The sequence below is a fragment of the Nomascus leucogenys genome, chromosome 3 (assembly GCF_006542625.1).
Source record: "Nomascus leucogenys isolate Asia chromosome 3, Asia_NLE_v1, whole genome shotgun sequence".
In the NCBI taxonomy this organism is placed as follows: Eukaryota; Metazoa; Chordata; class Mammalia; order Primates; family Hylobatidae; genus Nomascus; species Nomascus leucogenys.
In genome coordinates this window covers 14475876-14577486 of record NC_044383.1, presented here as the reverse complement: position 1 = coordinate 14577486, position 101611 = coordinate 14475876, and the positions used below count along the sequence as shown (strand labels likewise).

Sequence of the window (101611 nt, the reverse complement as noted above, 5' to 3'; positions counted from 1 at the left end):
TCACGCCTGTAATCCCTGCACTTTGGGAGGCCAAGGAGGGTGGATCACTTGAGGTCAGGAGTTCAAGACCAGCCTGGCCAACAAAGTGAAACCCCACCTCTACAAAAAAAACACAAAAATTAGCCAGCCATGGTGGCATGCACCTGTAGTTCCAGTTACTCAGGAGGCTGAGGCACAAGAATCACTTGAACCCAGGAGGTGGAGGTTGCTGCACTCTAGCCTGGGTAACAGAGCGAGACTGTCCCAAAAAAAAAAAAAAAAAAAAAAAGACAATGAGGGAGGCTTCCAGGAAGATGTCAGTGTAGGGAGCACAAGGAAGTTGCCTGCACCTAGACAATAACTGCACTGGCAGAATCTGTACTGCATAACTATTTTGGAACTCGAAAGGAGCCTACTGGAGGACACTATTTTAAATAGGAGGTGACCAGTAGCTTGCAACTTCCAGGGGAAAGCTTGGTCTGTACATTGTGGTTAATTACAGTCAACCTCAGCTTTTAGCACAGCAGCAGCTACCATCCCACAACCCCAGCTCCGTGGCAGACAGCTGTACATTTGTTCTGGGAGCAACCTGCAGACAGCATGTGGGAACCAAGGTAAGCAAACATTGACCCTGGCCTCCACATCTCAGGATCTGTGTTCTGATTGCTGATTGCCACTTCTGATGACAGAGGTGCAAAGGGGCAGGCAGCCATTGTTGCACCTCTCCCCATTGTTGTAAGCCCCTCTCCTTCGGGCTGAATTGACTTCCAGGGGACTTAAAGGGCCAGTGTCCTTCACCCCTTCCCTTCAATTTTCTTCTGTTTTCCTTTTGGCAGCCATACATTAAAGACTATGACATTCAAAAGCAATTGGATATACAGGGAAAATTAGAAATTGACCATGTATGTCCAAGGAAAGAAACAGGCTCAGAAAAAAAAAAAAAAAACCCTGACTCACGCCTGTAATCCCAGCACTCTGCGAGGCCAAGGGGGGCAGATCACTAGGTCAGATCGAGACCATCCTGGCTAACATGGTGAAACCCCATGTCTACTAAAAATACAAAAAATTAGCCAGGCATGGTGGTGGGCACCTGTAGTCCCAGCTACTCAGGAGGCTGAGGCAGGAGAATGGCATGAACCTGGCAGGCAGAGCTTGCAGCGAACCAAGATTACGCCACTGCACTCCAGCCTGGGTGACAGAGTGAGACTTCATCTCAAGAAAAAAAAAAAAAAACCTGAGAAGATCTTAAGTTTACACCTCAGGCTGATCCTTGGCACAGAGACAGCCTACAGTAATTCTGAAAATAAATAAAGAAATACATAGCAACAATGACAAAATAAACAGCAAACCCTAGGGGAGGGAGAGAATCTGATTTCCAGAGTTACTATATTATTAGATTCAAATCTCCAGTTTTCAACAACAAAAAGAAAATCACAAAGCATACAACGAAATAGGAAATTGTGACCCATTCGAAGGAAAAAATGTTACTCAACAGAAACTGCCCCTGGAAAAGACCTGGTAGCAGATCTACTAGACAAAGACTTTAAAACGACTGTCTTACACATGCTCGAAAACTAGAGGAGACGTAGAAAAGTTATAAGAAATGGTCTATAAACAAAATGGAAAAATCAATAAAGAAATAGAAAATAAGAAATCAAAAAAAAATTTCAAAGCTGAAAAGTACTATAACTGGGCTGGGTGCAGTGGCTCACACCTGTAATCCCAGCATTTTGGGAGGCCAAGGCGGGTGGATCACGAGGTCAGGAGATCGAGTCCATCCTGGCTAACATGGTGAAACCCTGTCTCTACTAAAAATACAAAAATTAGCCGGGCGTAGTGGCAGGCACCTATAATCCCAGCTACTCGGGAGGCTGAAGCAGGAGAATGGCATGAACCCAGGAGGCGGAGCTTGCAGTGAGCCGAGATCGCGCCACCGCACTCCAGCCTGGGTGACAGAGCGAGACTCTGTCTCTTAAAAAAAAAAAAAAAAAAAGTACCATAACTGAAATGTACAATTTACTAGAAATACTCAAAGACTTATTTGGGCAGATAGAAAAAAGAATCAATGAACATGAAGACAGGACAAAGGAAATTATTGAGTCTAAGGAACAGAAAGAAAAAAAATTAAAGAAAAGCAAACAGAGCCCAAGGGACTTTTGGGACACAATGGACCAACATATACATTGTAGGAGTCTCAGAAGAAGAGACAGAGATAGAGGAAGAAAGAATATTTGAAAAAAAAAAAAAAAAAAAAAAAAAAAAAAAAAAAAAACAGAGTCTCAATAGGAAGAACAATGAGAATCATGGAAGAAAGGAATACTGGATGTGGGTGAACAGCATTAGAATACACTATGCTAAATGACATTAATGAAAATCAACAAAAAATAAAAAACTCACAAAAAAAAAAAAAAAAAAAAAAAAAAAAAAAAAAAAAAAAACTCCAAATTTTATGAAGACATTAATATAAACATCCAAGAAGCTCAATAAACTCCAAGTAAGATGAACTCAAAGAGACCCACACTAAGACACATTACAAACTTTCAGCTGGGCATGGTGGAACATGCCTGTAATCCCAGCACTTTGGGAGGCCAAGGTAGGCAAATCGCTTGAGCTCAGGAGTTCAAAACCAGGCTGAGCAAAACAGCAATGCCCCATCACTACAAAAAATACAAAAATTAGCTGGCTGTGGTGGTGTGCACCTGTAGTCCCAGCTGCTTGGAAGGCTGAGGTGGGAGGATTGCTTGAGCTCAGGAGGTCAAGGCTGCAGTGAGCTGAGATCATGCCACTGCACTCCAGCCTGGGCAACCAAGTAAGACCCTGTCTCAAAAAAAAAAAAAAGAAGAAGAAGAAGAAAGGATTTCAGAAGAGATAAGTGGCTGGTCACATAGGGGAGCTTCTCAATAAGATTATCAGCATATTTCTCATCTGAAACTTTGGAGGCCAGAAGGCAGTGGGCCAATAAATTCAAGGTGCTAAAAGGAAAGGAACTGTCAACCAAGAATTCTATATTCAGCAAAATTGTCCTTCAAAAGTTAAGGAGAAAGGGTGAATAGAGTAAAATTGTGGGTATTAGAGGCTAGGAAGGGGAGGAGGAGGGAAGTATATGGAGACTTTAGTCAATGGATACAAAATTACAGCTAGATAGAAGGAATGAGTTCTGATGTTCTGCAGCACTGTAGGGTGAAAATGGTTAACTATAATTCGTTATATACAAGAGAGGATTTTGAATGTTCACAACACAAAGAAATCATAAATGTCTGAGGTAATGGATGTGTTAATTACCCTTATTTGATCATTCCACATCATACACATATATCAAAATATCACTCTCTATTCCATAAATATGTACAATTGTGTGTTAACTCAAAATAAAAGAAATAAGTGTAATTTAAAGTGAAAAAATTTTAAGTGAAGATAAATTAAGACATTCTCAGATAAACAAAAATTAAGAGAGCATCCTCTGGTGGTGGTGTTATCACTAGGCCTACCCTGAAAGAAATGCTCAAGGGAATCCTGCAGGGTGAAATGAAAAGACACTAGACAGTAACTTGAAGCCATGTGAAGAAATAAAGGTCTCAATAAGGGTAAATATATGTGCAATTATAAAAGATATATTGTTGTAACAATTATATGTAACTTCTTCTGTTTTTTACATGATTTCAGAGACTACTGCATTTTTAAAAATTAGTCTAAAAGCTAGTATTATTATAACTTGGGTTGGTAGCCCTACATTTTATTATCTACATAATTTAAGAAACTAATAGATTTAAAACAGTCATTGGCTTATATTTTTAGACACACAATATGTAAAGATGTAGTTTTATGACATCAGCAACTGAAAGGAGTGGGGCTAGAACTGTAAAGGAACAGAGTTTTTGTGTGTTATTGAAGTTAATAAGGTATAAATTCAAATTAGAGTGTTATAATTTTAGGATGTTAAATGTAACCAAATCCCATGGTAACTGCTAAGAAAATAGCTATAGAGTATGCACAAGGCCAGGTTTGGTGGCTCACACCTGTAATCCCAGCACTTTGGGAGGCTGAGGCAGGAGGATTGCTGGAGCCCAGGAGTTTGAGATCAGCCTGGGCAACATACCTAAACCCCGTCTCTATTTAAAAAAAAAAGTACAAAAATTAGCTGGGCATGGTGGCACACACCTGTGATCCCAGCCACTTGGGAGGCTGAGGTGGGAGGATTGCTTGAGCCCAGGAGGTCAAGGCTGCAGTGAGCCTTTATGCCACTGCCCTCCAGCCTGGGCAACAGAGTGAGTCCCTGTCTCAAAAAAAAAATGCACAAAAGGAAATGAGAAAGGAATTTAAACATTTCACTAGGAAAAAACCACAAAATAAAACTATCACATGGAAATGAGAGATTAAAAAAGCTATAAGGCATATCAAAAACTAATACAAAAATGACAGAAGTCCATCCTTAAGTAACAAAAATCAATAAAACCAAAATTTGGCTCTTTGGAAAGATCAACAAAATTGACAAGTCTTTAGATAGATGGACTAAGAAAAAACAGAAGACTCAAATTACTAAAATCAGAAATGAAAGTGAAAACATTACTACAAATTTTACAGAAATGAAAAGGTTATAAGCAGGTACTATGAACAATTGTATACCCCAAAATTAGATAATTTAGAGAAAATGGACAAATTCCTAGAAACACAAAAACCACTACTAAATTTCTATTTTCAGAAATAGAAAATCTAGGCTGAGCACAGTAGTTCATGCCTGTAATCCAACACTTTGGGAGGCCCAGGCAGGTGGATTACATGAGGCCAGGAGTTCAGGACCAGCCCAGCCCACATAGCAAAACCCCGTCAGTACCAAAAAATACAAAAATTCACCAGGCGTAGTGTTGCATGCCTGTTGCCCCAGCTACTTGGGAGGCTGAAGTGGGAGAATTGCTTTGAACCCAGGAAGCAGAGGAGGTTGCAATGAGCTGAAATTGTACCACTGCACTCCAGCCTAGGCTATGCAGTGAGACTATGGAAGGAAGGAAGGAAGGAAGGAAGGAAGGGAGAGAGGGAGGGAGGGGAGAAGGAGGGAGAGGGAGATTGAAGCAGTAATCAAAAAATCTTCTGACAAAGAAAAGCCCTGGTAGACCTGATGGCTTCACTGGTAAATTCAATCAAACATTTAAAGAAGGGCAACAATCCTTCTCAAACTTTTCCAAGAAATGGAAGAGGAAGGAAAACTTCTTTACTCATTCTGTGAGGCCAGCATTACCCTGATACCAAAGCTAGATAAAGACACTACAAGAAAAGAAAACTACAGACCAATGTCCTTTATGAATATGGATGCAAACATTGTCAAAAAATACTAGCAAACCAAATTCAGCAGCTTATTAAAAGCCTTATACACCATAATCAAGTGGGATTTAGTCCTCAAACAAGGATGGTTCAACATACAAAAATTGACCAATGTGATATACAACATTAACAGAATGAAGGAGGAAAAATCCACATGATCATCTCAATTGATGCAGAAAAAAAGCATGTGACAAAATTCAACAGCCTTTCATGACAAAAAAAGCCTCAACAAAGTAGGAATGCAAAAAAAAAAAAAAAAGTACCTCAATTGGCCAGGTGCAGTGGCTCATGCCTATAATGCCAGCACTTTGGGAGGCCGAGGTGGGCGGATCACCTCAGGTCAGGGGTTCGAGACCAGCCTGGCCAACATGGTGAAACCCCATATCTACTAAAAATACAAAATTAGCCAGGCATGGTGGCACATGCCTGTAATCCCTGCTACTTAGGAGGCTGAGGCCAAAGGATCGTTTGAGCCTAAGAGGCAGAGGCTGCAGTGAGTCAAGAGTACACTGCACTCCAGCCTGGGCAACAGAGTGAGACTCCATCTAAAAAAAAAAAAAAACCTCAATATAATAAAACCCATTTATGAAAAACCCACAACAAATGTCATACTCAATGGTAAAAGACTAAAAGCTTTTTATCTAAGATCAGGAAGAAGGCAAGGATGCCCAGTTTTGCCACTTCAACATAGCAGTGGAAGTTCTAGCGAGAGAAATTCATCAAGAAAAAGAAATAAAAACATCCAATTGGAAAAAGAAAAGAAGTAAAATTATCTTTGTTCAGAGATGATATGATTTTCATATGTAGAAAACCCTAAGTATTTCACCCAAAAAAAAAGTTGGAACTAATAAATGAATTCAGCAAAGTAGTAAGATACAAAATCAACACACAAAAACTAGTTGCATTTCTATACACTAACAATGTGCAATCTGAAACGGAAATTACAAAAACAATTCCACGTACAACAGTAACAAAATGGATAGAATACTTAGGAATTAACCAAGGGGATGAAAGATTTGTAGAATGAAAACTACAAAACATTGCTGAAATAAAGAAGACATAGGCTGGGCACGGTGGCTCACGTCTATAATCCCAACACTTTGGGAGGCTGAGGTGAAAGGATCGCTTGAGCCCAGAAGTTCAAGACTACCCAAAGCAATCTACAGATTCAATGCAATCCCTAACAAAATCCCAATGATGTTTTTCAAAGAAATAGAAAACCCCATCCTAAAATTCACATGGAATCTCAAGGGACCATGAATAGCCAAAACAATCTTGAAAAAGAACAGCAAAGCTGGAAAATTCATACTTCCTGATTTCAAAACTTACTACAAAGCTATGGTCATCAAACCAGTGTGGAACTGGCATAAAGATAACATAGACCAATGGAATAGAGAGCCCAGAAATAATAAACCCTTACATGGGGTTTATTATTATTATTATTATTTGAAACAGAGATTCACTCTTGTCACCTAGGTTGGAGTGCAGTGGCAGGATCTCAGCTCACTGCAACCTCCATCTCCTGGGTTCAAGCAATTCTTGTGCCTCAGCCTCCTGAGTAGCTGGGGTTACAGGAGCCCACCACCATGCCTGGCTGATTTTTGTATTTTTAGTAGAAACAGGGTTTTACCATGTTAGCCAGGCTGGTCTCAAACTCCTGACCTCAGGTGATCCACCCACCTCAGCCTCCCAAAGTTGCGGGATTACAGGCGTGAGCCACCCTGCCCAGCTGGGTTTATTGATTTTTGACAAAGGTGCCAAAACCATTCCATGGCAAAGGACAGTTTATTCAACAAATGGTGCTGGGAAATCTGAATATCCACAAGCAAAAGAATGAAATTGGACCCTTACCTAACACCATATACAAAAATTAACTAAAAAATGGATCAAAGACCTAAATGTAAGACCTAAAACTATAGATGCTTAGAAGAAAACATAGGGCTTAGAGAGTTCAGGAGAAAGGAGAATAGGGAGTTAGTGTTTAATGGGTATAGAGTTTCAGTTTTACAGCATGAAGAGTTCTGGAGGTAGATGGTAATGATATTTGCACATCATTATGAAGGTCTGTAATAGTAGATGCAAAAGTAATTGCTGTTTTGCCATTACCTTTAATGGGAAAAACTGCAATTACTTTTATGCCAAATTAATACATTGATAAAACTGTACCCTTAAAAATGGTTAAAATGTTAAAATTTGTTACATGTATTCCACTACAATTTTTTAAATGGAAAAAAAGAAGGAGAAGGAGATGAAGGATTAAGACAGACACACAGGGAGGGAAGATGGCAATCTACAAGCTAAGAGAGGCCTCAAAAGAAACCAATCCTGCCCACACCTTGATTTTGGAATTCTAGCCTCCAGAATTGTGGGAAAAGTAATTTCTGTTGCTTAAGTCACCCAGTCTGTAGCACCTTGCTAGGAGATCCCTACAAAACTAATACACTCATCTATGAGCCTTGCTGGGAGACAGAGCCCAACCCCCACTGCAGAAGCAAAAAAATGCCAGGTTCTCATCTGGGATTGGTCAAACAAATACATCTTGAACTTTAAGTGGGAGGCTGGTGACATCGAGAAGCAGAGAATCCAGTTTGGTGGATGTCACAGGAACACCAGATTTCCAGGAGCTGCACAACATATAGTTGCTGTGGTCCCCTGTCTGCAGCAAACACAGGTGTGTCGATACACCTGGCCATCCTTTGGTGGTCCCACCAGAGTGCTGATGGCATAGTGCCTCATTGTGGTCAAGTGAGCTGGCATCCCCACTGTAAAGAAAAGGTTCACACAGCAGGCCTGAGACTTCTGTCCTTAGAAAGGGCTGCTTGAAAGACTGTCCCTGGGCTGGCATCTGGGAACTTGGATTTGGGGAGTATTTTCCCTATTTGCTAACTGTTAAGACGGGCTAATCAGTTTGTCAATTAGGGAATGTTTAAATGTACAATGTGGTTTATGCTAGACACCTGCTTTCCTTCTGAGGGTCTGGTAATTTGATACATGCTAGGCAAAGAGTGCCTATGAAATGGACCCTTAATAAAAACCGTGGACTCCTAGGCACAGACAAGCTTCCCCAGTTTACAACATTCACACCTGCTCTCTCAGTCTGATGCTGGAGAAATTAAGCATATCCTATGGACTACGCTGGGAGAGGACGCTTAGAAGCTTGCACCTCGTTTCCTCCAGGTTTTGTCCAAAGCATTTTTTCCATTTACTACTTCTCTTTGTATCAGTTTGCTGTGATAAATCCTAGCCATGAGTATGACTGTATGTTGAGCCCTATGAGTCCTTCTAGCAATTCAGCAAACGTGAAAGTAATCTCGGAAACGCCTGTAAGGACACACTGTGAATCCAAAATATCTGAGACAGATCTCGATCAATATAGAAAAGCTTATTTTGCCAAGGTTAAGGACGTGCCTACAACACAGCCTCAGGAGGTTCTGATGACCACATGCCCAAGGTGGTCAGGATACAGCTGGCTTTTATACATTGTAGGGCGACATGAGACATTAATCAATATGTGTAAGATGTACATTGGTTTGGTCCAGAAAGGCAGGACAACTCGAAGGGGGAGGGCTTCCAGGTGATAGGTAGATAAGAGACAAAAGGTTGCCTTCTTTCGAGTCCTTGATCAGCCTTTCATTGGATACAGTTTAGTCTGGCTCAGTGAATCTGCATTTTACATAAGCAGAGGAAGCAATCAGATACGCATTTGTCTCAGGTGAGCAGAGATGACTTTCTGTCCCACACCTGTGAAGATAAGCGATCAGTTAACATTGCCAGGATGAAATTCAACAGAACTGGTTTAGGGTAAAGATCTTGAAGGCCACAAGGAATTTCCTTGTGGGCAAATTATGTGGGAGGTACGTCGCTTTTTTATCTGTATAGCCATCTTATTCAAGAATAAATGGGAGGCAGGTTTGCCTAACATTGTTCTCAGCTTGACTTTTCCCTTGGCTTAGTGATTTGGGGTCTTGAGATTTATTTTCCTTTCACAATACCTACTTACCCATCCCTATCGAAGATGGCTCCTTTATCCTCCACTCGTTTGGAACGTGTTCTTGAATGATGGACCCAGATCTTTGTCCCAGCACCAGTTCTGGTGAGGGGCATTAGAACCACCCAGGGAGATTGTTAGCCATACAGGATCCTGGGGCTCACCCATTTCCTGATTCAGCAGGTCTGGAGCTAGCCCAGGAAATCAGGTGGCTGGCTAGTCCCCCAGGGGGTTCTGATGCTCAGTCAGACTAGGGAACCCCTGGCTTAAAGGAAGACCTCCCCAGCCCAGAATCTGGACACCTGAGGTTGACCACCACTTTGGACAATGACCTGAGGGGCTCTCTTGGGCATATCTTCTCCTCGGGGTCCATTTATCTCCACCCCCAACTGAGGGGCTTGGCCCCAGCTCTGGGTTCTTAGTGTTTTGGTGGTCACAAATCCCTTTGTGAATCTGATGAAAGCAATGAACACTCTTTCTAGGGAACATGAACACACACACACACACACACACACACACACACACACAGAAGCACAGTTTTACCTATAATTTAGCAGTCTATAGACCCCATGTGAAGATCCCTGACCTAAATCCCACCTAAGGCTCCCAACTCTCACTTTCTATGATTCTATCAAGAATCAACCAAACAATGAAGCATCTTCTGTCACCTCAGACCCTCAAACTCATGAACCAATGTTTTGGTACCAGCCCCCTAATGTCTGTAAAATTGCAAATATCAAGACTAATTTTCTCTCTGGAGTGGTGCAGATAAAGAGTTATATCAAGTGTGGTTATTAAATTTCCATATTTAGATGTGCAAAGCCAGCCTCCTCCAGGAGTCCTTAGAAGCCATTCAGTTCCCAATAATCAGATTCACAGCTGCTGCAACCGATTCTCGACATTTTTCCTCAGGTGGAGTGGAGGCTGAGGTCCTGCTCCCAGGCTCAGCCCTGAGTCACCCACAGGACTTGGCCACCCATGAGTGCAGGCAGAAAGTAAAGAGAGAGATGCAAGCCAGAAGACATGTCACCTCCTCTGAGGAGCCGTCCCTGACCCCCAGTAGCAGTTAATCATTCCTTCTTTTGCATTTCAACAGTATGTTATGTGAGCTGCTATTACAGGCTTTGAAATGATTTGCCTGGTATTATAGTTCATTGTGTACTCATGTGCCTCCTCCGAAGTGTAAGCAATTTAGGATCCAAATTTATTCTGCATTCAGGTCAGATGCCCAGGAACCACCTGCCCTGCCCCAGGCTGCTGCCTGCTGCTTCTCTAATATCCTGTACTTCCTGGGAAACTGCTTTCCTCCGCTTCTGGGATGAGCTCATGACCATGCCCTGGACAGTCAGAGGGTTCCAATCCTCTGCCACAGTGATTCGTTCAGGGATAGGTACATGACCTGACAGGCCAACGAAATTCAACCCTGGGATGTTTGCTGAAACTGTCAGAGAAGAGGCATTATCTTTCCACTGGGGTTCCAAAGCTAATTGGATGGAAGCCTGGATCTGCACTGGGGCCTCAAAGCTGATTGGATGGAAGCCTGGATCTGCACCGGGGCCTCAAACCTGACTGGATGGAAGCCTGGATCGGCACTGGGGCTCCAAAGTTGATTGGATGGAAGCCTGAATCTGCACTCGGGCTCCAAAGCTGATTGGATGGAAGCCTGGATCTACAGATGCCATCCCTGCTGAGAGTGGAGAGTATGAGCCTCAGCGGAAGCTAGTGCAGAGGACGGCAGTGCTGGCAGATGGAGAGAGGGACAAAGTCCTAATAATGGGCTTGTTTGAGGCTCTGGATCCTGCCAAACTGAAGCCAGTGCCACTCTTGAGCTTCCCAGTTTTATCAGCCAATCAATTCCCTTTTTGTGTGAGCCAGTCTGAGATGGGTTTCTGTCCCTGGTGACCCAGAGTCCCGGATAAGGCCCTCAGAGTCCTAACTTGCCTCTGAGGTACTGAGTAGCTTGGTAAAGGGTGTGCACTGAGGCATGGGGCAGTGGTGACTTGTTTGAGGCCATGGAGCATCTTAGGGAGGGGCTGAGACCAGAACTCAGGTTGCTTGAATCTCAGACCGTTCTCTGTATGACACACTGCCTCTCTTCCTCTGCCTGGGGGTCCAGCATTGGACCAGACCAAATGGCCAAACACAAAGCTGCCCTAAAGCCACCACAGAGTGAGATGCTCCCTCAGCACCCACCCCAAAAAGGCCCGATGGGGTCCAGGCCACAGACAAGCAAAGGTCAAAACAGGCCGTCCCCATAGCACTCAGGGTGGAGGCTGCTTCTAGCCTGAAGACGGTTGTCCATCCAGAAGGGAGTCTGGAGTATGCAGGGAGTTAAGGGAAAAGCCAAAGAGAAGAGACCAGAAGTGACATCTCCACTTTGTCCAGCAGTCCAGGTGCTGCTGCTACTGCAACCAGCCTCAAGGACACCAGCTGGGTCACGCTTACAACACACTTTACATCCTTGGATCTTCTCACCTGCCCAGGAAGGGGTGGTTTGCCCCAGGAATAACAGAGAGTATCTGCCCACAGTGGTGACTGTCAGTCTGGGACCCACGCCCTTGCCCATGATGTGAGTGTGGTTGAGAAATACTGAGCAGAATCATCCTTCTTTTTGGCTCTTTGCTATTGATTGATTTGTAGTTTTACTGGACTGTGGTTTAAGACTGTGGTCTGTATATAGTAGTTCTTTGGTATTTATTGAGACCTGCTTTGAGCTAGTAAATAATCGATTTTTTAAATTTCCACATATACTTGAAAATATATGTATATTTAAATGATAAATACAGGGCTAGGGTTCTCTATGTATGTATCTGACTGAGATTGATAAAGATAGTTTTTAAAACTTCTGTATCTGTGCTAACTTGTTTCCCTACTACAGCTCTCATTTTCCAGAAGACTCTGTTAAAATCTCCCACTAAGACTGCAAATCTTTCCATTTCTTCTTCTAATTGTCTATTTCCTATAAATATTTGAAACAAATGCGGGGAGAGATCCAAGTCCAGGTGTGTCTTCCTGGTGAATTGTTCCTTTTACATGATGTAAGGCCTCTTTCTCATGCAATGTGTCTGATGATAGTATTGCTACACTGGCTTTCCTTTCTTTTTCTTTTTTTTTTTTTTTTTTTTTGAGATAGAGTCTCGCTCTGTCTCCCAGACGAGTGCAGTGGTGCGATCTCGGCTCACTGCAACCTCCGCCTCCTGGGTTCAAGCAATTCTCTGCCTCAGCCTCCCGAGTAGCTGGGATTACAGGCACCTGTCACCACACCCGGCTAATTTTTTTGTATTTTTAGGAGAGACAAGGTTTCACCATCTTGGCCAGGCTGGTCTTGAACTCCTGGCCTTGTGATCCACCTGCCTTGGCCTCCCAAAGTGCTGGGATTACAAGTGTGAGCCACCACGCCCGGCCAACACTAGCTTTCTTTCGGTCAGAAGTTGTTGGGTATACGCTTTCTGTTTCTTTCAAACTTTCGGTACCCTTGTCTTCCAGATGCGCCACTGTTAACAGCACAAAGCCGGATTCGAGTTGGGGGTGGGGTGGTGTTGTTAGTGTTGGTAGGGCTGGTGTTTGGGGCTGTTTGTTAGTTTTGTTTTTTGAGACAGGGTCTCACTGTCGCCAAGGCTGAAGTGGAGTAGCATGATCACATCTCACTGCAGCCTTGATTTCCTGAGCTCAAGGGATTCTCCTGCCTCAGCCTCCCAAGTAACTGGGACCACAGGTGTGCACCGATAGTGTTTTTAATCCAGTCTGAGAATTTCTGTTTTTTAAATGGTAAGCACTATCCACTTACATGTATTGTGATAACTGAAGAATTCAGATTTCCTTCCAGCATTCTATTTTGTGTTTTGTTTTTATTTTGCTTTTTCTTTGCTTCTTTTTTCTCCTTTTCTGATTTCTATTTGGTTAATCAGAGTTTGTTGTTGGTTTTTGTTTTTGTTTTTTTTTTAACAATAGCTGTTTGTCCTAAATTCAGGGTTTTTTTAGAAGATTCTTTTTCTGCTGACTTCAAATACTTAAATGATTTTAGCTAGTTTCTATCATATTTTAATAAATATGTAACAAGATTCCAAGTTACACAGTGTCATTACACATTGTGTCACGTCAATGACACTAAGACCTTAGGATCTTTCCTCTAATCTCACCACCATTTTCCAAGTTGTTGTGGTCTAGCACTTTCGAATCCCCAAAACTGGTTGCTATTTAACCACTGTTTTTTATACACTCCATGCTTATTTAGATTTAATTACCAAATTATTGTCTCACAGTTACTTCTTACGTCCTATTTTTTCCTTCTAGGCTTAAATTATATCTTAATGGAATGCATCCTTCAGTGATGCTTTCAGCAAGAATCTGTGAGTGCTAGAGTCTCTTGGACTTTGTCTGAACACGTCTTTTTTTCACCCTCACTCGTAGCTGGCTACGGAATTTTTGATTAACAATTATTTGCAGTGGCATCTTTATTATATCGTTCCATTGTCTTCTGGCCTCTATTGTTACTAAGTCTGCTGTGAGCCAGATCATTGTTATTTTGTAGGTAATTCATTTATATCTGGTTGCTTTTAAGATTCTTCGTTGTTTTTTGTTTTCTGCAATTTTACTCCTTGTATATAAGTGTAGATTTATTTGTTTTTAGTTTCAGAGGTAAAACACTCCCTTTTCTCCACTTTCAATATGAAGATTCGTATCTTTCATCAATTCTAGAAAACTCTCAGCCGTGATCTCTTTAAATATTACTTCTCTGCCTGGCACAGTGGCTCACGCCTGTAATCCTAGAACTTTGAGAGACTGAGGTGGGCAGCTCACTTGATGTCAGGAGTTCGAGACCAGCCTGGCCAACATGGTGAAACCCCGTCTCTACTAAAAATACAAAATTTAGCCCAGTGTGGTGGTGCATGCCTGTTAATCCCAGCTACTTGGGAGGCTGAGGCAGGAGAAGCGTTTGAACCCAGGAGTCAGAGGTTGCAGTGAGCTGAGATCACACCACTGCACTCCAGCCTAGGCAACAGAGCAAGACTCTGTCTCAAAAAAATAAATAAAATATTACTTCTCCCTGAGTTGCTCCATGCTGTGCTTCCTGGAATACCTATTAGATGCATGTTGGACTTTCTCATCCTATCTTCCATATCTCTTAACCTCTCTTTTATAGTCTCCTTTTTAGCATTATGTATTGCATTTGGGAGAATCTCATCACTGATTTTCTCCTTGTGTCTAACCTGCTATTTAACCTATCTACTGAGTGTCTTCATTTCCTTGTTTTAAGCTATCTCTTACAGAAGGATGAATGGCTTCATTTCAATGACTGTTTTTTCTAGAAATTAAATTTGGTTCTTTTACGAATCTGTTTTTTCTTTTATTATGGTACCCTGTTTTTTCCTTACTGTTTCTTTTCCATTTCTTTTTCTCTCTCTTTAGTAAATTCAAATGGCCCCAGGTTCTTAGAATCCTTGTCCTACGTCTGATCTGTTCCTCCTGGTGATTCTTCATTTCTCTTGTGATTCTGGACTCTGAGCTCATCTTCAGCAGTCCCATGGGCCCTGAATTGTGAAAGAATTACTGTTGACAGTCTTATATTCGCTTCTGCAAAGGGCCCCAGAGGGCCTATATTTTACATTAATATCTCAGCGTAGGAAGTTCTCTATCACAGACCTTAACTCAGACTCTATACTGAAAGGTGTCATAGACAGAAGGCTTCCAGTTCTTACTGGCTTGGTTCTTGGATCTTAAATCTTAGGCCCAAATGTGTCTATAGCAAATGAGGTTAAGGTGATAAAACTTCCTTGTTGTACCCTAGAGGACTATATCCAAAGGCTCAGGGTATTGGAATACTGGAGTGAGTTTACTGTGTGAGACTTCTCACCTGCCCTCCAACTATGTCCCCTGGAAGCATCCAGAGGCCACTCCCTTCACCCAGGTTTTGAGAAATACTTTGGTGGGTTTACACCACACCCTTGAAGATCTCCACGCGCTTATTTTCACTAGACCAGAAATGATAATGGTGTCAAACTGGGTTCCCTGAATTCAATAGGAAAAATGAAATCCCAGGGAAGCGGAAGCCCAGGGATGGCACGGAGCCACCAGAGGCCAGGCTGGCATGGTTTCCGTAATGAGCAACAAAACCGAAGTGTTAATGGTTGGACAAGACTACATCTATGTCATAGGCTGAAAGATCATGGTCTCCCTAGAACTGAAAGAAATGGGCAACCTGCTACTCACTAGGTTTACATAAACAGAAAAGCTCTAGATCAGAAGTTTGACTTGAATTAGCATAGTAGTCAAAGTCAAAGAGTCTTGATGAAGGAGTCTCAATATCACATCATAACTAGAGCAGGTGAAATGGATTCCATTTAATGCAGACATGTTTGGATAATACAATCTACCCTACCCCTTGAGAGGGAACTCAGCTACACTACCAATATACCTTTCCCAACATGACCTGCAGCCATCGGCCAGGTTACTGTGCATTGGAGAAGAGGAAATAACTAGACTTTTTAGAAATTATTAAACACTGGCTCTGAACCGACATCAACCATTCCCAGACTTGAGCTAGTCCACAGGCCCAAAGCCTCTATAAATAATGTAGTGTAACAAACTGCATCAGAATTTAGTGGCTTAAAACAACATCATTTTTTCTGCTTATAAATCCGCGTTTGGGGCAGGGCTTCATGGGAACAAGTCATCTCTGTGCTACTTGGCCTCAGCTGGAACAACTCAGGCTGAGGGCCGGAATCATCTGAAGGCTCATCCGGATGTCTGGTGGTTGAAGCTTAAAGGACTCAAAGAGCTGGGGATTAGAAAAGCTGGGACCCCTCCACTACCTCTCTCTGTCTTTATGTGACCTTCACTTGTGGTCTGTCCAGGATGGCAGCTTCAGCATAGCCAGACTTCTTATATGTTGGCTCAGGATTCCCAAGGCACAAAGGGGAGAGGGGGAGAGGTAGAGAGGGAGAGAGAGAAAGAGGGAGAGAGGGAAAGAGACAGAGAGAGAACCAGATGAAAACTAAATCTAAATCAACTTTTAGTGCCTAGTTTCAGATTCCAAGCAGCATCACTTCTTCTAAGTTCTGTTTTTTAGAACTGACAGCTCATATTTCAATAAAGAGACGTAGACCCCATATCTCAATGGAGGAGTCTCAACATCACACATAACTAGAGCATGTGAGGTTGGCTACATTTAATGCAGCCATGTTTGGATAATACAATCTACCCTGTCCCCTTGAGAAAGAGCTCAGCTATATTCAATATAGCCTTCCCAATGCGACCTGCAACTATCGGCCAGGTTACTATGCATTGGAGAAGAGGAAATAACTAGACTTTTGAGGGATTACTAAACACTGGCTCTGAACCAACACCAAGCAAAGTGTCCATGGCATCATGGACAGAGGCTCTACATGGGCTCATGTAGAACATGTTCTTCCATTCCTTAGGGCCACCTGGCTATAGATAATGTCACCATTCCCCAGGGGAACCAGCCAGTGATCCAGTGGCAAGTTGATGATATTGTATCATTTCAATCATGGGAAGGGCAAAACTTTTCTAATTGGAATAGAATCTTTAAATATGGATTTGCTTTCCCTACTGGCCATACTTCTGCTAAACACCAGCATATGTGGGCTTACTGAATACCTAATTCACAATCATGGTATTTATTTGGAGGCCAATATAAGGAAGAGAGGGTGACTTCCACAAATCCAAATAAAATATAAGCAAATTGTAGAATTAACATTTTATCTTCATCAATTTCATATTTATTAAAGTACTTTTCTGACAATTTGAGACCAGCAGATGTAAAGTTTCAGGGAAGAATTACTTTTTTTAATCCTGCCCTACTATGATCAAATTTATTATGAAAGATTAGCTGGAGGAAAAAAGCAAACACTTGCTAATTTATTATAGGAAACATTTCCTCGACTGTCCACCAAGCTTTCTACAAGTTGCAGACCTTGAAACATGTTGATCATTTGATTCCATTTTCTTAAAAAAAAACCCATCATGGCCAGGTGTGGCGGCTCACACCTGTAGTCACAGCACTTTGGGAGGCCGAGGCGGGTGGATCACAAGGTCAGGAGTTCAAGACTAGCCCGGCCAATATGGTGAAACCCTGTCTCTACTAAAAATACAAATATTAGCTGGGCGTGGTGGCGAGCACCTGTAGTCCCAGCTACTTGGGAGGCTGAGGCAGGAAAATCGCTTGAATCCAGGAGGCAGAGGTTGCAGTAAGCGAAGATTACACCACCGCACTCCAGCCTGGTGACAGAGTGAGACTCCGTCCTAAAAAAAAAAAAAAAAAAAAAAAAAAAAATCATAACTTTTATTCTTGCAGCTACACTGAAAACAGTGCCTGTGTCCTGGGATTGCATCAGACTAAATAAATCTGAACTTTTCCTCAGGAGCTGAAGTTCTGCATGGTCAAGATTCCTTTCCAAACAAACCTGTCCATGACACTGCCCCATTTCTACCAGCTGACCTGCTTCAGACCTCCTGGCCAGCTCCTGGCTGCCCTCCAGGAGGCCAAGACGTGCCCTGAATGCCAACAGGTGTCAGTGCTATGGCTTGGGGCTTTCTCATTCGTCCAGAATCAGCTTTGTCTGTGCTCTAAGCCGCGGCAGGTGTCAGAAGCCGATCTCCAAGGCACTGCTCAAGCTCAGCTTCATTCCTAAAGTAGGAATGCTGGCCGGTAGTGCTAGATCTCGTGTGTGTGTGTGTGTGTGTGTGTGTGTGTGTGTGTGTGTGTGTGTGTATGTTTGGTTTGGGGGGTAGGGGTTTTGTTTTTTTGTTTTTGAGACTGAGTCTTGCTCTGTCGCTCAGGCTGAAGTGCAGTGGCGCGATCTCCACCTCCTGGATTCAAGCAATTCTCCTGCCTCAGCCTCACAAGTAGCTGGGATTACAGGGGTGCGCCATGATGCCCCCCTGATTTCTGTATTTTTAGTAAAGACAGGTTTTCACCATGTTTGCCAGGCTGGTCTCCTGACCTCAGGTGATCTGTCCCAGCCTTGGCCTCCCAAAGGGCTGGGATTACAGGTGTGAGCCACCACACCCAGCCTGTTTGTTTTTTTAAAAAAAGCCTCCTTGCAGGTAAGTTAAGACACAGCCTGTCCTTGAGCAGAAGTGTCAGCAGCTACAGAAAGAGTCTCAAGGTGGCTATATCCACGCACATCTCCTCTGGTTCACTCAGTCACCCTTCACTAACTACCACCTATGGCATCAGAGCTGTGGGCCCGAAGAGGGGCAGGGAGTCCTGCTGAGGAAGGCGGCAGCAAGGAGCAACAGTGTCGCACAGAAGTAGATGCATGAGTTACTAACTTGAGCAGAAGAGGACTGTGGGGAGTCAGGGAAGTTGTGCCACTCAAGTCTCCTTCAGACTCAAGGAACAGAATCCCAAATTGAATCAACTCAAACAAACAGGAGACTTACTGGCTCACCTCACTGGGAAGTCCGGGGATATCCTGCTTCAGGCCTGGCTGGATCCAGGGGCTGAAGCAACGATGTCATTAGGGCTCTGTACGTGGTTTACTTCTGCAGGGAGATGCTCTTCCTGTGGGGGAAAGATGACCACTGCAGTCACAGACTCATTATATCCCACGTGAGTAGTGACAGCAAAATGATCATCTGTCTCTCTCATAACATCATTCCCAAGAAAGGGTCTGACTTGTCACATGCCCATGCCTGAACCAATCTTTGTGACCAGGGAGACAGGATATTCAAACTGATCGGTCTGTGTCATCTGCCCACCTGTGGCAGGAGCAGAGCTGTGACCAACAACCCTACCAGGAGCCTGGGGCATGAGGGAGGGATTGTGCAGAGAGAGCCAGAGAAGGAGTGCACGAAGGCTGCTTCAACCACTGAAGGCTTGAGATGGCACGTGAGCTGGCCTTGATGGCTGAACGCAACCTACTAGGGAACAGTGAGGAGGCAGAGCAAACAGGCGTGGGACAGGAGTGATCCCAGAGAATGGCTGGAGAGGGAGAAGCAAGCAGAGTGAGCCACAGAGCCCCACTCCCGGGCTTTGTCTGCTCCACCTCTCACCCCTCCTGGCCTGTCTGCCACTTGATTCTGGGGGTGGGGCAGGGTGCAATGATGACCGATGAAGAAGCAGATAGCATACTGACTTCTAGTTAGGCTATTTAATAATGGAGATTAGCACCACCAAATCCTAGCTGAAAGCACGCTCAGGTGTGCAATGCTGCAATCATTAGGAAGAAGGAGGCCAAGCCGGCAGGTGCAGCTATTGAGACCATTCTGGCAGAAGAACCCAGTGCCTGAGGTGAGCTGGCTGCAGTCTCTAGAGGCACGGGAGGCAATCATTGCTGGGCTTTCAGGGTGAAGGCAGCAGCAAGGATAAGACAGAGCTCAGGATTTAGAACCCAACATCCTGCTTTCAAATTTTTTGTATTTTAAAAAAATAAACAAGCCAGGCATGGTGGCTCACGCCTGTAATCCCAGCTCTTTGGGAGGCCAAGGCAGGTGCATCACCTGAGGTCAGGAGTTTGAGACCAGCCTGGTCAACATGGTGAAACCCCATCTCTACTACAAATACAAAAATTAGCTGGGTGTGGTGGCACGTGCCTGTAATCCCAGCTACTTTGGAGGCTGAGGCAGGAGAATCACTTGAACCTGGGAGGTGGAGGTTGCAGTGAGCTGAGATTGCACTACTGCACTCTAGCCTGGGTGACAGAGTGAGACTCCATCTCAAACAAACAAAAAAAAAGTAAACATATAACTATGCAAAAAAGCTATCCATAATTCTACCACCTGGAGAAGACCACTGTTAGCAATTTCATATATATCCTTCTACACTTTTACATACATTTTCTTATATATCTCCATATTTTTTACAAAAAATATATAGAAGCAAAGATACATACCAACTGTTTCATTTAACAATAACAACAAAAAGTGGAGATGGGGATCAGACTGTGTCCTGGCCTCGTTTAACAGTGATAGGTGTCAGCGTGGTTCCATGCCACTGCGTGCCCTTTTATTTAAGGGTGAGGAATCCGAGATCCAGAGGAGAGAAATAACTTGCCATTTCTGTGTAGCAGGTCACTGGTGGATCAGAAACAGCGATGCTGGCTCACACTCACTCTGGTCCTTTCCAGCCATGATGCTGCTGCATGGTGACCTCCCTTTGAAGGTGACACTTCTTCAACATGGGGGGCCTGTGGCCTCCAGCTGCAGGCAGCAGCTAGGGGCAGCTGGTGCGATATGCCTTGGACTTCCCCAGCAGATCCCAGGACTCACAGCCCTCAGCCTCAGGGCAGCCTGCAGAGCAGCCATTGTGACTGCCTGGCCAGGACTCTGACCGCACTTCCCAGGAGCTATCACCTCCTGCCCTCCAGCTGGGTCCAGTTACTACACAGAGAGGTGAACCTGGACATTACCTCTGGCCAAGAGACAAGGTGTGGCTGGTTCAACCACAGGCCACGGGTACACCCGCCCAGGCATGTCCAGGCAGTCAGGATTCATCTTCAGGTCGTCAGGGGACATGTGGCGTGCTTTTCCTGTGGCCAGACAATGAATGCTCTTTGGCTCCAGGAAGGGAGCTGTTCCTCACCAAATGTCACAGCAGTGGACACAGGGGCCCTGACAACGAAAGGCATCCTGAAAGGCAAGCCCACCACCCTGAACCTTCCCAGGGAACTGAGGGAAATGGAGAAGTTAAAGGACAGCTGGAGACACCCACCAGGCTGCAGACACACCCACCAGGCTACAGTCTGGAAAACCTTAGCAGTCAAGAGAGCTGATGGGTGAAGGGCACCAGCTTTGGAATCTGCTAGCCTGGGTTCGAATTCCCATCAAGTTCTTGCTGGCTGTGTGACCCTGGGTGTGTTGCATTCCCTCTCTTAGCCTCAGCCTCCACATCTATAAAATGGGATTACTCATGATACCTTCCTCCCTGGGTAACTGGAATTTAAATGAGGAGCCAGGGGAGAGCTCTTGGCACACTGCTAGCTGGGTTACTTATGGGTTTTTTGTTTGCTGTTTTTGAAACAGGGTCTTGCTAGGCCGGGTGTGGTGGCTCATACCTGTAATCCCAGCACTTTGGGAGGCCGAGGTGGGTGGATCACTTGAGGTCAGGAATTTGAGACCAGCCTGGCCAACATGGTGAAACCCCATCTTTATTAAAAATACAAAAATTATTTTTATTTTTATTTTTTTCGAGATGGAGTCTCGCTCTGTAAAAAAATAAAACAAAAAAATAAAAATAAAAATAAAAAATACAAAAATTAGCTGGGTGTGGTGGTGCACATCTGTAATCCCAGCTACTTGGGAGGCTGAGGCAGGAGAATTGCATGAACCCAGGAGGCGGAGGTTGCAGTGAGCCGAGATTGCGCCATTGCACTCCAGTCTGGGCGACAGAGCAAGACTCTGTCCCCCCCACTCCCAGAAAAGGAAAAGAAACAGGGTCTTGCTGTGTTATGCTGGTCTCCAACTCCTGGGCTCAAGTGATCCTCCCATGTAAGCCTCCCAAGAAGCTGGGACTACAGGCATGCACCACCAATGTCTGGCTACCTACCGTTTTTATTATTTACCTGGTGGTGCTGAGGAAGGACAGATACCACCTAAGTGAATGTAACCACATCATAGACACTCAAAACACCAACTAGCGTGCTCATCATTTTCTTTTCTTTTTTCTTCTCTCTTTTTTTTTTTTTTTTTTTTAAACAGAGTCTTACTCTTCACCCAGGCTGGATTGCAGTGGCACAATCCTGGCTCACTGCAACCTCTGCCTCCCAGGCTCAAGCGATTCTCGTGTCTCAGCCTCCCAAGTAGCTGGGACTACAGGCGTATGCCACCATGCCTGGCTAATTTTTGTATTTTTAGTAGAGACAGGGTTTTGCCATGTTGGCCAGGCTGGTCTCAAACTCCTGGCCTCCGGTGATCCGCCCACCTTGGCCTCCCAAAGTGCTAGGATTATAGGCATGAGCCACCATGCCCAGTCAGGTGTGCTAACCATTTTCTAAACTAAATGTATTGGGCATTTCCTGCCTTTTTAAACAGAGTAAATGAAATTTAACATGTTCCAAATAACTCAGAATTGACATTACCAAATTACTACATTCTGCCATCCCACAGTACTATCCGTAGAAGTAGCTGAGTGTATGTCTATCACCACCTCCTCTATCACCACCAACTCAATGGCCTGAGCTGACCATGAGTCATCAAAGAAAATGTTACAAATGTATGTAAAGATTTATAGGGTTCCTAGAAAGGAGCTGACGCTTCTGTATAGCAAAACTACTCAGTAGAACGTGGAGAGAGTTACCCAAAGCCTTTTACTCACTCCCAGCTTCTCAGGCTCTTCCTAGATGGCTGGGCTTCTGAGGGTCAGATTCCTAGAAAGGAGACCATTATTCTGTTCATCCAACATGACTCTCAACACAGAGAGTGCTTCAAGGTGCTTTGTCTTTTAGATACATGCATAATTACTATCACTGAAATATAAGTTGGTGCACAAGTAATTGCGGTTTTTGCCAAGAAAAGTAATGGCAAAAACCACAATTACTTTTGCGCCAGTGTAATAATTAGCGTCTTCCGTTAGTCTTTCTCTAGAAATTTGAGAGAGACTTCAGCTGAGTTAAATTCACGTCTCTGACACTGGGTTTCTCTTTCCAGCCTGTAAGGACCACTTTGAGGATGATGAGACGCATCCTGAGCAGAGCCAGCGAGGCATGGCCCCTTGAAAACAGCCCTTGTTTCCCAATCACATGATCTCAGCTCCTTCTCCAGTGGCACTCATCACATTATTCCGCAGTCACTGAGCTTCTCTCACCCAACAGATATTTGCAAAGTCCCACGATGTACCAGGCACCAGGAGAGCACTGAAGGTCCTTTCCAGAAGCCCCCATCGGTGAAGGGAACAGAGAGGTGGCAGCAGTCTGTCCTGCCTTGTGGCCAGGAGGTAGCAAGTACAAAGTCCCTGAGGTCTTGGAGGACAAAGTGACCAGCTCTGCTGCATGGGAAAGGAGGAAGCTTTCCGGAAGAGGGGACATTTGAGCTGAGCCTTGAAGGCCAAAAAAGAGGAAGAGTGCCTGTAATCCCAGCTACTCAGGAGGCTGAGGCACGAGAATCACTTGAACCTGGGAGGCGAGGTTGCAGTGAGCTGAGATCGCACCACTGAACTCCAGCCTGGGCGACAGAGTGAGACTCTGTCTCAAAAAAAGAAGGGAAGGGTATTTCTGGCAGAGGAAGTGGCTTGTGCAAAGGCACAGAGGTGTGAATGTTTGCAGCTTCTGTGGAGCTGAGGCAGAGGCTGAGGCCAGACTGCAAATGTCCCATCAGTGTCCATGCATCACCACAGAGACAGTCTGAGCAGAATTGGGAAAGGATCCAAGAACCCCCCTCCAGTCCCTTACCTCTTGGCTGGAGCTCATCCCAGGAGACCTGCAGCCCTCCTTTACAATCCAGGAATTGAAGGTTCCACAAAAGCCTGCGAGACAGGTCCCCCCAAGCGCAGGCACATCTTAAAGAGCTTGTGATCTTTTGCTGGCAACGGTGCCTGCAGATGACCAACTGGACCACAGAGTGGCAGATCCCCTGGCCTAACAGGCTAAAAATAGTCCCAGTGTAGATTTCCAGACAAGACTGACGCACTCAAACCAAAAAGACTCACAGATTTGCACAGTTGATGAAAACTAAAATATCAACAGGCTCCTCCAGCCTGCAGAGCACCTTACTCAACCAGACAGAGATTTAAGCAAGATAGATTCGTTCTCTGAGCTTCTGCCAGATCCCGGGAGGAGAGGCCAGGGAGTTTGTTATCATCTCTTAAGTAAACCATGATTCATCCTCATAGCAGAAAAAAGAATGAGGTGGCAGTATATATACTGACTTGGAAAGACTCTAGGACATAGTAAATGATAAAAGCAAACTGCAGAATATATGGAATCACAGATATACTAAATTAAAAAGTGTGTGCGGTGTGTGTATGCATGTGTGTGTGTTCATGTATAAATGCACGGCAAAAAGCCTGGAATTCCTCACAACCACGCCATGCAGTAGTATTGTTACCCATTTAAGCTTTTGTGAGGTTAAGTAACTTGACCATATGGCACAGTAAATATGGCTATTATATCCAGACCATATGGAACTGGATTATGATAACAATCACTGAGATTTATATAGCAAATTTTTTTTAAAGAACTGAAGAATACTCACTAAACCCATTTCACTGTGTGCCTGGCACTACTCTCGCCTCTGGAGATAAAGTGATGAAAAAGTACAAGTGAAGTCTCTGCCTTCGTGACACTAACACTCCAGGGTCACCTCCGGGGAGGTAATGATAGAGAGTGGGAGTCAAGGAGATAAAGGAAAATATTATCCTTGTCTATAATGTTTGAACTATTATTATTATTATTATTATTTTTTTTGAGATGGAGTCTCACTGTCACCCAGGCTGGAGTGCAGTGGCGCGATTTCGGCTCACTGCAGGCCCCGCCCCCCGGGGTTCACGCTATTCTCCTGGCTCAGCCTCCCGAGTAGCTGGGACTACAGGCGCCCGCCACCTCGCCCGGCTAATTTTTTGTATTTTTAGTAGAGATGGGGTTTCACCGTGTTAGCCAGGATGGTCTCGATCTCCTGACCTCGTGATCCACCCACCTCGGCCTCCCAAAGTGCTGGGATTACAGGCGTAAGCCACCATGCCCAGCCTGAGTTTTTTATAATAGGAATTAATCCACTATTTGAATAATTAAAATTTATTTTTAGTGTTCTCAATGAAAAGGCACCCTTTGCCTTTGAGGACATTTTTTTCTTTCCTTTTTTTTTTTCTTTTTTTAGAGAGACAAGGTCTCATTATGTTGCCCGGGATGGCCTCAAACTCTGAGGCTCAAGTGATCCTCCTGCCTCAGCCTCCAAGTAGCTAGGACTACAGGCACGTACCACCACACCTGGCTGCCTTTGGCAGTATTCACTCTTCAAGTCTACCACCCAACTACTAAGAGTTGGTTTTTAATAACTTTAATTTTGGGGGTGTTTTAATCTTTTTTTCCTTTTTTGAAATGGAGTCTCACTCTGTCACCCAGTGGCGTGATCTCGGCTCACTGCAACCTCCACCCACCGGGTTGGAACAATTCTCCTGCCTCAGCCTCCTAAGTAGCTGGGACTACAGGCGTGTGCCACCACGTCCGGCTAATTTTTGTATTTTTAGTAGAGACAAGGTTTCACCATGTTGTCCAGGCTGGTCTTATCTTAAACTCCTGACTTCAAGTGATTCACCTGCCTCAGCCTCCCAACATGCTGGGATTACAGGCGTGAGCCACTGTGCCCAGCCATAACTTTAGTTTTAATGACTATAACAGTATGTGCATTCAGAAAAGTGAAATACAGGGAGATGTCATTTGGGGGCACCTTGCTAGGCACTGTCTCTATGCTACACCTTTTCCATACACCATCTTGTCTGATCTTCTGTACAACTACACCAGGAGTTGAGAACTATAGCTACTTCATAGATCAGTTCTTAAACAGGGGTGACTTTGCCTCCAAGGGACATGTGGTAAAATCTGAAGATGTGTTTGGTTGCCGCATTGTGGGGGGCCGGGCAGTTACTACTGGTATCTAATGGAGAAAGGCTGGGGATGCTGCTAAACATCCTACAGTGCACAGCCCAGCCCCACAACCAAGAATGATCCAGCCCAAAACGCCAATGGTGCTGGGGTTGAGAGACCATGTCACAGATGAAGAAACAGGTTCAGGGAAATGACTTCCCCCAGGTCACACAGCTAGTGTGGTAAGCAGAATAATGGCCATTCAAACCTGTGAGTATGTTACCTTACATGGTAAAGGGGAATTAAAGCTGGATTAAGGTTGCTAGCCAGTTGATCTTAAAATAGGGAGATGATCCTGGATTATCCAGGAAAGCCCAATGTAATCACAAGGGTCCTTATAAGCAAGCAAGGAGGCATGAGGGTCTGTGTTAGAGATGAAGAGTGAGAAAGACTCAACCAGCCTCCACTGGCTTTGAAGATGGAGTTGGGTTTGACCCCAAGGCCTAGCTCTTGACCACTACACTAGAAGAAGGGTTGGGGAGGAAGAGCAGGGATCTTCTATAATCCCACAGTCCAGGGAGAACCATTGTTAATATTTTGGAATTAGGCCAGGCACAGTAGCTCAATGTGATCCTCCTGCTTCGGCCTCCCAAAGTGCTTTGGGAGGCCGAAGCAGGAGGATCACTTGAGCCCAGGAGTTTAAGGCTGCAGTGAGCTATGATCATGCCACTGTACTCCGGCCTGGGCAACAAGAGCAAGACCCTGTCTCTAAAATATAACAATAGTATTTTGGAATTATACCATAGTTACAGATGTATATCATGATCATTCAACTCTGTCATGAAAAATTAATAGAGGCCAGGCGCGATGGCTCACACCTGTAATCCCAGCACTTTGGGAGGCCGAGGAGGGTGGATCATGAGGTCAGGAGTTTGAGACCAGCCTGGCAAAGATGGTGAAACCCCATCTCTACTAAAAATACAAACATTAGCTGAGCATGGTGGCAGATGCCTGTAATCCCAGCTACTCAGGAGGCTGAGCGAGAGAACTGCTTGAACCCAGGAGGCGAAGGTTGCAGTGAGCCAACATCGTGCCACTGCACTCCAGGCTGGGCAACAGAGTGAGACTCCGTTTCAAAAATAAAAACAAAAAAAAATTAATAGAAAGTCTAACTTTAATTGACCATGTGATAGTTTATCATGTGTTTGTAGCATCATTTAACTTCTTATATGGGCATAAGTTGCTTTCAATTCTGTACTAAAACCACCCTGCAATAACTATTTTTACCGGAATTTCTGACTGCATTCTGGGTTATTGCCTTAGATTCCTAGAAGTCAAATCATTGATCCAATAGGAAATGAACATTTGAGGTTTTTAATAGATAATGCTAAATGGCTCTCCAAAAACGTAAGTACAGGAAAGTATCCACTTCATCTAATTCTTCAAAATCTGATAGATTTTTAAAAATCATTTGATAGGTAAAAAGAGTATCTTGTTTTAATTTGCCTTTCTTTGGTTATTACAATAGTTAACCTTTTTCTCATATATTTACAAATCATTTTTATTTTATCTATGATCATTTGTTCACATTTTTTGCCCACTTTTCTACTTTTGTGTTAATAATTTTCTAATCAGTTTGTTTTATGTATATAGCAATATCAACATTAAAGCTAATAACCCTGTGTTCTTGTATATATGACAAATAGATTTTGGAAAATATTTGCCATGCATATTTGTTAGGGGAAAATGTTTGCCATAAATAGTTGTTTGTTGTTGCTTTTTAGCATTTTGTTGTTAATGTTTCATACCTTTTATTTAGGTTTTGTTGTTTTTTTTGTTGGTGGTGGTTTTGGGGTTGTTTTTTGTATTTTTAGTAGACACAGGGTTTTACTATGTTGCCCAGGCTGGTCTCAAACTCACGACTCAAGCAATCCCCTCGCTTCGGCCTCTCAAAGTGCTGGGATTACAGGCATGAGCCACCACACCCACCCACCTTTTTTTTCTTTTTTTGTATTGTCAGATCCTTTTCCCTTTGGGATATCAGCCATCATCTAAATGCTTTGAAAGGCCCTCCTAATTCAGAGAGATGAGGTAAATATTTACATGTATTTCCTACTAGGTCGTGTGTATGTGTGGAGTTTAACTTCTTAATTTTGAGTTTAATTTATAACTTCATTATGATCATGAGATGCCCACCATGAGGTCAAAGTTCCTGCAACTTTTTAAGGTTGTCAACAGATGAAAAGGTCAAATTACCACCCCAGGAAATATACAAGTTTAGGCAAAAGTGAGCCTAAATTTGACACACAGTAACTCATAAGTATCCATGCTGTGGTCCAGCAAGGCCATTAGGCATAAAGGGTGAGCACATCTCAGAAGGACACCAAACAGCATCTCCTCTCCACAAGCCAAGCCACGTTCAGTGTTTCTCTTTTCACACTGAGATTCCCCAGTGCTTATCATCAGCACATCCTGATGGTTTTCCTGGACTCCCTACTCCCACCACAGCATGTTCGACCTTACAAAGACGCAAGGGTCCTCGCTGGGGGTCCCTGAGCTCCACTTCCCTATTAATCTCCCACCAACACCAGAAGGAAGGATGAAACTCCTCAAACCCACCCTAAGTGGTGACTGCTGTCTGCCTGGATGGAGAAGCCCAATCATCACCGAAGGTGATGGATTTGAGCCTGGAGCAACGATTCTCAGTAATTCTCAACTGCAGAGCCCAGTGAGCTGTGAAGTGTCATCAGCAATATCCGTGATAATAATTAAGGGATGGCCGGGCACGGTGGCTAACGCCTGTAATCCCAGCACTTTGGGAGGCCGAGGTGGGCAGATCATGAGGTCAGGAGATCGAGACCATCCTGGCTAATACGGTGAAACCCTGTCTCTACTAAAAATACAAAAAATTAGCTGGGTGTGGTGGTGGGCGCCTGTAGTCCCAGCTACTCGGGAGGCTGAGGCAGGAGAATGGCGTGAACCCAGGAGGCGGAGCTTGCAGTGGGCCGAGATCGCACCACTGCACTCCAGCTTGGGCAACAGAGTGAGACTCCATCTCAAAAAAAATAAAATTATTATTATTATTATTATTATTATTATTATTAAGGGATTTCGCTGGGCATGATGGCTCATGCCTGTAGTCCCAGCACTTTGGGAGGTGGAGGCTGGTGGATTGTTTGAACCCAGCCTGGGCAATATGGTAAAACCCCATCTCTACATAAAAACTGAAAAAAATTAGCCAGGCGTGGTGGTGTGCACCTGTGGTTCCAGCTACTCAGGAGGCTGAGGTGGGAGGACTGCTTATTACTTGCTTATTAATACTGCTCATGGGTTCTGTTGAATAGACATACCACAATGTATTTATCCATTCTGCTGATGAACATTTGAGCTGTTTCCAGTTTGGGACAATTAAGAATAATGTTACTGTGAACATTTTTAACAACTTTATTGAGGTATAATTTATATTACCATAAAATGTACCCATTATAAGTGGACTATATACAGCTGTGGCTGGGCACAGTGACTCACACCTGTAATACCAGCACTTTGGGAGGCTGAGGCCGGTGGACTGCTTGAGCTCAGAAGTTCAAGACTAGCCTGGACAACGTAGTGAAACCCCATCTCTACAAAAAATACAAAAATTAGTCAGGCATGGTAGTGCACCTGTAGTCCCAGCTACTTGGGAGTCTGAGGTGGAAGGATGACTTGAGCCAGGGAGGCAGAGGTTGCAGTGAGCCAAGATCATGCCATGGCACTCCAGCCTGGGCAACAGAGCCAGACCCTGTATAAAAAAAAAAAAAATTATATAGTTGGGTAAACATCACCACCACCTAGTTTTAGAACATTCCATCACCCCCAGAAGTTTCCTCATGCCTATTTGCAGGCAATCCTCCCTATCCACCCACCCATAGCCCAGGCAGCCAACGATATGCTTTCTGTCTCTACAGTGCTGCCTTTTCTACAAGTGTAATCAGATGATACATAGTATTCTGTGTTTGGCTTCTTGCACGGAGCATAATGTTTTTAACCTTAAGTATCTATAGTCTGTTCCTTTTTATTTCTGAGTAGTTGATATGGTTTGACTTTGTCCCCACCCAAATCTCATCTTGAATTGTAGTTCCCTTAATTCCCAGGTGTTGTGGGAGGGACCTGGTGGGAGATAATTGAATCATAGGGGCAGTTTCCCCCACTGTTCTCATGGTAGTGAATAAGTCTCACGAGATCTGATGGTTTGTAAGGGCTTTTCCCTTTTTGCTTGACTCTTATTCTTTTTTTTTTTTTTTTTTTTGAGACAGAGTCTGGCTCTGTCGCCCAGGCTGGAGTGCAGTGGCGCAATCTCGGCTCACTGCAAGCTCCGCCTCCCAGGTTCACGCCATTCTCCTGCCTCAGCCTCTCCAAGTAGCTGGGACTACAGGCGCCCGCCACCACGCCCGGCTAATTTTTTTGTATTTTTAGTAGAGACGGGGTTTCACCGTGGTCTCGATCTCCTGACCTCGTGATCCGCCCGCCTCGGCCTCCCAAAGTGCTGGGATTACAAGCGTGAGCCACCACGCCCGGCCTTGACTCTTATTCTTGCTTTGCCTGACACCATGTAAGATGTGCCTTTCCAGCAGGTGTGGTGGCTCATGCCTGTAATCCCAGCGCTTTGAGAAGCTAAGGCAGGCAGATCACAAGTTCAGGAGCTTTTTTGTTGTTGTCATTGTTTTGTTTTTTTGTTTTTGAGATGGAGTTTCTCTCTTGTTGCCCAGGTTGGAGTGCAATGGCGCGATCTCGGCTCACTGCAACCTCCGCCTCCCAGGTTCAAGCAATTCTCCTGCTTCAGCCTCCCGAGTAGCTGGGATTACAGGCATGTGCCACCACGCTGAGCTAATTTTGTATTTTTAGTAGAGATGGGGCTTCTTCATGTTGAGGCTGGTCTCGAACCCCTGACCTCAGGTGACCCAGCCACCTCGGCCTCCCAAAGTTTTGGGATTACAGGCATGAGCCACTGCGCCCGGCAAGGTCAGGAGTCTGAGACCAGCCTGTCCAACATGGTGAAACCCCATCTCTACAAAAAATACAAAATTTAGCTGGGTGCGATGGCAGGCACCTATAATCCCAGCTACTCAGGAGGCTGAGGAAGGAGAATTGCTCTGCCTGGGAGGCAGAGGTTGCAGTGAGCTGAGATCACACCACCGCACTTCAGCCTGGGTGACAGAGACTTCTGTCTCGGAAAAAAAAAGTCGGGCGTGGTGGCTCATGCCTGTAATCCCAGCACTTTGGGAGGCCGAGGTGGGCGGATCATTTGAGGTCGGGAGTTCGAGACCAGCCTGACCAACATGGAGAAACCCCATCTCTACTAAAAATACAAAATTAGCTGGGCCTGGTGGCACATGCCTGTAATCCCAGCTACTCACGAGGCTAAGGCAGGAGAATCGCTTGAACCAGGAAGGCGCAGGTTGCAGTAAGCTGAGATCGCACTATTGTGCTCCAGCCTAGGCAACAAGAGCAAAGCTCCTTCTCAAAAAAAAAAAAGTTCCAGTTTCTTCATGTCCTCACTTGGTTTTTCCAGTTTCTTTTACTACAACCACTTTAGTTTGGTAGGTAGTGTGTAAACATTCTTAATCGTGTTTCCTGGTCGTCAGGAGCATCTGTCTGGCTGACTGCTAGGCCATATATTATTTTTGCCTTCAACTTTTCTAAATATTTCCAAGTTGTTTTCCACATTGATTATACCAATTTAATTCTCTCTAGCAATGTATGAGTTCCATTTACACCACATTCTTGTCAATGTCTGATATTGATAGAATATTTGATTTTGCCAATCTGATGGTGTAAAGTGGTATCTCATTTTAGTTATAATTTGAATTCCCCGATTATAATCTAGTTTATCCTTTTAATTATCCACTTACATTTCTTCTGCTATAAGTGCCTATTCACACGTTTCACCAATTTTTCTATTTGCATGTACATCTCATATCAATTTTTAGTTATTTTATGTCTTCTGGGCACTAGGACCTTAGTCAATGACATGTATTACAAACAGCTCCTCTCACTTTGACTTGTCTTTTTTTTTTTTTTTTTTTTTTGAGATGGAGTCTCACTCTGTCACCCAGGCTGGAGTGCAGTGGCCTGATCTCAGCTCACTGAAACCTCCATCTCCCAGGTTCAAGCGATACTTGTGCCTCAGCCTCCCAAGTAGCTGGGACTACAGGTGTGTGCCACCACACCCAGCTAATTTTTGTATTTGTAGTAGAGACAGGGTTTCACCGTGTTGGCCAGGCTGGTCACGAACTCCTGGCCTCAAGTGATCTGCCCGCCTTGGCCTCCCAAAGTGCTGGGATTACAGGAGTGGGCCACCACGCCTGGCCCTGACTTGTCTTTTTACTTACTGTGTGGTGTCTTCTAAGAAACAGAAGTTCTTCATTTTAATTAACATTTATTAATTCTTCATCGTTAGTAGGTTATTTTTGGTGTTTTGTCTTGTTTAAGAAATACTTCCTTGCCTTGAAATCATAGGAATTGTCCCATATTGTCTTCTAAAAGCTAGAGTTTTGCCTTTCACAGCTAAGTCTTTAATCTACCTGAAACTGATTCTTATCTAAAATGTGATGTAGGCGTCTGATTTGTTTCTTCCATAAGGATTCTCAATTACCAAACACTGTCTATTGTAAAGTACAGCATAGATCAAGTTCCCACCATAGAACAAGTTTCTTTATATGTGTGGGTCTGGTTCTGCACTTTTAATGCTGGTCCATAGTCAACCAATCTACGGGTGGTCAATAGCATCTGAATTATTAAAGCTTTTGAATAATTTTTATCTTTGGCATGGCAAGCCCCACCCCTTCCCTGCCCATCTAGTTCTTTTTCTTCAAGAGTGTGTTGACTTTCTTGGTCTTTGTTTTTCCATATAAACTTTGGAATTGGCTTGTCACGTTTGACACACACACATAAACACACAAAAAGTGAGGATTTTGATTTGAATTACATTCAATCTAAATACGTGTATTTGGGAGAACTGACAACCTTATAATAGTGAGTTTTCTAATACACAAACATGGCATATCCCCAGTTTAGTTTTCTTTAATCTCTTTCAATGGAGGTTTATAATTGCCTCCATAAAGGTCTTGTACATAGTTTATTAGATTAGAATTATTTATTCCTGGCCAGGCGCAGTAGCTCACACCTGTAATCCTAGCACTTCAGGATGCCGAGGTGGGTGGATCACCTGAGGTTAGGAGTTGGACACCAGCCTGACCAACATGGTGAAACCCCTAATACAAAAATCAGCCGGGTGTGGTGGCACGCACCTGTAATCCCAGCTACTTGGGAGGCTGAGGCAGGAGAATCGCTTGAACCTGGGAGGCGGAGGTTGCAATGAGCTGAGATCAAGCCACTGCACTCCAGCCTGGGCTACAGAGCAATACTCCATCTCAGAAAAAAAAAAAAAAAAAGGTTGGGCGCAGTGGCTCACACCTGTAATCCCATCACTTTGGGAGGCTGAGGTGGGCAGATCACCTGAGGTTGGGAGTTCGAGATCAGCCTGACCAACATGGAGAAACCCCATCTCTACTAAAAATACAAAAAAATTAGCCAGGCATGGTGGTTCATGCCTGTAATCCCAGCTACTCAGGAGGCTGAGGCAGAAGAAGCACTTGAACCTGGGAGGCAGAGGTTGCAGTGAGCCAAGATCACACTATTGCACTCCAGCCTGGGCAACAAGAGAGAAACTCCATCTCAAAAAAAAAAAAAAAAAAAAAAAAAAATATATATATATATATATATATATATACATTCCTTGAATAGAACTTGTCTGAAAAGTCAGATGTGTCAGGTGCTTTCTTTATGGGGAGCTTTTTTTTTGGTTTTGGTTTTTTGTTTTTGTTTTTTGCATAAACAAGTTTAATTTCCAACCAGGGCCACAGTCATCGTGTTATCCCACATTTTGAGGAAGGATAGAGAAGGTGAATTATTAAACATCTACATTCCAGAGCAGGATAAAAGAAGAGAAAACCCAGTCCAGAACTATAGTTAAAACTGTAACACCACAAATTTTGGGATTGGCAGGGAGGGGGATTCCCCAGAAAGTAGAAAGCTGGACCCAGAGGCCAGGCACGGTGGCCTTTAATCCCAGCACTTTAGGAGGCCAAGGCAGGAGGACCACTTTGAGCTCAGGAGTTCAAACTAGCCTGAGAAACATGGCAAAACCCTGTCTCTACAAAAAATACAAAACCTAGCTTGGCATTGGTGGCTCAAACCTGTAGTCCCAGCTACTTGGGAAGCTGATGCAGTCAGCTGAGATGGTACCACTGCACTCCAGCCTGGGTAATAGAGTGAGACCCCGTCTCAAGAGAAAAAAGAAAGCTGGACCCAGGGAAAGGATAAAATTAAACCTACCACAGGAGAGCAGGAGAAGGAGTGGGCAGAATTGGATAAAACACTCTGGGGAGCTTTCTTAATGCCATTACAAATAATATTTTAATCACATTTTCTGTTTGTTGATATATTGAAATGCAATTAATTTTTATATATTGATTTTGTATCCAGCAAACTCACTACACTCTCTTATTCATGTTAACACTTGATTGTAGTTCTTATGTTTTTTACACAGAAAACATATATGATCTTATGTAGTTTTGTTTCTTCCTGATTCGATTAATGTTAATTATTTCTTCTTGCCATACTACAGTAGCTAGGACCTGTGAGAACTCCAGGAACTCGATGAATAGAGGTGTTAAATATATTTGCTACAAGGTTTGTGGATACGCTGTATCAATTAAAGAAAACCCCCTTCTTTTTCTAGTTTTCCAAGAGTCTTAATCATAACTGTATGTTGAATTATATCAAATGTGTTTTCTGTAACTACCATATATTTTTCTTTAATATATGAATGTGGTGAATTATATTGACTTTTTTTTTTTCAAGACAGAGTCTCGCTCTGTCACCCAGGCTGGAGTGCAACGCATGATCTCAGGTCACTGTAACCTCCCTCTCCCAGGTTCAAGTGATTCTTGTACCAGGCAGCTGAGACTATGAGACTACAGGCCTGCACCACCACATCTGGCTAATTTTTGTATTTTTAGTAGAGACATGGTTTCATTATGTTGTCCAGGGTGGTCTTGAACTCCTGAGCTCAAGGGGTCCACCCACCTCGGCCTCCCAAAGTGCTAGGATTGCAGGCGTGAGCCACTGAGTTCGGCCTTACATTAATTGACTTCTAATGTTAAACCAAGATTCCATTTCAGAGGTAAATTCATCTTAGATCTGATTAATTATATATTTTTTAATTACTAATTTGGTTTAATACTGTGTTTCAGATTTTTACACATATGTTCATGAGTGAGTTTGGTTTGTAATTTTCTTTTCTTATACTTCTTGTGCTTTATAACAGGTTATAATACCCTCATAAAATGAATTAGAAAATACTCTTTTTCCTATAAAAGTTTGGTGTAGAATTGGAATTATTTGGTTTTTTAATAGCAGAATTTATCTTCAAAGTCATCTGGATCTAGTGTTTTCTTTGTGGGGAAATTTTTAATTCTGATTAAATTTATTAACTGGTTACAGGATTATTGAGGTTTTTAAATTATTGAGTTTTACTTTTCTAGCAGATTGCCCATTTTATATACATTTTTAATTTTTTTCAACTTTTTTTTTGAGATGGAGTCTCACTCTGTCACCCAAGCTGGAGTGCAGTGGTGCAATCTCAGCTCACTGCAACCTCCGCCTCCCAGGTTCAAATAAGTCTCCTATCTCAGTTTCCCAAGTAGCTGGGATTACAGGCGCCCACCACCACACCCAGCTAATTTCTGTATTTTTAGTAGAGAAGGCACTTCACCATGTTGGCCAGGCTGGTCTCGAACTCCAGGCCTCAAGTGATCCACCTGCCTCGGCCTCCCAAAGTGCTGGGATTACAGGCATGAGCCACTGTTCCCGGACACATCTTAAAATTGATGAAGTATCTATAGTCACGGAATTGTTTGTCATGCCTTTTATTCTTGATAAATCTTGCTAAATATTTGTTAATGTTACTAGTCTTTTATAAGAATCAACTTTTTTAGGCGGGGCACCGTGGTTCATGCCTGTAATCGCTGCACTTTGGGAGGCCAAGGCAGGTAGATCACTTGAGACCAGCCTGGGCAACATGGTGAGACCTTGCCTCCACAAAAAAGAAAAGAAAAAAAAATCAACTTTTTGGCTTTGTCAATCATTTATCATATCTTTTCTTTTCTATTTCACTAATTCCTTCACTTCTCTGTATTGTATCTTTTTCTAGTTTCTTCCATTGTTGATTTCTAATGAAATAGACTTGTGACCAGAGAATCCTATGTGACACCAATCCTGTGAAATTTGTTAATACCTGGTTGATGGCACAGAATCCCACCAACTTTTTTTTTTTAAGAGATGGGAGTCTTACTAGGTTGCATAAGCTGGTCTCAGACTCCTGGGCTCTAGTGATCCTCCCACATAGCTAGTATTTCAGGCATGCACCACTGCACCTGGCCCCAGTCAACTTTTATAAATGCTCTGAGTGCTTAAAAAGAATGTAAATTCTGCAGTTACTCAAGGCAGTGTTTATATATTTATATGTATATATAATTATATACATATCATTATTCAGTATTGCTAAATATCTTCTACATCCTTAATAATATTGTCTACCTTACCTACGAGAGAGTTGTCACATCTCCCACTAATGTAGATTTGTCTACTTCTCCTATTTCTCCTTGCAATTCTATCAGTTTTTTTATATATATACTTTGAAGTAAAATTATTAAGTATATGTTACCTTGGAACTGTTATATCCTCCTGGTAAACTGAACCTTTCACATTACATAGCCATAGGTCCATTTTGTTGGCTGTTGGCACAGCAACATCAGCTGTTCATTGATGGTGTCTCCTCCCATGACTTCTTGCATCCTTCTACCTTTCATCTTCCTGTATCCTTATGTTTTATTAGTTTCTTATGGAGGACATATAGCAGATTTTTAAATCCAGTCTGAAATCTTTGTATTTTAATAAAAATATTTAGTCCATTTACATTTATTACAGTAACTGTATGTTTGGATGTACTTCAACCATCTTATTGTGTACTTCCAATTTGTTCTACCACTTATATGATTATTCTTCCCGCTGTCATGCTTTCTTTTGTAATTATTATCCTTTCCTCATTCCATTTCTTTACATCTATTATTTTGAAAGCTATAATCCCAGCGCTTTGGGAAGCCAAGGAGGGTGGATCACTTGAGCCCAGGAGTTCAAGACCAGCCTGGGTAACATGGTGAAACCCTATCTCTACAGAACATACAAAAATTAGCCAGGCATGGTGTTGTGCACCTCTAGTTATTTGGGAAGCTGAGGTGGAAGAATCACCTGAGCTGGGGAGGTTGAGATTGCAGTGAGTTGTGATCATGCCACCGCACTCCAGCCTGGGTGACAGAGCAAGACCCTGTCTAAAAAAAAAAAAAAGAAAGAAAAGAAAAGACAGTTACACTTTCTATTTACTTTCTCTTTTTTTCCAAATTGGTTCCCTAAAAATGTTAACATACATGCTTAACCTCTCAAAATCTAAATTTAATTAATATTGATAGTCAAGATTTTCTCCAAAATAATCCATAGTATGGGAGATAGGGGGGAAAAAACCAAACAGGTGCAGAGATAGTTAAAAATAAGAGTAGCCAGTTATTAAGGGTAAACTGGGTTAAGATTCATTATGGCGGCCGGGTGCGGGGGCTCACGCCTGTAATCCCAGTACTTTGGGAGGCCGAGGCGGGTGGATCACAAGGTCAGGAGATCGAGACCACCCTGGCTAACACGGTGAAACCCTGTCTCTACTAAAAATACAAAAAATTAGCCGGGCATGGTGGCAGGTGCCTGTAGTCCCAGCTACTCGGGAGGCTGAGACAGGAGAAAGGCGTGAACCCGGGAGGTGGAGCTTGCAGTGAGATGAGATCGCACCACTGCACTCCAGCCTGGGGTGACAGAGCAAGACTCCGTCTCAAAAAAAAAAAAAAAAAGATTCATTATGCTATGATCTTTACTTCTGTAATTCTTGAAATTTCCCATAGGTTATAAAATATTAAAGTTAGTATCTTTCCTCTCTCCTTGAACAATGTAAGGATCTTGGAGCACTTCACTCCAGTCTCTCACTCTTGATGCTTGTTCTATTATTGCTGGGTATTTTTGTTGTACTTGGCTCTTTTTTTGTTTTAATGAAAATTAAATAACATTATTTTTGCCATTAGTTAAAACCGCAATTACTTTTGCACCAACCTAATATTTTAAGTATGTTGAGTCTCCCACAAAAGTACGCCTTTCTTTGCTCACTAATCCTCTTTGCAACTCAGACCCTTCCTCTGCAATCACTTTCCATCTGCCTGAGGGCCACACACACACACACACACTCTCACACTTTGTGTAGCGCTCCCTCACCTCACAGCTTCCCCTGTACTGTGTCAGGTCCCGACTGACAGAGGAAACCTGACCTCCCCAGCCCAGCTGCACTCTGGCTATGACAAGGTCTTGAGAGCCATGACACACCCGTGTGTGGGTGGGGTGCTATTGCCAGGGAGTTCACAGCCCTTTGTACTTTCCCCATGGTAAGCTGAATAATGACCCCAAAAGGCATCTTAATTCCTACAACCTGTGGATCTGTTACCTGATATGGCCAAGGAGAACTGAGGTTCCAGGTGGAATTAAGGTTGCTAATTAAATGATGTTAGAAGAGGGGCCTGGCGCAGTGGCTCACACATGTAATCCCAGCACTTTGGGAGGCCGAGGCAGGTGGATCACTTGAGGCCAGGAGTTTGCGACCAGCCTGGCCAACATGGCAAAACCCTGTCTCTACTAAAAATACAAAAATTAGCTGGGCATGGTGGCGCGCACCTGTAATTCCAGCTACTCGGAATGCTGAGGCAAGAGCATCACTTGAATCCGAGAGGCAGAGGTTGCAGTGAGCCGAGACTGCACCACTGCACTCCAGCCTGGGTGATGAAGCAAGACTCTGTCTCAAAAACAAAACAAAACAAAAAGATGTTAGAATTGGGAGATCATTCTGCACATTCTGCATTATCCCAGTGAACCCAGTGGGACCACCAGGGTCCTGGAAGATGGAGGAGGGAGGCAGGAGAAAGAACAAAGAGGTGCCACGTGGAAAGGACTCAGCTACCTGCTATCCCTGGCTTTTGAGAAGGGAGAGGCCATCAACCACAGGAATGGCAGGCAGCCTCCAGACACTGGGAAAGGTAAGGAAACAGGTTCCCCCCGCAGAGCCTCCAGAGGGAATTCAGCCCAGTGAGACCCACTGTGGACTTCTGACATCCAGAGCACTGAGAAAATCAGTGTGTGTTGTTTTCAGCCACTACGTGGGTGGTAATTTGTTACAACCGCAACAGGAAGCAAGCCTGCCCCCACCAAGTGTCATCGCCTGTTTACTTGTCTGTCTGCCCAATTCGAGTGTAAGCTCCATGAGGTCAGAAGTACATCAGTCTTATTTGCCACTTATCCCCGGACCTTGATGGTAAATAAATGAATTTTAGAGATGGAAAGGGCTAAGGAATCACTTAGGCCAACCCAATTATTTTAAACTGAAATTTAAAACTAAGATCCAGAGACAGGAACTGATTTTGCTCGAGGCTACTCAATTTATACAGAGCTTGGATCTTCCATCCGCTCCCTGGGGCCCATCTGCCTTCTGGTTACCAAGCCGTAGAAGCCTGCAGACAGACACAACTGTGGAGAGGCAGCTCCGAGCACACAAAATCCCTGGAGAACTCAGGACGGCTGGGAGAAGGTCAGTGAAAATCAGGTAAGACCAGAAGAAGATGGCTAAAATGACTTGAGCAATCTTTAAAATGTTAGTCCGGGCCGGGAGAAGTGGCTCACGCCTGTAATCCCAGCACTTTGGGAGGGTGAGGCAGGCGGACTGCTTGAGCCCAGGAGTTCAAGACCAACCTGAGCAACATGGCAAAACCGCATCTCTACTAAAAATATGAAAATTAGCCGGGCCTGGTGGTGCATGCCTGTAGTCCCAGCTACTCAGGAGGCTGAGACAGAAGAATCGCTTGAACCCAGGAGGCAGAGGTTGCAGTGAACCAAGTTTGCACCACTGCGCTCCAGCCTGGGCGACAGAGCAAGACTCGGTCTCAAAAATAAAGTTAAATGTTAGTCCCAAGGGGCAGCTGATCCACCAGTAACAACCAGGGCAGAACTGTGCCCAGCACCTGATCAGCTGAATTCAGGAGACTCTCCACCTGAAGCTTCAGAACGGGGAAACAAGGAAAAGGGGCACTAATGTCAAACTTGAGGCCTGCCTTCAAGAAGCTTAGCATTTCACACCTCAGCCAGAGCCAAAGCTTTGGGCTTTCAGCAAATTAGGAAAAGACACTTCTTCCACAAGGTACCTTTTTCCATCTGTCAGTAAAGTGTCATAATATACTGATTTCGTTAGAAGATACTTTACTCGAAGTCGACCAGAGAATGATCACAGAGTTACTATGTCTATGAAGTAAAGGTGCCCCCTTAGATGGGAAGCGGTTGTGTACTGCACAGGCTGTGCAGTACACAACCTGCAGAACTGTACACAACCTGCAGAACCACACATAGCATTCTCTGCTTGGCAATCTGGTCCCATCCTTTCCACAGCCCTCATATCCCCGCTTCCCCTCCCTCTGCCTAGAGCCCTCAAACCTGTTGGAGAACAATCTCGATCTACAGGTTACCATTTTATGTGTAACTCCTTCCTGTCAGCTTTTTACTCCCCTCCCCCTGCAGACAGCAGGGATTGACAATGGGTGAGAGAAGGCTGATGCCCCCATTTAGGGAAGCACAGGAGGCGGTGGGGAGGCCAGATGTAGTGAATTCCAGATGAATGAGTATCCACGGGCCGGGGGATGATCAAGGAGGCGTGAGGGTTAACAGTGCAGGCCTTGAAGAAATGCCACCCACCAGCTAGCTGTGAGCTGCTGGGCATGCTTTTAGCCTCCCAAAACCTCATTTTCCCTTTTGTGAAATGCTTATCATTGTAGGCCTGCTGGGAGGATTTCAGAAATGATATGAGTGAATGCTTAGTGCACGGTAAGGGCTCAGCACCTGTGAGCTACTGTTATTGCTATTATCAGCATCATCAGCCCAGGGACATCTGCCCTTCCGCCTGTCAGCTTCCAGGCAGCTCCTGCTTTAAACAAAATTGGGACACTCCAGATTTCTAAAAGAAAACCACATGGCAGGGAGGAGGGCAAGCGCTGGAGGGAGAAAGGATTACTCACTTTACCAAAGTACCCACTACTGGATAAACAGAAACACCCAGACTGCTTTTAAATGGGGTTGGTTTTGTTCAGGGGACATTGCTGACACGGACTGGAATGTGTCCTCTCCTGCCCCTGCCGCTGTGTGTTGCTGGCCAGCCTCCCCCACATCTGGACCCCAGAAGCCCCAAGAATGACCGGCTACATCCAAGGAGACACAAACCCGGCTTCGGGGAGTGAGAGAAACACAGGTGCAAACCTCAGCCCTGCTGCTCCTGAGCTTCTCAGCCTTGGGCTCCACGCTGGGCCTTGCCCCCATCTCCAACAGGTCACCAGAGCACCTGCCTCGCGGGGCAGGGTGTGGGGTGGGGGGCACGTGGGATGGTGCATGCCCAGCACCTGCTGCTGATGGTGGTGGTATTATTATCAGCTGGGAGACTTTAGCCCAAGGCAGGAGGTGTGAGATGACACCATGGCACCTGTTTCCCATTCTCCGCATCCCCTTCCAGCCTTGTCCACACACACAGAATTCTGACATGGTCGTCACCTCCACCTGGCCAGAATATGGTAGCCTACCTTTTCGACAGAATAACCAAATGTATTTTTTTCATAGTATTACATGTTTCATTTAGAACAAGGGTGTCCAATGTTTTGGCTTCCCTGGACCACAATGGAAGAACTGCCTTGGACCACACATAAAACACACTCATGACAGCTGAAGGGCTTCATAAAAAAAGGTCTGTGCATAATCTCATGTTTTAAGAAAGTTTACAAATTTGTATTGGGCCGCATTCAAAGCTGTCCTGGGCCACATGTGGCCAGCAGGCCACAGGTTGGACAAGCTTGATTAAGAATGAAGTCAACTGCACGTATAAAAGGATACCTGGACAGGGTGTAGTGGCTCACATCTGTAATCCCAGCACTTTGGGAGGCCAAGGCAGGTGGATCACCTGAGGTCAGGAGTTCAAGACCAGCCTGGCTAACATGGTGAAACCCTGTGTCTACTAAAAATACAAAAATTAGCTGGGCATCGTGGTGCATGCCTGTAATCCCAGCCACTCGAGAGGCTGAGGCACCAGAATCGCTTGAACCTGGGAGGTGGAGGTTGCAGTGGGCCAAGATTACGCCACTGCACTCCAGCCTGGGTGACAGAGCAAGACACTGTTTCAAATAAATAAATAAATAAGTAAGTAAATAAATAAATAAATGGATACCTGACTTGAAGTGGCTGAAACAATAAAGATGTTATAATGATCTCGTGTAACAAGTCACCAAGTCATCAACAAAAATATCACTAAGGTTTGTTTTTTGTTTCAACTTCTCCGGTAAGCCATCACCTTGCGCCAGCTTTGTGTCCTTAAGCCTCATCATCTCAGCTCTATAGCCTGAGCTGAAGAAGGTGAGGGCCCTGGTTCTTTATTTCTTCCCCCTTTTTATATAAGGAAGCAAGCCCCTTCCCAGTATCCTCCCAGCAGACAGCAGATGTCCGCTGAGATCTCCAGGGCGAGAATGGGTCACCAGCACTCCCCTTAACCAGTGGTGACTAGGGGAAATGGGATGTTTCTGTGTGGCTTAAACCTGTCACAGTTATGCCCCAAGGCTGAAGGAGGGAATCAGAACAAAGTTAAGTCAGCAAGGAGGGGGAGTGGCTGCCATTTTACTCGACAAGAGCCCTTCACTGACCAGAGGAAGCAGCCGGGGCCCAGAAAGGTTAAGTCCCTTGTCCACTACATGTGACTTTGCACCAGGGCCAGGGTGCAAACCCAGCCCCAAGGCCCAGTAAGCTCTCCCCACTTCATCATATGGCTTCTCCACAACAGCAGACCCTAAGCCCAAGCCCCCCACAGGGGAGGAGCCGCATCCCAGGACTCTCTGAGCTTGACAGAGCCATGATGTGGACAAAGTCAGCCAGGAGAGGGCCCCTTGTGCCCAGATGCGCCTCACCCACCTCCAGGCCCACGGCTGAGGGAGCCCAAGCACCTCCTGTCCCTGGCAAAGGCCTGGCGGGGGTCAGCAGGAACCCAGAGCCTGACAAACGGCATCTCTGTAGCCGCCTGGACCCCAGCCAAGCTGTCTCATTCCCCAGGGCTGACCTCATGTTTCTGAAGAGCCTCAGGAGCCTGAGGTCTGTGAGCTGCCTCACAGGGTTCAGTTCTGCTGCCAGCAAAGGAAATGGCCCGGGCTGGGGGCCACGTGAAGAGGTGGGAGCACAGAACTCAGTCACCCTCCCCACGGCCCACCCCTGCCCTGCCAGAGCCCTCAGCCTGTGCCAGGCAGGCCCCACTCCAGAAGAAACCAAGCAGCACCCTCTAACTTCTGAGGTGTAGCCCATGCCCACCTGTCTTCTCACCTCTGCCGGATACCTGAAGAAACATTCACAGACTGGCTGTTTCCATCTGTTTCATTCCAGACTCCTGGAAAGTGAGCAAAAGGCAGTGAGACTTCATCAGAGGTGCTAAGAACATCTCTGAAATCAGTGCCAGCACCTCAAAGAGCTAGAGAGCTCACAGCCAGGCTGAGGCCTGTTGCTGGGTGACGAAAGTCACTGTTTATTTAACCCAGAGCTGGGCCAGGTGCCCACACTGGCCTTTCTATGGTCACTGAGAGCAAAGGCTCCCAGGGTACCGAGGCCCAGCGTGTGCTCCAGGACAAAAGCCTTCATGCACTTGGCCTCCACTTCCCGACTTCCCTTCTGGGTCAAACGTCTACTCACCTCGTATAGCAGTGAAGGGGAGTGGCCTGGGGAAACAGCACGTGGCGGACCCCAAGACACACTCACTTCTCCACCTCCTTCTGGGGCATCTCCATCCCAGCTCCACTTCCCACACACCCAGGCTGCAGGTCCCAGCCAAGGTGTTTGTTCCTATTCTTATCCCTTAGAAGTTTTTATTCTCCCCGTACAACCACAAGGGCCAAAAACCATGTGGGGAGGCAAGAGGGCTTCCGCTTCTGTGCCATCGCCTCTCTGGCCTCACCAAGGGGGATCAGACACAGCAGCTGGCAATTTTAAACTTTTCCTGCCAAAGTTATTCTCAGAACTGTGGCTCCCCATCTTCAGCGCTTGAAAAGTCTGCATATCTTGAAAGGATGCAGGCTGCAGGGCTGTGTGAACTGAGTGGAATTTTCCATTCATAGAATAATCATCTTCATACCACTCTGGGGGGCTGGCGTTCTCGTGGTAAAAGCTCCGAGTTCAGGGTCAGCAAACCTGCCAGGCTTCTGCAGGAGCCCTGCGGCATGGAGGTTCTTTTATTTATTTTTGGCGGAGAGGGGGAGGAAATAAAGGAATGACTTTCTACCTTGTATGCCAACACAAACTTGGAAAAGGAGCTGGGTTGGCAAGTGCTGAATATTACTGCCTGGTTTCATGACTTACATCAACCATCGGGGGCTAGAAGGAAGAGGCCGAAAGATGGATCTTTAACCCCTAACCCAGAGAAGCGGCCAGAACAGGCCTCACTTCACTGCTTCAAGTCCTTTCCCGTGCCTGCCAGCCAGAGCCCTGGATTGCTCTTTGAGGACAGGGGCCCCAGCCAAGGCCATATCGCCCCACCTCACTTCACTTCTTTCCAGCTTCCCGTGTTCTGCCTTAGAGTTCTGCCGACGCATACACAGACTTATTGTCTGAGATACCTTGCAGGTCCAGGGTGTAGTGAGAAGGCCACCCGGCTGGGAGTAACAAGACCAGAGTCTTAGTTCTGTCACATAGTCACTGTGGCCTTAAAGAAGTCCTACTTGGCTGGGTGCAGTGGCTCACGCCTGTAATCCCAGCATTTTGGGAGGCCGAGGTAGGCAAATCACCTGAGGTCAGGAGTTTGAGACCAGCCAATATGGTGAAACCCCATCTCTATTAAAAATACAAAAATTAGGTGGGCATGGTGGCACATGCCTCTAATCCCAGCTACTCAGGAGGCTGAGGCAGGAGAATCGCTTGAACCCAGGAGGCAGAGATTGCAGTGAGCCGAGATCGTGCCATCGCACTCCAGTCTGGGCGACAGAGTGAGACTCTGTCTAAAAAAAAAAAAATCCTACTCTTCTCTAGTCTCATTTTCTTCATCTGTAAGGATTGGACAGAATTGGGTGCAGTGGCTCACATTTGTAATCCCAGCACTTTGTGAGGCCAAGACAGGAGGATCACTTGGGCCAGGAGTTCAAGACCAGCCTGGGCAACACAGCAAGACTCCCGTCTATTAAAAAAGAAAAAAAAAGGCAAGAAAAGATCGAACAGAATGATCCCAAATATCCCTTCTCATGCTGACATTCTGATTCCCTCATTCATTCATTCTAGTATTAACCAATGCCAGCACTAGGTTCTGGGCATCCCCTGCTGAGCCATTCTAAACCTGCTGGGCACAGCCAAGACCTGTGAGTGTGGCCTCAGGCCTAGTGAGGGCTCATTGTTTCCACAGCCACTGCATGGTCCAGAGTCGGGAAGCAAAGCCCTACCTGCCCCATGAAGCCCACCCTGCCAGGGCCCACCTGCCAGGAGAGGCATTTTCCTGATCCCAGTTCTAGGTTTCGTCCTAGAAGAGCCCTCAGTATCTAAAGCCTTTCCTACTTTCAATTTTTAAAAGAGTTAGAAAGCGTAAGACCACCTGCCATCTTCCTAATCAAAACTCATCTTCTGGCTCTTATTCTCCGTGGCTTTTACACAACATGTTTTATTCATTTCCAAGTATTTAATTATAATGTTGAGGCCAGGTGTGGTGGCTCATGTCTGTAATCCCAGCACTCTGGGAGGCCAAGGCAGGAAGATCGCTTGAGGCCAGGTGTTCAAGACCAGCCTAGGCAACATAGTGAGACCGTCTCAAGGAAAAAAAAAAAAAAAGAAAAAGCAAGAAGAAAAAAGAAAGAGACAGAAAGAAAGAGGCCAGACGTGGTGGCTCACGCCTGCAATCCCAGCACTTTGGGAGGCCGAGGCGGGCGGATCACGAGGTCTGGAGTTCAAGACAAGCCTGACCAACATAGTGAAACCCCGTCTCTACTAAAAATACAAAAAATTAGCCCGGCGTGGTGGCGGGCATCTGTAATCCCAGCTGCTTGGAAGGCTGAAGCAGGAGAATTGCTTGAACCCGGCATGCGGAAAGAAAAAAAAGAAAGAAAGAAAAGTAAGGAGGGAAAGAGGGAAGGAAGGAAGGAAGGAAGGAAGGAAGGAAGGAAGGAAGGAGACAAAATATAACATTGAATACACGTTGTTTTTCAGACTGCACATACAACCCACATTTTGACTCAGGCCTCTGGGGCGAGGGGGTACACACACACACACACACACATCCCAGTCACTGTCCTAGGCTCTCCAGCCATGAGATTTTCCAGCCCAGCCCCAACCCCGACCTAAGTCACCGGGTATCGGCCACTCATTGGCTGAGGTCCCTGAGCACCTGTTGGGAGGAAGGCTGCTGCGTGCAGCGGGCAAGTCCTGCGTCCCTCCGCTCTTACCACGGCAGGAACCACAGCCTCCCAGAACCTCAGGGTTTGTGTGGATTTCGCCCAGGGGAAAGCGCTCCAACGCGCGGTGCAAACGGAAGCCACTGGCTGGTTGAGCGGCTGTGATGGGAGAGCTGCATCCTGCCATCGCGTCCAGCTTTTCATGCCGATGTTGGTGAGAAGGGGGTGGATAGCGGGGATTCTCAGGATGCGGGCCTGGGGCTATTAAAGGCTGGGAGGTGGGGGCGTAAACCTGTGGCCACCCTGACCCCTGTCCTCGGTGGGCCTCACCACCAGGCCGAGGAGACCCAGGCCTGGTCACCTGCTCCAAGCCCAGGCCCGGCGCTCGAACGAAGGCGGGCCCCAGCGGCCGACCCTCCCCGGCCCTTCTCTCCCCTACTTTCTCCTCACCTCCCGGCTGCGCGGAGAACACGCCCCCTCCCCGGCCCCCACCAATCAGCGTCCGGAGCGGCGCCCGAGGCGCCGGGGGGCTCTGGTCTGCAGCCAATGAGCGCCACGGCCCGAGGCGGCGCCTCGCCCGCCCCCTCCCGGAATGAAAGCTGCCCGACAGCTGGCGAGGCTGGCGCAGCGCGCGGGGCGCGGGAGCCGCGCGGGCCGGAGCGGAGCGCGCGCACAGCCAGCCCGCCTCCGCTCCGCCTCCGTCCGGGGCGCGGGCGAGGTGGCCGGGGCGGGGAAGCGCAGGGGGCAGGGCCGCGGCGGCGAGGCCGGGGGGCGGGGAGGAGCGGGCCCGATAAAAGGCGGCGCGGCGGCCCCACCCCGCGGCAGGCAGGCGGGCAGGCTCGGCGTGTCCCTTCCTTCCGGCCCGTGCGGGCGGCGGGGAGGCGGCGCGCGGCCCGTAGCCCGCCCATGGAGGCTTTCCCCTGGGCGCCCCGCTCGCCCCGCCGCGGCCGCGCCCCCCCGCCCATGGCGCTCGTGCCCAGCGCCCGCTATGTGAGCGCCCCAGGCCCGGCGCACCCGCAGCCCTTCAGCTCCTGGAACGACTACCTGGGGCTCGCCACGCTCATCACCAAAGCGGTGGACGGCGAGCCGCGCTTCGGCTGCGCCCGCAGTGGGAACGGCGGCGGCGGCTCCCCGCCCTCCTCCTCCTCGTCGTCCTGCTGCTCCCCCCACGCGGGGGCCGGGCCTGGGGCGCTGGGGCCGGCGCCGGGGCCGCCCGACTACGACGAGGACGACGACGATGACAGCGACGAGCTGGGGTCCCGGGGCCGCTACCTGGGGAGCGCGCTGGAGCTGCGCGCGCTGGAGCTGTGTGCGGGCCCCGCCGAGGCTGGGCTGCTGGAGGAGCGCTTCGCCGAGCTGAGCCCGTTCGCGGGTCGTGCCGCCGCCGTGCTGCTGGGCTGCGCGCCCGCCGCCGCCACCACCAGCGAGGCGACGCCGCGCGAGGAGCGGGCCCCGGCGTGGGCGGCCGAGCCCCGGCTGCAGGCGGCCTCCGGGGCGGCGGCCGCCCGGCTGCTGAAGCCCGAGCTGCAGGTGTGCGTGTTCTGCCGGAACAACAAGGAGGCGATGGCGCTCTACACCACCCATATCCTCAAGGGCCCCGACGGGCGAGTGCTGTGCCCTGTGCTGCGCCGCTACACATGTCCCCTGTGCGGCGCCAGCGGCGACAACGCGCACACCATCAAGTACTGCCCGCTCTCCAAAGTGCCGCCGCCGCCCGCCCGCCCGCCGCCCCGCAGCGCCAGGGACGGCCCGCCTGGCAAGAAGCTGCGCTGAAGACCCGGGCTCACCCAGGGTCGCCGCCGCCCCTCGCACCGCTAGGTCTGCGCACTATCTCGCCCCCGCCGTGGGGAGGCGTGTGGCTCAGCGGTCGGCTCGACATGGGACGTCGTCCTGGTGGTTTTTGAAAAGCAGCCGACCGTGTGGAGTACTTCCGTGCTGAACGATTGGAACTAGACGTTGAAATCCCCATTTGTCTTCAGTTTCTAGTTTGCACATCCAGAACGGCGAAGGCTGGGTGTGTATTCCACTAACTGAAATATGGCAACTTAGAGGCGCTGTTTATTTACTGTATACGTCTACCTATTTTAGATGCGCATCAGTATGAAATTGTCTCAATCTTGGATGTTTCATTTTATGAATGGAGGCACTTTACTAGGTCTAGAATATTTTTTTAAAAGCCTCTGAACTGAGCTTAAAACTGGCGATTTTATGAAATGTCGGCAAATGACTATTTTATTGTTTGAAGCGAGTTAATATTCTCAGTTGTCCTTAAAAGTCAGTTACTCTAATTCTAGGTGAAGCAAGCCGCTGGTAGCATCACCCTTATGAGAAGTGAAGGTTTTGTAAACTTTCCAGTATTAATTTGGGCGGGTATTCCCTCCTTGTGGCTTGTTTCTGTCCTAGCTGGAGGTGTAAAATGCACAATGTGTAGCAGGTAGAATACAGCTCCTTATCGTTTTATGTACCAGGTATTTTATTACTGAACTAGCAACTAGCCTTTTCCACCTTTAAAAGTTGTGCCAAGTCATAATCATATTGTGTATAACTTGGAAATGGTGCTGTTTAAAAAAATTGTGTATTTATACAGTAACAGTATGAATTCATTAATCTCACCTGTAACTTTACTACTTGGCCTTTTCTCTACACACTCACCCACTTCCAGTTCTTTAAAAACGTTTACGATTTTAAGATCAAAGGGAGGAAGGGAAGACAGCAGTACTAATTCACCCTAGATTGCTCAATTTCAGGGTTCCTAGTGGAGGAAAGCCCATTCCAGCTGTTGCCTCTCAAATAGAAGATGGATCTCTAGCTCTGAGCTGTTCGTGTATTAACTCGTATTCAAGAAGGTTCCACCGTGGGCTGCGTCTGACTTTAATACAGGCAGCGCTCAAACTAGAATAAGCACTAATGAAAGGAATTGTTGGGGGTCCTTCATGTTACCACTCCTACTGGAAGACCCATGTCCGTTTCCGGAACCCCACCAGTTTACCCATAAGCAAGACTAAACCTGATCCTTGGGCAAAAGTTCCTAACCCCTACTTCCCCCCCCCCCACCCTCACTTTTAAATCAGCCATACTGAATGCCACACTATGGAATGCAGCTACCTGCCAATCAAGGCAATAGAAGGCAAAAAATAGAAGTGAATTAAGATGAACTCCTCTGAAATACACAAATGCATTACTATCTGAAGATCCCAGCAAGAGATTTAGTCTACGTGTATAAGGCTCCCAGTAGGATTTAGCTAGGCTACTAGAAGTTAGACTGCTTTCATGTTAAACAGCTAACTTCCTCCACAGCAAATTGACTCAATCAGGAACCTTCATTTGAAGGTGTGTTAGAGGGTGGGGTAAATACCTGATAGCTTTTTTGGTCAAAGAAAAGGTGCATATCAAGAACTTGGGGGCGGGGGGAAAGCACAGTTTCTTAGCCAGGAAAGACAATCCAAAGCTGCTAGTCTTAACCCCAGACCAGAGAACTGCAGATCTGATTGGGCCTAAATTAAGTAGCTTAATGAAACCATGTAATTACTTGTTCTCCTTTCTTTTGCTAGAAAATATACCAGTTTAAATGAGCTTCACCTTCTGGGTGAAGTTTCTAAGGTCAACATGAATCCTCTTACCTCTCCCACTGCTCGTGTTCTGCCTTTTCAAAAGGACCACTATGAACAGATAAGCGCATTCTCTAGGCCAAAAGGGCTAGCCAGGTGGCAAGATCAACTTAGCTACCTTGTATTTTCACTCAAATTACAGACGGTTTCCAAAGGTCTTGAACATGAGGCTTTGGCATAGCCTCAATATATGGGAGTCACTGTGATGAGATGTGCCTAATGTTAATTTGATATTCTGACACTGCTACTATTTTACCAGAACTAAGAATATATTGAGCTGGAGCTTCCTGAGGGCAGGAGAGTATTGGAAAAGGTATCCAGAAGATCCTCTCGTCAACTACTCAGGCAGCCACTATTCATCTATTTTTAAAGTACCCCATTTTCAGGCCAGGCGTGGTGGCTCATGCCTGTAATCCCAGCACTTTCGGAGGCGAGGCGGGTGGATCACAAGGTCAGACCAGCCTGGCCAACATGGCGAAGCCCCGTCTCTACTAAAAATACAAAAATTAGCCGGGTGGTGTGGTGGGCGCCTGTAATCCTAGCTACTCAGGAGGCTGAGGCAGGAGAATTGCTTGAACCCAGGAGGTGGAGGTTGCAGTGAGCCCAGATCGCGCCACTGCACTCCAGCCTGGGCAACAGAGCAACTCTTGTCTCCAAAAAAGAAAAAAAGTACCCCATGTTGAGCCCCCGTGCCAAATTTGCCTAGGTTTTCCAGCTGACAATACTGGGAGTTAAAACGCAGAGTATTACTATAGTTAATTTTCTAGGGTTCTCTTATGAAAAGTATATGTAAACACATTAATTTAAAAATCCTTGGAACTCAATGTGAAACTTTAAACATTTTGCAAAATTACATTTAGAGAAACCCAATTTTTCAAAGTTTAAGAAATATACAAAATATGACAAAATTATCTTCATAAGAACATGCTGCATACTTGGCTAAGTAGCAAAACAATACAGGGAATAGTCAAAAGGGCTTCTCCAACTGTAGAGGTACAGATTGTCTTAACCTGTTCTTTTCTGTACAGACTTAAAATTTCTAATGGCTTTTTTCTTTGTATTTTAATTTTCCTACAAAGTCCTTTTTGGAAGTTGCAGAATTATTAGCTTTGATGAGAACAACTTTTGTCATAGATTTGATTTATTAAACCAAAATTATACATATTAAAATTATATCACAAATATATATGCTTCCAGACAAAGAAAAGTTTGTTAGTCCTGATTTTCTAATCATAGCCACTCAAGGAACAGTCTTTTCATAGTACCCCATATATTTCAATTAGACTTATAAAATTATAAATCAATCTATGGTCAGTGTCTTTGGTTAAAAAAAAAAAACCACAGGCAGTTCTTTACATAAAAACGTCCCACACATTATAGACGCCAACCACCTCCTGGTAGCCACTATGGACAACTAATGAGATGCAGGGTCTTTTTTGGACCGATGATGTCTCTACTACCAGATCTATCTGTATTAACAGCAATGTTACTCTCAATGAAACTGCAGAAGCCACCAGGAACACGGAAGACCACCTAGCAGATCGGTGAGTAGGCTGCTTGTTCAGCTTTCCTTTAATACCTGTTGGTAAATACTAATGGGAGTAGACACGAGTTGTATGGCCTGGACAGTGGAAACCAAGAGCAGGATCGCAAAGTAACAGCATCACACTCTTCTGCCCTCCTCTTGCACTTGGGTTCTGACTCCCAGAACAAAGAACTTGGGAGAACAGTTCGGGAAACAGCAGAAAGGATGGGTTTGCTGACTAGCCTTGAAACCTAACTCTAACGTAGGCAGCAGTAACTCATCTGAACAAATCTGATTAAATAAATTGTTGGGGCTTACCTGTGATGTCACATGTACAGATCTACTCTCCAGGAAGCAAACTCTTAGCAGGTTACTGCCCCACTTATAATCACTGATCTGAAATTCTCTTGTTATGAAAGAAAAGTCCTTCTCCCCACGAAAGACCTTTAAAGACTTCTACGTATTTGAAATACCAGATACTAAGAAAGGTGTTTAAAATGATTTCTATCATTGGTAACATCAAACAAAAAAGGCTGCATCTGGTTAAGTTAAAAAGCATCAATACTCCCTCTTCTGGCCCTACAGCTGTACCAATAGGAATTCTCACCACTACTCAATAACAGAAATAATAAGTGCCTACAGCCATGATGAATTTGTAACATTTTCTCAAATTAACTATGATTTTTCTAATTTCAGGTGAAAACCCAAGGTGGTACTTCAAACACGCACATGCACACACAAACTCAGAGGACAGCGTTACAAGGAAACTAAGAAATTCCTGCATTAACAAAGGAAGACATGTTAGGGGGACATCCTAGCCACATATGCTTTCTTTGTTATATTTAGGTTCATTTTCATTGATAGTAAACACAGACATTTAATGGCACTGATAAAAATTCAAGTAAAAAAACTCAACTGAATATGCAAACTTACCATTATAAACAAAATACTATAACCACAAATCAACACTAAAACAAATTCTGTAAGTATTTTATTTATCACTGAAGAAAAAACACAGCAGCAAGTTCTGTGTTGGCTTCAATGAGACCAAATAGTTAATCTTTAACATAGCTACTGCACTCCAAAATTGAAGTCAACACAGTCATTACTACAAATTACTTGTTGAAAGACTCTATCTTCAAGAGAAAGAAAATTAGGAAAGAGAATTTAAACGATTCCTCCAAACCATACATTTATAAATATTGTCATATTTAAAATGCTTGAAAGGCATGAATTCTCCATTAATGGAAAAGCAGTTTGCTATTGGCAACAGAAAAAAACTCAGCGATAGTTTACCAAATGCTTTAAAATTTAAAAGCTATACTGTTTGGATTCACACTTGTCATTACAACAACTGCAAATTGCTTTGTACTCACCTTCTCTCAAGTAAAATCTAAAAACCCCACTGTATCCAATGTTTGTAATGTTTACTTCAAGTGAATCTAAAAAATTTCTAAATTTAGTTTATGGTAAATACCTCAAAATACCTAAAATAGGTACATATCAACCACTTAAAGGTGTGAAAATTGTTTCAGATTCACTGCTTTAAAGGGTCTTCAAATATATTTTCTTTAACAGAACCTTACTTCATTCCAAATTAACATCAGATATTTCAAAATCAAAAAAAAATATATCAGTTCTATACCAAGATAAAGGTGTTACCCAATACCTGAAGGTTCACATTTTAAATTTATTTTTTAGTTTTTCTTTTTTGTCAACAAATGATTGATGAAATAATGCAACACCCTTAAATTCCAGAAAATGGCATGGTTTTTCCAACCTCCTGTGGATATGGTGCATGATCAATCTATTATATAGGATTAATACAAGTTCATGCTTTTTGTGTTATGGTGAAACAACATTAAAGAATCCCATTTAGATTGGTTGAAGCACAAGTATAATAATCCTTGAATGTGATCAAACCTATTTAAGACACCAGTTTAAATCCATTATCTTGAGACTTAACGTCGTACTGTGGTCCATCCGTCTTCATCAGTCTCATTCTTAGTACGACGAAGAGACTCCCTATCTTTCTCAGCTCTCCATGAGGCCTTTTCTTTTTCACCTTCTCTTTCTCGGTCTCGGTCTCTTTCTCGGTCTCTTGAAAGAGCTGGGGGAGGAACTCGACGAGGAGGGTCCCGCTCTTCTGCCCGGTCGTCTTTCCTGTCATCAGCACGTCTCCAAGAACTTACTAAAAAGTTTAATTAAAACAAAAAAATTAAGTTAGTACTATATTCTGTTGGCTCAAATTAAGCAGAAGAAATGCCTCAAATTACTCAAAATTCCTGTATTAAAGATTAACAATACAGAAATCATAATTAAAGCTCACACAATTTCTAACAATCTTTAACATACAGATGTACAGATAAAACTCAAAATTTGAAAACAGGCAGAAACCACTAGCCTGGGAAGGACTAGTTAGTATAAACCCGTAAGACAAGGTGGCAAAAATCTGGCTGAATGAAAATTTTATAACTGACAGTATTTTTGGCTCTTGAAGAATTTTAACAGCAAATTAACCACACAAAGTACAGGAGTTTTTGAAGTTATGGCTATGACAGAAAAATTCTCTCACAACAGGATGTCAAGACATGGAAAATAAATTTTTAAAAACCAAGAGAAAAATGAGGATTTTAAAAATGAAAAATACATATATTTTAAAAAAGAATAAACTTCTGTTACAATTTCAGAGAAAATGTTTCTACTTTGTGCTTAATCTGCCAGGAAGTTGCTTTTAAATAACACTTTTTTTCATTTTTATTAAGTAAACTTTATATATATTGCCTGCTATCCAATTTAGTCTACTACTGTACTTTGAATTTAGAGATAAGTGCACTTCACAACATGACCATTGAGTAACTGTATGAAAATCATGAATTCTAAATAGAATAAATATCAACTCTCTTATTGTTGGCCCTCATACAAATTTATGATATAATTACATAACCCAAATCCCCCCCCAGAAACGACAGTTCTCCAATACTTCAGTTGTAAACTCTATACCTTCTTCACGTTCTGATCTGAGCGGAGGTCCTCTTCGGTCCCTGTCGTCTCTCAGATCTCGTCTTTCTCTTAGATCACGCCGGTCATCCCTCTCACGGCGACGGTCATCCCTATCCCTATCGTCCCGGCGACTTGAGTCTCTCCAGCTTGAAGATTCCTCTGCTGGTCCTCTTCTCCAGCCACCTTCATCCCTGTAGCCATTTACAATGACAAGTCAGGTTCTTACTGTTAGACCAAATGGATAATTATAAGTACATCCAGGCCAAGCTGGGGCTTAGAGTTTACAAATGTAACAGGGACAGTTTAAACTCATAACCTGACCTTACCTGATGCCTGGGGCGTGCAGAACAAATGAGAACACCCAGATCTGTGCCGTCCCACTCGGTAGCCACTACCCATATGTGGTTACTTACATTTAAAGTAAAATGGAGATATTTCCTTAGCAGCACCAACCATATATTCTAAGTGCTTGGCCACCAAATGTGACTGCTGACTACCAGACTGGCCAGCACAGACATATTTTCTTCCTTGAAGAAAATTGCATCGAATGCTGCTGGTCTACATTTATCAGTGCAAGGACACTTTGGCAGAGGGAGCAAGCTAGAACTTCTACTACTAATAAAATCAAAGGGCTTTTGATAATTTAAGGGCAAGAAAACTGACTGCCCTAAACTACACAGGGGGAAAAAGCAATGGACTGACAAAGATGGCTGGGCTGGTTCCACTGCCCAACAGTCATACAGCCTATAGACAGCCATGAAGTTTGGGCCTCCATTTTCTTACTTTAAGAGGGAATGTTCGATTAGATAACCTCTTAAAAAAAAAAAAAAAAAAATTTTTTTTTTTTTTTTTTTTTTTTGAGATGGAGTTTCGCTCTTGTTGCCCAGGCTGGAGTGCAATGGTGTAATCTCGGCTCACCACAACCTCTGCCTCCCGGGTTCAAGCAATTCTCCTGCCTCAGCCTCCTGAGTAGCTGGGATTACAGGCATGCACCATCACACCTGGCTAATTTTGTATTTTTTAGTAGAGATGGGGTTTCTCCATGTTGGTCAGGCTGGTCTCAAACTCCTGACCTCAGGTGATCTGCCCACCTCGGCCTCCCAAAGTGCTGGGATTACAGGCATGAGCCACCGTGCCCGGCCTCTACAAATAATTTAATTAGAACATCACACCTAGGTCTTCTGAAGCGATCCTCTCGATCCACATCTCTCTCTCTGTCCCTTTCTCTCTCAGGGTCCTTGTCATTCTCCTCTCGATCTTGATTATCTCTGTCCCTTTCTTTTTCTCTGTCCCATTCACGTTCTTCTGATGGCCTTGATTCTCGAGGTGGACCCCAGCTCTCCTCTCTGGCTTTTTCTTTCTCTCTCCATCCACCTATTTTTTTGAAAAAGCAAAACATTTTAAAAATATTTTTAAAACAAGAAACAGATTGGCAATCATGAATAGACACTGGCATTAATTCATCATCATTCTAAATGCTAATTTAAGACACTGATTAAAAAAATACTAAAGCAGTGTACATCACTGCACAGACATCATTAACAGTATCTTAAACTTATATAAGAAATTTAAAACGGGCCAGGCATGGTGGCCCACACCTGTAATCCCAACACTTTGGGAGACCAAGCCAGGTGGATTACTTAAGGTCAGGAATTTGAGACCAGCCTGGCCAACATGGTAATAACCCTGTTGCTACTAAAAATACAATTAGCCAGGTGTGGTGTTGCGCCTGTAGTCCTAGCTACTTGACTTGGGAGGCGAAGGCATGAGAACTGCTTGAACCTGGGAGGCAGAGGTTGCAGTGAGCCAAGATAGTGCCACTGCACCTCCAGCCTGGATGACAGAATGAGACTGTCTCAAAAAACAAACAGGGAAAAAAAAACAAACAAACAAACCTTAAATGATCTGGGTTGAGTGTTCCATAGAACAAAAGTATCATTGAAAATTTTAGGGCCGGGCACGGTGGCTCACGCTTGTAATCCCACCACTTTGGGAGGCCGAGGCGGGCGGATCACGAGGTCAGGAGATCGAGGCCATCCTGGCTAACACGGTGAAACCCCGTCTCTACTAAAAATACAAAAAAATTAGCCGGGCGTGGTGGCGGGCGCCTGTAGTCCCAGCTACTCGGAGAGGCTGAGGCAGGAGAATGGCGTGAACCCGGGAGGCGGAGCTTGCAGTGAGCCGAGATTGCGCCACTGCACTCCAGCCTGGGCGACAGAGCCAGACTCTGTCTAAAAAAAAAAAAAAAAAAAAAAAAAAAAGAAAAGAAAATTTTAGAATTTTCCCTATTGCACGCAGATTTCAGCATAGTATCTGTTCTGATGTTAAACAGATCACTCATTTAAGCAGAAAACTTCAAGAGTTTTCTCTGAGTCCCAATTTTGAGGTATTTATACCTTGCAACGTTTTCAAGGCCTTCATATCCAAAAAAGAATCTTTCCTTTTATATTCCTGTCCTCCACCATTTACCACCCATTATCTAGTCATTAATCATGAATAAATCCTTTAACCCTGCACAGTGGCTCACACTTATGCATGGAATATATGAATCTAGGAATATTTTATATAGAGTACACATAGAGACGTAAATTTGCTGGTGACCTCACTGTTTAAAATGGCTTCCAAGAGTAGTGCTAAAATGCTGTCTAGAGGCCAGGCGTGGTGGCTCATGCCTATAATCTCAGGAATTTGGGAGGCCGAGGAGGGTGGATCCCCGGAGCCCAGGAGTTCAAGACCAGCCTGGGCAACATGGCAAAACCACATCTCTACAAAAAAATACAAAAATTAGCTGGGCTTGGTGGTGTGCACCTATAGTCCGCTACTCAGGAGGCTGATGTGATAGGATCTCTTGAGCCCAGGAGGCAGAGGTTGCGGTGATCTGAGATCACGCCACTGCACTCCAGCCTGGGAGACAGAGTGAGACCCCGCCTCAAAAAAAGAAAAAACAAATGCTGTTTAGTGGACCCAAGCACAAGGTGGCTATGATATGCCTTAAGGAGAAAATACATGTATTAGATAAGCTTTGTTCATGAATGAGTTATAATGCTGTTGACCATGAATTCAATGGTAATGAATCAACAACATATCAGAAATAGGGAGTCTTTAAACACAAACACATAAAAGACATTTTATGTATTGACTGGTTCACAAAAATATCATGATTAGAAGCTTACAAAAACCTAACCTTGTATTTCCCCTAGGAACAGGAGTTCAGTATTCATGGCAACTGTATAAAATATAATTAGCAAATTATTAAGAATCTGCTATACTGTTACCACATTTAACATGAGGAAAAGAAAAATTAAATGCCTTACACAAGGTAACAGCTGAATAGTAGAATGAAGTGAGACTAGAAGAGACGAAGTAGGCAACAGAAACAACTGGGGAAAGCAAGGAAGCGGCTCACTTAGATCTGCACTTAGAACAACTGCTCTGGTTATTTCCCCAACACCCAAAATTAAAACTGGGAGTAAGAGAGGCAGCAAAAACCAGTTAGGGGGTGAGGAAAATGCTGCTGACCCAGGACCAAGTACAAGCAATGGGAATGGAGAAGAGGGTGGATTTCAGGAACATCAAAAAGGCAGAACTGAACTAAATAAAGATTTAACATAAAGGATGAAACAGAGACAAAACAACTCCCAGATTCCTAGCTCAGACAGTTAGATGGACAGTGATGCCCCTGAGGAGAATCAGAGGGATGGATGGGCATGAACAAGTGCACGTGTATGTGATGGTAATGAGTCCAGTTTTGGATAGGCTGTGTTAGACATTCAGTAAGACTACCAAGTGGAGATGTGCTATATGCAGTAAGCAGCTGTCACCTGTGTGCAGTACGCAGAAATTATCTAGAGAAAACTGGCCGGGGCAGTGGCTCACGCTTGTCATCCCAGCACTTTGGGAGGCAGAGGTGGGTGGATCACTTGAGGTCAGGAGTTCGAGAGGAGCCTGGCCAACATGGTGAAACCCCATCTCTATTAAAAATACAAAAAAATGGCCAGGCGTGGTGGTTCATGCCTGTAATCCCAGCACTTTGGGGGCCGAGGTAGGCGGATCGCAAGGTCAGGAGATCAAGACCATCCTGGCTAACATGGTGAAACCCCATCTCTACTAAAAATACAAAAAATTAGCCAGGCATGGTGGTGGGCACCTGTTGTCCCAGCTACTCGGGAGGCTGAGGCAGGAGAAGGGCATGAACCTGAGCGGCAGAACTTGCACTGAGGAGAGATCGTGCCACTGCACTCCAGCCAGATGACAGAGCGAGACTCCATCTCAAAAAAAAAAAAAAAAAAAAATTTAGGCATGCATGGTGGCGTGTGCCTGTAGTCCCAGCTACTTGGGAAGCTGAGGCAGGAGAATTGCTTGAACCTGGGAGGCAGAGGTTGCAGTGAGCCGAGATCGTACCACTACACTCCAGCCTGGGAGAAAGAGCAAGACTCCACCTCAAAAAAAAAAAAAGAAAAAGAAAAAAATGGTAATAGACACATGTCACAAACATGTATACGACTGCTCACGAATAATAAAGTGTGAAACAAGCAGGCCCAGGACTAAGAAAGAAAATGAGTCTGGGTGCAGTGCCTCACACCTGTTATCCCAGCACTTCACTTTGGGAGGGAGAGGCAGAAGGATAACTTGAGCCCAGGAGTTTGAGACCAGCCTGGGCAACATAGCAAAACCCCGTCTCTCCAAAAAAATAAATTATTAGCAGGGTGTGGTGGCATGTGCCTGTAGTCCTAGCTACTCAGAAGGCTGAGGTGGGAGGCTCCCTAGAGTCCGGGAGGTCAAGGTTGCAGTGAGCCATGATTGCACCACTGCACTCCAGCCTGTGCAACAGAGCAAGACCCTGTCTCAAAAAAAGTAAGTAAAATGAGTTCCTCCTTGCATAATCTCTCAGTTGGCAAAAATATAAAGTACATTTTGGTTTCAATTATTTTTAAAAGGAGGCTGGTTCCCAGTAAAACCTGAAAAACACACCAATACTGAAGGCATGAGTACAGGAAGAGCCTTCAAAGAAGCAGTCATCGAAGCAGAAGGAAAATAAAGAGCACATCACTAAAGAAGAGAGGGGTTGCGTTTTTATGTTTTGGATGGTAGTATTCTGAAGGCAAACTTTTGACAGGTAAGTCACTGCAAATGATACTGAAGGAAAGATAAAAGACCAGTTTGTCTGGAAAAATAACAATACAGCCCTGATATTTTCCCATCAGAATTTCACTTTTACAGGTGAACACTTAAGCATATTCTAGGAAATAGAATTTTACCTGGCTTGACTAATGGTCTCCAAGGACCAGGTCTTGAGTCATCACCCCGTCTGGGAAACCGATCATCATCAGCACGTCTTGAAAGGCGATCATCATCCATGTTTCTCCAAGGGCCCCTGTCATCCTCTGCACCACGCCTGGGAATTCTGTCATCATCGGCATTCCTCCAAGGTCCTCGATCATCATCCAACCCTCGCCTGGGACCCCGGTCATCATCCATGCCTCTCCTGGGACCCCGGTCATCATCCATGCCTCTCCTGGGACCCCGGTCATCATCCATGCCTCTCCTGGGACCCCGGTCATCATCCATGCCTCGCCTGGGACCCCGGTCATCATCCAACCCTCGCCTGGGACCCCGGTCATCATCAGCATTACGCCAGGATGATCGCTCATCGTCAGCGCCTCCTCGCCTCAGCCCCCGGTCATCATCCATCCCACGTCTTGGTCCTCTGTCCTCATCAGCTGTTCGCCAGCTTCCTCTGTCCTCATCCAGTCCTCGTCTAGGTGGTCTGTCATCATCCGCATGACGCCAGCTTCCCCTGTCTTCGTCAGCAATTCGTCTGGGAGGTCTGTCATCATCTGTGTTACGCCAGGAAGGCCGGTCATCGTCTGCCCCACGGCGAGAGAACCGATCTTCCTCAGGACCACGTCTAGGGCCTCTGTCATCATCCATGCCACGCCGGGGAACCCGATCATCGTCTGGTCTAAGAGAAGACTCTCTATCTTCATCATCCCCTAGACGCCGGGGCCGCTCTTCATCTCTTCTATGAGACCTGTCCTCATCTCGCCCTTCTCCACGTCTCCACTCCCTACACAGCAACAAGAACAATTAAAAATATATAAAATAAAAAAGCATATGATCCTTTGGGGATTTTTTTTTCCACGTGCTTTTTTAAAACTTCAGTATGGGCCGGAGGAGTGGCTCACGCCTTTAATCCCAGCACTTTGGGAGGCAGAGGCAGGCAGATCACCTGGGTCAGGAGTTCAAGACCAGCCTGGCCTGGCAAAACCCCATCTCTACTTAACTGTAAGACATGCGGCTGGGCACAGTCGCTCACACCTGTAATCCCAGCACTTTGGAAGGCCACGGCGGGAGGATTGCTTGAGCCCAGGAGTGTGAGACTAGCCTGGGCAACATGTCAAAACCCCATCACTATAAAGAATATAAAAATTGACCAGGCGTGGTGGCCCACACCTGTAATCCCAGCACTTTGGGAGGCCGAGGCAGGCAGATTACTTGAGGTCAGGAGTTCAAGACCAGCCTGGCCAACACAGTGAAACCTCGGGTCTACTAAAAATGCAAAAATTAGCCAGGCGTGGTGGTGCATGTCTATAATCCTACTTGGAAGGATTACAAGTGCCTCCCAGCTACTTGGGAGGCACGAGAATTGCTTGAACCCAGGAGGCAGAGGCTGCAGTGAGCCAAGATCGTGCCACTGTGCTCCAGCCTGGGTGACAGAGCTAGATTCTGTCTCAAAAACAAAGAAACAAACAAACAACATTAACCAGGCATGGTGGAGCGCACCTGTGGTCCCAGCTACTCAGGAGGCTGAGGCAGGCGGATCACCTAAGCCCAGGGAGGTTGAGGCTGTAGTGAGCCAAGATCGTGCCACTGCACTCCAGAGTGAGACGCCATCTCAAAACAACAACAACAACAACAACAAAACAACAACACAGGCCAAGTGCAGTGGCTCATGCCTGTAATCCCAGCAATTTGAGAGGCTGAGACAGTCAGATCACTTGAGGTCGAGAGGTCAAAGCCAGCTTGGGCAACATGGCAAAACCCCATCTCTACTAAAAAATACAAAAAGTAGCCAGGTATGGTGGCACACACCTGTAATCCCAGCTATTCGAGAGGCTGAGGCACTTGAACCCAGGAGGCAGAGGTTGCAGGGAGCCGAGATTGCGCCACTGCACTCCAGCCTGGGCAGCAGACCCAATAAAACAAAATACAAACCCACACACAATCAGACATGCACACAATTCTTCATGGCTCTCCTTTCCCTGCCTCTACAAAATGAACCAAATTTAAAAACCACTGATAAGATATTAACAGGAACTGCAGCACCATTATTTTCAACTCTACTTACTTCTCTGGCGGGCCTCTTCTCCACTCAGAATCTGCTTCAGGTCCTTTTCTCCAGGTGCCTTCTGAATCTCTATCTCCCCAACGAGAGTCCTCCATTGACAAAGTGAAAAAGAAGCATTACATTGGTAACCATTTACTATTACGACTACCGGTATTACCATTCAAATGTTTTTTGTACTTATAATAATATGAAGCCCTTAAATAAGCAAGTTTTAAAATTTCATTTATTTTTTAATCTGAGATCAGACTGACACTACAGGGAAACTGGTAGTCTCATATATTGTGGGTGGCCTTACAAACCGATATAACACCACTGGAAAAGCAACCTGGGAACACACACCTCTACAGATTTCCTTCGACCTAGAAATCCCCTTTGAAGAATGTGAAAAAAGCCACATGCCCTGAAATGTACATCACAGTGCCTACTAAGCAAAGAAAGGTGGAGACATTTTATTTAATGTCTAATGGGGGTGGTTAAATTAACAGTACTTCTCTATTCACAGTACTCCGATGGGCCCGGTGTGGTGGCTCACGCCTGTAATCCCAGCAGTTTGGAAGGCGGAGGCGGGTGGATCACGAGGTCAGGAGATCAAGACCATCCTGGCTAACACGGTGAAACCCTGTCTCTACTAAAAATACAAAAAATTAGCCAGGCGTGGTGGCAGGCGCCTGTAGTCCCAGCTACTTGGGAGGCTGAGGCAGGAGAATAGCTTGAACCCAGGAGGCAAAACTTGCAGTTACCCGACATCACACCACTGCACTCCAGCCTGCACCAGAGCGGGAGGCTCTGTCTCAAAAAAAAAAAAAAAAAAAAAAAAAAAAAAATTCTACAAAGCTAAGAATAAGCTACAGTCTCAATGCGTGAATAAGAGAATCTTTATTTGAATTTTCTTTTTTTCTTTTTTTTTTTTTTTTTTTTTTTTTTTTTTTTTGAGGTGAAATCTCACTCTGTTGCCCAGGTTGGAGTGCAGTGGCGCGATCTCAGCTAACTGTGGCCTCTGCCTCCCACATTCAAGCGATTCTTGAGCCTTAGCCTCCCGGGTAGCTAGGACTACAAGCGCCTGCCACCATGCCCGGCTAATTTTTCTATTTTTCGTAGAGATGGGATTTCAACATGTTGGCCATGCTGGTCTCGAACTCCTGACCTCAACTGATCCACCTGCCTGGGCTTCCCAAAGTGCTGAGATTATAGGTGTGAGCCACCACGCCTGCCCCTTTATTTGAATTTTTGAAAAAATGTCTTGGCAATGAAACTCTAAAATAACCAGAGATGAGAAGCAGTGAAAGACAAGAATGGTCAGAAAATAAGTTAGTCCCAGGTCATCACAGCTAATGTAAATACCTTGAGAGAAAATAGAAACATAACAGTCAAAGGAATTTATAGGCACCACAATCAAGGGAACAAACACAGCCAGAAGGCCAAGCTTCTCCCACCCAATGCCTGCCTTGCAATTTATACTTAACAAAGAATGCAAGGTTTTAGAGGATATAGTACAACTATTACATCCTCCAAAGACTTTTGAAGGATGGCTGTTATAGCCATTAAACAAACAAAAAGAAGCCGGGTGCGGTGGCTCATGCTTGTAATCCCAGCACTTTGGGAGGCCGAGGCGGGCGGATCACGAGGTCAGGAGATCGAGACCACGGTGAAACCCCGTCTCTACTAAAAATACAAAAATTAGCCGGGCGTGGTGGCGGGCGCCTGTAGTCCCAGCTACTTGGAGAGGCTGAGGCAGGAGAATGGCGTGAAGCCAGGAGGCGGAGCTTGCAGTGAGCCGAGATCACGCCACTGCACTCCAGCCTGGGCGACAGAGCGAGACTCCGTCTCAAAAAAAAAAACAAACCAAAAAAAAAAAAACAAACAAAAAGAAATACTCTGCCTCCTGGGCTCAAGCCATACTCCCTCCCACCTCAGTCTCCCAAGTAGCTGGGCATGCACCACCACGCCCAGCTCATTTTTGTATTTCTTGTGGAGACAGGGTCTCACTGTGTTGCCAGACTGGTCTCAAATTCCCAGGCTCAAGCGATCGGCCCACCTGCCTCGGTCTCCCAAAGTGCTGAGATTACAGGCGTGAACCAATGTGCCCAGCCCAGCAGATCCAAGAGCAGAATGGCCCCGGCTGATGAGCAAACAAACTGAACCAGGATCTCAGAGAACCTGGTACAAACAAACAAAGAGATGAACAGAGTAAAAGAAACATTAAAGATATAAAGAGAACTTTAAAAGAGCAAGAACAGAGAAAAAGGAGAAAATTTTCCTTAAATTAAGTAGATTTTTGTCTGCTCTAAGGAGACTGAATCCTTAGACCAAAAGGGCAGAAGTCCAAAAAGAAACAAAGATGACCATACACTCAGGTATCTAAACACAGTCTTAGGGACAGTTTTAACTTCCTTTAACGCAAGAATAGAGAAAAATTTTGTTTCCAAGGAATGAAACAGTATCTACAGAATAAGACCAAGACTAGTATCAAAAATCCTCCCCTCTGTAACACTGTGTACTAAAAACAGAAGCAAAGGTCTCTATTATTTCTGAAAAGATGATTTTGAACTGGCCAAATAATGAACCATTCATTGTTCAATGGTGAGAGAAAAAACTTATGACACACACAAAGACATTCTGAAAACAACTGATCAAGAAACAAAAAGTACTCATAAAGGGGAAAACATGATGCAGTGTAAACATACTTGAGACTAAATAATGTTCGCTAATATGGATGTAAAACTTAAAGTAACTGTTAAGTGAGTACTAAGAGGAAAGATAATGTGTAGTGATCTAGAAGCAAAACTACCCAGTCCACTGCAATAAAATATAAGTTAAGGTATGGTCATGATTTTGTTTTGTTCTGAAGAGGCAAAGGAAAGTTGTAATTTATACTGCGGAAGTTTTTTTAAAAACTTAGGAAAAAATTAATGGTGGCCGGGCACAGTGGCTCATGCCTGTAATCTCAGCACTTTGGGAGGTTGAGGTGGATGGATCACCTGAGGTCAGGAGTTCGAGACCAGCCTGGCCAACACGGTGAAATTTATCTCTACTAAAAATACAAAATTAGCCGGGCATGGTGGCACATGCCTGTAATCCCACCTACTCGGGAGGCTGAGGCAGGAGAATCACTTGAACCTGGAAGGTGGAGGTTGCAGTGACCTGAGATCTCACCATTGCACTCCAGCCCGGGCAAAACGGGCAAAACTCCATCTCAAAAAAAAAAAAAAATTAATGGAATAGAGAAAATAAAAGTGAACCTAGAGGCCAGGCATAGTGGCTCACGCCTGTAATCCCAGCACTCTGAGAGGCTGAGGCGAGTGGATCACAAGGTCAGGAGTTCGAGACCAGCCAGGCCAACATAGTGAAAAACCCCATGTCTACTAAAAATACAAACATTAGCCAGGCGTGGTGGCACACGCCAGTAATCCCAGCTACTCGGGAGGCTGAGGCAGGAGAATTGCTTGAAACCAGGAGGCAAAACTTGCAGTTACCCGACATCACACCACTGCACTCCAGCCTGCACCAGAGCGGGAGGCTCTGTCTCAAAAAAAAAAAAAAAAAAAAAAAATTCTACAAAGCTAAGAATAAGCTACAGTCTCAATGCGTGAATAAGAGAATCTTTATTTGAATTTTCTTTTTTTCTTTTTTTTTTTTTTTTTTTTTTTTTTTTGAGGTGAAATCTCACTCTGTTGCCCAGGTTGGAGTGCAGTGGCGCGATCTCAGCTAACTGTGGCCTCTGCCTCCCACATTCAAGCGATTCTTGAGCCTTAGCCTCCCGGGTAGCTAGGACTACAAGCGCCTGCCACCATGCCCGGCTAATTTTTCTATTTTTCGTAGAGATGGGATTTCAACATGTTGGCCATGCTGGTCTCGAACTCCTGACCTCAACTGATCCACCTGCCTGGGCTTCCCAAAGTGCTGAGATTATAGGTGTGAGCCACCACGCCTGCCCCTTTATTTGAATTTTTGAAAAAATGTCTTGGCAATGAAACTCTAAAATAACCAGAGATGAGAAGCAGTGAAAGACAAGAATGGTCAGAAAATAAGTTAGTCCCAGGTCATCACAGCTAATGTAAATACCTTGAGAGAAAATAGAAACATAACAGTCAAAGGAATTTATAGGCACCACAATCAAGGGAACAAACACAGCCAGAAGGCCAAGCTTCTCCCACCCCAATGCCTGCCTTGCAATTTATACTTAACAAAGAATGCAAGGTTTTAGAGGATATAGTACAACTATTACATCCTCCAAAGACTTTTGAAGGATGGCTGTTATAGCCATTAAACAAACAAAAAGAAGCCGGGTGCGGTGGCTCATGCTTGTAATCCCAGCACTTTGGGAGGCCGAGGCGGGCGGATCACGAGGTCAGGAGATCGAGACCACGGTGAAACCCCGTCTCTACTAAAAATACAAAAAATTAGCCGGGCGTGGTGGCGGGCGCCTGTAGTCCCAGCTACTTGGAGAGGCTGAGGCAGGAGAATGGCGTGAAGCCAGGAGGCGGAGCTTGCAGTGAGCCGAGATCACGCCACTGCACTCCAGCCTGGGCGACAGAGCGAGACTCCGTCTCAAAAAAAAAAACAAACCAAAAAAAAAAAAACAAACAAAAAGAAATACTCTGCCTCCTGGGCTCAAGCCATACTCCCTCCCACCTCAGTCTCCCAAGTAGCTGGGCATGCACCACCACGCCCAGCTCATTTTTGTATTTCTTGTGGAGACAGGGTCTCACTGTGTTGCCAGACTGGTCTCAAATTCCCAGGCTCAAGCGATCGGCCCACCTGCCTCGGTCTCCCAAAGTGCTGAGATTACAGGCGTGAACCAATGTGCCCAGCCCAGCAGATCCAAGAGCAGAATGGCCCCGGCTGATGAGCAAACAAACTGAACCAGGATCTCAGAGAACCTGGTACAAACAAACAAAGAGATGAACAGAGTAAAAGAAACATTAAAGATATAAAGAGAACTTTAAAAGAGCAAGAACAGAGAAAAAGGAGAAAATTTTCCTTAAATTAAGTAGATTTTTGTCTGCTCTAAGGAGACTGAATCCTTAGACCAAAAGGGCAGAAGTCCAAAAAGAAACAAAGATGACCATACACTCAGGTATCTAAACACAGTCTTAGGGACAGTTTTAACTTCCTTTAACGCAAGAATAGAGAAAAATTTTGTTTCCAAGGAATGAAACAGTATCTACAGAATAAGACCAAGACTAGTATCAAAAATCCTCCCCTCTGTAACACTGTGTACTAAAAACAGAAGCAAAGGTCTCTATTATTTCTGAAAAGATGATTTTGAACTGGCCAAATAATGAACCATTCATTGTTCAACGGTGAGAGAAAAAACTTATGACACACACAAAGACATTCTGAAAACAACTGATCAAGAAACAAAAAGTACTCATAAAGGGGAAAACATGATGCAGTGTAAACATACTTGAGACTAAATAATGTTCGCTAATATGGATGTAAAACTTAAAGTAACTGTTAAGTGGGTACTAAGAGGAAAGATAATGTGTAGTGATCTAGAAGCAAAACTACCCAGTCCACTGCAATAAAATATAAGTTAAGGTATGGTCATGATTTTGTTTTGTTCTGAAGACGCAAAGGAAAGTTGTAATTTATACTGTGGAAGTTTTTTTAAAAACTTAGGAAAAAATTAATGGTGGCCGGGCACAGTGGCTCATGCCTGTAATCTCAGCACTTTGGGAGGTTGAGGTGGATGGATCACCTGCGGTCAGGAGTTCGAGACCAGCCTGGCCAACACGGTGAAATTTATCTCTACTAAAAATACAAAATTAGCCGGGCATGGTGGCACATGCCTGTAATCCCACCTACTCGGGAGGCTGAGGCAGGAGAATCACTTGAACCTGGAAGGTGGGGGTTGCAGTGACCTGAGATCTCACCATTGCACTCCAGCCCGGGCAAAACGGGCAAAACTCCGTCTCAAAAAAAAAAAAAAATTAATGGAATAGAGAAAATAAAAGTGAACCTAGAGGCCAGGCATAGTGGCTCACGCCTGTAATCCCAGCACTCTGAGAGGCTGAGGCGAGTGGATCACAAGGTCAGGAGTTCGAGACCAGCCAGGCCAACATAGTGAAAAACCCCATGTCTACTAAAAATACAAACATTAGCCAGGCGTGGTGGCACACGCCAGTAATCCCAGCTACTCGGGAGGCTGAGGCAGGAGAATTGCTTGAAACCAGGAGGCAGAGGTTGCAGTGAGCTGAGATTGCGCCACCGCACTCCAGCCTGGGCAACAGAGCGAGACTCTGTCTACACACACACACACACACACACACACACACACACACAAACCTAGAAAAGTTCTTCAAATTTGGCTTAAAGAAAAAGGAAGGGGTGCCAGGGACATCGAAGCAAATAAAAAGCTCCAAAGCAAGTGTTAGGAATAAAACCAAATATACTAGTTACCATGTTAAATACAAGTAAATTAAACTAAACTCTCCCAAAAAAAAGGGAAGGTATGTGTGGGCGGGGGGTGAGGCATAAAACAGAAATGAGAGGCTGAAAATGTACAAAAGGGTGGACAGACACATTTGCAAATGCTAACTAAAAGAAAAGGATAATCTCAGAAGGTAAGCTTCCTCACGTTCCTAAGGAGACATTCCCATAAACTAACATGATGTAGCAGATTTAAACAAAACAGCGCTGATTTCATGCACACATAGAACTTTGTGCTCAACAGAAAAAAACATTCATAGAACACAAGGGAAAATGTATTATTAAATTCCAAAAACTTGTAAATCATACAGACCACATTTACTTAATACCAAGGAATTAGAACTACAAATTAGCAGTAAGAATAACATAAACTGAAGACACATAAATAACTAGTATCAAGTGTAGGCATACAGATAAGCATTTGATACAGGTGTGGCAAAAATAGAGCAGAGAAAAGGTATGCAAGACATCCCTGAGCTTTTTGAGTGAAAAGTAAGCAAGCAATTCTTTAAGGGGCAAACAGGGCACCTCCCAAGCAAATGGAAGAGCATGCAGACAGATGCCAGACACAGAATAAAGCAGAAAACTTGCTCCCCAATGGCTGGAGCACAGGTGACTAAGAAGAAAATAGTGTCAGACAAAACTGATGAAACAGCAGCAACACGAAAGACTACTAAGGCGTGTTTTAAAACCTTTGGCTCTCAGTAATGAGTACCAACCAATGAAAGGTCTGAAATCCAACAGCAGGCACAGTGATCAAACATGCTGTATTATGAAAAATCAAGCAGGCCACATCGTAGAGGAAGGTCTGAAGCTGAAGGAAGATGATGATGAGGGAGACTAGTAAGTAGACCAACAAGTATTGCAAGCAAGAAAAATCTGAATTAAGGCAGTAATGTAGGAAAAGAAAGAAGGAAGAGTAGGTTCAAAGCTGTGACAAAGCAGATACCAGTAACACCAATCAGGAGAGGGAATTCCAGACACAAGACAGAGAAGGGAACACAGGTCCATTTTGAACCTGAGTGCAATTAAAAATCAGCATTTAGAGCTGAGTTTGAATCACCTAGGAATCCTGTTAAATTGCATACTTTGATTCAGAAGTTTTGGGGCTGGACCTGAAAGTCTGCGTTTCTAACAAGTTGCCAGGTGTTGCTGACAGCTGCTGGCCACCAAACATGTCTTTAAGTACCAAGGAGCTACAGAATTCATCATCCTCTAAATTCACGATCATGTCTTTTTTTTTCCCCCTGAGACAGAGTCTCGCTCTGTCACCCAGGCTTGAGTGCAGTGGCACGATCTCGGCTCACTGCAACCTCTGCCTCCCGGGTTCAAGCAGTTCTCCTGCCTCAGCCTCCCAAGTAGCTGGGATTACAGGTGCCACCACTGCACCCAGCTCATTTTTTTATTTTTAGTAGAGACAGGGTATCACCATGTTGGCCAGACTGGTCTAGAACTCCTGACCTCGCGATCCGCACGCCTCGGCCTCCCAAAGTGCTGGGATTATAGGCATGAGCCACCACCCCCGGCCAGACGATGATGTCTTTCAGGGAACTCAGCAACAGTCCCTCTTCTGTAGCAAACTCAGCAGTGCTATGGACAAAACTTTCATGACACGACACGCAAAAGTATGCTTAAGCCTTTAAAATTCCATCTTTGCTAAGATAAATATAATTCTTTCCCCCTTAGGTGCCTTCTATTCTTTGGAAAGAGAAAACTACCACATTAAAAAGAGAGGTGAAAATGGGCTGGGTGCGGTGGTCGCGCCTGTAATCCCAGCACTTTGGGAGGCCAAGGCAAGCAGATCGTTTGAGGTCAGGAGTTCAAGACCAACCTGGCCAACATGGTGAAACCGTATTTCTAATTTTAGTAGAAAATTTTGTATTTTCTACTAAAAATACAAAAATTAGCCAGGCATGGTGTTGGGCGCCTATAATTCCAACTACTCGGAAGACTGAGGCAAGAGAATGGCTTGAACCTGGGAGGCGGAGATTGCGGGGAGCCGAGACAGAGATCACACCACTGCACTCCAGCCTGGGCAATGAAGCGAGACTCTGTCTCAAAAAAAAAAAAAAAAAAAAGAGAGATGTGAAAATAACTGATTTAAATACATTTACATCGGTATCATGGAAGAGAACTGGGTGATAAAAACACATCACAATTACAAAAATCAGCCGGGCATGGTGGTATGCGCCTGTAATCTCAGCTACTCAGGAGGCTGAGACACGAGAATCACTTGAACCCGGGGGGCTGAGATTGCACCACTGCACTCCAGCCTGGGGAACCTGGGCGACAAAGCAAGACTGTGCTTCAACCAAAAAAAAAAAAAGTCACATTAAAACAAAATAAAATCAATAAACCCTATACTCACCTTTCTAGAAAGTGAACTATCGCCAAGTCTTCTCTCTTCCTCTCTACGACGTTCTCGTTCTTCAATTTCCAACTCCCTTTGGCGTTTTTTCCTTTCCACTTCTTCTAATTTCTTCACCCGCTCCTGATACTCTCGTAGCTCTTCCTCGCGTTTTGCTCGTTCAGCGCGCTCTCTCTCTTCCCGCTCTAGACCATTGATTAGGTTACTAAGTGTGCCTCCCAGCCATATCTTCCCCCTAGTGCTAGTTCCACTTTTCTGGTATTAAACAGGTAGCATAATGTACAAGTAAAAGAATTTGAAAATAGTTTATAATCAGCTACATGACAGAACATAGTCAAGAAAGTAAGTACTACACCCCTCAACCATAGTTTTGTAGTAAGATACCAGAATCCCTCCCCGATCCCTGAGCAATCTGGGATTCCAGATATAGCATCATTTAACAGCCATCATCTGGAATGTATTCCTCAATAAACGTTAATACACAGAATACAGTGATAAAAAACAAAAAGTATTAATTTCTAAAACAACATCAAATGTGTGGGGAAATGTTGGTAGACGATGTAACAACTTCACATACAGCAAACTGGGTTCCGAGATCCAGTTAATTACAGTGCTAAAAGGCCAATTACCTTGATTCCTGTATTTTCTACATAAGATCACTAAAAACTAGATCTAACACCAACCTTGCATTAGCACCCCTCCAATCCTGTCCGACCTGTGTACCTTTTAGCATTTGTTCTTCTGCCCTTCTCTGCTCCTCCTCTTCTTTTTCTCTATAGTATGTTATCCTGCGTTCCTCTTTACGTTGCCTTTTCCGTTCTTCCAATCGATTATGCCTTTCTTCTGCTAATCGCTCTTCAAACTGTTTAAGTTTTTCCTGCAATCGAAGTAACCCCCAACCCAAAAAGGGCACACTTTGTCAAGAGCAACAAACTAGCAGAAAGCTATTAGGTTTACAAAAGATTCTCAAGTGTATTAGAATCATCGAAAGCAACCTCTCAGCACAAAAACTCTAACTTCCAAATGACCATTAATTTGTCAGCAGGCCAAATTTTAAAACATTTAAATTGTTGATATTACCTACATCCAGTGGGTTTGTCTTTATACAAAATAATTGAATGGTCAAATTAGAACCTGAGCCCGGGACATTTTGATCTAGTTTTTTCATTTCTAACAAAAACAGTAAACAAAACTTGTATTAAACTATGCATTCAACTTTCACCTTTAGAACAATTTCTTTAGGTGATTGTTTTGCTTATGAAATATCATCCAAAAATTTCTATTATTTGAATGACCGTTATACATAGTAACTCAACACAGAATATACCAATTTGTTAAGGGAGAACCCTTAGGCCAATACTAGAAAGCTCATGAATAAACATTTCCCAAAAATCAGCAAGCTCACCTCATAAACAGACTGCCGTGCAGCTTTGAGTCGCATTACGAATAAATCTCTGTCTTCAAGCATTCGTGACATTCGATTCTTATGTTCAAGAGCCTTTTCACGTTCTAGCTGCATGGTAGTAATCTGCAAGTACAAATATTGTGAAATTTCAAAGCATCACTTTTTTTTTAACTCATTAACCCCAAATTACTGAGAAATACTCTTGAAAAATTAGAAGCTGCTCCACTGCCCCTTCTATCATGCCATAAAAACGAAAATGTTAACTACCATCCATGTCAACAGGTCCCCAGAAGGCAATTAGGGGCAAGAAATAGACAAAGTAATCCTGAGACATTTAGGAGACAGTTTTCATTTAGCCCCATGACACCAGGAACTTTATAAAGGAAAAACTATGATACACGGACACACCTTGGAGGCACTGCAGGTTTGGTTCTAGACCACCACAATAAAAAATATTGCAATGAAGCAAGCAACACAGATTTTTTGGTTATCTGATGCATATAAAAGTTTTCAGTCTATTAAGTATACAAGAGCATGTCTAAAACACCAATGTACAAATCTTAATTTTAAAATACTGTAAGTCAGGTGCAGTAGTACGCTGAGGCAAGAGAATCACTTGAGCCCAGGGGTGCAAGATCAGCCTGGACAACATGGTGAGACTCCTGTTCTCAAAGAAAACAAAACAAAAAATACCTTATTGCTAAAAAATGCTCATGATCACCTGAGCCTTCAATGAGTCATAATCTTTTTGCTAGTGGAGTCTTGCCTCAATGTTGACGACTGCTGAATGATCAGCCTGGCAGGTACTAAAGGATGGGGTGACTATGGTAATTTCTTAAAATAGGTAACAATGAAGTTTGCCACACTGATTGTAACCTCTTACAAAAGATTTATCCAGCATGTGGCACTGGTTGACAGTTTTTAACTCAAGAGGAGAATTTCAATTTGATCCAATCCTCTCAAACCCTGCTGCTGCTTTATCAACTACACTTATGGAATATTCTAAATCCTTTGTTGTCAGGTCAACAATGTTCGCAGCATTTTCACCACGAGATTTCAAGAAACCACTTACTTTGCTCATCCATAAGAAGCAACTCCTCACCCATTCAAGCTTTATCATGAGATTGCAGCAATTCAGTCACATCTTCAGGTTATAGTCTTTTTTGTTTTTTGTGTGTTTTTTTGTTTTTTTAGACAGGGTCTGTCTCTGCCACCCAAGCACTGGAGTGCAGTGGCACCATCTCAGCTCACCGCAACCTCTGCATCCTCCCACCTCAGTCAGACTCCCAAGTAGCTGGAACTGCGGGCACACTCCACCATGCCTGGCTACTTTTCCTATTTTTTTGTAGAGACAGGGTTTCACCATGTTGCCCAGGCTGGTCTCAAACTCCTGGACTCATGCAATCTGCCCACCTCAGCCTCCCAAAGAGCTGGGATTAGAGGTATGAGCCACCCCACCCAGCCTATACATCTAACTCTACTTCTTTTGCTGTTTTCACCACATCTGCAATTATTTTCTCCACTCTACTCATGTACCCCTCCAAATCATCCATGAGGCTTGGAATCAACTTCTTCCAAACTCTTGCTAATGCTGATTATTTTGACCTCCTCTCACGAATCACAAATGGCATCTGGAATGAAGAATTCCTTCCAGCAGGTTTTCAACATACTTTGCCCAGATCCACCAAAGGAATCACTATGGCAGCTACAGCCTTATGAAATATATTTCTTAAATAAGACTTGAAAGAAAAATTATTCCTAGATCTATGGGCTGCAGAATGCATACTGTGTTAACAGGCATGAAAACAAACATTAATCTCTCTTATACATCCCTGTCAGAGCTGTCATATGATCAGATGCATTGTCAATGAGCAGCAAGATTCTGAAAACTTTTTTTTTTTGAGCAGTAGGTCTCAACAGGGGGCTTAAAATATTCAGCAAACCATGCTATTAACAGATATGCTGTCATTCAGGCTTTGTTCTTTCACGCACAGACCACAGAAAGGGTAGATGCAGCATAATTCTTAAGGACCCTAGGATTTTTGGAATGACAAGAATTGGCTTCAACTTCCAGTTAGCAGCTGCATTAACCCCTAAACAGTGAGCATACCCTTCGATGATTCGAAGCTAGGCACTGACTTCTTTCTAGGTATGAAAGACCTAGTTGGCCATCTGCTTCCAACAGAAGGTCGTTTCATCTACACTGAAAATCTATTGGCTGGGCGCCATGGCTCACCCCTGTAATCCCAACACTTTGGGAGGCTGAAGCAGGTGGACTGCTTGACTTCAGGAGTTTGAGACCAGCCTGGGAAGCCTGGGGAGACCCTGTCTCCACTAAAAATACAAAAAAAAAAAAAAAAAAAAGCTAGGCATGGTGGTGCATGCCTGTGGTCGCAGCTACTCAGGAGGCTGAAGTGGGCACTTGAGCCCAGGGGATAGACGTTGTAGGGACCTGAGATTGTGCCACTACACTCCAGCCTGGGTGACAGAGCGTGACCCTATCTCTCAAAAAAGTAAGAAAATCTGTTGTTTAGTGTAGCCACCTTCATCAACTATCTCAGCCAAAATATTCTGAATAACTTGCTGTAGCTCCTCCATCAGCACTTGCTGCTTCACATTGTACTTTCATGTTATAAAGATGGTTTTCCTTAAACCTTATGAACCAACCTCTGCTAGCTTCATACTTTTCTTCTGCAGCTTCCTTTATTGATTGATTGTTTGAGACAGAGTCTCCCATGGTTTCCCAGGGTGGAGTGCAGTGGCATTGCTCACTGCAACCTCTGCCTCCCAGGTTCATGCAATTCTCCTGCCTCAGCCTCCTGAGTATCTGGGATTACAGGCATCCGCCACCAGCCCAGCTAATTTTTGTATTTTTAGTAGAGACGGGGTCTTGTCATGTTGGCCAGGCTGGTCTCAAACTGCTGACCTCAAGTGATGTGCCCACCTCGGCCTCCCAAAGTGCTGAGATTACAGACGTGAGCCACCAGGCCTGGCCTTCTGCAGCTTTCTAACCTCTCTCAGCCTTTGTAGTATTAACTGTTGAGAGTTACAGCCTTGCTCTGGATCAGGCTTTGGCTGAAGGGAATGTTGTGGCTGGTTTGATCCAGACCAATGAAACTTTTTCCATATCAGCAATAAGGCTGTTTCACTTTCTCACTGTTTATGTGTTCACTGGAGTAGCATTTTTAATTTCAAGAACTTTTACGGGCCAGGCGCAGTGGCTCATGCCTGTAATCCCAGCACTTTGGGAGGCCAAGATGGGCGGATCACCTGAGGCCGGGAGTTTTAAGACCAGCCTGACCAACATAAAGAAACTGTCTCTACTAAAAAAAAAAAAAAGTACAAAATTAGCTGGGCATGGTGGCACATGCCTGTAATCCCAGCTACTCGGGAGGCTGAGGCAGGAGAATCACTTGAACCGGGAGGCGGGGGCTGCAGTGGGCTGAGATCGCGCCATTGCACTCCAGCGTGGGCAACAACGGCGAAACTCCATCTCAAAAAAAAAAAAAAACTTTTCCTTTGCATTCACAACTTGATTAATGCAAGAGGCTTAGCTTTCAACATGCCTTCCTCACTAAGCTTAATCATTTCTAGCATTTGATTTAAAGTGAGACAGGTGACTCTTCTATTCACTTGAACACTTAAAAGCCATTGTGGGATTGTTAATTAGCCTAATTTCAATATTACGTCTCAGGAGCCAGGCACAGTGGCTCACGCCTATAATCCCAGCACTTTGGGAGGCTGAGGCAAGCAGAACACTTGAGGTCAGGAGTTCGAGACCAGCCCAGCCAACATGGTGACCCCCATCTCCACTAAAAACACAAAAATTAGCCAGGCATGGTGGCAGACGCCTGTAATCCCAGCTACTTGGGAGGCTGAAGCCAGAGAATCACTTGAACCCGGGGGTGGTGGGGGGGGAAGAGGTTGCAGTGTGCCGAGATTGCACCACTGCACTCCAGCCTGGGCGACAGAATGAAACTCTGTCTCAAATAAATATATATATATTAGTGTCTCAGGGAATAATAGGAAGGGTCAAGGACAGGGAGAGACAGAGAGTCAGGGAATGGCCAGTCGGTAGAACAGTCAGAAGAGACACAACATTTACAGATTAAGTTCACCACCTTCTGAGTGTGGTTCGTGGCACCCCAAAGTAATTACAACAGTAACATCAAAGATCACTGATCACTACAACAAATATAACAATGAAAAAGTATGAAATACTTTGAGAGTTACCAAAATGTGAGAGACATGAAATGAGCACACGCTGTTGGAAAAATGGTGTCAACAGACTTGCTCAATGCAAGGTTACCAAACTTTTAATATGTAAAAGAAAAAATAAGAATAAAAATAATAATAATATGGGGGGTTGGGGGAGGCATGGTGATTCACACCCATAATCCTAGCACTTTGGGAGGCCCAGCCAGGAGAATCGCTTGAGCCCAGGACTTTGAGACCTGCCTGGGTAACACAAAAGCACAATAAAGTGAAGCAAAATAAAACGAGGTGTGCCTATATATAATAAAATAAAATAATAAACATGACATGGTAATAACAAACACCATGGTTTAATTTTTAGAGGCATTTTATATCCTTAAAAACACCTGGAAATCAATGCAAGATGATATATGGGTATTTCCCTTCTGCCCTACGTGGAAAAAACGGAAGGCTCCAAATCAACCCAATTTGGTCTGACGCACTTTTCTAATTAGTTTTTAATATTTACATGTTAAGAGAATTATCACAAAAATTCCAACTTTTCCTGAAAAAAAAAAATGGGAAGAGCTGGCAATCCTAGGCCCATTAATCTCCAGGGAACAACAATCAGATTAAACCAAGAAAAGGCTGCATTCTCCTATCACACCCCACACCAATGTTTGTCTCCTGCTTATGGTTACTTTTTTAAACCAGATCTGTTCACTCACTTTTATTACATATTTGGTGCCATAAGAATTTGTAAACCCTGCTTTTGTATCATTAGGTAAATATATACTATAAATTAACAAAACTACGGAATGACCTGTTTAGTCACAAAAGACCACATAGTACACAATTCCATTCATATAAAATGTCCAGAATCGGCAAATCTAGAGAAAGGAGTAGTTTAGCAGTTGCCTCGGGCTGGGGTGGTGGGGAAGAATAGGGATGACTACTGCTAATGGGTTTAGAACTTCTTTTTGAGATGTGTTTTATAATTAGATTGTGGAGATGGCTGCACAATTCTGCAAGTAAAATGAAAACTATGAGTTGTATAAACAAGCCATACAATTTACCCATTGAAAGTGTACATAAAGCAGTTTTTTGTAAAATTGGCTTTTCAGTTGTCCTTTGTTTTCCAAGTTTCGTTTGTAATCTCTATCGTGAAATTTTCCATCTTTCTACCAATCTGTTCATAGGCAGCCATTAGAGCACCATTTCTAGCAGAAGAATACAAAATAAAGCAATTCTGAATCCTTGGTTCCATTACTGGCAGAGGATTTTATTACAATCTAAAAATATTACAATTAAATTTAAAACTTACTCTTTCTTCCTCTTGTTGCTCCCACAGATCCATGTCTTTAATTCTCTGTTCCTCGTAAGCGCTCTTTATCAAAGGAATTTCTTCTAAACGTTTGGCTCTTTCAAAATAGTCAATCTGAATGACACGAAAACACATGCAGTTTTTAAAAATCTCTCTTAACTTGGTATGTTAAAGGTTTACCAATCCTTTCATTTACCTTCTTTTCTTGATTCTTTAGGCGTTCTTGAAGTTCCTTCTTTTCTTTCTCCAGTTGTTCAACCTGTTTAGCCATGATAAAATCTGGATCCAATTCCTCAAGGTCCTGAAAGGTAATACAAATGCACAATTGTTAATAAGGATAAACAAGTAATGCCTAACATAACTCACTGCTTTCTAGAATAAAATCCTAGATTGCTTTTACTGTTACAATGGGTAATAATTTAGGAAATGTAAAAATATTATACAATAGCCTTATTTCCATTTGACCATAAGGAAAAAAATATCCATACATCTTTTTCTCACTCCTCCAACCTACATCTACCCAGACTCTACTAAATAGGGTAAGCAAACCTAATCCAAAAACCCAAAATCTGAAATGCTCCCAATTTTAACTTTCTGAGCACCAACATGGTGCCACAAGTGTAAAATTCCACACCTGACCCATGTGACATGTCAGTCAAAATGCATTCAAAACTTTGTTTCATGCACAAAATTATGTAAAATAGTGTATAAAATTACCTTCAGGCTATGTGTATAAGGTGTCTATGAAACAGGTCATGTGTGGTGGCTCACACCTGTAACCCCAGCAATTTGGGAGGCTGAGGCCAGTAGATCACTTGAGGTCGGGAGTTGAGACCAGCCTGGCCAACATGGTGAAACCCTGTCTCTACTAAAAATACAAAAAGCCAGGTATGGTGGCAGGCGCCTGTAATCCCAGCTACTTGGGAGGCTGAGGCAGGAGAATCACTTGAACCCGGGAGGCGGAGGTTACAGTAAGCTGAGATCACGTCACTGCACTCCAGCCTGGGCGACAAGAGTAAGACTCCGTCTCAAAAAAATAAAAAACACAAAACTTCACATAGCAATAAACATAGGCTTACTCACAGATTTAGTCACGACCAGCTGTACCAAAATGCATGAAATAACCCAGTAAGCCAACAAATGGTAAAGGACTATGGTTCTAAGAGTACAAAATACCTGGATAAAACTAATTTTTTAATGACTAAGATGCTACATACTTCAATATCAATATCTTTGAATGCTTTGGCACCCAGTTCTGTTTTCTTGATCTGCTCCAAACGCTCTCGGACAGTTTTCTTTTTGATTTGTTCATGTTCTTGTAAGATACGCTCCTTCTCTCTTTCCTTTGCTTCCTGGCGCAGCCTCTCTTCCTCAGCCTTCCGTACTTTCTGGAGTTCAGCTTCCCTCTGTTCCAATTCTTCTTTCTCACGCTGAATATTCAGACTCTCAAGGCGCTCTTTTCTTTCCTCAATTGTCTGGCGGCGAGCCAGGATCCGCTGGTGCTCTTTTCGTGAATTTTTAAGGTATGCAGTAACAGCCAACTGATGCTGTTCTTCTTTCTCTTGCTTCAAAAACAAATGAATTTTTTTAAATAACCAAAATTAACATTCTCTGGTATTAGGCATCAAAGAAATTACAAAATAATCCTGATGCACCGCCTTTCTATGTATCTGCGTTTGATAATGGAAGATGACACTATCCAAGTTGTTTTCGGTATTAAATGCTATGGTGTTGCTCCTATTCAGTCTTTTAATAGCAATGACGCAGCTAAAGAAGCTCTCCTAGCTAAGACAACTTTTCTCTGCACCAAACCTACCTTAGGTGTTCATTAACAGAGCTCACAAACAAGAAATAACTTGTTACAGGCAGTGGCTCACGTGTGTAATCCCAGCACTTTTGGGAGGCCAAGGCGGGTGGATCACTTAAGGCCAGGAGTTTGAGATCAGCATGGCCAACGTGGTGAAACCCCATCTCTACTAAAAATACAAAACATTAGCTGGGCACGTGGTACGTGCCTGTAGTCCTAACTACACAGGAGGCTGAGGCACAAGAATTGCTTGAACCCAGGAGAAGAGATTGCAATGAGCCGAGATGGCGTCACTGCACTCCAGCCTGGGTGAGAGTGAGACTCCATCTCGAAAAAGAAAAAAAAAGAAATAACTTAAGCAGGAGGGAAAAATCCAGTCACTGTATTTCACTATTTGAGGAATCTTATGTCTACTCTGTTGTTTCTGTAACATAATCCACCCTATTACATTACCTACACAGAGCAGTATTTTGTTCAATGGAAGAAAGCTCAGTGATTTGTGTATTTGATCAAATAACAAAACTACCAAGTACAATTCTATAGGAAATATAAATCCCTTCTCTCAGATATTGTCTTAAACCTTTTTGTGAAAGACATGGCGTAAGAGTCCCTCAAAACTTCTGGGATTTATTTCCCCGGGAAGATGCATACCAGTATATGAGCTGGTTTAATGACTTCAAGTGCTTTTGCAAGTACTGAGGACATGGCTGTCAGCTGGTTTCTTATCTGCTCTGAAGGCATGCTTTGCAAATGAGGACCAATCGGAGCATCTTCTCGAGTAGCGTAATTCAAATCAGATCCAAAACTCAGGGTCCGAGAAGTGTGATCAATACGAACCTTTGAAAATTAAATTCTCAATGGTTAAATCCATAAGTAAGCATGAAGTCAAAAAGTAACAGAAGAATGTCATATACAAAAGCTGGAAAAGTTCACTCAGTAAACTTTAAAATGGTATCACTGTACCAAAAGCTGAGAGACAGAAGATATGTGTCTTTCTAGTCCTCAAGGGCCTTCTCCTGTCTCCTTACAGCACATACCTACCTGCAAGTCGCAATGCCTGGCTGCATCTACTATGGCCCGTTCCAGTTGGAAAGCATCAACAAAAGGAACCAGAGAAGTCAAACGAGAAAACTCAATGCTCTGATAAATCTGTGACACCTGCATAGAAAACAAAGGGTTAATAACACTAGCCACTATTTATTCAGCACCTTTTATGTGCAATCTCATGACAGTCATGGGAAGTAGAAATTATGCCAGAGAATTTATGTTAGCAGTACATTGTTAAAGCCAGAATGCTAATCCCAGACTATCAACTCTAAACTCCATGCTTTAAGAACCATTATCATACTATTCCTCAAACCTATAATCTTTTCAAATCCTAGTTGTCGTAAAACAAAAAAGCCTAAAAACCTGCTACTTACCGAATATATTTAAACGCTTCTTATAGGAATTTTGTCTGAAGGAGACTGGCAGCATTACTATTTATAGTTATACTGCTAATTAGCCTTCAATTATTTGTATAGCACAGAAGAAATAACACTACTCACATAAACAAAAGAAAGCAGGTCAATGAAATGTGCACAAATACTGAGATGAAAAATATAATAAAACGCCCTCCTTCCCAAATGAAACAAATGGAAAACAAAATGGGAGCACTTACTTACTTAAGCCACTGGACTAAAATATATGAAAAGGCTGTCTCATTCACTCATGGTGGGAGGGTCTATCAATCCAGGCTTCTGAATAGCTATTAAAGCTTTAAATCCATAAACTCTATGACTAATTCCACTTCTTATGCCACAGAAAGTAATAGAAGTATGCAAAGATACATGTACGAGGCCGGGCGCGGTTGCTCACGCCTGTAATCCCAGCACTTTGGGAGGCCAAGGCGGGCGGATCACGAGGTCAGGAGATTGAGACCATCCTGGCTAACATGGTGAAACCCCGTCTCTACTAAAAATACAAAAAAAAATTAGCCGGGCGAGGTGGCAGGCGCCTGTAGTCCCAGCTACGCGGGAGGCTGAGGCAGGAGAATGGCGTGAACCCCGGGGGGCGGAGCCTGCAGTGAGCCGAGATCGCGCCACTGCACTCCAGCCTGGGTGAAAGAGCGAGACTCCGTCTCAAAAAAAAAAAAAAAAAAAAGATACATGTACAAAAGATGCTCCATGCTACAAGATTTCTAACAGGAAAAAAAAAAAACCTAGGAATACAGGTTTTCATCAAGAGAGTCTGAATAAATACACCACGGTACCTTAAATGGAGTAAGGTAGCCCTACATTACTAACAAGGAAAAATGCCCAAAGATTGTGTTCCGCCAAAAAAAAAGGGTCCGTTACAAAATATGTAAATATAATAATTCTGATTTTCAAATTAATAAATAGACTAATTTTTGGCAGGGGCAGAACTTGGGGAGGTTCTCACTGCCTAGACAGTTCTAGATTTTTCCAGTTTTTAGTTTCATGATAAGCACATACAATCACAAAACTTTTTTTATTTTTTTATTTTTACCTGCTGCAGAAGGCGGAGGATGGTGTTGTTTTGCAGTTGTGGCACATACTGCTGCAATTCCGGTTCCTTTTCAGGTTGTTCCCTAACCCAATTTAGAACCTATAAAATCCATTAAATTGAAAGAGAATCACACTTTCTACATAAGAGATACTAAAACATCTAAAACTCTATCAGTTTTTTTAATATACAAAAACATCATCCAATGCAAAGAAATATAAAATGTATCATGAAGCTACTGATACTTGTTTGAAGGTGACTGGCAGCAATGGCTAAATTAGTCATGCTGCTAATTAACCTTCAAAGGTTTGTTTAGCACATCAGATATATCTTTTCTCTTGAAATAAAGAAAAAAGACAATGAAATGTGCACTGAATTCCAACATATATGACAAAACTTCCCTCTTAACAAATATGAATACAACTCAAAACTGCAATAAGGCCAACTCTGTGGTAACAACCAGAAATTAAATACAAAGGCTTACCTTTGTGACTCGCTCACAGAGTTTTAATGGGTTAAATTCCACTTCAAGCCAATTGTAAAGGTCTTTCACTTCTGGGACAACATATTGTAGTACATTAAATCTGACCTACAGTAAGCAAAACAAAAGATGTAACTGCCAAAGGAAATTTTCCAACTAAAATTCTGAACTTAGTATAAATGATAGCATTGGAAATCAGGAAAATGATTTAAAAAATCATCAAGCCTCAACCTCCTCTAAATTTACCAAAAGTGAATCCAAAGTACAACAATGCTGGGTCTCTTGCCCCACACTATGCACACTAACCTACCGTGAAAAGCCCCGCAAGTATGTAAAAAGGAAATGAAACTCTAAAAAACACAACTACAACCAATTAAATATTCACAAAGACAACTACTGTGGCCAATAGAATATTTTATTACCGATAACAAGGAAAATACCAGTTTTACTTTCATATAAATTGTCACACAAAAATGATCATGGCAGCACTACTATCTAATAGCCCCAAACTGGGGAGAATTCACATACTCATCAATAGGATAGTGGTGTGTTCATAAAATAAACAAAAATGCTCAAAAAAGAACAGCTACATAGAACACAAGAATAAATCTCACAAACATAACTGTGAGAAAAGAATTTCACATATCACCCCATTTATATGGATTTCAATTTTGCCATGGAATACGTCATTTTTTAGGAACTGTTAACCCAAGGGCAGAATAACTGCTGGGACAGAGCAAAGCACAGAAGTGTGTACCCATAGAGTGCGTGACAAAACTGAGGCAAATATTGGCAGATCGCATCCCCAAGCAAGGAGGGCACCCACACATGCGAGCATTCAGGTCTAAGGTTAACTCTAAAATGGGTACCAGGCTGACATCCTACAACATTCTAACACTTCCCCCTTATAAGCATCCATATATCTTTACTGCAATAAGGTGTGGTATATGCATACAAATAAAATTCCCTAACTTGGAATCTGCCTTTAAGAGAAAAAAAACAATTCCCAGCTCTAATTTCATTCCTATCAAGTTATTTTAGATTCTTCATGTAGCTCCCCTTCCGAATTGGGAAATGTGAAAGGCTGCCATAATCTACTAAATTACATTTCTCACTAAAATACACGATTGGTTTGCTTTCTGATTTAAAAGTCACTCTTAGGAATGTCTGAGTCTTTTCCTGAGATAATGGAATCACTGTTTCATAAATCTGGTTATGGAAGCCTAACGCTCAGGTATTGACCTTGGATATATGGTCAACTCAAGAAGTTGATAAATGCCTCTTGGCAGTCAGCTAATCCATTCACTTGACACTAACTGGTATCCTTCTAAAACTCTACACTCTATGGGCACAATGAGGACCCTAATCTAGATGCCCTAGCTGTTGGTCCAATGCTACCCATCATTGGCAAGTGATCACCGAATGACTTGCTCACAGAGTTTTAGTGGCTCAAATTCTACTTCCAGCCAATTGTAAATGTCTTTCGCTTCTGGGACAACATATTGCAGTATATTAAATCTAAGTCTAAGAGATCACCTTTTTTTTTTTTGAGATGGAGTCTCGCTCTGTCACCCAGGCTAGAGTGCAGTGGCACGATCTCAGCTCACTGCAACCTATGCCTCCCGGGTTCAAGCGATTCTCCTGCCTCAGCCTCCCGAGTAGCTAGGATTACACGCATGCATCACCATGCCCAGCTAACTTTTTTTTTTTTTTTTTTGTATTTTTAGTAGAGATGGGGTTTCACCACGATGGCCAAGCTCATTTCGAACTCCTGACCTGAAGTGATCCACCCGCCTTGGCCTCCCAAAGTGCTAGGATTAGACGTGAGCCACCGTGCCTGGCCGAGATCACCTTTAACAGCAAGGTGACATGGATTATCCTTCCAGTGTGGCACATTTCTTCAGCTTTAAAAATTAGAAGCAAATTTTTTATTAGCAAATGTTTTATTTGCTAATGAAACCTCTTTCTCAAGACACTGCTGTTGCTTTATTACACTGAGTCCTACATCGGTCCCATAAACAGAAAGTTGAACTCTGTGGGCAGTGGCAGCAGAGAAAAACATGGAGGAATACAAAGTAGAAAAAAAGCTGCTCTGCAGGAACTCTTTGCAAAAGTTAACTACAAAGCGAATCTGCATTACCATGTCACAAAAGAAAAATGCCACTATCTAGAAGTTATTTGTTCTTACTTAAACTGACTACTGCAGAAAATTTAGGCCTTTTATCTAGCTTTTATCAGAGTGAATATGTGTTTCCTTAGAATACATTTTAAAAATACCTAAGAGAGCCTGCCATTATCTTTTTGATTTCTTTATTGCTCTATTCATGAATTAGGGACTGTTAATGATTTAAACTCCGTTTTTGGTAAACATACAGCCAAGGTGATTTTTCCTTAATACTCTTCTCTAGTACTTATCCCTCTTTCTCTTATCCCAAAGTAATCTACTGGAGGTGATTCTAATAACCAAGTCAGACTGTTATGATGAGAATCCCTAGAATCTCAGCTCCCCTAGAATACAACTTCTGCTTTCAGTTTCACTTGCTAGGCACATAACAGGCACTCAACAAATTTCCACTAAATGGAAGATTCCATCAATGTGAAACACTAAAAAGATACACAAATCTGGCCGGCGCGGTGGCAGTAATCCCAGCACTTAGGGAAGCGAAGGGGGATGGATCACTTGAGGCCAGGAGTTCGCGACCAGCCTAGCCAACGTGGCAAAATCCCATCTCCACTAAAAATACAAAAAACCACTGTAGTGGTGCGTGCCTGTAATTCCAGCTACTTGGGAGGCTGAGGTAGGAGAATCACTTGAACCTGGGAGGTGGTAATTACAGAGAACTGAAATCGCACCACTGCACTCCAGCCTGAGCAACAGAGCTAGACCCTGTCTCAAAAAACAACAACAACAACAACACGTCTTAGGCTCCACACTCTAAAACTTTTGTATTATATCTGCTGGGTAAAACCTAGAAATCTGCATTTTAAAAAGTATTTCACATACAATTTCACTGAATAACCCTAATTAAGTCCATACTATTTAGTAACATAAAATGAAAGTTTAAAAGAGAAAAAAGTTGAAAATATTTTAGTTCTTCAGACATTGAACATCAAGGTAAGTCTACCTTACCTTCTCCCCTAGTGATACGGTTTGGATCTGTGTACCCACCCAAATCTCGTGTTCAACTGTAATCTCCAATGTTGGAGTGTGGCCTGGTGGGAGGTGACTAAATCATGGGGGCAGTTTCTAATGATTTAGCACCATCCCCCTAGGCCCATCCTCATGATAAGAGTTCTCCCAAGATCTGGTGTTGTTTAAGTATGTGGTACCCTCCCCCTCTGTCTTCCTCCTGCTCCAGCCGTATAAGCCATACCTGCTTCCCGTTCCCCTTCCACCATGACGGTAATTTTCCTGAGGTCTCCCCAGATGCAGAAGCCACTATACTTCCTACACAGCCTGTGGAACCCTGAGCCAATTAAACTTCTTTTCTTTATAAATTACCCAGTCTCAGGTATTTCCTTTTTGTTTGTTTGTTCGTTTGAGAAGGAGTCTCACTCTGTCGCCCAGGCTGGAGTGCAGCAGCACGATCTCAGCTCACTGCAACCTCCGCCTCCCGGGTTCCAGCGATTCTCCTGACTCAGCCTCCTGCGTAGCTGGGACTACAGGTGTGCGCCACTACGCCCAGCTAATTTTTTGTTATTTTTAGGAGAGACCGGCTTACGCCATGTTTGCCAGGCTGGTCTTGAATTCCTGACCTCAGGTGATCCACCTACCTCAGCCTCCCAAAGTGCTGGGATTACAGGCATGAACCACCACACCCGGCCTTGGGTATTTATAACAGTGCGAGAACATACTAACACACCTAGCCTCTTCATATTTCCCACACACAGCTTAATTAGTTTTCCTAGAGCCCCCATGAAATAAGCCATGACTCTTCTAGCCCATCATTACTTTTTCTCTTACTGACTGGCCCACGGTATTCCCCAGAGCCAACCCAAGTCCTGCTACATCAAAACTCCCACCAATTTAACCCCTGCTCACCCACTGGCACGGAACTGCCTCAAGTGAACAGTGACTGACACACCAGTGCTTCCCTGTCCATACATCAGAACCCTTGGCACTGAATCAGAATTCCTAGTATTTAATCATGAGTTATTAAACCTGACCACAAAGTTTTCTGCCCAAAGCTACAAAAATCCTCAAATTAATACTAACCATATCATTAATAAGGCCAATTCGTGTCGGTGGGGCTTGAAGACCTAGTAGTGTTGCAAGGCGACGCTGTTTTTCAACTATAATGCCATCCATATCCAGAAGTCGAGCAATATCCGTACGCTCAGGAGTAATAGGGATGGAAAGAGTGGCTAAAAGGACTCTAGTAGACATTCTATGGAGAACAAAGTTTTAAATCTGTTAGGTTTGTAAATGATACTTGACAAGCAGAAAAGCATTTCTCTTTAATCTTACGGTAAGGCGTGCTAGTAACAGAACGTGTACACCACCATGGTGCACAATACTCATAAATATTATTCCATCAAAGCATGGGAGTAAGAGAAATGGACTGTGTTTAAACGAATACTTGGAGAATCAGGACTTCATCTATCCACTCAGTACTGTCAGTGTTTTCTAGCTTCAGAAGAAGATTGTGATTGGCCGGGAGCAGTGGCTCACGCCTGTAATCCCAGCACTTTGGGAGGCCAAGGGGGGGCGGATCACGAAGTCAGGAGATCGAGACCATCCTGGCTAACACGGTGAAACCCCATCTCTACTAAAAATACAAAAAAATTAGCCGGGCGTGGTGGCTGGCGCCTGTAATCCCAGCTATTCAAGAGGCTGAGGCAGGAGAATGGCGTGAACCTGGGAGGCGGAGCTTGCAGTGAGCCAAGATCGCGCCACTGCACTCCAGCCTGGGCGACAGAGCCATACTCCATCTCAAAAGAAAGAAAAAGATTGTGATTAAATGACAGAAAAGGCATATTCATATACCCCAGAGTTCCTTACAAAATTAAGGCAGGTTTAAAAACTAAGGAAATGGCTGGGCACAGTGGCTCACGCCTGTAATCCCAATACTTTGGGAGGCCGAAGCAGACGGATCACCTGAGGTCAGGAGTTCTAGACCAGCCTGGACAACATGGTGAAACCGCATCTCTACTAAAAATACAAAAATTAGCCAGACATGGTGATAGGCACCTGTAATCCCAGCTACTCAGGAGGCTGAGACAGGAGAATCAGTTGAACCCAGGAGGCGGAGGGTGCAGTGAGCCGAGATTATGCCACTGGACTCCAGCCTGGGCGGCAGAGTTGAGACTGTCTCAAAAAAAAAAAAAAAAAAAAACCTAAGGAAATAAGTGGCAATAAGGGAGAAAAAAATCAGAAGAATCACAAGTGAACAGTATTATGGTAGTGAGGGAGACGGGGAGACAAGAACCAGAAGCTAAATTTTCACATCCCTGAAAGACAAGAAGTCAGGCTGCATTCAGAGCATGGGAGGACCCCAAAGACTGTGAGCCCTGGAGCCGAAGGGCTAGCATCTCCCCTTCGCCATTTCCAAGACTGTGACCTTAGGCAAGATACTTAATTTTCTGAGTCATAAGGCTATTGTAAAGATTAAACCAAATAATGTACTAAGAGCTAGACAGCCTAATGCTCACTATTATTATAGTACTCTCTGAAGGCAAGCTATGTGTCTGGAAGAACATGTTTTTCCTTAAAACAAACAGATGTGGGTCAGGCGCAGTGGCTTATGCCTGTAATCCCAGCACTTTGGGAGGCCGAGGTGGGTGGATCACCTGAGGTCAGGAGTTCAAGACCAGCCTGGCTAACATGGTGAAACCCCGTTTCTACTAAAAATACAAAAAAAAAACAAAAAAAAACAAAAAAAAATTAGCCAGGTGTGGTGGTGCGCGCCTGTAATCCCAGCTACTCGGGAGGCTGAGGCAGGAGAAGCGCTTGAACCCAGGAGCTGGAGGTTGCAGTGAGCCGAGATCGCGCCATTGCACTCCAGCTTGGGCAACAAGAGCGAAATTCCGTCTCAAAAAAAAAAAGGATGTGAATTACATAAGTGACAGTGGATGCCATAATGGACACCATCCTCAAGAGTTTCTAAGAAAATATACTAGTGGCCAGGTGTAGTGGCTCATGCCTATAAATCCCAACACATTGGGAGCCTGAGGCAGGTAGATCACTTGAGACTAGAAGCTTGGAGACCAGCCTGGGCAATATCAGACCCTGTCTCCATAAAAAAAATTAAACATTAGCTGGACGTGGTGGCGCTCGCTGGTAGTCTCTGCTACTCAGAAGGCTGAGGTGGAAGAATCGCCTGAGCCCAGGAGTTCAAGGATGCATGCAGTGAGCTACAACACACCACTACACTCCATCCTTAGCAAGGAAGCAAGACCCTATCAGAAAGGAAAGAAAGACCATATCAGAAAGCAAAGAAATAGAGAACAAAGGAGAGAAAGCAGAAAATATGCTAGTGGGACTCATTTAATTCGTCCCATGAATTGCTCTAAAATAGTTTTACATAAGAAAGACAATTTGCTGTACGTAATTCTACTGGATAACAAAATAATTGGTCGACCAATACAAGAAAACAGGTGGTATGTGTGTTGCCTAAGTCCAATAGCATTTTTTTTTTTTTTGAGATGGAGTCTTGCACTATCATCCAGGCTGGAGTGCAGTGGCACAATCTCAGCTCACCACAACCTACACCTCCCGGGTTCAAGCCATTCTCCGGCCTCAGCCTCCTTCCGGAGTAGCTGGGATTACAGGCATGCACCACCACACCCAGCTGTTTTTTGTATTTTTAGTAGAGATGGGGTTTTGCCATGTTGGCCAGGCTGGTCTTGAACTCCTAATCCTAAGTGATCCGTCCACCTTGGCCTCCCAAAAGTGCTGGGATTACAGGCATGAGTTGCTGCGCCCAGCCAGAAATGTATTTTTTTTTAAGTGACAGAAAACAGGTTATACGTAATGCTAAAAATAATAAAATGGAAGACTATGCCTTCGGGGCTCATTTCTATAGTTTATTGCTAGAGAAGTTTCTCTGAACATGTGGAGCACAGGGAAAAAATGGTCTATAGGTTGTTGGGTTATAGACCCTTCCTTTTACATTCATATGTATTTATATGAGAATACACATGTCCCAAATATTCTACACTTAATATTTTGCAATCAGGAAAAAATGACTTCATAGAAGTATTTACCCTGCCGGGCGTGGTGGCTCACACCTGTAATCCCAGCACTTTGGGAGGCCAAACCAGGAGGATCACCTGAGGACAGGAGTTCGAGGACAGCCTGGCCAACATCGTGAAACCCCATCTCTACCAAAAATACAAAAAATTAGCCAGGCACGGTGGTGCACACCTGTAATCCCAGCTACTCCAGAAACTGAGTCAGGAGAATTGCTTGTACCCAGCAGGCAGAGGATGCAGTGAGCCAAGATCGTGCCACTGCACTCCAGCCTGGGCATCAAGGCAACAAAGCAAGACTCTGTCTTGCAAAAAAAAAAAAAAAGTATTTTTATTAATTTTCTATTTGTTCTAAGAATAGACTCTAAATACCTGTATGTGGATAGAAAGCTCATCCGTTAAATGTGTTTTTCCTAATACTCAAATTTCTCAATTGGGCTTTTAGTGGAGTTACTTATCACCTGAGGTGAGGAGTTCAAGACCAACTACTAAAGTCCAAGAATACTGTTCAGAAGGGCAATGTCTTAAGACGTTTGTAATAGTCACAACTGGGGGTGGTTGCTACTGGCATCTAATGGGTAGAAGCTGGGGATGCTGCTAAACAACCTGCAGTACACAGGACAGCCCCACAACTAAGAATTATCCAACCCAAAATGTCAGTAGTGCAGAGGCTGAGAAACCATGGCCTAGAATATACCATGTCATATAATAGACAATATTTGTTACAGAATTTCAACATTATCCAAGTATAACACTCTTACCTTTGCATCTCATCTTGTGTAAGATTCTTTCTCATTTCTCTAGAGAGATGGTAAAGACGATGGAGTGTAGATGCATGAAAAAGAGCATTTCCAGATTTCCAAAACACAGTTGAGACTTTGTTATAGTAATTTGCCATCAACTGAGGTTTAGGTGGTTTTTTAGACAAGGAGAATAGCCCATGAATATCTTCCACAGCTTTGAATGCTTCCTAAAATTAGGAGTATAAATTAAAGTCATTGCCTTCCATAACATGAAAAAAATCTAATTCAAATTTCTATGAAACCTACAACACAGAAAACATAAAAATAGCAAATAAAATACCTTTGTGTGGTTCTCTTTACTCATGTATAATATCTATTTTAGAAAACTGCCATAATTACAAAAACACTAACTCCTTAAACGTTTTGAAGTTCTTTAGGAAATAATGGAAAGTAGAGCAGACTCAAGAAAATATTTGCATATTATCCCATCCCTTGGGGCAATGTAAAGAAAAAATCTAGAAGGATATACAACAGGTTATTTCTGAGTGATAAGATAATGGATGAATATTTCTCTTCTTTTAACTTATGGATTTTTTCCTATAATGAGCATGTTTACTTATCTTCTACTGGTAGTATTTTAAGATGGGTGTCCCTATAGAAAAGGAAACATGTGCAAGAACAAAACATCAAATCACACTTTCACTTGGCTCAAACACTCCCAATTTTTAGTTTCTTCCTCTATAATTTCAATCAAATATTGTCCGTCAAATATATAAAAGACTTCAAGGTCACATGACTACAAAATTATATGGAATGTCTTTGTAGGATTCTTAGAGAAAAAGGGCCAGGGAGAAGACTAGCTTCCTACCACCACCAAGATCTCCAATGCAAGACAGGCAGCTAAAGCACCACTAAGAATAATCTAGAATAATCTACGGCAGCACTTCTCCAACAATCAGTAGTAAAGGATTTCGTTTTTTTTTAATTTCTAACCTCTTACCAAAGAATATAAAATACAAAATTACCACAAAAATGAAACAGAAAAAGCTCACTTTTTGTCAGAGTAAACACACACAAAATTTACAATAAAATTGCTACTAAGAAACTTTGCTTTTCTACTCTATACTTATTTCACCACAGACCAGACAGTTTACAAATGACACCAGTCATGAAACCACACTTCAAGCAGCACTGGCAATGTATTGTTTTATATGTCAAGAAACTGGGTCTGAAAGAGATTATATGGTTTGGTCCAGAATTCATAGAAGGCAACTAGAAACAAAATATTCAGAGATTTCTTGTTCAGAACTTTTCCCAGTCTACTAGGCAACTTTAATTCCTTACCTTATTGAAATTAACCAATGCATACCAAGATGAAGCTCTTCATTAAGGGGGGAGAAAAGTAACATAGACTATTATTTCTAGAAAGAAAAGCTAATAGCTCCAACATACCTGCCACAATTCCATGCTGATAGCACTGTCCAACTGAACAAGTCTGGTTTCCAAATGCATGGACTGGCTCTCTGGATTATTAAGATTGATTGCCGTACTTTGGTTATGGTGGCGCTGAATCTGCGATAAGTGCATTCTCAAATTGTCACACAGTTTACGGAATTCAGCCTTACGCGTGTATTGGAGGCAGAATTTGAAAGCTATAAGCATAATTGTAAAATATATTAGGTACCTTCTACTATCTACTTACATATTTGAATAGGTTTTATTTCACACATTAAGATCAGTTATTTTAACAGGATTCACCAAACTCATCATTAGTCTTTGTGATGCAATGAGAATCAACTTATTTCATCCAGACTACCTTTTTGAGTGAACCCTAACAAAACCAAAGACATAATCACCGGTCCTTGCCTAGAACTAAAATGTGGTGCTGGCAGAGTTTACAAGTGGGAAACCAGAATTTAGATCTAGGAGTCCTACCTTTCAAAGACCCACCACTTTAAATCCTAAGAGTAAAAAAATCTAGTCTAAAATATAATGAACTTTGATATCTAACTTACACAGTAAGAAACAAGGTTCTGTACTAATTAAAACTACATAATACAAATTGAGGGCTTATAGTAACCTAATTTCAACTGATTACAGATGAACTACTTGTTCTGTCATTTAAATGGACACCTTAATTTTTTTACTGTCACATATGCAGTATTAGATTATTTTTTAGATTTCCTTTCCCCTTAAAAATAGTATGTCTATTTTAACAGGCCTAAAACAGAGATGCAGTTTAACTTCAAGTTAATATTTGTATCAACAACTATCAAAAAGTCCAAATTTACTTGTATGAAAGTGAAAATTCAGGCTGGACAGAGCTGTAATCCCAGCACTTTCGGAGGCCGAAGCAAGAGGATCACTTGAGTCCAGAAGTCTGAGACCAGCCTGAGCAACAATGCAAGGTCCCAGCTCTTTTTTAAAAAATAAAAATAAAATAAAATAAAAAAAGTAGAGAACTCAAGTTTACTAAAAAAAAATGGAAAACTTTATTTTTTCAGTTATACAGAGAACTCCAAAATGACTTTAAAATGTCTTTCATTGTTACTGATGTTTGTGTAAAAAGAAAAAAAAAGATCTTTCAGATATCAATAAAATACAACTCACACAAAACTCCTTTAAAGAGTAAAACAAACTCCTTACTCAGTCATTTTGGTTTTGTTGTTTTTTTTTTGAGACGGAGTCTTGCTGTTACCAAGGCTGGAGTGCAGCAGTGCCAACCTGGCTCACTGCAACCTCCGCCTCCCAGGTTCAAGCGATCCTCCCACCTCAGCCTCCTGAGTAGTTGGGATTACAGGCGTACACCACCATGCCCGGCTAAATTTTTTGTATTTTTAGTAGAGAAGGGGTTTCACCATGTTGGCCAGGCCGCTCTTGAACTCCTGACCTCAAGTGATCCACCCACCTTGACCTCCCAAAGTGCTGGGATTACAGGTGTGAGCCACCACATCCGGCCGCAGTCATTTAATACTCATGTGAATGCCAACATTTCAATAAGGATAAAAACTAGTTCATTTTAAGCACTTTTCAGAAAATTTACTCCTCAGTCAATTTCAAAGCACTTCACTCAGATTTGATCTTCTCATCTTACCTTGCTGGGCAATATCATGGTACAGGCGCTCTACTCTAGAATTGTTTCTAAGAAGGTCCAAACACTGCCTGTAAGATTCCCACAGGAATTTAACCCATGGAGTTAAAAGTAATCTGTCAGTACGATCCTGAGTGTCTTCACCACTTACAGCACTTAGGAGAACACTACAAAGAAAAAAATGTTGAAAACAATTTTAGACAGTTTCCTACTTTGCCATGTGATTAAAAACCAAAACGATGTTCATCAGAAAACAGTGCAAATTCTTCCCACAATTTGTACACACTGCAAAGGTGTCACTATCTACTCCCTGAATTCCCAATCTGCATTATGTTCATTTAAATTAGTATTTGCCCTTCTATCTTAAGGCTGTCATTTTCCACTTCAATGAATTTGTATTACCTACATAAATTAATTGGTTACTATGCATTTAAAACTTCGAAGATTTGCATTTTTTTCTGATAAACATCTACTTCAAAAGGAAATGAAGACCCATGTAAAGGAAAACACCAAGTTAACTATCAAAGCATTTATTAGAGGTCTAACCCACATACCTCTCAGGAGTTTGAATATTATCCAGATCCTCTATATCTAAGACCATCTGCTGAGATTCTTCTTTAGCAGCTTCAGTTTTTTCCTCTGCCATTTTCAAATATGCCCTAACAACATCCTCTAGAGATTTTATGTTCACCTAATCCAAAAATACAAAAACTCTTCAGAACTTATTTTTCCATTGAACCATAAGATGTTTTAAAGGCAAATTTTAAGAGAAATACAATATATTAACTTCAAAAGGTAAGTTCTTCGGCAGATTACTAAAAGCACTTGTTAAAAATATACAACCCAGTTCTGTTTGTACCTGTTGACAAATGTTCTTATACTGGTATAATCCCTCCTTTGCCAAGTGACTCTTGCGAAGATCCACGCAAAGTTCCAAGTATTTCAACATAATTGGTTCATGTATCTTTTGCCACGTTCTATGTTTTTTACTTTTCATAACATCATAAAGAACATCCAGAGCAGGCTGCTTTTTGCCAACCTCAAGAAATTCTGAAAAATTCAGAAAAATTAACATTAGTTATATACACTATACAACAGTCTAAACTTTACCTTTTTAAATGGCTGTTTCAATTCCCCAACTCATTACCAACTTTTTACCAAGTTACATTTATTTTTGACTTCTAAAGGTATGCCATAATTATCAAAAGTAAAACAATAGAAAGACCTGTACTGTGTTGAAATATGATCTACAAGTAAAACTGAATTTCACTGTATTCCACTGTGATTTAAAAGTTCCAGGCCGGGTGCAGTGGCTCATGCCTGTAATCCCAGCAATTTGGGAGGCCGAGGTGGGCCAATCACTTGAGGTCTAGAGTTGGAGACCAGCCTGGCCAATACGATGAAACCCAACTCTACCAAAAATACAAAAATTAGCCGGGCGTGGTGGTATGTGCCTGTAGTACCAGCTACTGAGGAGGCTGAGGCAGGAGAATCACTTGACCCCAGGAGGCGGAGGTTGCAGTGAGCCGAGATCGCACCATTGCACTCCAGCCTGGGCGACAAGAGCGAAATTCCATGTCTCAAAAAAGATAAAATAAAATAAATAATGTGTCAGTATTGGTTCATTAGTTGTTACAAATAAAAATCAACATGGGAGAAAGTGGGTGTGGTGTCAATGAAACTATGCACTCTGCAACACTCTGGAAATCTCAAACTTCTTCAAAAAATTATTTGTTTTTTTTTTTTTAATAAAAAAATAGAAAAATGGTGCCGGGAGCGGTGGCTTACGCCTGTAATCCCAACACTTTGGGAGGACGAGGAGGGCAATCACTTGAGGTTGGGAGTTCAAGACCAGCCTAACCAAAATGGAGAAACCAAGTCTCTACTAAAAATACAAAATTAGCAGGGCATAGTGGTGCATGCCTGTGGAGGCTGAGGCAGGGGAATCGCATGAACCTGGGAGGCGGAGGTTGCGGTGAGCTGAGATGGCGCCACTGCACTCCAGCCTGGGCAATAAGAACGAAACTCAACTCAAAAAAAAAAAAAAAAAAAAAAAAAAAAAAAGGAAAAAAAATAGAATACAAAGCAAAATAACTTATATTATTTTTTTCTTTTTCTTTTTTTTTTTTTTTTTTTTTTTTTTTTGAGACAGAGTCTCGCTGTGTCACCCAGGCTGGAGTACATTGGCGTGATCTCAGCTCACCGCAACCAATTCTGCCTCAGCCTCCTGAGTACCTGGGATTACAGGCACCCGCCACAGGGCCCAGATAATTTTTGTATGTTTAGTAGAGACAGGGTATCACCATCTTGGCCAGGCTGGTCTCAAACTCCTGACCTCGTGATCCACCCGCCTTGGCCTCCCAAAGTGCTGGGATTACAGGCGTGAATCACCATGCCCAGCCAACTTATATTCTTTTGAATTTATTATCCCCTGAGCCCGAAGGCATTCTATGTGGTAACATTTCAAAATCCAGTTCCAATTTTAAGTTCTATGTATATTGTTTGTTTTGAAATACAGTCAAAAGCAGTACCTCTACCATTACATTATTTCTGACTCAGGTTAAAATTTATCTTATATTTCCTCATCTTTTATTTTCTTTTGTACACTTAATAGACTAGGGGAGAAAGAGGTTATTTAACCTAAGTCAACTGGTTAAATTCATCTTAACATGCATTAATTGCAAATTTCACACACACAAACTTCCCAATGAACATTTAAAAAACAATTTGGGGGAACTAAAACACTACACTAAAAAAAGGGGGGGGCTTAAAACACTATATATATACATATATATATATCTCCTTTTTAGAAATATCGTTTATTTTCCTTGGAATAAGACTTTTTTTTTTTTTTTTGGACAGTTTCGCTGTCACCCAGGCTGGAGTGCAGTGGCGCAATCTCAGCTCACTGCAAGCTCCGCCTCCCGGGTTCACGCCATTCTCCTGCCTCAGCCTCCTGAGTAGCTGGGACTACAGGTGCTTGCCACCACGTCTGGCTAATTTTTTTTTTTTTTTTTTGTATTTTTAGTAGAGACGGGGTTTCACCGTGTTAGCCAGGATGGTCTCGATTTCCTGACCTTGTGATCTGCCCACCTCGGCCTCCCCAAGTGCTGGGGTTACAGGCGTGAGCCACCGCACCCAGCCAATACTTTTTCTTTTAAGAGCTACCTGATAATGGCCAGGCACAGTAGCTCACACCTGTAATCCCAGCACTTTGGGAGGCGGGCGGATCACAAGGTCAGGAGATCGAGACCATCCTGGCTAACACGGTGAAACCTCGTCTCTACTAAAAATACAAAAAATTAGTTGGGCCATGGTGATGCACGCCCGTAATCCTAGCTACTTGGGAGGCTGAGGCAAGACAATTACTTGAATCCAGGAGGCGGAGGTTGCAGTGAGCCGAGATAGCGCCACTGCACTCCAGCCTGGGCAACAAGTTTCAAGAAAAAAAGTTTGCAACAGGATAAATCACAAAACATACTGAAATAAATCTTTGCACAATACCTTATATGAAATCACATTTTTCACATGCAAATAATGACAAAACCCTTCACCACTGCATGAAAAAGTCCATCTTTCACTGAGTCAATCTTACTATCAAAAAGAAAACTTAATAAATGAAACAAAGATGTAATATATAACTAGATACTTTGTTGAAATAAGCCTTTCCTTGTTGTCAGGGGTGGGGGTGGGAGGGAAAAAACTTTCAGTCTTCTCCTGGTCTTCTATAGTGCATGCAAGCTTATTTTCTAAAATGTAACAGTACAGCCAGGTGCCTTGGTTCACACCTGTAACCCCAGCCCTCTGGGAGGCCAAGGCATCACTTGCAGTCAGGAGATCCAGATCAGCCTGGGCAACATGGTGAAACCTTGTCTCCACTAAAAACACAAAAATTAGGCAGGCATGGTGGTGCACGCCTGTAATCCCAAATACTCGGGAGGATGAGACTTTAGAATCACTTAAACCCAGGAGGCAGAGGTTGCAGTGAGCCAAGGTTGCATCACTGCACTCCAGCCTGGGCAATAGAGGGAGAGATTCTGTCTCAAAAAAAAAAAAAAAGAAAATGTAACAGTACATTAGGCGTTCTTCATAACTAACAAAAACAGTCTCTTATCAGCAAAAAACTTGGGAGTAAATGCGTTTAATCAAATTTATACTTTAAGAAAATCACAGCAGCAGCACTAAAATGACCTACTGTATCCAACTCCTAATCTAAAAAGGGCTTGTTTAGAGATGAAACTGAAACCATTTTTCACTTCCTGAACAGCCAATTAAAACTTGATTCCTTAGCCAGGCGCGGTGGCTCACGCCTGTAATCCCAGCACTTTGGGAGGCCGAGGCAAGCAGATCACTTGAGGCCAAGGGTTCAAGATCAGCCTGGGAAACATGTCTCTACTGAAAAAAAATTAAAAAATTAGCTGGGCATGGTGGGACACGCCTGTAATCCCAGCTACTTGGGAGGCTGAAGCAGGAGAATCGCTTGAGCCCGGGAGGCGGAGGTTGCAGTGAGCCGAAATAGTGCCACTGCACTCCAGCCTGGCCAACAGAGCGAGATTCTGTCTCAAATAAATAAATAAATAGTTGGAATGAGAACAGATTTTTCATAATCCATGACAATGAGTCTTCTGCCTTTGTCCTAATTTATATACAAGAATTTAGTTCCTCTGAATTTTTTTTTTTTTTGAGATGGAGTCTCACTCTGTCACCCAGACTGGAGTGCAGTGGCGCAATCTCAGCTCACTGCAAGCTCCGCCTCCTGGGTTTACGCCATTCTCCTGCCTCAGCTTCCTGAGTAGCTGGGACTACAGGTGCCCGCCACCACGTCAGGCTAATTTTTTTGTATTTTTAGTAGAGACGGTTTCACTGTGTTAGTGAGGATGGTCTTGATCTCCTGACCTCATGATCCACCTGCCTCGGCCTCCCAAAGTGCTGGGATTACAGGCATGAGCCACCACGCCCAGCCTCCTCTGAATTATTTAATGGTGGCCAGGGGAAGCTTTTGAGGCTGGAAAGAACTATCATAAACTAAAGGTTCTATTTCAATACTTAAATATTGACTTCCGGATTAATATTATAGAAATAAAAGTTAAAATCTAGAATTATAAACCTTACTGGATGGGTGAGCATTCGGAACATACCTTTCAAATTCATTACTGAATGTATAAAGAAGTTTACATCAGCCCTTGATGTTTACTAGTTTATTTGTGCAACAGACCAAATAGATATGCTACGTTACTCAATTTGTGGCCTTAATAACAGCTTTATTTTTTAAAGGCACTGGTTGTAGAACTATAATAAGGTCAGCAGCAGTTAGTTTGGTACTACTAACGATATAATACGAAAAAGGGGCCTTCTCCAAATGATTACAGGATATGAAATTCTTGCCTGTAACTGCTGGTCCAAGTTCTCACCTTCCTGAATGACTACTATAATTTTTCCCCCAAAAAGTGCTCATATATATGCTTAGGGTGACCTGAACGACTATTCTACTTAAATTTATTTACATTTCATTAAGATAATGCAATAGATTAGGTCTAAATATTGTTGGGATCACAAATATTACACATAAAACATTTAGATAAAATGAGATTATTTCCAATTAGGGGAATGCCCTCTGATCCTTCACTTATGTTTTGGAAGCAGTGCCCTGGACCATCCACCATCTGCTCACTTTGAGAAGGGATCCCTCAAGATCAAAGGTATGAGTTTCTACTCTGAAGGTAACGCATGCATCCCCATCCAACAGCTTCAAAGGGCTGCAAGCAAGGCGTCCCCACAGTCTTCTTTAAAAAGCTACACAAACAAAATTCAAGTTTCCCCCCCCAGTGTCCCTCATCTTGCCTACTTTAATTTCAGATCCTTTCCTTAACCTGCCCTTCATGAATCAAGCCTGTGTCAATTTAGAAACAGGAAAAAAATGTTTGATGCACATTACATATCCTTTCTATATCAAGTTCTTATGAAGATTCCAAAAAGAAAAGCCATACAGGAAACAAGGCCCGAACACACCAAATATGTAATATGTAGACCATTATAGTGCTTTGGCCTACTAGCACGGGGAAAAAAAAAATACCTGTTGGGCAAAGCATGCAAATGATTGTAAAACATCGACAACAGCAATGCAGAGTAGTAATTTCATGCAAATCATTTTGTATACTACAAATTCTAAGTTTCGAAACGACGAAAAGTCATAAACTTTGCTACAGTTTGCTTTATAGTGACAAAGTTCCATTTCAATCTCTTCTTTCCGATGTATTAATAAACATCCTAAAACCGCTTGTCTGCTCTAACCATTAGATCACTGATTATCATTAGAATGAATTAGTGATCACACCTATGTTGTAGTTTGAATAGGTTTTTAAAACAATTATTCCATTCCACACTATGTGGAATTATCCTATTCCACAGACCAGTTCCCTCCCCGACAAAGTGTTACTTTTACCTTAAAAAGTATATGACCAACATATCTCTGGTCCTGCCACATTATCAGTTTATGTGCTGACTCAAACTGCCGTTTTCACAAGATGAATTTTCAAAGAAGCTAACAAAATAAGCTCTCCAAACATAAAACTGTAACTCACAAGGTATATGCATCTACAACATGGGTAAAACCCGAAACTTCTATTTCGGTGAAGGAAGGATGAAAATAAGAGCTATCCATGCCCTAACGATTAGAAAAATTGTCCAGTTAGAGGAAGAAAAAAAAAAAAAACCCTAAACAAAGTTTCTTAAGCCCAGAGCCTAGCAAGAACGTGTGCATCCCCAGAACGCCAATGTAATAAATGCCTTGGAGAGATCGGGGCACACAAGTTTTTCCCTCAAGCGCCAATGGCTGAAGTACACATATGGAAATAGAAATCGCAGACAGCAGCACTGTGGCAGAAAAAAAGAGAAAAAAGGACTGATCTGGATGTCAAGAGACGTTGGTTTTAAGTCTCTTGGCTCAACAACTCCCGGAGTGACCTTGGGGAAACCTCTCTCTAGACCTGTTTCGTTATCTTTAAGAGGAGACCTGAAGTCCCTTTACATTAACTATTCCAACTTCCAGTGATTCGAAACAGGCTTTCGGACTGCTTCTAATCAATGCCAGGAAAAAGGAAAAAACAAAAACAAAACAAAACAAAACAAAAAAACAGGAATCAGGTTAAATGGGTCAGAGGCCCTTAAGTGGCTATAAAGCAGCTGGGTAAAGGGTAAGTGGACCCTGACCCAGCAAAGCACTGAGCGCGGCTTGGAGAGCGGGGGTGGCTGCGGGAGGGCCGGGGGTGGGTCCGTAGGGCTCCCGGCCCGGGCAGGAGGTGGAGCCGAGGCTTTCGCGTGCATTGTCCCCGGGAGGGAGCCATGTTTCTTACTCCCCGGCACTCCCAGATGGCGGCCGGGGGCGCGGGCCCTAAGAAGACCAAAGCCCCAGGGACCTGGAGAGCCAGCGGACGCAGGCAGCGAGGAGGGAGCTCCAACCCGGGTAGGGGCTGTCTCCCGGGCTGCGGTCCCCGCGACCCACCCGGAGGCGGCAGGGGGAAGGAAGGGCCGCTGGGGCGACGGTTCTGGGCTCCGCGCCTCCCAGACCCCAGTCGATAGAGTGAGAAGGAAACCCATGCCCAACCACCGGCTGGGACAGCGGCGGGCAGGCCGCATTGGTCTCCTCTCCCCGCGCGGACCAGGCGGCGGAGCAGTGGGCAGCAGGCCCGCGCTCTCGACCTCGGAGGCCTCGGGCCGCCCCAGCCCGGCGCGCCCCGATCAGTTACTCACCGTTGGCGCGTTTGAGGGCATTTTCCGGCCTCTGAAAATAGGCCGGCATCTTGGCGGCAGGCTCAGCTCACCCGGCGTCAGCGAACTCTCTAGTGGCCCGGGCCGGGAGAGGAGACGAAGGGGAACCAGCGTAAGGTTCCACGCGCCTCGCCAGCAGTCGCCCGCGCCCAGCCGGCCAGAGACGGAAAGGAAGGAGCCACGTGACCTCCGCGCGGCGGCCCTGCTGCCGCCCAGGCCCCGGATGTATGGGGCGGGCCTCCATGCGCGCAAGCGCGCTGGCGTCACGCACGCAGACAGACGTGGCGGCGCCGCAGTCCTAGGCGCGCAAGGTCCAGTTCCCTTCTTGGGCCTGTTCTGGCTAGCGTTAGGGAGACAGTTCCCAGGCTCTTCAATCTTCGAGCGAGAATTGGGGTGGGAAAGGTGAGTGTGGGGTCAGAGTTTCTGTCTGGAGAACAAGCAAA

The 101611-nt window shown here is 43.9% G+C and overlaps 2 protein-coding genes and 2 non-coding genes across 4 annotated transcripts; 1 reads left to right on the top strand and 3 right to left on the bottom strand.

Annotated features, from left to right (window-relative positions):
• The first annotated feature begins 47200 nt into the window (after positions 1-47200).
• NANOS1 (nanos C2HC-type zinc finger 1) lies at positions 47201-51170 on the top strand. The gene has a single exon (XM_030806432.1). It carries the CDS (start codon positions 47283-47285, stop codon positions 48147-48149), a length of 867 nt encoding a protein of 288 aa, XP_030662292.1. The 5' UTR covers positions 47201-47282; the 3' UTR covers positions 48150-51170.
• Positions 51171-52487: 1317 nt separating this feature from the next.
• Positions 52488-101405, bottom strand: EIF3A (eukaryotic translation initiation factor 3 subunit A). Its single transcript, XM_030806428.1, has 22 exons — positions 101151-101405; positions 94261-94451; positions 93956-94092; positions 93405-93568; positions 91763-91962; positions 90329-90537; positions 86593-86764; positions 82380-82484; positions 81899-81997; positions 80432-80548; positions 80042-80227; positions 78801-79148; positions 77780-77884; positions 77584-77697; positions 72066-72188; positions 71384-71537; positions 70661-70845; positions 61861-61949; positions 59771-60579; positions 55685-55886; positions 54513-54703; positions 52488-53700 (listed from the first exon to the last, which is right to left on the bottom strand). The coding sequence occupies exons 1-22, from the start codon at positions 101197-101199 to the stop codon at positions 53471-53473; spliced, it is 4179 nt and encodes a 1392-aa protein (XP_030662288.1). The 5' UTR covers positions 101200-101405; the 3' UTR covers positions 52488-53470.
• LOC115834563 lies at positions 80841-80972 on the bottom strand. Its single transcript, XR_004029503.1, has one exon. It is a non-coding gene; the product is annotated as a small nucleolar RNA SNORA19 (small nucleolar RNA).
• Positions 82139-82267, bottom strand: LOC115834564. Its single transcript, XR_004029504.1, has one exon. It is a non-coding gene; the product is annotated as a small nucleolar RNA SNORA19 (small nucleolar RNA).
• Positions 101406-101611: the final 206 nt, after the last annotated feature.

What these genes read in the sequence shown, in the direction of transcription:
- NANOS1 (XM_030806432.1), top strand. Translation starts at nt 47,283, where the DNA reads ATGGAGGCTTTCCCCTGGGCGCCCCGCTCGCCCCGCCGCGGCCGCGCC.
- EIF3A (XM_030806428.1), bottom strand. Translation starts at nt 101,199, where the DNA reads ATGCCGGCCTATTTTCAGAGGCCGGAAAATGCCCTCAAACGCGCCAAC. An exon ending in TGCCCTCAAACGCGCCAACG is followed by an intron (nt 94,452 to 101,150) that starts GTGAGTAACTGA and finishes TGAATTTTTCAG; the next exon opens with AATTTCTTGAGGTTGGCAAA. An exon ending in ATAAGAACATTTGTCAACAG is followed by an intron (nt 94,093 to 94,260) that starts GTACAAACAGAA and finishes TTTTTGGATTAG; the next exon opens with GTGAACATAAAATCTCTAGA.